Here is a 106,785-nt window from a genome sequence, read left to right on the forward strand (position 1 = left end):
ATTTCACTCTAGTTCTGACTGAAATGATATAATGACATTGAATGTCGTGTCAGAGCTAATTTCACTCTAGTAGTAGTTTACCAGCTTGTTGTAGCGACTTTAAATAAATAAATAATTGGTTAGCTAAAAGTAGTTAATTTACTGAACGCTTTGAGAAGAACCAAAGATAATAGAGGGTGCTTCTGTGAAAGAATTTACCGACATTGTGGAAATCTACTCTAACTTATTTTTTCGTCAACAAAAGACAAGAAACGGCAACTGACCAATGGCGAGCATAATGGGGGTTTCTGATCAGGTAGGAACGCCCATTTATCAAGAAACGCCCAGATTTATGGTCTGCATTACACCGATCTCAGAATGTCGAGAACTGGAGCTTGGTAGCGAGTTAATCTGTGTTGAATTGTTCCTTATCGTCAACAGAAATTACGATTATTTTAATATTGTACTGTTCATTGGTGCGGAAGGACTCGTTTAGATGTTGTGAGTCGATAGCTTTCAGTTTTGGTTCTGGCGAATATCGCGACAACGTTATCTAGACTAGAGAGCACATCCCACGGATCAGTCTAATTGCTGGAATGCCTAGAATTGAATGGGACGTTGTTAAACATGATTGACACCTAGGATAGTTTATCGTTCATAAAGAACTTCTTTTGGGATCTTCTAATCAGTAAGGAAATGTGTTAAAATGTCATTTGCACACCATATCACGTTAGATATAAAGCATGGAATATAGCATAACGTGCCATGGGACGCTTTCGTTCAAGGCAGGGATTAATTTAGCTAGTCAGTGTTGTTCGAACTTCATGCTTATGTTGGACTAGCTAGCGTGTTATTGTTTACTAACGGTAGTCATCAGGAACTAAAATGTGTTCTAACTAGCTACTCTATAGCTGTGGAATTGTAGTGGTCGTTATACCATCTACCATATTTCAATTCATCTTGCTAATTTAGCCAGCTGCGGGAAGCCTGGTTACTTTGTTTGTAGTAAGCTAGCTAGCTACAGTTAACTGGGTTACACCACAACAGTCTATGCCTAGCTAGCGTAGTCAAGTTGTATTCATAGTAAAAGTACATTTGTTTGCTAGCAGCTATGTTCGTACGCTACTCCTTGCTGTACTGGCAAATGGATGCCGCTCCCTTCTCAGATGACTTTGCAAATAACTCATACACGGAAATATCATGGTCCCCTAGATGCATGTTATCCTGTTTTACTAAGACCCTTGTTGATCATTGGTTATGAGAAATTCGCTAATTAAATGCAGGCTTTAAAAACACACAACATGCTCTATTTAGTAATATACCCTACACAGCCATATACCCTTTTCTCTGTAGGCTATTCCTTTTCAATTCCCACATTTGTCTGGCCTGGTACATCTAAGCAGGACCAATAATCTCAACATGTGTTTAGCTAGGCTAATTTGTAAGACTCTTGTCCAGTTTGATAATTAGTTAATTGATTGAATCCTCTGAATGGACTCCAATTATCAGGTGTCACTCTCTTCACGCATTGCCTTTTCACACAGAGTTTGTGATTGCATTGGTGTGTCTCTGCAGGTGGCGATGGCGGAGCGCCATGTGGAGTGCTCATGGAAACAGCATGTGGCTGAGCAGCTGAAGCAGAGGGACCGTGTGCAGTGTCAGGCCTTTGAAGAGATTATTCACCAATGTTGGTGCACCATATAATGTGTCAAATGATACAATTCTATTGTTTTCAACCATGTGTGTTCTTTGAAAGTGTGCTGCAAGTTGTGACTGAAGGACCTTTGTGTTTGTATGTCTCAGATAATCGTCTGTTAGAGAAGTCAGATCTACAGACTGTACTTTCAGAGAGATATCAGTCAGATAAATATGATCTTCAGAACAGACATGACATCAGGTAAGTTTCACCATAGAACTCTTGGTGTCTTTTATTTTGGTTAGAGGAGGAAACCTTGGTGTCTTTGTTGTGTATAGACATGGCATTGCTTGTATTAGAGGGGATGGTCCAGAAATCCTTTACTTGGTATTTCAGCCCAGGGTCGGACTCAAGCCGCCATGATGCCCTACAGCAGGAGATGGCCCAGATGCGAATCAAGCACCAGGAGGAGCTGACAGAATTGCATAAGAAACGTGGAGAGGTTAGCCTGTTCATTCATGTCTGCTTGCTTATCATCCACCTGCTTCCATATACACGTGGGCCAACTGCTTCCCTATACACCCTGGCAACAGCTCTGTAAAGGCCTCTGCAAGCTTGGAGTTGTCTGTGTTTAGCTGAGGCACATATGATCAGAAGGGGTGGGGTGGGTTTGGTTGGGAACAACAGGAATCAAAGGCTCCACTGTTTTGAGTTTCTGGTTGACCTCATTGCCTTATCACTCACAAGAACCTCTGTTGCCCCATTAAATATACACTACTCATGGCTGAATTTAAAATGAGGGCTTACTATCCATCATGATCAATTGAAAAAAGAGCAACATTTTAAGAAGACTGCAGTTTCCTCTGTGGGTTGGTGTTCATACAGAATTGTGGAGTAGACTGCAAAACCTAATGCTCATGTGAAGGTGGTCAAGGTGGTTGCTTGAAACCTTAAGTTTTCAGCAACTCCTTAGGTTTGCTTTGTCCCCTGGTTTGGTTGTAGCCACCTTGTCTTTGATGGATGTTGTGACAGAATGTCTGTCTCTCTTGTGTAGCTGGCCCAGAGTGTGATTGAACTCAACAACCAGATTCAACAGAAAGATAAAGAGATTCAAAGCAACGAGGCCAAGTGAGTCAAAGCCCTACCTATTCTGTGCATGTAATGGACAGCCCTTTGAGTTTTAACAATCCTTAGCATCAGATTTGGGGTCACTTGAATTCCAATTCAAATTGATCCCAACCCTGCTTTATATATCCTCTTGCATTCACAGTCAATCATGTCTTCATACCATCCCTCACATTTGTCCTTTGTTAGGATGCTGGAACACCAACAGCAGATTTCTAAACTGGAAGGGGATTGCAGAGAGTTGCGCAACTCTCTCCAGGACCTGGAGCGAGCCAATCAGACGCTGAAGGATGAGTATGACGCCCTGCAGATCACTTTCAGTGCCCTCGAGGAGAAGCTGCGCCGCACCACAGAGGACAACCAGGAGCTGGTGTCCCGCTGGATGGCTGAGAAAGCTCAGGAGGCCAACCGCCTCAACGCAGAGAATGAGAAAGACTGCAGGTATGAGAGAAAAGAGTGGCAGAGGGGCCCAAACTGTGATCTACACGGTGCCCCATGGTGGTCAGCAGACAGGCATACAATTAAATTCACTGCAGTGTACATGGCAGTAATTGGTGTATTTGACAGTCTCTGTTTTACTTGGCAGACGCAGACAAGCAAAGCTTCAGAAAGAGCTAGCAGATGCTGCAAAAGAGCCCCTGCCCATTGACTTGTGAGTACCACTGTCAGAACCACAGCAGCATAAAATCTGCAGATCTGGAGTAATCTGTGTTAATGAGTATCTTCTGTCCTCCTTAGGGATGATGACATTGAGGTTCTTGCAGAGGATTCTGGGAAAGCAACTGGAGAGGCTTCTCTTAACCGACCGCTTAACCGCACTCCCAGGTTGGGAGCCTTTGTGACACAAACATGTTTTCAAAGATTAGCCCACTCTGTTTGTTTGCAGAGATCTTGCATCACTTAGTAGATAACTCTCTTTGTGTCCTCTCTTGTAGTAAACGTATATCCCAGCCTCCTCCAGGTGGCTTGTTGGACTCGATATCTAACATATTTGGGTATGTAAGTGAGGACTTACTGCTCTGTGTGGTCTTTGTGTCCAGGGTCTTTCCTGCTCTGTGGGTCTCTTTTCGTCTGTCCTCATGTTGATTTGGGGTCCCATGCTCTTCTCTGGTGGGTGTATATCCATCTTGTTGTTGATGGCTTCTCTCTGTCTGTCTGCAGCGTGTCTGAGTCTGTGCAGCCTGGACTCCTCCCATCAGACTCCAGGTGAAACGCCACTGTGGTGTCTGCAGGGCTCACAGCTGTGTGTGTGTATATGTGTATGCTAGACATGGCATATTGAACAACAAATAGATCTATCATGGCATCATCAAATTTGGCTTTAGTGGAAAAGATTGGCACGTTTTTGTCAGATTTTTTTAAACATAAAATCTGAATGGTAGCCATGAATCTTATGCTGATCATTGGTTTGAAATAGACTCTCTCAACATTGCATTGGTTTGTTAAATAGTTAATTAACAGTCAGTGTACATTTTGTGAGAACAAAGGAACTCTTCTCTTGCTTAAGCTCAATGCTTGTAGTTTTGAGCAATTCTTCCTGTCTGTGGTTAGGCTGACTTTTTTGAGAATTACAAATTCCTCCTTCAAGGTTTCCCTTCCTATAGCAGTAGGCCTATGTTGTATGGTTGAATGATGGCCATGAACGTATTTGCACATGATGTGGGATTATTGAAATCCATTGCTTCCTGACAAGATGTTTCTACTCCCATTGCTCTGCTTTCTGACCATGCATTGGCTTCCTTGGACCATTGCATGTCATGCTGTGAGTGGGTTCACTTGTTTTGTATGGTGTTTTGCCCAGGTGGGTGGAAAAATTCCCGGATTTCACCACTGGCAAAACTCAATTACAGCGAGACTCAATTATGGAGATACTCAATAACTCAAGGCCCGCCCGGCCTGCATACTGATCAAGTGGACCCAGTTTTATAAGCATATGGTTGTTGTTCTTCTACTTTCCTGTAAATATATAGATTTAAGAGATTAGATTTTGCAATGTGATTTGTGAAGGGTTTAACAGAATTTCTTTCCGTCAGCAGACGCCGCACTGGGAACTCATTCGGCAGCTCACCTGAAAATACTGAGGCATCCTCTGGAGTGTGTGCAGAGGTCCGCGTCCCCTCCACTGCCTTGCATGTGTTTGTAAGTATCTCCATCTAACATGTCTGGGGACTCATGGGGTAGGTAGACTTGTCAGATGCTGAAGGTCAATGAAGAAATAGTCTGATTGCTCATGTCCCTTCCTATTCACCCTTTGGCTCCCAGCAGTCCCTGCTCGTTCCCCAGCATGCTCCATTGTGCAGTGTTGGGCCTGTGGTTTCACAGTGATTATGGACATCTAACAAGCACCAATCACCAAGGAGTATTGGGGTATTGGATGGGGATAGGCAGATGATCTTAAGACCTTGAGACCTTCACAAAACTACGCAGGCAATGTAAACAATAAAATAAAATAAAATCATCTGACTAGAATGGCCAACATGGATTTTTAAAGGGTTCATTGTATTAATTGAGACATTAAAAAACACAAACAAATACAGTTGAATTTCTTTCAACCTTTGTATATTTTGTTTACGTATATGTATTTGTCTGCCTAAAGTAAGCTTGTGTGTGTGGTTGTGTGTTCAGGAAGCCCATGATGGGGAGGTGAATGCAGTGCGCTTTAGTCCTGGGTCACGACTCCTAGCCACAGGGGGGATGGACCGCAAAGTAAAACTGTGGGAGGTGGTCTCGGGTACGTCATAGTCTTTGCTTTGGTGGGTATAGATGAGCATGTTTGAGACAAATGTAGCTATTCCATATCTAGAGGTTAGTGAAGAGATGTAAAAGGTCTGATTGCCCTGGTCCCTTCTCATCCCAGCATGATCTAATTCAGCCATCTACTCTGGCTTCATCCTTGTATAATTATTTGCCCTTTACTTATGTATTCTTTGATCTAATTTGCCTGACACTTGGATAGAAGGAGCAGGAACTTTTTAATGCACAAATTAAAAATTATATTTAAAACAAATATTTCAGTGCTGCTCTTCATTTCTGTGTGCAGGTCGCTGTGAGCCAAAGGGATCTTTGACAGGCAGCAACGCTGGGATCACCAGCATCGAGTTTGACAGTGCTGTGAGTGTCATCATCCACCTTAACATTTTCCCAGGTTTACTGTTCACTTCACAAGCAAAAGCTCCAAGTATATATACATGCATACAGTGGGGGAAATAATTATTTGATCCCCTGCTGATTTTGTTAGTTTGCCTGATTACAAAGAAATGAGTGGTCTATAATTTTTATGGTACTTTTATTTTAACAAATAGAGACAGAATATCAATAAAGAAGTCCAGAAGAAAGTATTTGATCCCCCTACAAACCAGCAAGAATTCTGGCTCCCACAGACCGGTTATATGCCCATGGGGCACGCAGATTAGTCCTGTCACCTCAAGAAAGTACTCCTAATCTCTGCTCGTTATGGGTATAAAAGACACCTGTCAACAGAATCAATCTCTTCCATTCCAACCTCTCCACCACCATGGGCAAGACCAAAGAACTTTCAAAGGACATCAGGGACAAGATTGTAGACTTGCACAAGGCTGGAATGGGCTACAAGACCATCAGCAAGAAGCTTGGTGAGAAGGAGACAACTGTTGGTGCAATTATTAGAAAATGGAAGAAATACAAAATAACCATCAATCGCCCTCAGCCTGGAGCTCCATGCGAGATCTCGCCTCGTGGGGTAAGGATGATCATGAGAAGGGTGAGGGATCAGCCCCGAACTACACGGGAGGAGCTTGGTAATGATCTCAAGGCAGCTGGGACCACAGTCACCAAGAAAACCATTGGTAACACACTACGCCGTAACGGATTGAAATCCTGCAGTGCCCGCAAGGTCCCGCTGCTCAAGAAGGCACATGTACAGGCCCATCTGAAGTTTGCCAATGAACACTTAAATGATTCAGAGAAGGCTTGGGAGAAGGTGATGTAGTCAGATGAGACCAAAATTGAACTCTTTGGCATAAACTCGACTCGTCGTGTTTGGAGGGAGGGAAATGCTGAATACAATCCCAAGAACACCATCCCCACCGTCAAGCACGGAGGTGGAAACATTATGCTTTGGGGCTGTTTCTCTGCTAAGGGTACAGGACGACTTCACCGCATTGAGGGGCCGATGGACAGGGCCATGTACCGTAAGATCTTGGACGAGAACCTCCTTCCCTCAGCCAGAGCACTGAGGATGGGTCGTGGATGGGTCTTCCAGCATGACAACGACCCAAAACATACGGCCAAGGCAACAAAGGAGTGGCTCAAGAAGAAGCACATTAAGGTCATGGAGTGGCCTAGCTAGTCTCCAGACCTTAATCCTATAGAAAATTGGTGGAGGGAGCTGAAGCTTCGAGTTGCCAAGCGAAAGCCTCGAAACCTTCAGGATTTGGAGAGGATCTGTAAAGAGGAGTGGACCAAAATCTCTCCTGAGATGTGTGCAAACCTGGTGACCAACTACAAGAAACGTGTGACATCTGTGCTTGCCAAAAAGGGTTTCTCCACCAAGTACTAAGTCATGTTTTGCTTGTGGATCAAATACTTATTTCGTTCAATCAAATGCAAATGAATTTATAACTTTATATAATGTGTTTTTCTGGACTTTTTTTGTTGATGTTCTGTCTCTATTTGTTAAAATAGAAGTACCATCAAAATTATAGACCGCTCATTTCTTTGTAATCGGGCAAACTTACAATATCAGCAGGGGATCAAATAATTATTTCCCCCACTGTATATATATCTCCAATTGTTTCAGATCTACACAAGTGTCTAGGGAGTAGAGGTTGTTGGAGAAGGCCAATATCTGCTCTCAACTGTAATTTCACTCTTTTCTGATCGGAGATTCTTGTCTCTCTCAGGGCTCCTACTTGCTTGCTGCATCCAATGACTTTGCAAGCAGGATCTGGACTGTGGATGACTTCAGACTGAGAGTAAGTATGCTTCAAGACTGACCGTATACTGCCAGCCCCAAAAATAACTGTTTAGGGTTGGATGTTAATATGGTAACCTGTGGGATTTGCCCATAGTGTGCTTTTCAAACATAACATTTCATAAAATATACTGTCTAAAGTATGCTCTTATCTATTAAACTGCCAAATTAAGAGCTGTTTTTCTATTGTAATGTATGTAACAGCACTACTGCCAGTGCGGAGAGAGACAGGATGTTTTTTCCTCAGCTGAGAGTGTACGAGAGGGAGGGGCTGGGGCCGCACACTCACGTCACACACATACAGTACACACAGGAGTGAGAGAGAGAGAGAGATCTGTTAGTTTTTGCCTGTTTCTTGGTAACAGCTGTTGTTTATTTTCTTTGCCAAGATGGCAACCGTCACCTATGTAAAAAATCTAAATGTGCCCTTTTGCTAGCGTACATGGGCTGTGGGGAAGACTGTATAGCAGTAACATCATAAATAATTCTGCTTTTCAATGTATATTAAATATATGGAACAAAGACTGCTCCTGCCTGCCCCCCGCAACATAAATTTTTATTTATACCATATAAGGTATACTCCAGGAAAATTTTAGGACATTATAAAAATGTGTAAAAAATATGTACTGCCCAACCCTAACTCTGTTACTCGTTCTTGCGAATGTGTGTGTCATATGAACATTAGTATCTGTTATAAATCATATGCTTTCAGGTGTTTGTGAGTAACAGTTATATGATTTTGGTCGATGATGTGATATAAAAGGTCTGATGCCCAAACTCCCCCCCCAGCTGCCCACTGGCTCCCAGCAGTCCCTGCTCTCATCCCAGCATGCTCCAGTTGTGCAGTGTTGGACACAGGGGCTGCTGACAGACAGGATGACCTCACAGTCTGTCTCTCTAAAAGACCAAGGGTTCACAGTGATGATGGACATCCAGTATAACCAATCACAAAGGAGTATGAGGCTCTGGTATGGGATTGGGCCACTGATCTCAAATTTCCATGCTGAAACCACACACTTCCCCCCTCAAACGTGAGACATTATAAAATTGTTCAATACAATTTTTGTCCTCTTGTCCTCCAGCACACGCTCACAGGGCACAGTGGAAAAGTGCTTTCTGCCCGCTTCCTCTTGGACAATGCACGCATCGTCTCTGGGAGTTATGACAGGACCCTGAAACTTTGGGACCTGCGCAGCAAAGTTTGTAAGAGTAGATTTTTTTCTCCAGCGTTGTAGAATTTCATTAACATTCCTCCTGATCTTAGTTCTCCCTTTCCCCTCTATAGATTGTTGTAATCCACCCTAAATGGCTTTTGAAAGGTTGAAGCAGATTTCCATAATTTGCTATTAGTTTATCCCTCAATGTTTGTTTTTCGACCCAACTGGATTTGTGTTTTTGTAGAATGGACCCTTTGGTAAGGTCAGTCCTCACTTCTAAACACACACTCTCTGTCATAGGCATGAAGACTGTGTTTGCTGGGTCCAGCTGTAATGATATAGTCTGCACAGAACAATGTGTCATGAGTGGCCATTTTGATAAGAAAGTGCGCTTCTGGGACATCAGGTGAGAATCGGGAATCCAGCAGTTTTGAGGTTTGGGTTAGAGTTGGGTTGTTTGTAGGGTTTGGGTTAGTGTAAGGTTAGTGTTGGATTGTTCTTTCCAGAGTTGTTTTACTATTTTGTCATGCACTCTGCGTATTTGTTCTAATTTGGCTTTGGTCTGACATCTAGAGCTGAGAGTATTGTCCGTGAGCTGGAGCTCCTGGGCAAAGTCACCTCTCTGGACCTGAACCACGACCGTACAGAGCTGCTCACCTGTTCCCGAGACGACCTGGTGAAGATCATTGACCTGCGCAGCAACGCTGTGCGACAAACCTTCAGGTAGGGCGTGTCACTAGGTTATCCCGATGCATCCCTAGCTTATTTACCTGTTGTTGGAGAATATGTGGAACACAAGTTCTCACCAGCGTTTTCCGTCTCTCCATAGTGCTCAGGGCTTCAAGTGTGGTGCTGATTGGACCAGAGTGACCTATAGGTAAAGAAACACTCAGCATTGACTTTCACTCAGCATTAGTTTTGCTGTAACATAACACTATTTTAACCTTATTATTTATTGCCAGTCCTGATGGCAGTTATGTGGCAGGGGGCTCTGCAGATGGCACTCTGTATGTGTGGAATGTTCTGACAGGGAAGCTGGACCGCACCCTGGACAAGAACCACAGGTGAGTTTAACCTCACTTGTCGGTGCTCTAGAAATCCCAGTCCAACCCACATGACCTAGTGTCACCCACCCACCCATTCCTGTTTGACTGCTATGCTTAGTACTAATTGGACTTCTTTTTCAGCTCTGCCATCAACTCTGTTTCCTGGTCACCATCGGGAGCCTACGTGGTCAGCGTGGAGAAGGGCAGTAAGGCTGTGCTCTGGTCTGACATGTGATTGGCTGCACTCTGCTCTGGCTTTATGCCATTGGGTGACATGCTGTCTGGACTGTAGAATGAAGACACAGACAGTTGTCAGGGGCTTCCACAACCCTACCCACTATGCAACCCCATCACTCGCCCCACTGGCATTGGACCACTCTGTGCTCAGATGTTTGTGTCCAGGATCTATTTCCCCTGCTGGAATGAGTTCATTTCTGGTGGAAATTGAAGGCAGCAGAAAATAGTTGGTGACCAGTTTCAGTAAAAGATAACCATGAACAAGGCAAGAGTTTCCTCCCAAAGTGAGAACTTTATCATATATGAATTTACATGATATCCAGCAGAGGCAATTATATCACTTGTAAAAACAAAAAAACCTCAGTCTAAAATTAGATTCTGAACCGTTTTTTCAATTTGTTAATGTAAGCAGAGCTGGATTGTCTGTTTTTATGGCTTTGAGTTTTACATTACTTTTGGGGCGGAGGTTTTTAAAGTTCAAGTCTGTGTTTGTCTCCTGGTTTCAGTTTTAAATTCACTTCATATTTTTGGCCTTAAAATAATTAATAGAGACTATTAATGTAACAATATTTTCAATCTCCACTCCACTGTTTTCAAACTTGACTGACAGGTGGATGATGATATCTCAAACTGTCTGGAAACATTGATATTAATTGCTGTTTGGTTAAATGTATACTGTAAGGAGTCTGAGGAAGTGGTCATGTTTTGGAATATAGTGAGAACAACCCTCTATGCCCTGCATGAAGAGGACTGATCATGTGTCATCACAATGACAGTGCCCTCCATGTACAATTAGGGACAGGGGATGCTATAGATGATAATGAATAGCTAGGCAGTTGGAATGAACCCACAAACCTGGCACGAAGGCACAAATCTGCTTGATATTATTTATTCAGATGTTTGTTCTCTGTGGCATATGTTTTACCAGATGCTATCACCATGAGAGGAAGGTGAAATTTCAGCCTTTGAGGTGTACAGTGTTTGCCTGGTCTTCTTTTATCTCAGACACTTGCCCTTTGGACTGGGGTATGTGCCATTTCTTTACATGTTTTTCCACCAGACTTTTGTTTGTCAATGCATTGGACAGGGTGTCACTTCAACATATTCTACCTTGTATACATCACCATCTGGGCAAAGAACCCCAGTCTGTGAGGGCCACATGTGAAGAAGGGATGAGATATTAAGACAGTGTGAACATGGATCGTGTCATGTTTTAGATTTGATTGGGTCAATTATTCCGTATTGAATAAAAAAAACAAAAAAAAAAACGGGTGTCTTAAAGCACTTACTGATTAATAATAATACCATCTGGTTCACCAGGAGTAAAAAAAAGGCGCTGATCTAAATGGAGGAAGTTTGTGTGTCCTAATCAGCCACATCTGTCAAAAGGCTCTGCGTACGTCTAGGCTAGCAAGTCGAGGCTCTGTCTATTTCAACAGTGCGCACCACGTAGTTCCATCCCGGTGTTAAAAAGTAATGTTTTGAGTTTCAATAGAATCCATCAGATTCTGCAACTTCCAGGGGACATACTCTTCTTGTGACTAACCCCAAGCCTCGCTGATGGTGTGCAGGTGGGAGGAAGGTAGGAACATGTGCTGCTGATCGGCTGTCCTTTCCCCCACTGCGATCAGCGAAACGATTGTAAAGCTTAAGTTATAAATATAAATATATATACTGTGCGTGTGAGAAACATCCTCTATCAGGGTTGGATACAACCCTGCTCTCTATATGTGGTGTTAATGTATGCACACTGAGAAAGTGTGGAAACATTTCTTTGTGTTTCTTGTCTTTGGGTTTGGCAGCTGGTTGCTGACATCAGATGAAAATGTAGTTCATGTAAAACTATCCATTATAGCCACCCATATGAGAGTTCCCTCTTAAACATTTCCGGTGATGTTAATAGGGGTAAGAAAGAAAACATGCACTGACACCTTTTTTTCAGAAATTGTCCTATGTTTGCTGTACGAAGTAGTTCAATCATGAAATGTTTGACACAAAATGTATGCAATATCAATTATTGCCCAATGGAGCCATTTAAACTTCCACAGCCCATTAAACAGCCATTTAAAAAACATTTGTCCTGTCATGTGTTTCTGTTTTCATGGGCTCTACTCTGGGCAAATGAGTTATTGGTATGTTGGATCTGTATTGAAAGGTGTTATTTCTAACAATGTAACTCTTCCTGACTAATGTACAGCACATCTCTGTTTATATACCTGTAGACAATATGTGTTGTTCATGTGAAGGTATTGTAGGCTAGTTTAATCTCCTTCGTCTCTTTGCTGATGTCAGCTTGCAGACTGCTGAGTTTGACAATACAGTATTTACAACTCGGAGTCCTGCAGAGAATTAACTGCTGGGGGTTAGCAGCTCCCACACAGATTATAAATGCAACCTCTCAGTTCTATCCTGCACACTACAGTAACCTACAGGTGATCCAGACGTCTCTTCCAGCACAACTACAGGTCAGTTAATCTGCCCAAGGGGCATTTTTACAGTGAACATAGGGTGTGTGCTAGAAAGTGATTGTTTTAATCAATACATAATTATGGTATGGAGAATATCTAAAAGCATTAGAATAGATGGGTTATACTGTTTACAGGCCTTTCTAGAATCTAGGAATCTTTTAGTGGCGTGGTGGTATCAACATTTTGTTGAGTATTGGGAATAGGAATTCTGGATATGTTGAGCTGTTTCCAGCTGACATTTATTCATTGTCATGTCTGAATCCATGATTCCATGTAGCATCATAGACTTGGCTGTCAATCAAACATCATCCCATATTTCATCCTTTTTCAATCAGTATCTGTTGTGACACTCATTTCTGCGGTAGATTTCAAAGGGAAATTCACCATGAGTCCCAAACATGTTGTCTTCAAGAAGCTCTCCCATGATAAGTCTGTGAGTATAATGCAGCTGTGCAGGAACTGAGACATAACTGGAGGTGAAATGTTTTTATCTATCTCTATCTGCCCTCTCTTCTCATCACAATTAGCCAAATGTTACATGTAATCCACAGGTGGGAGTGTACATGGCCAAGAGAGACTTTGTGGATCACTGTGATTTTGTCGACCCTGTCGGTGAGGGTGACCAAAACATAACACCATTACACTAGAGACATGGTCATATTTGAAGCTTTGTGTCCTGTGATGTCATGCTCAAGGTTTATATGTCTCTTTTATATGTATTAGATGGAGTTGTATTGATTGACCCTGCACAGATGAAAGGAAAAAAAGGTTGGTAATCAAACGTCAATGATTTGGACTGATATAATGTACACTCATTGAGCACTTTATTAGGAACACTATACTAATACTGGGTAGGGCCTCCCTTTGCTCTCAAAACAGCCTCTTCTGTTCTTTGTGGCATTGATTCCACAAGATGTTAGAAACATTCCTTTGAGATTCTGGTCCATGATGACATGATTGCATCAAGCAATTCCTGGAGATTTTTCAGGTGCACTTTCAAGCTGTGAATCTCCCTTTCTACCACATCCCAAAGGTGTTCTATTGGATTCTGATCCGGTGACTGGGAAGGCCACTGAAGAGCACTGAATTCATTGTCATGTTCATGAAACCAGTTTGAGATGACTTTTGCTTTGTGACATGGTGCATTATCATGCTGGAAGTAGCCATTAGAAGATGGGTAAATTGTGGCCATGAAGGGATGCACATGGTCAGCAACAATACTCAAATAGGCTGTGGTATTCAAGCGGTGATAGATTGGTATTAACGGGCCCAACGTGTGCCAAAAAACATTCCCCACACCATTACACCAACTCCACCATATAATAAAGTGCTTGGTGAGTGTATGTCAGTGCTGCAAATTTGCAATGTGGGCTGTACTATACATATTTGTCTATTAAAGATCAGTACAGATAATTTTCTATACTCTTATTACCTAGTGTATATCATGCTGTCCTGCACATTCCGGTATGGCCGGGATGACATGGATGTGATGGGCATGGCCTTCCGCAGGGACATCTTCCTGACCACCCGCCAGGTGTATCCGGCCCTGCAAGACAAGGATAGGTGCACACACACTAAGATGCAGGAGAAACTACTGCGTAAGCTTGGAGACAATGCTTATCCCTTCTTCTTCGAGGTAAGGGCAGACACCCAAACTTGGGAGGAAAATGATCACCCTTCACCTCTTAAACATCGAGCATCACTAAATGACATATAGATTAACATTGTGCCAGTTGCTATTATATTGAACATGATATGGGGGAGTCATAAAAATGTAGTAGGTAGTGGATGTAACATTGTATTGAAAAGCTGTGTTGTCTGTCTTAAGTTCCCAGACAACCTGCCATGCTCTGTGGCCCTGCAGCCTGGACCCTCAGACGTGGGCAAGGTGAGAGATACACACCATCAGCTGTGGCCTTGATATCACAATGAATGTGGACTGTACAGTATGATATTGTAGATTTTCAACCACTCTGTTTGCAGAAATGTGCTGTTGAGTTTGAAGTCAATGCTTTCTGTTCTGAGAATCAAGATGAGAAGGTCCAAAAGCGGTAAGTATAGACATGCAAATAACCTAACAAGTCAACCAAGGCACGACATTCACAAACAATCAGATGTGGCATTACCCGAGCTTCCCGGTTGCTGACCATTCCTGTCTCCCTTAGGAGCTCTGTGCGTATGGCAATCCGTAAGATCCAATATGCAGAGAACAGTAAGATTGTCCCGTCTGCAGAGACCACATTTGAGTTCCTTATGTCTGACAAACCTCTACACATGCAGGTCAGCCTGGAGAAAGAGGTGAGTTCTCCTCAATCATAATGGCCAGAATCAATCGTCAGAATGACCTGAGCCAGGGAACATGCCGGTTGAATATGGCCCCAATGAAATGGCCCTCATACTGTTACTTTCTCTTTCTGTAGACTTATTACCACGGTGAACCAATCAAAGTCAGTGTGGATGTCACAAATAGCTCCAGCAGATCAGTGAAATATATCACACTTTCAGGTGAGAAGAATAGCGAGCAGGCCACATTGTATTTACAGGTAATTTAATCTGTTTTTTAATTGATATGGTCTTGGTTGATGTTTGGGAAGTGACTATATGTTCATGCTGCCTGCTGCCTTTCACAGTTGAGCAGGTGACCAATGTGATTCTTTACTCCAATGACAAGTATGTCAAGACGGTGGCCACGGAGGAGACCTCGTAAGTACCAATCTATCATTTAGTGTTTAGTACACTCCCACTACAGCACACACACTGTCTCTATATGTCATCTCCATTGGTGATATATCTTCTTTTTGGTCAAATGAACAGCATACCATTATCACAAATAAAGCAATGCAGCAATCTCTCGCATTCTACCTGCACAGAGATTCAGTGCCCTCTGGCACCACCTTGAAGAAGGAATACACCCTCATTCCTCTATTAGCTCATTGCAAGGAAAGACGAGGTCTGGCTCTGGATGGGAAACTGAAGCATGAGGATACTAATCTGGCTTCCTCAAGCATGTGAGTAGGAAAAGATTTGGGGATTGTAGAAGGTGGGATTTCACTAACCTTTGCTCAAAAGGTCTAGTATGTAGATTTGAGCTTGAAAATAGTGCTAAATGGCTGTGATTATTCAGTAGCGATCAAAGAATGAGAAAACGTTGAGCGCTGTTTTGCTTGAGTGCCCTTTACATACCTATTTTACATTTTGTTTGTTAACAAGGATATGCACATTATCTGTCGCTATTAGAAAACTTAGCATTTCAGATTTTCAGTGTGGCCAGAGAGCAAAGCGCAAAACTACATCAACTACAACTTTAAAGATATCATTGTTTGTACTGGGCTTGGGAGTGGTCCAGTAAGAGGAGGGTCTGCCTGCTCAACTATATGATAAGCCAGGCTAAGCTAGTTTTTGTGCTAGTGTGTTTTGTAATTGGTTGGTGTCAATAGTTTTGGGGGTTTTTTAAAGAGAGATTCTGTCTCACACACACACACACACACACTCTTTTACTTATCTCCTACAGTGTGAAAGAGGAAGTGCTAAAGGAGGTCCAAGGCATGCTTGTGTCCTACAGAGTGGTGGTTAGGCTCATTGCTTCTGGGTGAGTATGTGAATCCCCCATAGCATATAACCCACGTTCTAAATGAGAACCCACGTTCTGAATATTCTAAATGATACCTCACTTCTTCATCTAATCACTTACTTTTCATATCTACACTCAAAAGGATGGTTGGATCGAGGTATGGCATTTTCCCTACCTCTATTAATTGTCTCAATCAGTCTGTCATCAGTTATTTCTTCTCAATGCTGTCATGACATTGGCTATCTTTAGTACATTTGACTGTTTTTGTGTTTCAGTGAAGTTGCAGTTGAGGTTCCATTTCGGCTCATGCATCCTAAACCTGAGCCAGGTAAATTCAGGGTCTCTCGAAGCCCCCACCTCATTATGGACTCGCACACAATTTCTAGGCCAGTGCATGTAATCGGCTTGTCCTATTGCTGACATCTGCTAATCCACATTGTGTTGTGCCTATTATGTGCAAGCAGATAGCTTTGTCATGTACATAATACTTAATACATAATACTCCTGGATTAGATCTAGGCGCTGGTGAAGACAATTATCTCCTCTGATTATCATGTTCCTTTATCCTTTGATGACAACCTCCTTGACCTGTCCATTTCGTTTCTACCTATGTTTGGATTATGCAGCAAAGGATAGGTAAGATACTATGTTTTCATTGGCTTTGTTGTACCCCACGATGAAATCAGGGAGAGGACTATGGATCGGTCTTTGTATGTTCATATGTCACACGTTTTCTGTTCATTAATGTCAAACACTCTACCTCCGACACCACTGGGACAATTTAGACTTGTTGGGCATGGGCCGGACCCCAAAATTGTTCATCGATCTCTGGCAAGGGAGGAGCTGTTTTTTTGTATTTGAGTCTAAATTATTTATAGAAAGCCTATAAAATGTGTTGGCTTCGCTAGTTTGTGCACATATTCCTATTAATGTATGTTTTAATTATCTGTCTGCTCAGGCATTTATTTATTTTTACAGCTACTGAAATAAGGATGAGTGGTAGGAGCAATAACTTTGATTGATAATCAGTCGCAGATGGGCCCATCTAACCAGCATATGGCCCTAAAATGGATGGTCTTCTAGTGTGGGGAGGGCCAGAGGGGGCGACAACCCCTCATGACATCAAAATATACATACATTGACACATTTCACATCACAAATGACAATTATTTAAATTAGATCTTTACAAGGAGAACATTTATGGCTTGTATCTGTGAGAAATGGGTGAAATGACTGCAGGTTTGTGGTAGAGTTGTGTTTCCCCTCAGGGGCAGGTCTAACCCAAGTGTATCTCACTGTACGTACTGGATGTGGGGTCCTGAGGCTCCCCTATTGTGGCTGCAGAGGGGATGTTATTGTTATGTTACTCCATTCCTGATTGCAATTCTACATTGTGAATTTGAAAAATGTTTGTATTAATTGCGATCTGAAGATTATTTCAAAGAAGTATGGAAGTAGAGGACTTCAGGTTCACAATGAGGTATTGCAATCAGGAATCTAATAATGTTAGGACCACCCATGGGATGACTTTGTGCCGTAGGAGTCAATCCCCTCTGCAGCCAAAATAGGGGAGCCTAGCACCCCACTACTGCTCAGGCTAGGTCAGGTCCAGCTTCAAGTCCATCTTGATGAATAGGGCCAGATCTCTGGTAGCAGGGATGAATTGCTCCCCTCCTCATCAGGGGAAGTCAGGTGAGAGGACAGAGAATTGTATTAACCAATTTAAAGCAATATGGCATAGCACTGCAGAAGAGGAGAGGTGAATGTCCTAGCAGTATATAACTGTGGCAGCATAACTACTTGAATAGAATAGAGGCAGTGCACCTTGAGGGAGCTCTGCCATCCGCCTTCACCAAACTTTGACAAGGCTATAGGTACGATGTTAATGTTGTTGTTCTTACACAACTACCGTTATCTGTTATTATATAATGTGACAGTATAAGATAGATGAGAGATGGTCCTGGCCTGATGAGAAACAGATGACAGGTACTTAATATGTATGTACTTGTCACTCAAAGCCATCTCCTGATGTCAATTCCAAATTGGGCCTGACAGATTCCCTGAAAAATTAAAGTGTAATATACAGCAATCACTTGAGATTAAGACATTCAATAATATGACGGTAACTGGTGGAGCTATCATCTTCACTCTTTCCACCTTATCGTTTTGTACTATGAATAGCAAATTTATTTTCACATTGATTGAATATTGAATATGGACATTGCCATAGCTTCTGCAGATTCCAACCTAGCTAGTTAGCCAAGTACTACTAGCAGGTTTAGTTAGCTAGTTGCATCAATCCTACATTCAAACCTGAGAGATATTTTTTTACAGTTTGCATCAATGATATATCGTATAACAAAAAAGATTCAGAATAATCAAAACCTGATGGCATTACACTTGTTCATGATGGTAATTCTGCCACTGACCTCGTCTCTGTTGGGAACGTGATTGACAGACTCAAGGTCACAAGTTTTGGATTGGTTTACTATTTAGTAATTCCCCCCGTTGCCTGATCGACCACCAAACGTGTTTAAAGTTGTTTTTAAAAATGTTCAAGAATTGACATTGCCAACAAATGAAAATGTGTTGAGAAAAAAAAAAGTATTTTATATTAAAAATCTGGCTCCTCCCTCACCAGGGATGGATCATCTCAAAAACTGAAGCAGATAGAGCGCTTCGGTCTACCCCCTATTTGGTGAATGATGCGTCTTGCTATTGCGAGAGTCTTACCCCCATGTTATGTATGACGCGCAGGTACCAGAAGTAAGAATTTATACAGGAGATGCTCCGTCGAGGCTTTGTGCCATCAATGATTTCACTTAAATACCAAGGTTTGACTGTTCGATATTCCCTGTTGTTATGAATGACATCAACCTTACAGGAAAGCAACCAAGGATATATTTTTTTCATAAAAATGGTAAGAGTACAAGACTGTGTACAAAAATAGCACTCTATGAACTACATATTCCAAGACCAAACACTGGTGCACAGAGGTGTCATGTGTTGAGTTATATTCGTAGTTATATTCGAGTACAGTTTCAGCCGCTAGTCGTCGCTGTTTCAAACCTGTCATTCGACATATCCACTGTTATCAGTCTATCCAGAATACATGGAAGAAAGAGAGAAGTCTGTCTCTCGGGCCTTCACTCCGATTAAGCATCTTGGAGAGGGTCATGATGAATAAACATGTAGCACATGCGGAGACTCAGCACCGGAGCGACTGGTTAAGGCTGCAACATGTTATTGGCCCGGGAGTGTGATTTGGACCAACACCTTATAATACAGGTTGGAAATCCAGCTAATGACGAACAGAGAGACATGCACTGGTACCAAAAATAAAAAGCTGACTGTTGTTAGGAGTGTCAAGATGACGCCGATTCAATCTCGTGACGGTACGGCTAAAGTGATAGGTTGTTATATTAAAAACGTCATAATAGGATGCAGCTTACCTAAAATACGTGGACTTCCTTCAAATAAACGCAAAGCTGCAAGACTGATGATTAATAAAATAAGGACTACATGTTCCGGGAGCTTTTCAGTCATAAACGTGAATAACGTTTCACCCATTCACACAAGGAGGGGCAGTACGTCATTCGTGGGGGACAACATGTTTACTGTACACTTGTTATTTATTGCTGCCAGCCACTGCTTGAGTATGAGTCTCATCCTGCTTGTGTGCTTGCTACTATTATTCAATGTTAGATCATTTCACTCTGACAATGTTGCTCACTGTGTCTCTTCCCTGCTCCCTTATGAGTTTACTGAATTGTAGGTTTGATTACTGAATGCAATCTGGCCCAGTTTAAGTACATTTCTAATTTGCCAACACAATGCTCCATGGAATGCAGTATGAAATCTTGGAGCTTTGAGAGGAAAGCTGAAGCTGTCTTATATGGATATGATACAGATGACAGAGATTATCTGTTTCCCTAATAGTTATGACAAATAGTACAAGAGTATTTTTTTTATGTAAGGATTATGTGAGGTGAGACCTGACTGACTGTATCTTGTGACTGTTACAGGTGGCTTGTGTCCCTAACTGTTTATCTCTCCCTCTGTAATTCTGTCTGTCCATCAACTGTCCACAATCTACCCATCACTGTCAATTTAACACCATTGTGTGTGGCAGCGAGTCAGATGACATGGTGTTTGAAGAGTTCAAAAGGGTTTATCTGAAGGAGGTCATTGGGGACAATGATGAGTCATCCACCGAGGCGTAAGGGATCTGGGGTCAGCCACACTATCCAGCCATGGCCCCCTACAATGGCTTCAGCTCACAATGCTGGATAAAAAAAATAATCATAAGGATCCAACATGATCGAAGGTTATTTTAGAAAAAATATATTATGGTATTGCCATTCTAGTCCAGTCCAGATCAAAGGAAGTGGTAGTCTGTGCATTAATGTTCACTGTTGCAGAGCAGAAACATTTTGATAAGCCAATGTGACCTTTTATCTCAGGTTTGGTTTGCACAATTTTTGCTCAATGTTAGTTAGGGTTCTCCAGAGGGAGCTGTGAGAGAAGCACAGCCCAGTACTAATGAAGAAAGGGTTAGATTAAATGCCTGTTTTTCATTGGATTAGAAAATATACTTCTCTGATACACATTACAGGGTGTTTATGTGAATAGTGAGCTACACGTCAATTATGTGGTCTTTATTGTGACAGAAAGAGTTCAGCTTAGTAATGATGGATGTATAAGATAAAATAAATTGTGTAATGCATGCTTACGTTTCTTCTTCTTTACTGAGAATGTACCTGTTGATGATAAGATTATGTTTTTTGATGACTTATGGGAGCTTTGCTGACTATGTTGATATGTGTATTGTATTGTGTATAACTGTAACTTGTGGGTGCAATGTTTGAATGTAGAAAATAGAATAGAGTGTGTCAGAGTATTTGGGTGTGTATGTATAGCTGCCCTGAATCACATGGACTAGAGGTTTACTTGATAATTTTATTTTGTGATTTTCTTAGAAAGGACACACAATGTACAGAATAAACATCCAACAACATTAAATAAACTTAATGAAAACCACATGGATCCCTGCAATGTGGGAGTAAGGGTTTCTGCTGTGGTCTAATACCTGTTCTGATGCTACAAGAGGGTGATGCTATAGAAAGCGCAAGCTCCTAAAGATGCTCACACTCTTTCTTTTCTCTCATCAATCCCTCTCTCCCTGTACCTTGCACCTGTCCACAGAACAGCATCTTCACTTATACACTTATACACTTACACAACGTTTACAGGTACAGTACACAATGGTTCCTTGTAGACACATCTGAATAAGGGGATGCCGCTTTGAACTTGGCTTCTGATGTAACATGGTGTATCTGTTACTGATCAGCTTACTGTACTCCGAACTCGATTTTGTGTGGAGGATCATCAGGTGACTACCTTTCTGTGAAGCCTGTGTAAAGTATACTGGTTCAGATACAGAGAAAATGTATTCATTCTAAGAATACATATCTACTAATTCACATATAATCAATACAATCGCACATGTTAGCACAAGTCACAAATAGAATAAACACATTCATACAAAGCGTTCTGAGGAGGGTGAGTAAGGATTCTAAAAGAGTTTATTCTATCTGTTATGGTGATACTAGAACATTTTCAATTGGACACGTTTATAAAAACAGACCTTTCCAGAATGACTGATTCTGCTAAGATTTAGCACAATGTAAAAAAACAACAACAAAAAACACCCTATACACAAAACATATATACATAGAGGACAGTTTAGAATACCTACAGTATCAGTCCTTTGGACGCTACAGCTACTGCTTGTGTCCATAGGAATAAGGGGCTAGATGAATATATGAATCAAATTGCTAGCTGAGACCTTATTTAGAAGGTTGTTGGCACTTTTTCATTGGGCATGGGTTGGAATGGCTATGGGGCAGGGGTAGAGTCTGGGATGTCACCCCAAATGTAATCTCCCTTGAGTGGAAACGCAAGGTTTGATCTGAGCATGGGCATCTCACATGAGTCAGCATGGAGCAGGTAGCCAGAGAAGGTACTGCTGGCTTCGGGGCTGGCATACATGCCATTGTTGGTAGTGTCCTTCACCTGCAGCCAAACTCTATCGCCCATGTTCAGGTCCAGCACCACCTGATGCGAGGTAGTGCCCAGTTCAGCGGACTCAGTGGTCTTCACCACTGGCACAAAGTTGTGGAAGAGCCCCACTTTAAGCACCCTCCCAAAGACAGAGAGGTGGTAGCTGAAAATGTAGGCGCCATTGGCAGGTGCAGTGTAGAGGCCTGACTGTGGGTTGTAATGCCCCTGCATGTTGTAGATAACACGAGAGAAGACCACTGGCATGTTTGGGGCTGGGAAGATGGTGTCCAAGGCTACTGAGAAAGCTGACTGGATGGTGGAGGAGCAAGGCCCTGGAATTCCCATCATGCCCATGTCTCCCATGTCTCCTTTCTCCCCAGCCTCGCCTTTCTCTCCCTGAGGACCCACCTCACCCACATCACCCTGCTCTCCCTGAGGTCCCTGTTGCCCCTCTAACCCATGAACTCCATCCTGGCAGATACATTCTCCCTCAGCCCCCTGCTCTCCCTTCTGGCCATCAGCCCCAGGGGCACCTGGATCACCCATATCACCGGTGTCTCCCCTTGGTCCAATAGCCCCAACTGACCCTTCAAGCCCAGGCAGCCCCCTGGCTCCTGCAGGTCCTGGCAGTCCTAGTTGACCTGGGGGCCCCTGGACAGCATCACATTTATCTGGACAATGGCCCTCATCGCCTTTAGGTCCCTGTTCTCCTGATGGCCCATCAAGACCATGATCACCCTTGTCACCTGAAACATATGGACCACCAAATATCAGTAGAAGTACAGTTGAAGGCAACCTTTCTTTTGTTTTGTTATTATGATTGGATCACAAAGCAGCTTGTTGTAATGCACTAATTACCCATTCATTCACCAGCCATAGTTCTGTCACTCACCTTTGAAGCCACGCTCTCCTTTTGCTCCTGAGAAACCTAAAGGTCCTTTGTCTCCCTTGAGGCCCTCATCCCCCTTTTCACCTGAGGGTAGGACACATAGGAAAGAATGGATATGAGAAATTGGAACATGCATGTTTTAGTGAATGCTCCTTGTCAGGATCAATGTAGTTGATTAGTGTTATAGTGTACTCATTTGTTAATTTGTGAAGATATGTAGTTTGTTACCCTTTATTCCCTGCCTGCCCACAAATCCAGGATGGCCTCTGAACCCTGTGAGACCTCTTCTACCAGGGCTTCCAGGGCTTCCTGAAATTGAAAAGAAGTGTTATGGTCTCACAGAGGGAGCATTATCCTTTTCCGCTTGGCTCATTCTCTACTAATAGCTAATATGCTGTAGATGTGTTAGTATTACCTTAATCAATCAATACTCTGTAATATGTACTCTGTATAAATCTATGCTATGAGCCAATATACTGTACATAGTGTATGTAGATGGCTACAGAGAAGGCAGTATTGGGAAGTAAAATGCTGAATATCTACAGTGGTTGTAATAGGTTAGTAAAGGTGTCAGGTACCTGGCAGACCCCTGTCACCACGGTCTCCCTTGGGGCCGAGGGTGCCCTTGCAGCGAAAGCAGATGCAGAACCAGGGCACTTGGTCAGCTGGTGGGGGAATGGGGGCCTCCAGCAGCTTTTGGCAGTAGGACATGTCAGCATCCTCCCCCTGCTCTGGCTCATACATCATGCTTGTATTGGAGGAAAGCATACCGCTAGGTTCTATCGGGGGGTAGTCTGGGGGGGCCCCAGGCATGCTCATCACTGAAGAGAGGGAAAGCCCAAGCAACAATCCCAGCAGAGTCCTCATTGCCTTGAGAGAGGGAGATAGATGAGTCATATGTGTCATATATAGACACTGTGTCTAGCCTTCTGGAAAAAACTCAAATTTTGTGATAGAAAAGGTTGAGTTGAGACCTGTCAGTGAATCTGAGATGCATTTCAATATCAGCTAAAATATTTAACCTATCCCCCTCTTTAGAGCTGCTCATTATGCCTATATTTCAACTTGTAGCAGGGAGTAACATTATGCATTACACTCACATGTACATCAGTTGAAGCCAAAGACAATTTTTAATCACCACTGCTCTTCAATGTACAAAGATCCCTGTTCACTCCCACTCCACTATATGCATTCATATTCACCAGCATTCAGCTGCTAGGTACACTCCTCCCTCACTTACCGATCCGGTGGAGGGTTGAGCCATCTTCCTCAAGTTTTAATCTTCTTGAAGTGAATACCTTGAGAGCTGGGAGCAGCCTTCTTATACTCCTGTCACCACCACACCACTATTACTACCATGTCACACTCAGGAGGGTGGTGGCCGAGTAGTGGACCTTTGTGAGTTTGTGAAAACTAGGTCTTCTACTTTTTTCTTTTCATGCGTAAAGGTGACCTCATTAGGACTTTATTGTCCAAAAACACTTCATAACTAATAATAAGGACAGTAAAAGAGTAATCCCTTTTGTATGGGTGATACCGCTGAAGTGATTGAGCTCACGTCATCTGATCCTGCTGCCATCCCTATAGGTGTTATTTTTGAGTGAATAGGTGTTATTTTATTACTGAGGCCTTGGGAAATGAATACCCAGGTAGAGTGATTTAGGTCAGCTCTCTCTAGTAATGGTATGGTTCACATCAGGAGAGTTTGTGGTATGGGTTTGTTCATTCTCGGGTTAGAGTTAGGGTTAAAATAAAACTTTTGACTATTTTGAGATCACATATTATCTTTACCCTCATTTGTTTTGGTCCATTTTGTGTTCTTTCATCAATCATTGAGAGTGTTGAAGATGCCATGATGGAAATGAGAGGGAAGTGGGATAGACAGGGTATGAAATTATTGTTTAGATTTCTTATTTATTTTTTCTTAATTTCCAAGTACATTACACAGATTCAAACCACCTCCTGAGATGAAACACTGAATGGCACTGGAACATTACTGGCCCAAACAACCACATCTACATATATCATTAAATGTACCAAACCAGCTTCGGAACTGAGATGCTTCTCTGTACAACATATCGGCAGGACCTTGACCAGAACCAGGCTCTCAAGCTATCACCATAGATAATAACCCAGTGATATTGTACATGGGAGGGCCTTGAAGGGAGGCTTTGAACATGAAGACCAGAGGACATCTATAACCAGCCAGTGATGAATCCTTGACCTAGTGACGAGCAAGAGGCTGGGCCTCCCAGATTTGGTAAATGGCTATGGGCAGCGCTAAATAGATAGACGTAGCATATGGAACTACAGTAAATACAACCCCCAGAATATCAACAATTCAGGAAAAAAAAAGTTTCTTAACTTTTGATTGGGTGGGCAAGACGCACGTCATTTATCACCCCTGCCCATAGCCACCGCCGGCCTTGGCTGGGGGCCCAGTTACAATCCTCTCTCTCACTTCCTGCTACGGGAACCAGAGATCATTTCATTCATGTAGCCTCTATAATGAGTTAAAAACCGCTGTGAAACATGAGTCCTACAAATAAGAGCCGGAAAACAAAGGGTATAATGTAAACTGAATGCCTACACCCAATAAGTGACCTTGTTTCCACCAAATAAGACAGAGCCATGTCCCAAGTTCCGATGTCCTTCCTCATCTTTGTCTGACCATAATTCCACTACTTCCAGATGCCCTGCATTCCAGATTTGGTAAATGTATGGATATGATTTGACCATACATGCTGCTATCTGAAACTTCATATTTCCCAATTTAAGATATCAGTTAACATAGACACCAATATTTGTATTTGCCTCTGAACCAGCTCCTCCTATAGTGAGGAAAAACTCATTTATCACCTTAGCCCCCAAAGCTAGATTGACATTTATTGTTATTCGTGGTATAATATTTCTGTAATTGTGAATATTTGGTCATCCATACTAATTGTTCCCTTTACATTGTATACATTCCAAAGCATTTCTAGTAATATCATTATTCTATCTTCCATGAAGTTTCTTTCTATTGCCTGCATGACAAATATATTTATACATCATAGATTTATTATCAGTGGTATGCATACTTCATTATCAAAAAGATAATATTACACCTATTGCTTACAAATGATTTATTTTTGGAATTTAAACATTTTCTTTACTTTAAATCCTAAACCAAAAACTCATAGTAGGAATGAAATTGTTAAAACCACAGGGATGATTATACTCTTTGTATAATTGTAAGCCAAAGAGGCCAATAAAGCATCATCATCCCACGAAAATGTAGTAGGCTTATAATTGAACAGGCAAGAGGATAAGACATATTTATTGATTGATTTAAAAAATAATAATTAAAAAAAAATCAGATATGTGACAGCGACAGTAACACAAATACTTTTAACTGCTTGGAAGCGCTTGAATCTGTGTGGCTCAGTTGGTATGGCACTGGCAAGGCTAAGGCTGTGGCCTTCAATCTTGAATAAATCCATTCAATCTTGAATAAAAGCGTCTGCTAAATGGTATATCATATTCAATGCAAAGTACAACCAAATCTAATATGTAAAAACGCCCACTTAGTAGTGTGTTGTTGTCTCTTGACCCCTGGGCGGCGCTAACTCCCCTTGACATTCACACACATGTATTCCCTGAGGGCGAATGATAGGATGGCGATGGCAGTCGGAGCCGAGGCCGCAGTAATATGCCTGGAAGAATCGTCGGATAGCGAACCAGAGCAGGAACATGGGTCTCCTCAGAAATTGATACGCAAAGTTTCCACGTCGGGTCAGATCCGAAGCAAGGTAAACAGTAATTTGATTGGTAAGAATGCAATGCAATGCAAAGGCTAACAGCCGTATCGATGAAAGCTTTTCTATCCATCATAGCTAGGCTAGCTATTTCTGCTATTCCTGGCTATGTATGTACTCAACAGGCCAGATGGACAACCTCGTTTTTTCCTATTTCTCCTCATCCGCGAGTTGGCGGGTTGGACCCCAGCATTGGTTGCTTAGAATCGACTAGGAAATAGTTATCTTCCTACCGACCGATCAGCATCAACATTATAATAACGGTATACTGTGTTTGTGCTGATGCTGAATACGATTATTATTAACTAACTGTTTGGCTACATGTAATACGTGCATTACATCATTAGCCACTGTTTTCACATCTTGCAAGCTATTATGTGTATGGCCAGCTGTCATTGAACATTTTACGTTCTCAGCTTTTGTATAATTTCGGCGCTTATATGTTACCTGTCCTTGGTTGCCAATTTGTTGTTTGGAGAAAGTCCTGCATTTTTAACTAGAGAACTAGTTTATAATTGACTTCAACAAACTTGCTTCTATAACCGCTATTCAAATCACACAGTAATTTAATTGAGCCATAACTCTAGTAAAATACCACAACTCATTTGTTTGCATCTTTGATTATCTTTCTAGTTTAGGTTGGTGTTATGAAATTGTGAACGAAATGTGTTCTCAAGACATCCTAGGGCTAGGATCTCTCTCACATATTCAGGGCATGAAAATGGGTAGGCTAGCTGCATTTTTCAGTGATGTAATGAAGCCACAATACTTTTTGATGATTTATTTACAGTACCAGAGATTGCATATACGTTGTTGTTATTAAAATAGTGTTCCTCAGAAGATTATCAGCATTATTGTCACTGGTTCGACAGTTATAAATGACCTGATGTTTTTCAACCAAATGGCTGGCCTGCCACTTGTTTTGGTGTAAAGTTGAGAGTTGTGACTACTATTGACGTTATGGTTTCAAACTTATTCCAAAACTATATAAGCAACCATATATTTGGGCTATGATAAGGAGAGAAAGCCGTACTAAGCTCATTTGGCATTTAAAAGTCAATTATACCAGATTGTGCGGACTGAAATTACTTCTTTTATGCATTTGTTATCTTAGAGCAACAACATAGAACATCAACCATTGTTGACATTGGTAATCTGTTAACAGACATATAACTTTTTATATATTCCTATTTTATCTTGATCACACACCTGACATTCACCAGAGCAAAATATAACCAAAATGTCACTGACACTCAGCCAGAGAGCAGAAAAGTGTATGTAACACATACTCGACACACACCACATCCGTCTGATATGTGTATATGCCTAGCTAGGCTGGCCTAGAGGCTTTGAAACCTCCAGGCAAAGAGACCACAGTATCACATTTATGCAAGGTCAAGCTTCCTGTTCTAAAATACAAGCGTAAGACTCACTGAGAGACAGACAGAGTGTGTGAGATTCACAGAGCAACAGCAGAGAGGGTGTAGGCTACTTCATGTAGTAAATCCTCCACTTAAAAACAAAATCTCTACATCAGCTTCATGGAGAGCCAGAGGATGGATCCATTACATGAGGATAAATCCAGTACATGGGCACAGAAATCTGAGTCCCTGCTCTTCCTCGTACTCCGCCTTTGTTCAGCTGACTGTCGTTGAATTTCTGTATTGCTTCAGGTTTTTTTTGGCTGTTTTACAAAAAGCTTAAATCTCTTCTTGTTTACTTGTTCAGCTTGTTCACAGTTTTGACCCAAAAATTAAATTTTCACGGAAGTATATTGACTATTGTTTGGGCGTGGCTCCTTATGTCACTTAACAGCACTGTGAAGTAATGAGGAATACAATTCAGCTATAGTTTCTGGCAGCACCACATGAACCCTGTGATGCTGTGATGAGTTGATGCTCCCTCCTGTCTGGTGCTTTTTAGAAGGCACTCTGGCACTCCACTCTCACATCAGTTGTTCTCTGGTTCCCCCTACTGTTTAGTTTGGTAGTAGAATTTTTAAGATGGTTTGTTGAATTCGTTGAGACCCAGTTGATACACATGAAGCAGCAGTGGGTTTATTTGTGTACTATTCATCATTGGCAACATTTTTGTCATGCTAGTTCTGTGACTCTGGCTCCCTGGAAATAAAAATTGACCATGGATCCTATCCAAACCCCAATATGTCAGTGTAGAGTATTCCTTGGCGGGGAGATCATGACGATAGTGGTGCTGGTAGCAGCGGGCTACCTGCAGGTTTTGTAGTGACTTGAGTTAGGTTCATTCATCACTAAGTGAATGGCTGGCATTGTGTATACAGCTGTAACGGGCTTATACGGTCTATTTTCTGGCTGTTCCCAAGAAAAGGTTGTGTAGTTCACAATGTCATGTTATATTATAGGTTGATATGTTCAAGGTTGTGGTCCCATGCATCGTGATGATGTTGTTAACGATTGGTAGTATGGGGGCTGACTCCAGTGATAGGCGAGTCTCTGACATTCTCCCTCTGTACTTTGCAGACCATCCTGAAGGAGGGAAAGTTGATGAAACAGACCAACTCTTTCCAGCGTTGGAAGAGACGATACTTCAAACTGCGTGGGAGGACCCTGTACTATGCCCAGACTGCCAAGGTTGGTCTCTCTTTACTTTTGTCCCCTTGTTTGAAATATGATAGTATTCTGCCTATAATGTACAGTTTACTTTCACAATGACTTGATTGTTTAACTTTTTCTTTAGTCCATAATCTTTGATGAAGTTGATTTGACCGACGCAAGTGTGGCCGAATCCAGCACCAAGAACGTCAACAATAGCTTCACTGTGAGTCCCTCTTTTCTTTCTCTGTCTCTGCCACGGTCTACCCACATATCACACCTGTGTTGGAGATATTGCAGCCCATTTTTGCAGGTTTATTATGTGGTCCTGTAGAGGTTAGACAACCACATCCATAGAATACTTAACTGAAATCACAAATTCAATAGATGGTCATCTATGTCAACTATAAGAATGTTGATAATGTTTCCTGATGAAATTGATAACATCATTGTTTTTCTATGCACTCAAAACATGCTACATTATGTTATAGTGTTGGATCTTTTTACCAAAATGAATTTAGACTTGGGCTAAGTATATTTATAGTTTGCATTTGGAATGATTTAGATTTAATTACTGGGTGTAGCTGTGTTTATGAGTGAGTATCTGGGAGTGCCGGGTTGTGTTTGTGTGTGTTTGTGTGTGTTTGTGTGTGTGTGTGTGTGTGTGTGTGTGTGTGTGTGTGTGTGTGTGTGTGTGTGTGTGTTTATAGAGCAACATTTTCTGTGTTGTGACTTGGGGGTTGTCTCTTCTCTACTCTTTCTCATGCTGAAGCAGAGCTCTGTCTCTTGGTGCTGGCCATCGGGGGTAGGGGAGCTTCCCTGCAGACAATAGTGTTTTCCTGCCCCTGTGTTCTAAAGAAGGTTGCTTTGTGGCCTTCACTGCCCCCTCCCTCTAGCCCCCTCAGTGGGGTTGACATGATGACAGGAAGTTTATGTGAGTCACAGAGGCGGATGAGGGAGGGGCCTGGGCTACAGTCTACCCTCAGAGCAGGGAAGGCTCTCTGACTGGAAGAGCAGCTGGGAGAGAGAAACTCCTGGAAACCCATCGGGGGATTCAGAGAAACGCAGAGGGAGATCTGCTAGACTTGTGCAGTCAGACTCAGGCAGGACGTCAAATGAAAGAGAAACAGTCAGCCTTTGTCCATTTTACAGAGACTGCCTTAGACAGATTAGATAGGAATCCTCAGTAACTAAGGCCTCTGTCAGGACGCCTTGGGAGTGGAGAGGGAGACTTCAGTCGGTAGAGGAGAGACCCCAGAGGCCTACAGAAGTTTGGAAAAATATACCACTCCCAGACACAATCCAGCCTCCTCCTTGCCAAACACAATACAGTGGAACAGAGCCTGGAGAAGAGGAAAGAGAGGGAGAGACTGAGCCGAATCGGCTGGACTTGGCTGGACCTGGAAGTAAGGCAGAAAAATGTCTGGAATGAGAGTGGGTGGGGGAGCACAGAGGCATGCGTGTTTCCGTGTTGGTCACTCAGTTGTTCTGTGTGCACTGCAGTCTGTCAGTTGGCAGTCTGTGTATGTGTCTCTGTGTGTGTTCTGTGCCATTAAATCGTTTCTAGTCTATATAATGTGCTGATGCTGGCCTGGTGTATACATGCCCCCCCCCCCCCCCCATGTTATCCCAGGCCATATGTGATGGGCATAGTCTGGGAAGCCAGCACACCCTCTGACCCAAGCAGGGCCGGGTCTCTATACACTCCCAGATTATATTTGAGGTGTCTCTCCTTCAGCAAGGCTTCAGAGATAAAATGGCTGTGATAACATTGTGTTGGGCAAGGTTAGAGACTCCCTGTTGAGGAGCTGTGAAAACAGGATGTGTGAATTCTGCCTGCCTGCCTCTCCTGTCCTCTACGTTATGTAACTGAAATACAATCCATCTGTCAAGTTGAATCAAGGGTGTGTGTGTGTCTGTGTATATATGCATGTATGTCTATATCCCAGCCATTTTGTGAATGTCATTATGTGTGTGTGTTTGCGGTGCTGCTCTCTGGCAGGAGAAAGGCGTGCAACTATTTTTATCCGCCTGCGAACAGAAGTGCCTTTGTGGAGCAGCTGTGGAGGAAATGGATTGGGATGCTTACATACATTTCTGTGGAAATAATATTACTTAACAATTCTCATCCACAACTTGTGACCCAACCTGCACAATGCACAAACACACTCCAGACACAGCTCTCACAGTCTTACATTTGCATGCACATAAGTTGGCCCATCCTCTCAGTTCTGAGTAAGCATGGAACTCCCAGTTTTAGACTGGAAGTGTTTTCTCTCCTCTATTTGCATTCCTGGCCACATGGCGTTGCACAACCTCCAGTTTTGTAGAGCCTTATAGGTTGGCAGTTACAATATATGAATTGGCAAGGAAATGTGGCTATGTATTGTTAACAACAACGCATGTCTTAATATGAATAATTGGTAATAATTACTCAAAGTAATTTAATTAACACTATGTGCGAAGGATTGTTGAGTTTGCGTTGACTAGAGCAAGAATGGTCAAGTGAGAATAAATCAAATGACGCTTGAATAATATTGTAAATTAATACATTTATTACAAGGAAAATGTATCATAAAGACATGTTACATTCTACACTCATGGTAAATGAAACAGAGATAGAGAGGGAGAGAACAGACCACACGGTCTGTATACTGTACTTACAGACAGCTGGGACCACAGACCAGAAAACAAAGAGAGTGATATGTTCCTAAACCTTCTGTTTTATACCTGTCTTTCAACCATCAGTATTCAAATGGAGAGCTGTTGTAAGAATACACCAATCAGACATCATCTTGTCAAATGACAACAGTCAAATGACACCCAAAGAGTCACTATTAAAAAAGGGAGAATTCACAATAGCCATTTGACCCATCGGGGAAGGGAGCTCAAGTAGGCAGGCAGATTTGGTGTCTCCCTCTTCAATTTCATTTTCCCCCTCGAGGTCTTGGTATGTCACCTGCTCGCCCCCCACTGGTCTCATGGTGTTTCTATATCTGGAAGAAAATACTGACTGTTATCAAAACAGCAATTACTGGCTGATGGCCAAATAGCAGTGTTCACATGACGAGGTAATGTGTCTGTGTCATCTCTCTTTCTTCTACAAACAAAACAAATAATATTATTCCTGTCCTCTCTATGCAGATTATCACTCCCTGTCGCAGGCTCATTCTGTGTGCAGAGAACAGGAAGGAGATGGAGGACTGGATAGCAGCACTGAAGAGTGTGCAGAACAGGGAACACTTTGAGGTGAAGGCAATATCAAGGGTCATTCCTCTCCCTCTATCTCCATTCTTTTGTAACTCTCTGACCTAATCTCTCTCCTCTCACCCTCCAGTCCACCCAGTACAGCATGGATCATTTCTCTGGGATGCATAATTGGTATGCCTGCTCACATGCACGCCCCACTTACTGCAACGTCTGCCGGGAAGCTCTCTCTGGCGTCACGTCTCATGGACTGTCCTGTGAAGGTACCCAAACCTCCCAACCCCCCTCAGACTCCTTGCTCATGGTGTACTTCATCTATTTCCCAGTAGGTAGTTATTAAACCAGCCCCCAGCACCACTCAAGGCCACTTTCTTCCTAACTGCTATAGCGCGACTGCCCTTAATAACTAGACCCACCCCCAGGCTAAATGACCTGCCAACAGGCTGAAATTGGCAGGGAAAAGGGATTGCTTTTCATGCAGTGTAGAATTGCTGCGCTAAATTAGTGTAGCTCAGCCTGTCTGACACCAACACCAAGGAACTAAACTCAAAGTCTCCCTCTCGCTCACTGACTTCACCACATCTACTTGACTTTCTTAGAAATAAACTCAGGGTCAGGCAATGTGGAGAGACTGTTTTGGAAAACAAGGGGCTTTACAATGTGTAATGGTAATCGTTTCTGAAACCCTCATCAGCTGTTTATGGAACAACAGGGTACACAATGCTATGACATGATGCAGCAGGGAAGTGAGATGCCATACATAGTATCTGGATAATGTTGTGTAATTTCACACTCACTTACAATCAATGGTCATGTTATTCTAAATGCACTGTCAAGTGTAATTTATCTCAAATTCACACACTGTGTGTCTTTGGTGGTGTAATGTTGCATCACACTGTGCATGCAATTGTTGTATGTTTTCTTGTAAATTGCCCAAATGTATATGAAGAACATGTATGTGTGCATACTTGAAACAGACTATAATGTTTATCTGATTTATTTATCATTCAACAGTGTGTAAGTTCAAAGCCCATAAGCGCTGTGCTGTCAGAGCCACCAATAACTGTAAGTGGACTACGCTGGCATCTATTGGGAAGGACATCATTGAAGATGAGGATGGGGTAAGTGTCATGGTTCAGAGAGAGGGATACACTGCTCCTCAAATATGTTTAACATACCTGATACCTGGAAGCACCATTGACCTGTGTTACCAATGGATTTTCAGACCTCTCACTTAAAATTTATTTGAGTCAACAAATGATTAATATGAACTAGTTAAGCTTCCTTAACTACTATTCCTACTGTAGAATATAACTGGAATAATACCTACAGGATAATGGTCTATCTATTAGGACCCAATTGGTTACATTTTAGTAATTTAGCAAATGCTCTTATACAGAGAGATTTACAATAAGTACATTTGTCTAAAGAAAGTAAATCACTATATAACACAATCATCACAAGTAAGGCTTGCAATGTACGCACACTCACTTGCAATGTAAGAAACCAAATAAATACAATTCTCACTGAAAAAACACTTCACATTCTGATCAAAAGATTCTCCAAACATCTGACCAAACAAACTACACCTGGTTAAGTAACTGTGCAATGATGTCATAGGGTGCAGCATCCCCTTGCGAACAAAGGAGAGGTATACAGAGCAGGGCAAGGCTTTATACCATGGTGATATTTGAGAGGGAAGGCGATATTGTTCAAACAAACACAAAAGAAAGTCACTTTATATTTCGTGTTAGCATGACTTATCCCTTATTGATGATAAATCCAGGTTGTAAATGTTGTGTTCTGTAGATTTACTCACCTGTGGGTGTCTCTCTCACTCTCTCCTGTAGATCTCTATGCCACACCAGTGGTTGGAGGGGAACCTGCCTGTCAGTGCTAAGTGTACAGTGTGTGACAAGACCTGTGGTAGCGTGCTCCGACTGCAAGACTGGCGCTGTCTCTGGTGTAAGGCCATGGTGAGTGTGTATGGTTTTTGAGAGCGATGAATACATTTCTCATTATGCCATATGTGTTTAGCTACTGTAGTGAGTATGCAGAATAAAGTGTGTGTAGCTTAAGTGTTTGTGTTGATCTCCAGGTCCACACAATGTGTAAGGACCAGCTGTCCAATAAGTGTCCCCTGGGGCAATGCAAGGTGTCAGTCATACCCCCCACAGCCCTGAACAGCATTGACTCAGATGGTGAGTGCTCCTCACGCCTCTCCTCAGGGTGTGATTTTGTGTAAACATGAGAAAGGAAGGTATCTGTGTCCTCTTTAAGTGATGTTCAATGTTTCTATTGCCATACTGGGACACAGGGAAGTGTATGACAGTACAATGAAATTCTTACTTCAAAAACACAAGAGAACAGAGTAGTAGCACAGTAGTAACACAATAATATTGCATACATGGTACAGTAGCATCACTGACTATACACAATCATACAATGACAGCAGTGACTCTCTGAGGCATGTATAATACAGTGTGTGTATATAAAACACAGATGATGTCCTCCTCAGGGTTCTGGAAGGCCACCTGCCCCCCCTCCTGCACCAGCCCCCTCCTGGTGTTCGTGAACTCAAAGAGTGGTGACAACCAGGGCGTCAAGTTCCTGCGCCGCTTCAAACAGCTGCTCAACCCTGCCCAAGTTTTTGACCTCATGAATGGCGGGCCGCATCTTGGGTGAGTCGTGTGTGTGTGTGTGTGTGTGTGTGTGTGTGTGTGTGTGTGTGTGTGTGTGTTTGAGGCTGTTACAGTGTTTCCCCTAGGTTTTTTTTTCAGCAGTGGGGGTCAAGGTTTTGAATTGCGCTCTAGCAGAGCAGGGGCATGTGGCCAGCGTAGCGCCCCACCGGGGTCGTGCACACACGCTGACACAGCCCCCCAACTGGGTTGGGGTGAATGTCAATTTAGGTGACTCAAGACTTGAATTCAAATGACACAAATCTTATAACATACATCTATCCATTTGGGGTCCCATCCTGGCCGTCTGTGCTTTCCAGAAAAAGGAAGTCTCTCTCCTCTCCCCTTTCCTCTCCTCTCCTCTCTTCTCCTCTCCTCTTTCATCTCTCCTTTGCTAAACTCCTTGTGCTGCAGCTCCACTCGCCTCTACCCCTACCTGTCTACCTGTCTACCTGTCTAGTAAGGTACATACACTTGATAAATAGATCAGTCGGATCATTCTCTCACAAATATTTGATTATGATTATTTGGCAACCTGTAAGAACATTTAAAATTCCGTAGCAAATAGCTAACTTACTACTAGATATTTTAGAGGGCATAATTTCTTTGTAACCCTTCTAAATGTTTGGGGCATTTTCAAGAGTCCCGAGCCCCCCCTTCTCCCTACCTGACTATTCTACGCTTCTTCAGTGGCAATCTCATCATCTGAAAATGCAATCAAGAAAGATTTGTTTGAATAATGTTAGCTAGCTAGACCCAAGTTGTATCATCATCATAATTGTGATGATAAACTGTATGCTCGGTAAATAGCTATCACCTTCAGGAACTGTGTTAGCTAGAAAGTCACATCGAAAATAACCATCACCTAGCTAGGATAGTCAACAAATGGTGAGGGGAATTTTTGTGCAAAAGGTTTGTAACTTTGTGCTAGCTAGCTAGCTCTCTACCTTTTTTATATTAGCTGCTCAACCATATTCCTGACCCGCTGTTTCAACTTAATCTCGCTCTCGCAACTCCTGCGCCACGGTGACTGGAGGAGAAGATATTGCGCTCTCGCCTTTAGGCTACTAGCTGCATGAGTGGTTGACATCCCGTCGCTTGCTCCAGTTGTCCAATTGGACAGAGCGCTGAGAGCCTCATATTTAATACAATTCTAAAATCCCACAGGAGCGACGGTAAAGATCTTGCAGTGGTGGGCCGCCCCTGCTTCATGCTTATAGCGGGAACACTGCTGTTATGTGAGTTTCTGATAGCCTTGAACTATACTTTGAGAACTCTCTCTGTCTTGGAACAGTTTGCGGCTCTTTCAGAAATTTGACACGTTTCGGATCCTCGTCTGTGGGGGAGATGGGAGCGTTGGCTGGGTCCTATCAGAGATTGACACTCTGACACTCCACAAACAGGCAAGTTCACATCCTCACCCTCTGCACACAACACACACTGACTATGGACTATATCCCAGTATCCCTACCCAACCCCTGAGAGGAGCAGGAATCCCTGTATGTTGTGACATTAGCTCTCCTCGTTAACACATCTTCCTCTCAACAGTCCAACAACAAAGACAAGCTTCACACTCCCTGCCTATGTTGGATACACACTGCCCTCTGCTGGATGTGAAGGAACTTAATTATAAGGACAATCTTGTCTCCATTAATTCTGTGTTTGCATGTATTGGGCTGTATTAGGCAGAATTTGTGGATGTGTTTGAATATCTCCAAACCTTTTGTATGGTCTTTGTGTACAGCACTGGCTGTAAAAGTGTGTTATTGACACTTGTGTTGTGTTGCAGTGCCAGCTGGGTGTTCTTCCCCTGGGCACTGGGAATGACCTGGCCCGTGTTCTGGGCTGGGGCTCAGCCTGTGACGATGACGCACAGTTGCCACAGATCCTGGAGAAACTGGAGAGAGCCAGCACCAAGATGCTTGACAGGTGAGAGAGTCTTAAGGACATGAGCAGATATGGTTGGTTACAGACTGTTGGTAAGGCATTATTAAGATAGTAATCATTAGTGTGCTTGCAAAGCAACACACTACTGTTATTCGACATACTTAATTTTCTTATTATTATAATATTTTCTTCTCACTTCTCACACACCTACAGCTTTTATGCAAAACATTTATAACTTTATCAGTTATAAATTTATAAAGTACAGAGAGGTCTAACTTCAGTTACTTGTATTCAACTTTTTATACTCATTATACTTTTTTTACATATTACTATTTAAAAGTCCACATTTTAACATAGACCTATGATGTCCAAAAGATGACGCTGTTTGTTTACCTTTTAAGTGACACACTCCAAACCAACTTTATAATGTGCAGAAAAATCTAAACGATACCTACAGTACACTATTCAACTTTTTGTAACTGCAAAAAGTCCCATTGGTTTTACATGGAGTTAAAAATGAAACTTAACTGAGATTGGAATTTAGATGGCGCAAATGTTGTAAAAATACCACTTGTAAATTCAATATCTCATGCCCATAGTCCTACAGATGTCTTCACTGATTAGAACAGCGATATGGAAGATGGCTAATATCACTATTGCTAGCAGAATTAGGTAGCTAGCTTGCTGCCTACCAAGTTTCTTATGTCTCTAGCTATACAAGTGCATCATCTGCTAAATGAGAACCCTTTTCTTTCTTTTTTTACTGCTTTTCACTTTCTCTTTCTTCAACAACTTAAGTATAGAAATTATATTTACTGTTAGTTTGCTATAACTTTAGGTTACTTAGTAGTTACTTATAGTAGATTGAAAATACTACTCTCTCATTCCACTGAACTCTTTGCAATCTCACTCCCAGGCTCTTCTTAGAACTCCAAAGCTCTTACGCTGTTGAACATAGGAACACCAAACCAACTTCATAATGTTCACATAGCTCTTACGCTGTTGAACATAGGAACACCAAACCAACTTCATAATGTTCACATAGCTCTTAATTATCCCTTAGATACCCAGACCCAGTTTTCCTTGCATGGAAATTAAGCAGTGATTATGACTGCCCAAGGAGACCCCAAATAACACATTTCTGGAAAAAAATATATAATTCAACACTTATATCAATGGTTATACAATGTTGCATTTATTAATTTCTCAGGTTTTTTTAATGCAAAAAAGTGGATATTTTCTTTGACAAATATAGGCATTTAACACACATACATATGTGTGATAAAGAGATCCAGACTCTGAATGTAAATTTTCATTCAGCTATGGAGCCCCACAAATATAATTTTACATGAATGCCTATGCAAAGCATGAAAGGATGATTACAGTCCTTAACTGCTGATGTTACATATATGCAAGTAACTATTTCTTCCCCGAAAATGAATATTTTTCTTCGAAACATTACTCTGGCATCGCTGAATTTCAGAAACTCACCCTTTTCACCACGTACGAGACAGAAATTTGATTTCCGCCATTTTTCTGAGAGAACATGCTGGTGTAATTACAACAACCGGCAAAACATGTTTATTAGGATCTATTGTTCAAGACAGTACTTTCCTTTTGTGAATTGATCGCATACAGACATTTTACCAGGTGTTTAAAGACATGTTTTCCGATATGCAACATCTGGCATTAAAGGGTTAAGTGAATGCTGAAGAAATAATTTTGATACTGTTCATATTGTATCACTCAACATGGGTTTTAATAGTCACCTAAAGCTTATTTATCCTACTTGAAGATAACTCAAAGATAGAACTGCCACTAAACTTAGTCCACTACCAATAATTAGAATATTTTTAGCAAGCTAAGCAAGCACACAAAGATTCTACTGCAACTTCCTTTTCTAGTTATCATTCGCCTTTCTTTTTTCGATAGGTGGAGTATTATGGTGTACGAGACTAAGTTCCCACGGCAGCATTCCAGCTCCACAGTAACAGAGGACTGCAGTGATGATTCTGAGGTACAGGCACTGGTCATTGATGCCACTTCCTGTTCTTTTCAGCTGAATTCTACTATGTCTCTAAATCAATTCTTGCTTTTGACCTTCATAACCTCCGACTGTTGCCTGTGCCATAGGTTCAGCAGATTCTTACCTATGAGGACTCGGTTGCTGCTCACCTGTCCAAGATTCTGACCTCTGATCAACACTCTGTCGTCATCTCTTCTGCCAAGTATGTTTGTTGGTCCGATCACTTTCTCCTAGCTATGTTCTTATTGCAAATCTAGTCTGGACATCCTCTTGTGTGTTTCCTCCTGTTAATGTCTCCGATCCTCTCTAACTGTGTTTCAGTAGGTTTCTGAGAAGCTGACAGGCTTGTGTTTGTGTGTTTCATAGGGTGCTCTGTGAAACAGTAAAGGACTTTGTGGCTCGTGTAGGGAAGGCTTATGAAAAGAACACTGAGAGTTCAGAGGAGTCAGAGGCCATGGCTAAGAAGGTAAGCTGTAAAGATTCTTGATTAACAGTTCAATATAATTAAATATGGTTGAGCACTGAAGCAGCTCTGAATAGTGATGTAGCCACATAGACATCACTGATTGGTGTAGTGGTTCTGAGCTAGGGGATTCTAATTGATACACCAGTGGCTTAGACATGTGTTGATTGGTCCAGTGTGGAGTGCTGAAGGAGAAGCTGGACTCACTGCTTAAGACTCTCAATGAAGAGGCCCAGGCCTCCACCACCATGCCTGCCCCACCTCCCACCATTGCTGAGGAGCAGGAGGAGTGTGAGGGGGTACTGGTCCCCCCACCACCTGCACCCACGGCCCCCTGCTCCCCTAGGACCACATCAGCCATCTTTAAGCCCAGGGAACAGCTAATGCTCAGAGCTAACAGCCTGAAGAAAGCCATCAGGCAAATCATCGAACACACTGAGAAAGGTGATAAATGTAGCCTAGCTACACCTTTTCTTTTGTTTCATGCATGCCCAATAGGAAGGTTATCTTTACCTTTATTCAACACATCTATGTTTGTTGCTCAATTCACTCTAAGAACTGTGTTTCTGTCTGTCTCTCAGCTGTGGATGAGCAGAATGCGCAGACTCAGGAAGTGTTTGCTCTGGGGGCAGACGAGGAAGAGGAGGATGAGGAAGAGCAGGATAAGCTCTCTCTTCAGTCTTCTTACAGTGGAAATGCCTGTAACAGCACTAGGTGCCGTCCAGTCCGCAGAGGTGAACTGTTTAGCTGAATTTCTTAACTGAAACTAAAAGACCTTGTTTTGACCTGTGATGAAGTCTTGTTTATGTTTAGTCTTTATTTGTTGATTCTGGGAGGTCAACCTGGTGTTTCATGTCTTTCTTTGTCTGATCCCACAGTCTCCAAGACTCCTTGTGAGAAGCTCATCAGCAAGGGAAGCCTGTCAATCGGCAGCTCAGCATCACTTCCTGCCCAGACAGGAAGTAGGGAGAACATACCTATGCTCAACACCAAGATCCTCTACCCAAGTAAGACCAGGGCCCATAGTTATCAAGCCTCTCTGAATGACTCAGAGGAATCACGCTAAAAGTACAGTTATTACTTAAAAAACTCACAGCTCAGAGTAGGCAGTGGGAGTGCATTATAAAGCTTCTTACGCACACTCTTACACGCACAAATTATGTAGCACCCCTCCATAAAAGGAGAGTGATGGAGAAGCCTGGGAATGAAGACATTTATTCATAAATGTTTTACGATGTCTCTTGGTGCGATCACCTTCTCTGACCAAAGAGAAATTATTTGGGTGCCATATGCTACTATCGTACTAAATCTATTGATGTAAGACGCCTTTACTTCAAACACAAAAGGCTAAGACAAAATATTTTCACAGGCACATTATTTGTTTACAAATGCAACTGGCTATAAACCTAGGTTACACAACTTTTGTTTCATATTGATATAGGCCAAGTGTTGGTATTAAATTATGCTGCACAGCATACTTCACTCACAAAATATTATTCCCAAATTTGTTAGGTCTGCGTTAGGCTAAACTCCTACGGCAGCATTTTTAGCCAGACTAAAGAGTCACCGGAAAGTAACTCCCCATGATTCATTATCAGTCTTGCTTCTTACAGCTTTGCGTTGATTTCTCAAAATATTATTTTCGGCCCACTGCATTAGGCTACACTCCTAGCTCTCCACACTGCACTCTATTATGACATTTTAATGATGAATTGGCGTAACCTCAAAACTCCTAAACAATCTCTATGGCAAGACACATCTTTCACCATAGTTTGTCAAAATTAGGCTAATCAGTGTAATTATGTAAATGCTGCATCTGTATGGCAAGACGCATCATTCACCAAGTTTTACCAAAATCGTCCCAGTTGATTTCACCGTAAGGGACAATGATTGTCTGTGATCGACCCAAATCTCAGCTTTTAGACTGCTGCATTTTCCTGTCACCAAAAAGCGCAATGATTATTTTAATTTCTCCAGAGAGCACAAAAGACCTTCCAATAGATGGGCAAGTAACACAAATGATGCCATGTAAAACATCTCTCTTATCCCAAAATATGTGTGCACCATGCATGCAGCCATCTGCCATGTAACTCATAGCCTACTCATAACAAGTTAGGACAGCTCCAGCTTCAGGACTCATTAATATTATGTGAACTTTTTAGTCTTGATAACTTGCTTTTATTCATATGCGTAAAAGTAGGGACGATTGTGCATCACTCTCTGAATTTTCAATCACTTATAAGCTGTTTCCTACTCTGAGAGGCTTGATAACTACCAACCCAGAAGTCTGTCAACAGACCTGTAATGAATGTGTCATAATGGGTCCCCTAAAGAGGAGGCTCTGCTCTGTCAACCACTGTTGATTATAATGTGTTGTCATGTGTGTTCAGGTCTCAGGGCTGGGATTTCAGGCTCCCTCTCCAGCAGTTCAGTTATCAGCAGACTGCTGGTCAATGCTGACCCCTTCAGCTGTGACCCAGACACCTTGTGAGTGCCAAATCAGCTTTCACTTTCGCAAGACCTGTCTTCTTTTCCTGCTACCCTCATGATCATCCTTTTAATTTCTTGCCCCAGACATGTCACCTTTACTCTACTTTCTTTCAGTGACTGCTACACTGAGAAATGTGTGATGAACAACTACTTTGGAATTGGATTGGATGCCAAGATCTCCCTGGACTTTAACAACAAGAGGGACGAGCACCCTGAGAAGTGCAGGTAACTTTGGAAAGAAATGGAGGTGCTCACCGCAACTCATTAACAACACACCATATTTATTTTGTTTGTGAAACTTAACTTCCAGAGCTCACCTTATAAAAGCAATGTCTGTGTGTGCATCTCTGTGTAAAGTGTAAAACCCTATGGTTATGTTAAATCATATTCGATTTTGGAACCTATCTTCTTCTAGGATTCTATCTTATAGGATCAAATCCATTAGGATTTAAATCCTGTTAGATTTTGGGACCTATCCTATAGGATTGTATCATATAAGGGGGGCCACACCATTACACCAAGAGCATAATGTTTGTATGATGATCACAAAATTCTGTTTCTTTGTGTTACATGTTTTGTTTGTGTTGTATTTTGGTTGTGTACAACTGTGCTCAGTCACTGTGTTAAGCTGTGGATCTGTGTTCAGGAGTCGCACGAAGAACATGATGTGGTACAGCGTTCTGGGTACTAAGGAGCTTCTGCACCGCACCTACAAGAACCTGGAGCAAAGGGTGCTGCTGGAGGTAGGAGAGCTCTGAACAGCCATCTTGGGTCAAATGAGCCTTAAGAGTCTCTATCTAACACTGATCCTCGCCCCTAGATGACAGCAATTATTGAATTGATTGTGACTGATAAGAAGTCAATTGCAAATTTATTCAAGTTTTTGATGACTATCAGGGTGATTTAAAAAGAAACATAAAAGCATACATATGTGCGCATTTTCTGTATTGAGAAGCTATTTCGGACCTTACTATGCTGCATTTCTGTGCAGAAGTGAGCGCAACAAGAGGTGGACAGGCCTTATTTAAATAACTTGTGCGCCTCACTAATATCGCTTTACAATGGACTGACTTGGAAGGGGGAAATCCAGGTCAGAAAACTCAAATGAAATCACGCATTTGCTAGACTTAACAATTCAAAGCAAAGAATTACATAAACCCTGAATTAATGCGAAGAAAAGGCTCCCCTTGTCAAAAAATCCTATAGGATATCAATTAAAGCAAATCTAAAAGATTATAAAGTCAAAAAATCTAACAGGATTTAAATTCTAGAATCCTATAGGACTGGATCTAAAATCTGATAAATGGGGAATTTAATGTCCCCTAACCACGTAGCTAATGGTCTGCCTCTTACTATGCATGAGCTAGCTACAGCTACATTAATGTCAGTGTGTGTGCTGTATCTACATTGCAAGATAATTATCAAAACGCTTGCTTACAGTTAGCTAGCTGGTTAAAAAAATGTGACATTTTCAAGTTCCCATCAAACAGTTTATCACAGGCAGTCATTACGAAATTAAACAAACGTTATTTGTCATAAATCGGCGTTTGTTTGTAGCAAGTGTGGACTGGGGTGTCGGTTTGTTTCAAATTGCAATGCTAACAGTCGTTTATCATGAAATGCACTAACAGCTGTGCAAGCGGGGGGGTGCGCCCTTATAAAGTTCCCTGTCTTCCTGAACTTCTCAATTATGAAAAACTAATATGATTCTGACTGGAGTAACAAAATCCTTCAAGATTTATCAAAAAGGATTAGGATTACTTTTGATTTCCAATAGGAAAAAAATTGTCCAATTGGATTTTCGATATAAATGACACAAAACGCACACTACTACTGCTACTAGCCATGTTAGATGGATAGCTAGGTAGCAAACCAGCTACATGAATTATGTAAATGTTGTTGGGTGCTTCTCAACACTTTTAATCCAGCTCGTAGCCAGCTAGTTGCTAGCCAGCCAGACGTAATGAACGCAACATTGTGTCGATCACTGCCAAGCACAAGCCACTATGTGTGCGGCACAGACTGCAGGCAACATGTACGTGCCATCTACAGTCATGAGAAAAAGTTAGGACACCCCCCAAAATCTTAAGTTATTCTCTTAAAAATATGGACATATCAATATGTTATCTTCTTTCTAACAATGTCTATAGATAAAGGGGATGTAATTGAACAAAAAACTATGAAAATGTAACTTTGTAATCATTTATTTAACGAAAAATTAACAATAATGCCAATTCCTACTGAGGAAAAAGTTAGGACACCCTATGCCCTAATAGCTAGTATTGCCCCCCTTGGCTGAAATAACCTCAATTAGACGTTTCTTATAACTGTCTACAGGTCTCTGACATCAATTGGGAGAAAGTTTTTCCCACTCCTCCTTGCAGAATTCTTTCAGCTGTGTGATGTTCGAGGGGTGTCTTGCATGCACAGCCAGTTTCAAATCAATCCACAGCATCTCAATAAGATTAAGATCCGGGCTTTGACTTGACCATTCCAGAACTCTCAATTTATTTTTCTTGAGCCATTCCTTGGTAGATTTACTGGAATGTTTTGGGTCATTGTCATGTTGCATGGTCCACATCTGCTTCAGCTTCAACTTTCGAACAGATGGTCTCACATTTTCCTCAAGCACCCTCTGATACAATACAAAATTCATAGTGGATTCTATGATGGTGAGCTGACCAGGCCCTGCTGCAGAAAAGCAGCCCCAAACCATGACATTTCCACCCCCATGCTTCACAGTTGGTATGAGGTTCTTGTTCTCAAATGCTGTCTTGGTTTTGCGCCAAACATGTCTACTCTTACTGTGCCCAAATAGTTCAACTTTGGATTCATCTGTCCAAAGCACATTGTTCCAGAAGTTCTGGTCTTTCTCTAGGTGTTCTCTGGCAAACTTTAGTCTTGCCCTGATGTTTTTTTTTGACAGCAGGGGTTTCCTCCTTGCACACCTCCCATGTAATGCAAACTTGTTCAGTCTCTTTCTTATGGTGGATGCATGTACTTTGACATCAATTGTGGCAAGAGATACCTGTAGGTCTCGTGATGACATTCTGGGATTGTTGGAGACTTCTTTAAGCATCTTTCGGTCAGCTCTTAGGCTGAACTTGCTTGGGCGGCCTGACCTGGCCATGTTGGTGGTGGTTTTAAATGTTCTCCACTTGTAAATTATTTTCCGGACAGTGGAATGGCCAATTTCGAATAGTTTGGAGATCTTTTTATATCCCTTCCCAGACTCATATGCATCTACAATTTTTCTTCTGAAGGCCTCAGAGAGCTCTTTTGATCTCGCCATGGTGATGCAACTCACTTCAACAATCAAGAGCAAACCAAACTAAATATCTGAGGTTTAAATAGGACAGGCTCCTCCAAAATCCTCTGTAACGCTGTTCTAATCATTTGCACCTGATGTGGTGCTCTTTATTATAATTTTAGGCATTTTAAGTGGAACTAAATGTGGGGGTGTCCTAACTTTTTCCTCACAAGAAGATTGCATTTCTATTAATTACATTTTACCAATCATTTTTTAAATAATTTGTTTCAGTTGTATTTGTTTAGTTATATTACCTCAATTTTTCAATATTGTTCAAATGAATATCAAATGTCCATATGTTTGAATATGTTGAAGAAGACAAAGGTTTTCATAGGGTGTCCTAATTTTTTCTCATGACTGTAGCTTTGATCACATTCCCCTTCCCCGTTGGTATTCAATGTATAACATTTAGGTTCATTCAATTTTCCTGAGAAACCAGTTCTGGAACTATCAACCATCGTTTGGTTTCGGTATTAATCAAGTCCATGTGTTGTGACATTTTTATCAAGGCTGTGACCACATCACAGCCATGATAAAAATGTCATAACACATGACCTCTCATGTAGTATTGAAATAATATAGAATTTAATATTATATTTTCTGGGTAGTGTCTTTGTCTGGCGACATAAATTTAAATGCCATTATGGTGTACCACAACCTACCCTGGTCAAAACTTGACAAGGGGCATATGTGCATACGTCTTTTTGCAAATTGAGGCATGAGGTGAGAATATTGTATTCGCATATTTGTTTGTGAAGACAACACACCCCTCTCTGCGAGCCAGGCGCAGGTGGAGTGCATAAGTGTTTGTGCACAATATCGTCACTCCACGTGCACATTGACTTTGACAAAATGATTGTTGTCAATTGTGCACACAGCGTCACTTTTGAAAATTGGCCTAGAGCACAGGTCTTGCTCAAACCTCAATGAAAATCACCCTGTAAATTACTTAGGAAAAGCCTTGAGGAAAGCCATATGATATCCAGTGCGTTTCTTATGTCTGGTGTGTTAATGTTGGGTTTAGGGATGTGACGATCATGGAATTTTTTCGTATCGGTCGATCGTCATGCATATAACCGTTGTAACCGTCATAACCGTCTGGGGGAGTTCAAAACAATTATATACCATGTACGTGTGTACACCTTTAAGTGCCCAGGGAGTTATTGGGGGGAGCTCAATGAAAGAAAATGTATTATTTAAAATTCTTTCATTTTTTGGGTAAAGTAATAGGAACAGGGAAGCATGGTGAATAAAGTCCAGATTAGGCCTTTTCACACTGCGTTTAGCCTAGGGCTGAGAGCTCCTTTAGCCTGGGGCTAACAAACTGTTCACACTTGCACTTTGTAGTGTGCTATTACAGACTTTAGCCCAGGGCCAGCTTTTTTCGGGGTTATCCCATGAAATCTCCCAAAACGGTGCCAAAACTAGCCAGTGTGAAACGATGTCAGGGTCCACAGCAATGGAATGCTATCATCCCATCACACAGCAGTTGTGATTGTGGATGTTTGTGACTGTTCTGCACAATTTTGTTCTATTACTGTGTGATTGATTGTGTTTCTGTGCCCTCAGTGTGATGGTAGACCCATACCTCTGCCTAGTCTTCAGGGCATCGCTGTTCTTAATATCCCCAGTTATGCCGGAGGCACCAACTTCTGGGGTGGCACTAAAGAGGATGATGTAAGTGTAACGCCGAAACTACACCAACGCTGAAACGAGTGTACCGACATAGTTCCATTAACAGTTTCATGCTTAAAATGTGAAAATTCAGTGTGTTCAGGGTGATTTTTGAGATTATTTGTCAATTTATATTTGATATTATGTGCTTATTTTTCTGCTTCTACGTCTCTGCAACGCTCTCGCTGCCGAGGAAAATAGACTCAAAGCCTAAAACAACGCTGCTTCAAGCGAACCTCGCTTAGCAGATGTGTTGCTTTTGCATTCGGTCTAGCATGTCTCATAGATCACCATGTGTCCGCCCGCCCACTAAACGTGTTCAGTATTCGCTCTCGTCTAGAACAACGCAAGAAGAACGCGCGAGCAAAATTCGTGTTCAAAATAAACCAAGCGATTAGTTTCAATATGGCCACGATATTTCATGTTATTTAATCATCAACCAATTTATTGTCAATCCCATGTAGCCTACTAAATCTCTTTTATTCTCAATGCAGCCTAGTCAGAAAAGTATAGGCGTTCGCTAATGTGAGAAACTTGAGTACTGCAATCGAAGTTCACTCAAATGGTAATGATTTGAGAAATTAATTAACTGTTTAATCCAAAGCATATCAATCACGAGATGACAGTAACATATACTTATAGAAAGCCCACGATGTGTACAGTGATTATCCACTTGTTATCATCATCTGAAGTAAATTGCCATCCTACAGAAAACATGGTCCAAGTATCACAGAATAGCCAAATAAGCCTTCTTAATATTTTCCATCACTAACCACGATTGACAAGTTATTGATCTCCTCTCATGATGTTTTCTCATGGCAGCGTCCCTCAGTTCTATCAAACCTTGATTAGCATTTCACTGTAATTGTCTCAACAGGTATGTAAATGCTATGGATATATTTGAAGACGTGACATACTGCATAACTAAAAGCATATTTACACCAAATGGATGTAGAAAAAATATAAATTAACCTGTTGTAAAATATAGGCTAACACAAACCTGGGGACTGGCAAACTCATGAGTCATTAGAGAGAAACGATGCTGCCAACTTTGGTGTACTCAATGATGTGTAGGCTAATGTACAGTAAAAATGCCTATGCCTACAATTTGAGATGTGAGACGACAAATACTTACATTACCAATAGGCTAATGCTAGCACAGCTCCTCAACATGAAATGACACGCTGAATTACCTGGGCATTATAAGTAGCCAGGCCATAGATAAATAGGCGACATCACTTAGTTTGTCCCATCTTACATGAAACCAGTATGATTAGTACAATTATAAACACAACAAGGCAGCATTTTGACACACAACTGATCAGTTTGAACTATTGAAAGAAATTGACTCACAAATTTTCAATGCTTTATATACACATTTCTTTGGGGTCAAATCCATGTGGTAGACCAATCACAAATTGTGCAGCAATTACAGTAAATTAATAATAATGATACAAATGATATGTACTTATAAATATTTCGGCACAATTATATTAGTTGGACACAGTTAATCATTACAACTTTGTGCAGCCTAATCATTGCTGTCAAATTACAACGGTAGCACGAGTGGCCACTAGGTTTTTGCGGCGTGCCTGCCAGACGGTCGATTGATTGATCCCCTGGTGCTGTTACATAACTTTAACTCATTAATAAGATTAACCTTTGCTGTGTTCCTGTGTGATTGTTTAAGTGAAATGGTCTCTTTCCTGCAGACATTCACAGCACCTTCCTTTGATGATAAGATCCTGGAGGTAGTGGCTGTGTTTGGCAGTATGCAGATGGCTGTATCACGGGTCATCAACCTGCAGCATCATCGCATCGCTCAGGTGAGCAGACCTCTGAAGGACTCAAAGTGACCAATAATGAAGGATCAGACGATGGATCTTCAGAGTATAAGATGTTTTTTATTGACAAGACAAGCGCAGACAAAATAGGTGCAAAAGCAGTAGACAAGACGGGCACCTGGGAGAATGTTATGGATCAGCCAATTTTCAAAGAATAATTAATTGTGCATTTGTAGATTTAGCGTTGCACTGATTGGTCTTTTCTCATGGGAGGAATCTAAATCATGTTAGAACACAGGTTTTGGGTTTCAAGTCAATAATTAGCTGCTGCAGATGTGAGACCTTATCCTCATAATGATAATGAGCTACTAGTCCCTGTCTTATCTTCCGCTGAGCGAGGCTCTCCGGAAAACAAACTCTCCTGGTCCCACGAGATAACAACATTAAGGAGTAAAACTCTTCTTTCATTCATGTGGGACACCTACATATAACTTTACACTCATGGACAAATAGACTGTTCTGTTCTATTCACTACATTGTCGCAAGCACAATATGCCAAACACAGCAATAGTATTCAAATACACCAGTCAGAATCATTACAGCCCCACCTCTATGATCTAGGCCTTTATTTACTTTCAATGGCTGTTGGGACACCAAACTCTTATGTTGACCTACCTGTATGACCTCTTTTCCCTGACCCATCAGCTCCAGACAGGTTACATAGACAGCTGGCCATACAGATCTCCCTGAAATAGCACCGGATGAGTTAAAAGAATGAGACTTCAGACTTAGATGGGTGGACATGATTATCTGGTCCAATGCTTTCCTCTGTCTCTGTTCCTGTAGTGCCGCACTGTGAAGATAACCATCTTGGGTGATGAGGGGGTACCGGTGCAGGTAGACGGAGAGGCCTGGGTACAGCCCCCAGGGTACATCAAAATCATACACAAGAACCGCACCCAGACCCTGACCAGAGACAGGGTGAGTACACCCAACTGAGGTCACAAAGATAAATCATTTACCTTCAGATAACTTAGGCTCATTCACCAGATGCATCACAATGAAGTGCAAATTTAAACATACCTAATTATGTTTTGTGTATCATCTACAGTTTTGATATGAATTGAAGTTAGTTGTCATGTTCTTGCTCCAGGCCTTTGAGAGTACGCTGAAGTCCTGGGAAGATAAGCAGAAGTGTGAGTTTCCCCGCCCACAGCCCCAGCATGCACTACAGCCAGAGATTGTCTCAGAGGAAGAGGCCTCTCAGATAAACCTCTTTGGCCAGGCTGCTGGTGCCCTCATCCATAGGTAAGACACTCGCATTGTACAATAACGTGTACAATAATACTGTAAGCTCATACATGTCATCTTCTCAGTTAGAAGAGGTACAGTATTTAAGATGTAAGCTAACTGGGTCTTTGTGTGATTTCAGTATCAGAGAAATAGCCCAGTCTCACCACAGTATGGAGCAAGAACTGGCCCATGCAGTCAATGCCAGCTCAAAGGCCATGGATGTGGTCTACGCTAACTCCAAGAGCACGGGGGTACGTGGGGTGGCCTCTGCCCATCTTTAACAGCAAACCAACTTCTTCCTCTGCATCTGTGGTTATTGTTAAAAATGATTTATACAGAGGTTTCAATGTGTGATTTATATGTACGACTTATCTGTGTCCCCTTTGCACAGGGTCTCAATTGCAGTGTTGTGGTTCAGATGGTCAATAATGTGAAGGCACTGCATAGCGAAACAGAGCTGCTTCTAGCTGGCAAGATGTGCCTGGTAAGCTCAAAACTCCAGTGTACATGACATTCTATGAGAGTGCATGCATGTGTGGGTGTGGCTGCTTGAGTGTTTGCTGTGTTCATGTTCTGATCCTCTAATTGACTGAGTGTGTTTCCGTAGCAGTTGGACCCTCCTCAGAAGGAGCAGCTGAGTGGAGCCTTGGGCAGTGTGGCCCAGCAGCTGCGCAGGCTAGCAGACATATCCTGGCTGTGCCAGCTTATTGAACCAGGGGATGATGAGGTATATTCTGCCCGCCACTTTTATCTTATACATATAGTACTACACACTAGCCATGTATCCTTTCACTGTCTGCCTCAGCCATCAGTCTAACCTGTCTGTCTGTCTGTTTATCTGCAGGGACACCTAACTGATTTCTCGAAGCGTAGTCGCAGTGCCAAGTTCCGCCTTGTCCCCAAGTTCAAAAAAGACAAAAACAACAAGAACAAGGAAGCCTGTGCCACCCTCACGCTGCCAGGTACTCCTTGCCTATCTTTCTCTCTATCTAGTGGGATTGCTTCAACTATTGTTCTTGTTCATACATTTTTTACTTTCACTTATTATTATTAGTGATCTTGCATAAGCAAGTCTAACTCTTGATATTACAGTTACTTACCAGTAGGCTTGCTTCAGCAAGTCCAGCTATTGTTTTTGCTCATACTTATTATTAGTGGGCTTGCGAAGCTGCTCATTGCTGCTACTCCTACAGCTTGTATGCAAAACATACCATAGAGGCAGGGGTCTAACTTAAGTTGCTTGTATTCAACTTTTGATACTTATACTTAAAATAAATAAAAAATGAAATTTAAATAAAATATTGTCACTAAAAAGCGCACATTTTAACACAGAGGTGTTCATACCCCTCCAAACCAACTTTACAATGTGTAGAAAATTATAAATTATAAACCCTGTAATAACCCGTAACTGCAAAAAGTCTTATTGGTTTTACATGGAGTTCAAAATTAATTTAATGGTGGCCATTAAATAACTATAATAATTTTATACACTGAATTGTGCAAATGTTGTCAAAATAACACTTGTAAATTCAATACCTCATGTTGCCTTTAGTCTGACAAATGCCATTTCACTGATTTTAAAACAGCCATATGGAAGATAGCTAATATCACTATTGCTAGCGAAAAATTTGCTAGCTAGCTATCTTGCTGGCTAGCCAAGTGTCTTATGTCCCTAGCTAGCTAGCTCTGTCTTTTACAAATATACTAACCAAATATGATGCCACCATTCAATCTAATCTAGAAATATAGCTAGTGTAACCAGCAAGACAGGAATACCAGCGTTTTTGCAGTGGGACACAAAAAACACGCCATTTCGGCCGATGCTGTTTAAAACCGCCATTTTCAGCAGCTGACATTCAAGAACTCTCTGAGATTAATTATTATGACACTGCCTTTCAGCCCTACAGAACTGGGTTCAAGTCCCGCACATGGCAAAATAATTTATTATACCTTTTCTGCTGTTTTTCACTGTCTTATCTATCACTATCTCTTTCTTCAACAACTTAAGTAAAGAAATTACTTTCACTGTTGGGTTAGTAAGCTTAAATGTACTTAGCAGGGCTAGATTGCATACACTACCCCTTTCATCTTTTAAGATGGGCACACCCAGAACACTCTGGGCGCACCAATTCAACTGTGCAATGTGTAGTCTGGCTCAAACTTTCTAAAACTTGAATGCATACTTTTAACACTGAGCATTCCATTGGGTATAAATGATCACTGTATGCTTACTTTTCATTGTTCTTACTTAAAGATATCTCAAAGGTCTCTCACTTTGTTCTTGCGCAGCAGCTGCAAAAAGAGAAACAGCTCACCCCTTTCAACCATAGTGGCCACTGCAGTCAGTGTCCCCCATAATGTCACTCCTCTGTGCCATCTTTCCCCCAGAGGCACAATGGGCACAATTTTCTAGCAAAATGTGTCATACCTTTTTACAGTTTTTTTTCCCTATTTACTGTTGGGTTAGTTAGGTATAACTTAAGGTTACTTAGTAGTTACTTATAGTAGATAAGTGTTATAGTAGATTATTTATATATATATAAAATGTGTATATATATATATATATAAAATTTATATATATATAACATTCTACTCTTCTCACTCCACTGAACTACCCCCAGGCTCTTTTAGATTTAGCAATTAGAACCCCACTGCTCTTACACCATTGAAGCTAGGAACACCAAACCAACTAATGTTAACATAATGTATTTATCTTACTTGAAGATATCTCAAAGAACAATGTCACTAAATTCCTCCGCCTTCTACTGAAACTTCCTTTTCTAGTTGTTGTTGTTATTATTGTTATTATTAATAATTATTATTATTATTCAAAACAACTTTGAAGCGTTTCACACCAATATAACATGAAAACGGCAGAGACCTCTAACTCGCATTGCTTGTATTCAAGTTTTTGAAAGTCATTATACTTTTTAAACTATTCATACTTGAAAGTCCACATTTTAACATGGAGGTCTATGGAAATCAAAAGATGCAGTTTTTGGACAACCGCTGCTCTTATACCTTTCAAGCTATTCACACCAATCCAACTAAAATAAATGTTTCAAAAACTCAAAATTATCAACCTGATCAAAGCTCTGATACATATTCAACTTTTTAAACTGTTAGCTTTTTGTATCTCCAAAAGCTCTCATCCGGTTAACATGGTGGAATGTTAGTAGGCCATTTACAGTAAGCTCCTTTGTTACTGGTTACTTTGTTACCGTCTGACCATCCTACTCTCACTTTCACATTTATACTTTTTGAGCTGTACTCGAATTTGCCTGAAATTCTATTCATTCTTAAGGCCATTCGCTCTGAATGGGGACATTTAAAAATGTATCCACTTTTTCATATTTTAAGCTTGACACCTCAGTTCAACTTCAAAATGTGTTTCTATGAGGACCATTGGGTTCCTAGGATACATTTTAAAATGCATCTCCTTTTTCTTCTTTTAAGCTTGACAACTCACTCCAACTTTAAAATGTGTACTGACTGCCTTTACTTAAAGAACTTCTATACAGATTTTTGATACTAATTAGTCATTTTAAACATTAAGTACAACTCTCTCTCTATCTATCTACAGTGGGGGAAATAAGTATTCAACAATTTTTTTATTCAACATATTTACATTGCAGCTATTCACATGAAATTTAGACCAGACATTGGTATTAACTCAATAAAACTACACAGCTAAAGAAATTGTAACAACTCCGATCCATAAAAAAAGGTTGTGCGCAATAAAGGGGAATGACACAGGAAAGAAGTATTGAACACGCTAACTAATCTCTCACAGTGATCAGGTGGGATTTTGGTTCAAGAGGAAAAAAACAAAGGTGTTGTACTGGCCTAGTCAATTGCCAGACTTAAATCCAATAGAAATGTGTTGAATACTTATTTCCCCCCACTGTATCTATCTAATTATCTATCGGACTACAGGTATTTGTAGTCCAAACCATCTTTTAACTGTATCAACTACCAAAATAACACTTAGCCCACAAAGTTTCTCCAGGAACTTCCTTTTGTAGTTCCTCTCTACCTCTCTAACCCTAACCCTTCCTGCCACTTTCACATAAATGAGTCCTTTAATACTCAAGGTTGAGTGTTTTTAGGACGGTATTGAATCAATTTCACCCCTCCTCGACAATCAAGATAAATGATTTTTGAAGTCATCACAACCTTCTATGTGCCACCATAGTCCCTCAGTAGGTGAGGCTTTGTACTTCCCATTACATCCCATTAGAGTGCAAAAAGTGCCATAGAGGGTGGCATTGTGGCAGGTTGAGGTGGCTCTCACTGGGGTGTGTATGTATGATTTGGGCCTCTGAAGCACTGAGGTGTGTCTATGGTTCGGGTCTCTGAAGCTCCCTTTCTGCAGTACACCAGTGGGGCACAGAGGAGGTGGCCGCCTGGCTGGAGCTCATTTGTCTCACTGAGTATAAGGAGATCTTTATCGGGCACGATGTTCGCGGCGCTGAGCTGCTGCACCTGGAGAGAAGAGACCTTAAGGTACTGCTCACACAACTGTTGGACCTTTTTGGGGCTGGGGTAGAGCTTTCTCATATTTCACTTCTCTGGGGGCTTGTGTGTGTGTGTGTGTGTGTGTGTGTGTGTGTGTGTGTGTGTGTGTGTGTGTGTGTGTGAGAGAGAGAGAGAGAGAGAGATCGAGATCTATTTGGGTCAATGTGTGTTTTGTTCTTGTCTGTGTGAACTCATCGCAGGACTTGGGGGTGACGAAGGTTGGCCACATGAAGCGTATCCTGCAGGGAATCAGAGAGTTGAGTCGCAGCAGCACTGCCAGCGAGGCCTAGGTTCTCTCCTGTATGCCTGTGTGTGCTGCCCTAGGAGGACCCACTCCTCCAACCTGACTGGACCCAGCCATACCTCCCAAGCCTTAACCTAACAGGACCAACCTGACTGGACCCAGACATACCGAGCCTAACAGGACAATTCAATTACCTTCAAGTTAACTCAAATGTGGATTTGAGTAATTAAATCAGATTATACAGTGCCTTCACATCCCATCTCTGCATCAGAATACATGAGCAACCAACTGCACAGAGGGTTAGAAGGGGTAAATTAAGACCCACACCTCTCTATATGGGATTTGGTTAGGCTGTTTAGAATTAGAACACTAACACCAGGTAAAATACTATAGGGAATCCCTTAGGCCTGACAATCAGGAACAAAGCCTATAGCAAACCCATCTACCCAGAATGCCTGATCAACAAACCAACACCAGATTCAGCTGGCCCCAATTGATATTGTACCAAGTTGCAAATGTACTTTTAAAACATTGACACATTCAGGAGCTTAGAAACTGAACATGGGGAAAGATGAGTTTGTTATCTGAGTGACAGGAGGTATAGAACCAGCAAGAGAATATAATAGGCAGGGACAGCAGGTTTCCATCATTTCTACTGACTGGATCAAGGAAATGAAATATGAAACAAACTGAATTTTTGTATTGAAATATATATATTTATTTCTTATATGCATTGTACTAGATATGTTGTCTCAGAGTTAACATTTTGTTGAACCAGGATATTTAGAAGATGACGTGGGACGCCAGGGAATATGCTCCCAAAAACCAGTCTGTATTAAAGATAAGCAGTGACAATCAATGTATCACTCAACTGAATCAAACCAGCCTCCCTCCAGCATTTTCCCAGATGCAGACTTGTATGTGTTATTGCTTTCTCTGTGTGTCCTTGAACTTTCCCTGTCCTTTTATACAGATAACAATTTGTCAACTACCTACAGTAGAATGTGAGGCTGTGCTGGACAAATGTAATGACCCTATTTAGTCACGGAGCACAAAGGATGCACCATGTAGGAACTGCCAAACTCAACAATGCCTTAATCTCCTAGCTGTCACATATCAGTTAGGGCTCATGACGTGTGGAGAATGTCTTTGCACTCTTTGGTATCAAGTATATAATAAATTACAAATGCTGTCTTCAGACCCCCCCCCCCCCATCAGTCCTGTGTATATGTCCTGTCTTGCTCTGTGTAAGGATTCTTTGTGGTCGTATCATTTGACTCCTGACGACCTTCAGGGTTGTTTCCTCTCTCTGCCTGTCCAGATTTGATAACCCCTGGGAAACTGTCTATTGGCTGTTCCAGTATTTATTGATAATTTATAAGTTAGAAATAATACTGTATGCTTTACCTCTTTTCTTTGTACATAAGCCTGACCCAGGGCTGTAAATATGTCGGTTTTGTACAGTGAAATACCATCATCCTGTAATAAAATGTATGTTAATGTGCGTGTCATGTCCTGTGTCGTTCTAGGCTATCCTATCACCAGGGGCCTATTGAGGAGGATTCAACAACATTACAGAATGTATTTTGTTAAATTGTGTATAACATTTATGAGTGGTTGTCACAGAGGAGTCATGTTAACTCTACACAGAACATTTCTATCTTCAACCTTTAGAACATTTAATGTCACTGAATACACCTCCCAGGATTGCATTCAAGACTGCAATGTTAAGCAGTGTTTTAGAGCATTGTGTCCTGGCCATGTTGTGGAATGGTGGCAGTTTAACAGTTTTTTCTTATTTACAGCTTTATAGCTACCAAACCAGTAATCTTGCTCAACAGAAGTAAATTTTTATCTGACGCATATGATTAAACATAGATAACTCTTTGGGCAACAAAATACTGTTTGTAGACACAAATGCTACCCTGGCCACTGATTCTGAGGTGTGTCAATATTTGGAATCTAGTTAAAGATCAATAGCACAGCTTGGTGCAAGTCCTTCATTTTAGCAGACGTCCACTGGAAAAGGTAGGCTATTTCATTGCTAAAGTAGTAGTTGTGGAGAACCCAAAGTGTGCCCTGGGTCCTGTTTGTAAAGTAGATCTGTCCCAGTGATTGGGGGTGAGCAACATTTGGTTTGCTTTACAATCTGGGAAATCTGAATAATGATCTAGGGAGGCCCTCTGGCTTACTATTCATTTCAATGCGTCGTAGTAATTTGTGAACTCATGTCCACTCAGAGAAAGTCTTTGAGTGGAGGGATGTCGCAGTCGGAAATGTGGCTCCAAACTATGTTCTTCCTGGCCTCTGTTTTTACACTGCTGGAATCAAAAGGTAAGGTACAATCAACACCTCACACATCCTCTAGCGGGTGTGTGGCCCATCTCCTGTATTTAGAAGATTTTCAAGATGTATTCCCTGCTGTATATCAGGCAGCAGAGCAAGTCCATACTTTTGGGCCAGCTGTGTGGTCTGAACCAAGAACTGAGTTTTCCCTCAGCTCTTGTAGTGTTTTATCCTTTTGTTCTATCACCCAGTCTGAAGCAGGATACAAAGCATTAACATCTTCATGTCATACCAACTTGTATGTTAATTGGTTTGATAGTTCTTGTCACACCTAACTGTTGTGTTTGAGGAAACAGGACAACATGTAGGAAGTAACTTTATTCCTTTACTACAGCAACTGACATACAACATAAGACGAGCCTTAAACCAGCTAGGCATTCAATAACATGGTGCTCATGTGACTATCCCAAAAAAAAACAGCCCAAGGACATAACATTTCCCCTGCCTCACACAAACCTAGGTGTGAAACTCTGTAACAAAGTCACGCAGTTGCTCACCATTGATCACTAACCATCACTGTGGTGTGAAAACCAGTTGCAAATGGTTGGCCTGATTAGCATGTCTCCTAACAGTCTAAATCTTACAAGGGGTATCAATCATGTTTTATATGGGCATCACAAGTCATACATACAGTGGGAGAAATAATTATTTGATCCCCTGCTGATTTTGTTAGTTTGCCCGATTACAAAGAAATGAGCGGTCTATAATTTTTATGGTACGTTTATTTTAACAAATAGAGACAGAATATCAACAAAGAAGTCCAGAAAAAACACATTATATAAAGTTATAAATTCATTTGCATTTGATCGAAGGAAATAAGTATTTGATCCCCAAGCAAAACATGACTTAGTACTTGGTGGAGAAACCTTTGCTGGCAAGCACAGAAGTCAGACGTTTCTTATAGTTGGTCACCAGGTTTGCACACATCTCAGGAGGGATTTTGGTCCACTCCTCTTTACAGATCCTCTCCAAATCCTGAAGGTTTCAAGGCTTTTGCTTGGCAACTCAACTCAGCTCCCTCCACAAATTTTCGATAGGATGAAGGTCTAGAGACTAGCTAGGCCACTCCATGACCTTAGTGTGCTTCTTCTTGAGCCACTCCTTTGTTGCCTTGGCTGTATTTTTTGGGTCATTGTCATGCTGGAAGACCCATCCACGACCCATCCTCAGTGCTCTGGCTGAGGGAGGTTCTCGTCCAAGATCATACGGTACATGGCCCCTCAATGCAGTGAAGTCGTCCTGTACCCTTAGCAGAGAAACAACCCCAAAGCATAATGTTTCCACCTCCGTGTTTGACGGTGGGGATGGTGTTCTTGGGATTGTAGCATTCAGCATTTCTCTCCCTCCAAACACGAAGACTTGAATTTATGCCAAAGAGTTCAATTTTGGTCTCATCTGACCACATCACCTTCTCCCAAGCCTTCTCTGAATCATTTAGGTGTTCATTGGCAAACTTCAGATGGGCCTGTACATGTGCCTTCTTGAGCAGGGGGACCTTGCGGGCACTGCAGGATTTCAATCCGTTACGGTGTAGTGTGTTACCAATGGTTTTCTTGGTGACTGTGGTCCCAGCTGCCTTGAGATCATTACCAAGCTCCTCCCGTGTAGTTCTGGGCTGATCCCTCACCCTTCTCATGATCATCCTTACCCCACGAGGCAAGATCTTGCATGGAGCTCCAGGCCGAGGGCGATTGATGGTTATTTTGTATTTCTTCCATTTTCTAATAATTGCACCAGTTGTCTCCTTCTCACCAAGCTTCTTGCTGATGGTCTTGTAGCCCATTCCAGCCTTGTGCAGGTCTACAACTTTTACCCTGATGTCCTTTGAATGTTCTTTGGTCTTGCCCATGGTGGTGGAGAGGTTGGAATGGAAGAGATTGATTCTATTGACAGGTGTCTTTTATACCCATAACAAGCAGAGATTAGGAGTACTTTTCCTAAAGTGACAGGACTAATCTGTGTGCCTCATGGGCATATAACCGGTCTGTATGAGCCAGAATTCTTGCTGGTTTGTGGGGGATCAAATACTTATTTCCTTCGATCAAATGCAAATTAATTTATAACTTTATATAATGTGTGTTTTCTGGACTTCTTTGTTGATATTCTGTCTCTATTTGTTAAACTAAAAGTACCATAAAAATGATAGACCGCTCATTTCTTTGTAATCGGGCAAACTAACAAAATCAGCAGGGGATCAAATAATTATTTCCCCCACTGTATCACTCATAAGCCTCTCAGTAACTTACAAACCAATTGCAACTAAATTCAGTGATATTAACAATCTCAGCAACACTCAACTCACCATGTCATGTTTCCCAAAGTGCTGGCCATAAGGTAAAAGACTATCCTCAGAGTCTCTGTGTAGCAGTTTATCAGCATTTTGTTTGTTCTCAGTGTTCTTGGAGCACAATGATGCAGTGCAGCTCCTCAAAGTCCGACGGCCAAGGGCCAATTTCTTCCTGGAGGAGATGTTGCCTGGCAACCTTGAGCGGGAGTGCTGTGAGGAGACCTGTTCCCAGGAGGAAGCTGCAGAGATCTTTCAAACCAAGGAGAAGACGGTACAGCAACAGTCTGTTAACAAGATCATGATTCTCTTTGCACAAAAAATGGCTCATCTAAACTAATATTTGTATGGTTTTGTTTTGCAGTTGGAGTTTTGGTATAGGTATAAGAGTGAGTACAGTATTGCTTGCTTCGATCACTTATTTAAATGAAAAGAGTCAGAAATACACATTGCTGAGAGACTACTTGTTACTAGTTGTTTGTTTCTATGTGGGTTAGGTCTGAACCCTTGCCACTACAACCCATGTCTGAATGGGGGAATCTGCACAATTGACCGGGATGAATTCCTCTGTCTGTGCCCGCCACGCTATGATGGGAAGAACTGTGCAATAGGTATCCACTTATTATATCTGTATCCAAATATAATTCATGATTGGCACTACATGACTGGCTACATGGCTGGCCTCAGTCATGCTATGATCATAAATGTAGCAAGTTCTAGTTTCATGACCCTGTCCATCTTCACTGTCACAAAACATTGTTGACTCTTGCTTTGCTCCCACAGAGGTGTTTGAGTGCCAGTTTAAGAATGGGGGCTGTCTGCATTACTGCACCAACCAGGAGCGCACTACAGGTGTCCAGTGCAGCTGTGCAGATGGGTACCAGCTAGATGAGGATGGGAAGACATGCTCTGAGGCAGGTAGGTTAAGCACTGAGTTATGCCCATGACAGGACATGGCTGAATCCAGCATCCATTTTCAAAGTTTTATTGTTACATGTACTGGGATACAGGAAGTGTCTGACGGTACAATAAAATTCTAATTCGCAAGCTGTTGCCAATGGCCCCTGGTCCTAGCATAGATTTGTTTTTTCTTATGTTGACTAATGTATAGATGATTCACTTACTTTAGACAAATGTCGCTTTGGATAAAAGCGTCTGCTAAATGTCAAAAAAGTAAATACAATGTAAAAACCTCTTCAAAAACACAGAATACAGTAACATCATAATAGATTAGATTAGATTAGATTAGATTAGATTCAACTTTATTGTCATTGTGCAGAGTACAAGTACAGAGACATCATAACATCATAATACACAGTAGTACACTAGCAGCAGTAACTTTATACACAATAATACAATGGCATCAGTGACTCAGGGTTAGGGTTAGTTAATTTCCATTTAGTTTTCTATCCAACATTTTGCTGCTGTCATACCATCTATGCATTGCATTTTAGGTATACAGTCTTGTGCTTTGAAATGCATGGCATGCCTCCCCAGGGCACTGCAAATTCTTGCTTATACACTGTTTTGTAAATGAGTCAATGTTGAGATGATACATGACTGTCATTGTCAGTGGCCTTCCCATGTGGAAAAAAGCAGAGTGGAACCTCTCTGCACCGCTCCCTACTGGATGAGCCTCAGCCCTTTAACCCACCCCCTATTAACTCAACTGACGGGAACTTCACCATGAATGGAGTGAGAAACTCCACCCTGTCATTGATGAACTCCACCCTGTCATTGATGAACTCCACCCAGCAAGGGGAGAATGACACAGAGCCCCAGGAGGATGTTGGTAAAGACACCCGCATAGTAGGGGGTCAGCTGGAGAAGCAGGGAGGGAGTCCATGGCAGGTATGCAGAATTATAGTGTGGTGAGCTCTTGTTTGGTCTCAACAGGTAACTATAAATTATTGGGAGCACAAGTTCAAGTTTAAGTTTATTGCCATATGTACTGGGATACAAGAAAGTGCATGACAGGTCAGACAGGTAAATAGATGTGTATAATGTCTTGTAGAATTATTGGTAGGTCTGACACCATCACCATATTTCACTTAGGACGCTTTCACACCTAGTTCATTTGCTAATTACTTTTTCTTTGGGGTTCCTATCAGCAACAAAACTCTAAAACAGAGCGACATGAGAACTTGTTTAGACTGCGTGCTGTTAACAATCTACTGCTTCACGCTCACATCATTCATCGTAGACGCGCAGCTATCTACAGGCGATTCAGGAGAAAGATTTTGCGTAAGTTCCATCGCATGTCAGCTGCGGACTTGTTCCGTGGAAAAGCAGTCATGTAATTAGTTATGATCTGTTGATAATATCATTACTGCCACATACAGCACACCAGGCAAATTGCTGATAATAAGAATAATGTTCCCCTATCGCGCAAGTTGTTACTGAACATGTTGAATGTATCGGCATTTGTATGTGTTTTCTCGAGCTGTATAAAGTCGTCCACCCATATTTCCAAGACTTCTTCATCGCTCCATGTGAGCCCCCGACTTTTTTTTTTTTTTTTTTTTCGAATGTTAGGGGACCGATCTTATATGCTATTGAGCATTATGATGCAACTGTTTTTATAAAAATAATTTCTAACAAAACCCTCCTTTCACACCTTTTAAGGTGTGAACCAAAAATAAACTGTTTTTTATTAAAAAAAAATCTCAACAAAACCCTCCTTTCACACCCCTTAAGGTGTGAACTAAACCTTTACCACAGGAGTCTTGGGTGTTGCGGTCTCAGGCTCTGCCTCCACCTGCCGTACCTGGTTAGACAAAACTCGAGACAAGTTAGTCAATGCATTCATGTAGTCATTGCAATTTATTTGCCAAATGTCTAAGGACGGCAGGTGGCCTCCATGTCTTGGAGGACCTGGCATTGAGCGACCTGTCAAGAACTCATGAGGTGTTAGATGTGTTTTGCTGTTTGATGAGTTCCTCATCAACATCAGTGCTAGGGGAAGTGCATCTAGCCATGTCAATCTGGTGTCGTGGCATACTGGTTGGGAATGAGTTCATTCCTTAGCCATTTTACTTCAGTGCTGGCTGTCTCTTTTTTACAGGGAGTGGCTTCCACCCACTTGGTGAGCCTATCCACCATTACTAGTAGGTATCTGTAGCCTTTCACTCTGTTGTCTGCACCCATATCTGATGTCCTTGAATGGTGCGTCTGGTACTGGGAACTTTCCCATGGGACACTTGTAGACCATCTTTGGGTCGAGGTCATTGCATGTGTCACATTCTGTCACATAGTTTTCCACCATGCTGGTCATGTGTGGATGAATTTTGATTTTAATCAAATTAGTGTCAATCAGTGGCCTGTATAGATGGGGTCAAGCAGTAGTTCCAAAACTTGAACACTATATGGAGCTAATCAGTAATTGCTGAACATAAACATTAAATGGAGCTTAATCATTAATTACTGAACATAAACACTAGTTGGAGCTAATCAATAATTGCTAAACATGAACATTAAATGGAGCTAATCAATAAAGTTGAACTTGAACACTAGATGAAGCCAAAACACTAGTTGCTCTGCTTTAAGGAAGTAACGAGACAAAGAAAACTTTTCAGGGTGGGGCCGGCCTCCCACTTACTGAACAACCAACAGTAGAGCGAACGCTCGCAAACTTTTATAACAGTTTACACCAACATGTTTTCATCAGTATGTCACTTTCTTTTACCTTCAAACACAATTACTTTCCAAACGCTCTCACCTCCGTCAGCTTCAATGCTTTACTTACTCACACAACCTGGTCCCATACGCTCTCCATTCATAACAAGATTAACTCTAACACACAATAAATATAATTTATCAGGACTTTAACCTGAATGGGACTTTAACCCAAAACAAAAAATTTACAGGGACTTTAACCCTGAGGGCCTCTAACCCATTTATCAGGACTTTAACCTGAAAGGACTTGAACCTAAAACAAAAAATTTACAGGGACTTTAACCCTGAGGGCCTCTAACCCATTTATCAGGACTTTAACCTGAAAGGACTTGAACCTAAAACAAAAAATTTACAGGGACTTTAACCCTGAGGGCCTCTAACCCATTTATCAGGACTTTAACCTGAAAGGACTTGAACCTAAAACAAAAAATTTACAGGGACTTTAACCCTGAGGGCCTCTAACCCATTTATCAGGACTTTAACCTGAAAGGACTTGAACCTAAAACAAAAAATTTACAGGGACTTTAACCCTGAGGGCCTCTAACCCAGAACAATAGAATTTTGACATATATTGCTTTGATTGTTAAATCTTCATTAACGGTTTCATTACGTATACATAGATTTATAAATTTGGTAGTTGGTTTACTCTTACCTCCTCCACACTCACAGTCTACACTATTCAAAATTAACTATGCAGAATTTGGTTTATAACAACAGGTTTCTGCTTACCTTTTGTTTTTGGCGCGCCTCTGTGAGTGGTGAGGGGTTACAAGAAAACAACTCCGTCTGGCTTCCGTCTCCCGGATTTCGCCGTCGGTTCAATTCGGTCCAATTTCTTCTCTTCAAATCACGTCGGGACCAAATTTGTGAGAAAACGTGTTCTTTATTTGAAGGAGAAGACAAACTACTTCTTACTTTTAGCTATTTATTTATATGTCAGAATTCTAGGCTTGTACAAGGACCACTTTTGGCGAAGAAAATCACAGTCAGCAAGCTGTTAATCTGTAACCAACCTTCCAAAAATGGATGCATTCAAACAGTCAAACAAAGTATTTACAGTATACAAAATGATTGTGATTGGCTATTTGGTTGGGGAGGAACCATGGTTTAGACTTGGCATCCCTTGTTGTTCACGGGCTGGTCACACCATTGTCCCATCTGCGGAGTCAGCACCCTGTAAGAGATAAGACACCTACTCTGGTATGTCCTCCCTAGCCTGTCCTCCCTAGCCTGGTATTATTCCTCTATAGTTCTTTGTGTAAGCGTGTGTTGCAACATCTTTCTTGATGACCTGGCTTAACCTCTCCATGTATTAATCCAATGTGCCATGGGACTAATGCTTGATTCATCTCTCATTTATCAACAGGCCATCACATTAGTAAATTTCAGATGATTAAAAAACATATTAATTCAATTGATTTGCATATGGAATATCAAATACAATTAGTAAATTTAATCACCCTAAATAAAGAACTGAATAGCTTTATTTACTCGTCTGCTATTGAGCATTATGATGCAACTGTTTTTATAAAAATAATTTCTAACACATTGAACAGCACCGCAGACATAAGGTGGTACTCAGACCACCTCTCGTGGTCTACCGCGTATGTACCGTCCCAGACTTGTCTGTAATGATGTCCATCAATCGGTAATTCATCCTTCCCCCACTTTCAGTGCGCACTGCCCACAGTACAAGTGCAGGCCAGAGCAGACGAAAGATTGTGAGGCACAGGGTGCAAAGTTTGTTACCTCAAGGCAGAAAATGAGGAAGTGCGCCCACCGGCGATTTTTCCTTTGAGGTCGATCAGCGCCCACCAGAAGGTGGCGCCCCAGGCGACCGCCTATATGGCCTATGCCTTTAACCGGCCTTGACGGAAAGACCCTAATCTGTGTTTTCTGAACGACAATAACCGGCGGGTTCCGAGAATACGACTTCCGGTTTCGTTTCGCGACTTCAAAATAAAAGCGTGAGGTGTTGTGAAAGGACACGCCAGAGGACGTTCTAACAGGCCCAAATTTAAATGTGCTTTTCGACCAGACTAAGGTGCCTTTTATCATAGTTGGAGAAAATCCAGCAACTATTTATTTCAATACAAATTACAATTATGATTATGATTTAAAAAAAAAAAAAAAAAAAAGAAGTAATTATTACACAATATGTTCAAATTTTTGCAATTTGAATTCACTTAATATTAACAACATTAACACAATTAGCTGCTGCTGAGAGCACGAGAGCAGCAGCAGTCACACACAGCAGTAGCGGAGGGATCAGAGAATTAATTTCCTTTTTGCCTATTGATGCCTACCTGTCTGTTATTTATTCATTCACTTTACGTTATGGATAATAAAATTGCTTGTTTGTTTGTGCCCGGAACCGCTGTGATAGACTATTGATTGTGACTACTGATTGAAAGCCAATTTCATTTCGTATCTGGGACAAAATACACCGTATTTGCATTCATACCGGCAAACATTTTGCAGTAATATGTTGCCATTTCACCAACCGTTGACCAACGATGGGTTTAGGCTTTTATTAATCGTATTTTGTCTTTATGAATTATTTCACAAGTGAGAAACGATTACAACGTGCATTATTTCACAATCGGAGATAAGAACTTCATTTACCCAAGCCGGGTGACCTCTTTATGAGTTCTGATTGATTGATAATTCAGATGAGCGGGGGTAGAGAGCCCCAACCAATCAGAAATCACAAAGAGGTCACGACTTAAATTGAATTAAGTTCATATCTCCGACAGTAAAATAATCCACGTTGTAATCGTTTCTCTTTGGCAATTCGCGTTCACAAAAATTGGCTTAAAAGAACCAAGTCTGAAAATAACTTGAAATCAACCAGGAGGAGAAAGGACTCCTCATTTAAACAGAAGGGCAGTGTAAATACAAAATAACTGAGTTGGTTCACTTAAAGAGAAGTTGAGTTATTTTAAAGAGGATTATGCAGTCTAATGATGTCTTTGTCATACCATGGCCCTACAGGTCTTACTACGGAGGAAGGACGGGCATGGGTTCTGTGGGGGAACTCTAATCAGTCAGCGCTGGGTGGTCAGTGCTGCACATTGTTTCCAGCAAATCCCTGACCATGTGACCATTGGTGAGACTATAATTCACTAGGCTTCAGAATTGTGTTTAGGTGTTTCTGTTATAGATTTGGAACATGGTATACGTGTGCTGCCTGTGTGTGTGTATACAACAGGGGACAAAGACAAGATGCGTCCTGATCCCAATGAGCAGATGATCAAAGTTGAAAAGGTGGTGGTACACCCTCACTTCCATGAATACACCTTCGACAGTGACATTGCCCTCATCTACCTTGCCCAGCCTGTAGTTCTAAGCCCCGTTGCCACACCAGCTTGTCTTCCCAACCGTCACTTGGCCAACCTCCTACAGAAAGAGGATGTCATGGGAGTGGTCACTGGCTGGGGGACCACACAGTACATGGGTCGGTCCTCTCGATTCCTGCGGAAGGTGGCTCTCCCTGTGATTGACCAGGGGAAGTGCCTCCTGTCTACAGAGCAGGTGATAACAGACAACATGTTCTGTGCAGGGTACCTGAAGGCCAGCATGGATGCCTGCAGTGGGGACAGTGGGGGTCCCTTTGTTGTCAACTACAGGGGCACCTGGTTCCTCACAGGGATAGTGAGTTGGGGTGAGAAGTGTGCTGCACAGAACAAATATGGTGTTTACACCCGGCTAGGTAACTACCTACACTGGATACAGGACACAATAGAGAAGCAGCAGCAGAACAGCACCCAGACCTAAGAACCAGTACAATGTGAGTGTCTGAGTGTGTTGTGATATGAGACATACCTGCTTCAGTAATGAGGAAAAAGCAAACAGTAATAACCTAATAATTTTATTGTGAATAAAACATACAAATGACAGACAGCATGTCGAATATGCACATTAAGATCAACTGTGTGATTCCAAGAGCACTTTGGAAAATGTAAACTTTCATATGCCCACATGTAAATCCAGTTCACTTATAATAATGTATAATAATGTTATTTTTCCAATTAATGTAAAGAGAGTCAGCAACGCAAAGAAAATTAAGTTTGTTGTGTAAAATGTATTGCAGGTGTATTCTTAAGTGTTGTTAAAATATATAATTTCTGACTGTCAATACAACATTAATCTATTATTAGGCTTATACACTCAAAGAAGCCAAGAGATAAAAAAACAAAAAAACAACATGGTGAAACCCTCTTTATTATGAAAGTAACATCTGAACCAGCACACAGTGAAGACATACACAGGCAGATCCTATTCTGTACAGCTTCTTCAGAAAAATAAAATTGACAATTAAGTCAGTCAGAACTGAGGGAGACCGGCCAGCCTGTGAAGACACACCAATATCATACATCCAGGCTGGGCTTAAACAGGAAGGGATGTATAGGGAGGGGCAACATATTAAAAAGGGGGGGGGACTAGAAGTTAAAAATCAAAGCGGCATATGATTGCCTTGTACGCTTATCTTCACTGCATGGCCTGTCTTCGTCAGGCGCTTGATGTCAGCAAAGCGACGCATCTGTTTGTCCACCCGTGACATGCCCTTTTTCAACGGACCCTGAGAGAGGGGGGGAGGAGGATCTGAGATTAGGGAGGGGAGGAGTGCTTGTTCACAAATATTACCCATAACATGTTACATTTGTAATGTAAATTACATTTACACAAATAAGAAGTTAGCATGGCAGTCAGATACAAAGGCTCAAGCAACAGACATGCTGGTATAATGTCTTATGGACCAGGATGTTCACGGTTCAAAGCTCAAAAGCTGAGTGGAGTGCCTTCGTCTAGCAAATGGCTACTTAATTGAGTGGCCAGTTAGTTGTAGAGAGAGGTTGAAGTTGGCATGTCCTTTTCACTTGGTAAGTGGTGGCAGATTGCTCTCCACACTGCACACATTTCAACCAGGGACATGCAGGTGGCACTTACTGCCCCCTTTGTGGATACAAAAGGTTCTACAGGGGCATATGATTTCCCTCCACGCTGATCTTCACAGCTCCCTGGTGGCGCCGCTGTTTCCTCTGGTCTGCAAAGCGACGCTTGTGTTTCTCCAATCGACTCAGCCCTTTCTTAAAGCCCTTCTACAGGAACCAATTATATCTCAGCTCCTAACCGTCCTTCCTAACAGAGGTGACTGTAGACAAACATCCAACACTACAGACCAAGCTTATCATTGGTATATCCAGAATCCAGGGTTTCAGGTCTGAGAGAAAGGCGTCTACCCTAAACAAGCAAGGAAACCATAAACCACATGAAAAATGTTCCTTCGTAGTTGGACTCACCCTGTTTGACTCCACTTCCACGTTCCATTTGGGCCGCACTACGTAGTCCTTGTTGGAGGGCATAGGTACCCTGGCCCGGGCACAAAAACCTGGATCACCGGGACGGAGTGCTCTGTGGGGCAGAGACAGATACACCCATAAACAGCAGCTCACAGCATAACACTACCCCCTACAAAGGTGTTCACACACCTATGGTACTCACTTTTCCTCTCCTGTCAGCACTTTCTCCAGGTCTCTACGAGGAGTCTGTCCCCCTGAGCTGGGGAGGGGGGGAGGGGGGGGGAGAGAGAGAGAGATTTGATTCCTTGTCTGAGAGGCACTGCCACAGACCTGTCACAGTCAGTGACACAATATCTCCACACACGCACACAGTTACTGACACTTTCCTCTTTGCATGAGTCAGAGGAAGTACATTCAAGGTCCTAAGATAACCATGTAGCTTGGAATAGCTCACAATCCAAACTGAAACAAAATAATGCAACATACAATTACATCAATGGGAGGAAAAAACTGAGGATTCATTTGTATAATTAAACACAAAAAACATGCTTACAGTCTTATTCCCATGCTGAGAGAGGTGGAATTTGGAGAAGCTATGAAATACACAGGCCAGTCAATTATAGGATACGTGCGCCTGCACAGCGTAGGTACCAGCTAAACGTGTGTGCATGCAGGTATCAGGCAATGACAACTGGCAGGAAGCGACAAAAGGAAAAAGGCTTTGCAAGGAGGTAGGTTGTGGGTGGGGGAGGTCTTAAACCCAAGACTTTTCTAATGCCTTCCCCTGACAACTTACCCTTAACCACTCAAAGTGAATTCCTAAGACTCCCTAACAGCCACGTAAGTCAAGTACTACGTAGTTGCATTGCTAATGTGCTGCTTTTAAAAAAAGAAAATGTACATAATCCTTAGTGGAAGCTTGCATATTTCACGTTATAGTAACGTGCAGACGTGCATGTTATGGTGGCCTTGTACTATAGTTTCTGCATGCACGTTTTGCTTAAAGACTGTTGGAAATACACAGAGGGGATGATTAAATGGTCATGGTCAACGGGTCAGCCACCCTGCTGACTGAAGAGCAGATCTTCTGTTTTGGGTTTTTTTATATCAAAAGGTATTGTTGCAGTAATGTGTTTGTTTACTCACTGGCAGGGAAAGAGTTACAGCAAACACTAACCTAGCATGAAGGACACCCTAAAGTCTCAAACTTAAGTAAAACTGAGTCTGTCAAGCAAGACCCAATCTGACTTGCCTCTAAGAATGCATCCCTGAGCAAACATTACTAAGAGTGAGAACCTGCAGGCTAAATCTCATTGAGGCCCAAGTGACTCAGGAAGCAGATCTGGCAGTGCAATCATGCAATCACACTGAACCTGAGGGGTGGGGAGAAGACGTCCGGTTCCTCGGACCTCTCCACCTTCTGTGGCTGACTTTAGGGCAGGGAGAGGACAGGTCGAGTGGACAGATGTCATGGAGAGAGGTTTGATAAAGAGGAGCAGATTTACACAGTAAAAGGAGTCTGAGAAATGAATATTGGATGAATGTGGAGTAGGAAGAACAAATAGAACAGTCTGGCAAGGAGGAAAATTAAAAGTGGGATAAGCAAACCATTATCATGTCGATAGTGAGACGCAAATATGAATAACAAGCGTGTTAGAGTGTACCTGAGACGTCTACGTTGAGGCATCTGCTGGTCGAGGTCTCTCTGTTGTCTCTCTTCTCTGGTCATGCCTTTGTAGTTGGACGTCAAGCCAAAGATGGGCCGAGACCACTCGTCTACAGAGATGGCAGAAATCACTTTGAAGGTTAGGTTAGTCATAGTTTACACTGAATCAAAAACAAAAATATGCCATTGATCATAAAATGGTAAAGGTATAAGACAAACTTATTTACATCATATTGATCTGATTTACAGCCCAGGAAAGAACTAAGCATATACAGTGCCTATAGAAAGTCATCATACCCTGTGAAATCTTTACCTTTTGTCACATTACACCCTGGAAATTAAAATAAATCAAATCTAACTTTTTTGAGCTGTATGTACACATTATAACCCTCATCATCAAAGTGAAAATAAAAATGTTAAAAAGTCTGGACAATTATTAAAAATTAATTAGTGAAATACCTGGTTTCGTTAAATGATCAGCCCCTTAGAGTATACCATTATAAACTTGCTCAGGTGCAACCAATAAACTTCCAGATCAAACACCAGGCTAATTGCCCCCCACCTGACATCAATTGTAGTAGTTTTGATTACTTCAGAATAAAACCAGCTGTTTCTTGAGGATTCCACTACTAGAAGTGCATGGTTCTTTCAAAAGGCCTCTGGGATAAAGTTGTAGGAAGGCACAAGTTAGGTGAAGGCTACAAAAAGATTTCGAAGGCTTTAGCTATCCCTCTGAGTACCGTTCACAGCATCATTAAGAAGTGGAAGGCGTATGGCACCACCAACACCTTGCCTAGATCAGGCCGTCCGTCCAAACTGGATGACCGAGCCAGGAGGACATTGATCAGAGAAACGACCAAGAGGCCAAAGGCAACTTTGAAGGACTTACAAGTCTTTATGGCTAGGACTGGTCTGTCTGTGCATGTGACAACAATCTCACAAGCTTTACACAAAGCTGGCCTGTATGGCAGGGTAGCAAGAAAGAAGCCTTTTCTGAAAAGGTGCCACAGTCAGTCTCGTTTGTGCTATGCAAAAACACACCTGGAAGACTCTGTTGCCATGTGGAAAAAGATTTTATGGTCAGACGAGACTAAGATTGAACTTTTTGGACTGAACTCCAAGCGCTATGTTTGGCGAAAACCAAACACAGCACACCACCCACAACACACCATACCTACTGTGAAGCATGGTGGTGGCAACATTATGTTGTGGGGATGTTTCTCTTCAGCGGGGACTGGGCAATTGGTCAGGATTGAAGGGAAAATGGATGCTGCCAAGTACACCCAAATTCTTGAGGACAACTGCGTCCCTCTGCTAGACAGCTGAAGATGGGCAGGTCATTCACCATCCAACATGACAAAGATCCTAAACATACCGCCAAAAGAACAACGCAGTGGCTTAAGGATAGAAAGGTGAATGTCCTTGAGTGGCCAAGTCAGAGCCCTGACTTAAATCCGATAGAAAATCTGTGGATGGACTTGAAGAGAGCAGTCCATCGCCGCTCACCACGGAATTTGACTGAACTCGAACAATTCTGCAAGGAAGAAAGGGCAAATATTCTCCAATCTAGGTGTGCAAAGCTAGTAGAGACATATCCAAACAGATTGATGGCTGTAATTGCAGCAAAAGGTGGCTCTACAAAGTATTAAATCAGGGGACTGATGACTTTTCCAACCCTGTTATTCTTGTTTTTCATTTTCTATAAATTTTCAGAACTGTTGCCTTTTTTTTCATTAGTTTGATATTGTATGGCTAAATTTGTACATAAAGCTGGAATTTTTTTTTTTTTTAATGGGTTTTGATTTCAGGCTGTACAACAACTAAGTAACTATTTCAAAGGGGTATGATGACTTTCTATAGGCACTGTAGGAAAGAACTGGTATACAAATATTAGAAAACAAAAGTAGGTTCACACGCAAAAAAAGCCACTGCAGAAGTGTTTTTAATCAATATAATGTCATTTTTCAAGCTGCAGCATACCTCGGCTCTATGAATTCAGTTGTTGATATCCCTTTAATGATTGGCTCAAATGTGTGGGTCAGGCCCAGTCCTAGATGCAAACTGTGTACGCTTTTGTATGAACAGGCACTTACTGATGAGTTTGAGGGCAATGTCCTTGTTGGGGCGTGACTCTTTGGGATGTTTATAAAGGAACATCACTGCTCTGCCAATCCCACTGTGCTTGAGTGTCTCCTGACTCACACTGGGAAGCTGGGAGGTGAAAACAGGTCTGGCATTAGATCAGAGGTGTAATCAGTGAGGTTCAGAAAGGCAACATATAGCAGTCATCATTCCCTATTTAGACCCTCATGGCCTCCAGCGCTTACTTCCTGTAGAATCCTGAGGAGTTCCTCTCTGATTTTGAGGGCAGGGAGACTCTTGTCTGGCAGGGGGCCAATCCACTCTTTAATGGCCGACATCACACCGCTGTCAATGAACGTCTCCTTGAGATCTTGTCTGAGACACAGACATAAGATAACATCAGACGACATACTGTGCATGCAAATGTGACATGAGGCCATCAGTTAGGATTAGGAAAAAAGCCAGCAGTTAGGGGAAAAAAAGGATAAAGATGGAGTTATTGAGGAAATGGCCTTACTTTTTCAGGTGCATGACTACTGTTGGGAGGAGGGTCAGCTTTTTGAGGGCTGGTTTCTTCTGGCTGTTAAGTGTTCTGTCCTCCTGTAAAGCAATCAGAGTTAGTATGGCACACGCGTGTGCTCTCACACACACAATGAAAAGCCGCCCAATGACTAACCTCTGCCGCCTCTGTCATCTTGGTTATCATGGCACTGACCACATCATCAGCATCACTGATGAACGTTCCACCATCCCGGTTCCTTCGGCGCTTTCCACTCTGGGCCTTCTTACGAGCCAGCATCACATCAAAGTCTGACATGAAACTGGTACTGAGGGAAACAGAGAGTAATTTAGAGAACTTTAAAAAAAAAAAAAAAATAATAATAATAATATTAGAAGATATTGGAGCCTTAAAAGATACTCACTCTTTGCCACTCCTGTCCACACCCTCATCAGAGTCAGAGTCATCATCCACTGCTTTCTTTGCTGAGGCCTGAGATTGATTCTTATCACCTTCCAGATCCTCCTGATTGAAACCCTATTGGAACAGAAATAACACCGTCAGCCACTAGAATGGGAGAGGAATCAGAGACAGCAAAAGGAGAATTGGATAAAACAAGCTACACTCACCGTAAACTCTTCCTCCTCCTCATCGCCAGATTCACCGAAGATGTCTGCAATCATTTTTCTATGCAAGAGAGACTAATGATTACCAGAACTTTTACAGATCAACAAAAGCATAATTAAATACACAATGCCTAAAAAAATATATAAAAGAGAAATAAGCAAAAGAGGAAAGGCAGTCAAATACTTACTCTTCCTCATCGCCTGACTCACTGTCACTGCCAAAAAGTGTTTTCTCATCCTTTTTCTCTCCTTCATCTTTTTGTCTATCCTCCTCATCCTCACTGTCTGAACCCAGCTCCCTCAGTTTGGCAGCTATGCTTTTGTCAGGTGCCTCAGAGCCAGCATTGCTGTCAGAGTTCTCATCATCTGACATGGCACGGCTCCTCTTCACTGCTAAAAAAGAGGACACCATTGTCATCCTTAGTATCACAGCATTCTTATCTTCAGACAGATCACCATGACGTGCTACAACAGATCTGCCATCTTACCTGGTTTGTCTGCATTCACCTCCTCATCCTCACTGTCTGAAAGGATGGCCTTCTTCCTCTTCACTGAAATCAAATGAGAAATGTTTATTATCAGAATGTGTGACTTGACCACAACAGTGAAAAAATGGATGGATACAACTCCAGAGTTTAAGTCACTACAGACTTCAGATAACAGTACATGCCTTCCATGTCTCTATAAGATAGATGGTACCTGGCTTATCATCATCCTCACTGTCCTCCAATAACCGCTGTGTGCGATTCTCCTCCGGTTCCTGGTCACTGCCTGTAGCCTTTACCCGACCATCCTCCTCATTCTCACTGTCCGAGTGCATTACCGCCTTCCACTTGCTTTGGGCCTCCTCATGTTTCTCAGCCTCTTTACCATCAGACTCCATCTGTGTCTTGTGTTTGGGCACTTCTGTGTCAGAGTCACTGTCTGCTATTGACTGTCGGCTCCTGGGTGGGGGCTGGTCCTCATTCTCAGAGTTGCTACCCACCTGTTTGGGGCCTCCCTCCTCAATGTCTGAGGTGCTCCCTTTTCGCTTGACTGGTGACTCTTCATTGTCTGAGGTGCTCCCTCTGCGCTTGACTGGTGACTCCTCATTGCTGTCTGCAGGCCTAAGTGCCTCTGGCTCTGAATCACTGTTGTGTGGGGGGGCCTCCCCCTCAGACTCACTATCCGCCACCGGCCTGTTTTCCTCATTCTCAGACCCGCTGGCCAAGCCGTTGATCTCCATGTTGTGAATAGCTCCCTCACTACCCTCATCCTGTGTAACAAAATGTAAACGTTGCTTTAAATTTGGATCAACTTTCCTTCTTAATCTAAAGTCCTTAGAAACGGAACCTACTTTACGTTGAAAATTGGTAGGCAATAATCCTAATTGCTTACTGAGAGAAGAGTCATTCATCTTCATTCACTCACCTCAGAATGATGCTTCTCACTCCTCATCTCGTCTTCCCTGTCAGATCCAGAAACATGTTCATCCTGAACTGGGGTGCCACCGCCATCATCTGATCACAGGCACAAGATACATACATACATATGAACACAGTGCACTGGGCACCAAGATAATAAATAATTCACAACTGTTGAACTGGTTGCACGGACTGTGTAACCAAAGAGGCAGGCAAAACAGAATGTTAAGATCATAAATAATTCCAGACATAAAACATGAAGCGCAAATGAAACATCAGCACTGTGAAAGTTAAAACGAATCTAATTTCTGCAAATACACCCCCCGTTATGATTACGGATTAACATTTACGCGTTCAACTCTTTCTTTACGTCTCCCTACACAGGTTTGTTTACATACAAACTTGTGTCAGTTATGTGGCACCTGCAAATAACACTATTCTCAGACTCTTGTTTATTCAAACTCAGATCTATGTCCGCAATGTAAAATAAAGAACCATTTAACAGGTCTATGTTTGAACCGTAAATGTAGTCATGTCAGTTTGCCTGTGTCCCTCAGCATCACTGGAGGTTGCTGGGTGTTTTGTTTTCAAATGGCTCAGCATTACAGTTGTCGAATAGTGGTAAGTGAAGAGTGGATGCTGGTCTATTGAGGAAGAGGAGAATGGTTCTCCCTGGAATTTTGATGTAATAAGGCAACGGAAGGAATCAGTTTGGGGTAAAAACTAACACATAATAGTATGATTTAAGCAAAAATTGTTTTTTCTCTCTTTTTTTTTTACTGTACAGGGACCAACATAAAACAACCCTATAAAACAAGGAAATTACCATTTGTATCAACCTGGTGTGTTGTTATTATGTCAGCTAGCATTCTTCTAAACTCAATACACTCCACATATATTTATCCTCCATTAGCCAACGTTCTTACTTACTTGGTGGGAATCGTAACTTCTGCTGTCAAAAGTGACAAGGTTTATGATGTACAGTACTTGTAGCTGGACTTTCAGTGATGTTCTTCTTTACAAGACTGTTCTCTATTTTCTAGACTATTGGATGGAAATAACAGGTTATAGCACATTGAAGTATGGGACTAGCTTAGTTAGTGCTAGTTGAGGCTGTATTTACTTTTGAGTAAAACAGTGTAAAACTTCCACAGTGGATGAGACAAAACCGAGCAGCCTACTGTGTGCTTATAGTATAATCAACAGTTTGTGAGTCCCAGTGGTAGAGCTGCATGAAGTTTGGCCTTATCATAGCTTTTAATCGCTTGATTAAGTCAGCGAAAGTAGGGTACTCGTCCTGATCTGCACACAGGCGCACCAAAAGCTGCATGGTGGTCTGTCGACGGCTAAGTATGAAGTATTGTGGGATTTGGTTATGGCCGTACATTAAGCCGGTGAAGGCTGGTCCATTGAGGAAGAAGAGGATGGTTCTCCCTTGAATTCTGTAAATAAAATTAAAATAACTTCTGTACATAAACAGTAGATCTGCTGCTTGAATGAAATCTGCTCAGATAGAAGTAGTCACAACAGTGGTCCGAAATGGTTGAACATGGTAACTACAGGTTGAATGGGAATAGAGGAGAATGAATTTCGAGACCCTACTCACTGCTCTGTTAAGCCCCATTGTATTTTTTCAATTCGCATTTTTGCTGTAAAATGAGCAACTTCCGAGCTTCTCAGACCAAATGTGACACTCATGTCCTGACCATTTCACTTACGTAGATAATGTAGCTAATTTAGCCCACTCAACAACCTGACACAAAGAGGAATGCTTTTTATGTTAGTTAGCTGGCAACTGCATCTCCTCAGCTACAAGGTAAGCTTTTGGTTTTATTTATTTATTGCCACCAGGACTCACTTGTGTAACTGCTTGCGGTTTCCGTGATTGTAAAAATAAATTGAAATTGTAGGTTATGCGCGTTAGTTCAGTTTCTGAACTAATATGGTGACGACATGTGGTGTATGCGGTTATTGGAGAGGTTTTTGCACCTGGTCAAAAAACAAGTTTAACTCTCAAACTCTTGATCAGTTTTTCAATTGCATAATTGTAATCAATATTACGGGACCTAGAAAAAAAACATAACATAATATTCAGTTTTGTCCTCATTCAGCACTAGCTTAAGATCAATAAGTGATTAAATAGAATCAAAATCCTGCTGAAGTTCAATATTAGCCTACTGAACTGAGGGGGAACAGGAGTAGACAATTTACATTTGTTCAAGGACAAACCAACATTGCAAAGGTGTCAAGTCGCGGTGAGTGACATCATATCATCTTCTACTATCGATAAAAAGTGTGGTCTGGACAGACAGACCGCACCCCCCATTAAACATCAATGTCATACATGGCCAGACATGGTTGATGTAGAGTGGTAACAAATATTGGGATTTATTCAAGTGTCTGGAGTAAAACATGACCAAAGTTCAACTGTGATGGGTGACTCGAGGAGGTCGTCCAACTCTGTGGCAAGTGCCATGGAGTTGGATAATCCAGCTCCAAGTCCGCTAGTATAACATTTCAATCTGGTCAGGTAATCCTGGCATGTCCTAGGTTTGCAAATCAGGGTTGGTGGGGTGCACAGGCTGCAAATTTACAGAGACCTATGTGATTAGGCTAAAAACCAAGAAGGAACTAGGGAAGTGGAATTCAGCACTGTGGCCCATCATGCAGAGGTGAGACACACAAACCAGGGTTCCCACTCAAGTCACATTAAATGTTTATTCTACAAAATGGCTCATTTTGAATGACAGAACTCGTAAACTATTTGTGTGACTACAACAATCCACGTACGTTTCTACATCAGACACTATACTCACATTACATTTTGCCAACTCAATCTGTGTTCTGTGATTAACAATAGTGGAACTCTGCCCACCTACCTCAGGTGTATGTAAATGAGCCTTGGTATATTATTCGTGTAGAGTCCATTATATGTTATGTATGTATGTAGATACATTATAAAATTATACAAATTGCACAAATATGTACATTCTAATGACCAAAATTTTGATTTTTTGTTTTTGTTTTTTTAAATTGTACATCCTTTCTGTTACGTAATATTTCCTTAATTCGTGAGAAAAAAAAAATATATATATATATATATATATATATTGTGATCCATCACTTTAGTGATCTATTAAGGTTTTGGATATGTTTATTTCCTGAAATAGGGGGACTACATATAAAAATGGTTGTATTTCTCAATGGCGAAACCAATCGGAAAAAGAAAACATTGAATTACACCTACAACCTCATAGTAATTGTTTGATTTCAAATCCAAACTGTTGAAGTATAGAGCTAAAAGACGACAAAATTGATTCGACTTTTGAAGTCAAGAAAACGAAACCAGAAGTCATGTACACCTTTTTCCTTTGCATGCCCGGCATATTCACATTACTTATTTTGTCAATTTAAAAAAAAGGTGTGTGTGTAGTTGGGGGGGGGGGTAAAAAAAGCCTTTTCTAAATATTGGGGGGGGACGTGTCTCCTCATACCCCTCCGCGAATTTCGCATATGGTTTACAATGCTGACTTTACATTTGTGCTTCATGTTTTCCGTGTGGAATTATTTACGATCCTAACATTATGTTAATTCAACCATTTGGCAGCGACGATCTAACTCAATATAGGCCTACTATTCGCTGTGTAACAGTAGCCTAGCTAACAGTTTGTTTAGTAGGCAGAATCTAGCAGTTCTTACCAGTATGGTTCCCAGTGAAAAAATCGTCGTCTCCGCCGTCCATTTGTCCGAGGGACACAATGACAGACAACCAATAACAGTTATCGATAATAAATCAATTCTATGTATGGCTATTTCATTAACCAAAAACCTAGGGTGTAGTTAGCCTTTCCGAGACAAGCAAGAACTAGCCTGTTGTTCCGCTGAGCCAACAACTGGGCCTGAAACAAGCTAGCTATTCGCTAGCTACGACTAGAACAACTTCTTCGGATCTAGCGAACGTTGACTAGATGATTGCAAAAGCAACCTGAATAAGTAGGTCAAGCTAGTGAGATCAGGCAAATCTATATCTATCAAATGAAAAGAACAACTGGTCAAAACAACATCAATAGGTTAAAACAAAGCAGTCCTGAGATTGTGTCCAAAATGGTGTCACACACATAGCGGTGCTTGTCAGGTAGCTATGCCTGCGTCCATAAAAATGTTAGTCGCGCAGATAATGACGTAGACCCAAAGTGACGTTCCACAGTAGCTAGTCCTCAACTGTCGTATAAAGGCTGGTGGGCCGAGGCACTCTCATCTACTTTAGTTTTTGAGACAAGGAAGTTAACAGACAGCACAGATACGCGCATAACATGCTATCACGTTAACATTGTTTACTTCTTCGTTCTGGTTTCGGTCACGCTATTGGCTGCCTTTTCTCTGGTGTAAAGTATCTGTGTTCTAATTGGTCCATCGACAAAGTACAAAGACGAAAATGCCTGAGCAGACAGATAATAGATAGATAAGTACTTTATTAATCCCCGAGGGGAAATTAAGGCGTTACAGCAGCTCACATCACAAACAACAACAACAAAATAAAGTGACAATAGAATACAACTAAAATAGACATCTGAAACATTATATACAGTAAGAACAGTCCAGTATGATTTAACATCCCCCAGCCTGACTCTGATCACCCCGATTGAGCCAGCCGGAGGAGGAATTGTACAGTCTTATAGCAGCAGGCAGAACAGATCTCCTATAGTGCTCCTTAGTGCAACGTGGTTGCAGTAGTCTGTTGCTAAAGGATCTTCTCTACTCTGCCACAGTGTCATGTAGGGGATGGGAGGGATTGTCCATGATGGCCAGGAGTTTGGTCCTCATCCTCCTATTGGCCACCTCCTCCACAGTGTCCAGGGTGACAATGAGGACAGAACCAGCTTTCCTAATAAGCTTGTTCAACCTCTTGGTGTCACCTTCCTTGATGCGCCTCCCAGCATACCACCGTGTACCACGGCCACCACAGACTGGTAGAACATGTCCAGCAGAGTCCTGCACATGCCAAAGGGCCTGAGCCTCCTCAGGAAATAAAATCTAGCCCTCTTGCACAGGACATCTGTGTTACCAGTCCAGTCCAGTTTATTGTCCTAGTGCACCCCCACCTCCACTTCCTCTCCCTGGATGGAAACAGGAGACAGGGGGACCCTAGTCCTTCTAAAGTCCACCACCATCTCCTTTGTCTTGCTGATATTGAGTAGCAGGTGGTTCTGCTCACACCACTCAACAAAACTGTCCACCAGTCATCTGTACTCAGTCTCCTGGCCTCCACTGACACATCCCACAATATCATCCGAGAACTTCTGCAGACGGCAAGTATCTGTGTTGTGCCTGAAGTCTGAGGTATAGAGGGTGAAGAGGTAGGGAGTCAGAACTGTCCCCTGGGGGGCACCAGTGCTGTTCACCACCCAATCCGACACACATCCCTGCAGCCATACAAACTGTGGCCTGTTGGTCAGGTAGGTTGTAATCCAGAAAACAATGGAGGAGTCCACCTACATCCTCAGCAGCTTATCCGCAAGTAGTAAGGGCTGTATGTATTAAATGCACTGGATAAGTCAAAGAACATGATCCTCACAGTGCTGCCAGCCTTATCTAAATGGGAGTGAGCTCTGTGTAGCAGGCAGATGATGGCATCATCCACACCAACGTCTGCCTGGTAGGCAAACTGCAGGGGGTCCAAGGATGTCTTTACCAGGGGCCTCATGTATGCTAGCACCAGTCTTTCCATGGTCTTCATGATGTGGCATGTCAAGTAATTAAAAGTTACTTAGCTGTAATTTAGCTAATATGCGTTTGTATCGAGCTAGCTTTATGTAATATAGCATTTATCCAATTAAAAATTAGGCAGCCATAAACGCTGTTCAACTCGATCATTAAAATCAAATCATCTGAGTAAATTTTCACACCAAGTTGGACATCATATACACTTGTTGCCTCCCTTTCTCACGTAGTCCGTGGAGAAAGGAACGTGTTATTTGGGGGGATTTAAGTGATTTCATTTCAATTATCGAGTTGAACAGATGCTTATGGCTCATACCCAGGGTGTGTATATATTTGATCAATTGAGTGACAGATTCAATCCCTGCGCCTCACATCTCTATCATGCTACGCGGACTACGTGAGAAAGGGAGGCAATGATGAGGTGTATATGACGATAACAAAATAACAACAAAACAATCCAGATTCACTCTTTTTATTACAAGATGAACTAAGGTGGGATGGTCTGATAGATGATAAGTAATGGTTGGATAAATAGGCAGCAAAATGTTTGTATGTAAAATTATGTCAAAATGTTTTATTTTTCAATACATTAAACATACCCCGTATAAGCATGTGTGTTATATCCGACAGTGAATGTGTTGGTCGTTGCGTAGTTCAGCTCCCGCACCCAGACATACCACCATGGTGTGAGTTATCCTCAAAAAGGATGGTCAGGTTACAGTTTGTTAAAAAAAATATCTAAAAAGCCTGTAGAGGTCTGGAAAAAGGTGTTGCGGACAGATAAGATGATTATTATCTCATATAATATTATTATGTACCAGAGTGATTGCAAGTGGAAAGTTGGAGAAAAAAAGGATCTACCCAACATGTACAGCATACCACCGCAACTGTGAAACATGGTGGAGGGGGTATTATAGTTTGGGCATGTATAGCTGACACAAGACCTGACTGACTTGTCTTAATTCATGATGTAACTGCTGATGGTAGCAGCATAATGTATTCTAAAATGTACAGAACATTAACATGAGTGCTTAATTTGGACATTATATGAATTTTCCCATTACTTTTGGCACCCTGAAATAAGGGTACTACATATAAAAAGTGTTGTCATTCAAAATGGTGAAACCAATATGTATTAGATTAGATTAGATTAGATTCAACTTTATTGTCATTGTGCAGAGTACAAGTACAGAGACAACGAAATGCAGTTAGCGTCTAACCAGAAGTGCAAAATAGCAGAAAGTGCAATGAACAGTATTTACAGGTAGTGCAATATATGATCAGTAGTAGTGCAGTGTAATATAGAATAATATAAGCAGTATAATATAGCAGTGCAGTATAGCAGTATGTGAGTAACAGTAGCATTATAGTAGAATAAATAGTTACAGTATGAGCAGTGTAGCAGCATATGAGCTGTATGGGTAATGCAGTCTAGCAGTATATATGTATTAACAGTAACATGAGGTAGATGCCGAATAAATATAAATATGGAATGCCGTATAAACAGTATAAACAAGTATGTACAGTATGTGCAGTAGTATTAAAGAAAATATAGGATATGTGCATTATGTGCATTATGAACAGTATGAACAGGTATGTACAGAAGAGCAGTGGTAATGAGTAAGAGAAGGGGAGGGGAGTATAGTGCAATAGTGCAATTGTCCGGGTGGGGGGGGGGGTGGGGGTTGCGGGGGTAGTAGTTTGTCAGGTAGGTGTAGTGTTCGAGTTCAGCAGGGTGACAGCCGCAGGGAAGAAGCTGCCTCTGAACCTACTGGTTCGGGTGCGGAGAGACCTGTAGCGCCTCCCGGAGGGGAGTGGGGTGAAAAGTCTATGGTTGGGGTGAGAGATGTCCTTGACGATGCTGCGTGCCTTACGCAGGCATCGTTTGCCCTGGACAGCCTCGATGGAGGGGAGAGAGGAACCGGTGATGCGTTGGGCAGTTTTCACCACCCTCTGCAGTGCCTTCCGGTCCGATGCCGAGCAGTTGCCATACCATACTGTGACACAGTAGGTAAGGATACTCTCGATGGTGCAGCGGTAGAAGTTCACCAGGATCTGAGGAGGTAGATGTACCTTCTTTAGTCTCCTCAGGAAGAAGAGACGCTGGTGAGCCTTCTTTATCAGGGTGGAGGTGTTGAGGGTCCAGGAGAGGTCCTCAGAGATGTGGACACCCAGAAACTTGAAGCTGGTGACTCGCTCCACCTCAGTCCCGTTGATGAGGATGGGGGTGTGTGCGCCAGCTTTAGACTTCCTGAAGTCCACAATGAGTTCTTTGGTCTTCTTGGTGTTGAGAGCCAGGTTATTGTCGTTGCACCACACTGTTAGGTGCTGGACCTCCTCCCTGTAGGCCGACTCATCGTTGTTGCTGATGAGACCGATCACCGTTGTGTCGTCTGCAAACTTAACAATGGTGTTTGAGCCATGTACAGGTGTGCAGTCGTAGGTGAAGAGGGAGTAAAGGAGGGGGCTCAGCACACAGCCTTGTGGAACGCCGGTGTTCAGGGTGAGGGTTGAGGAGGTGTGGTTGTGAAGCCTAACAGACTGCGGCCTGTTGGTCAAGAAGTCTAGAATCCAGTTGCAGAGGGAGGGGTTGATGCCCAGTTGCCTGAGTTTGGAGATCAGTTTGGAGGGGATGATGGTGTTGAATGCTGAGCTGAAGTCAATAAACAGCATTCTCACATAAGAGTTAGTCTTGTCGAGGTGGGACAGGGCGGAGTGAAGTGCCGTTGAAATGGCATCCTCTGTACTCCTGTTCTGCCGGTAGGCGAATTGAAAGGGGTCCAGTGTGGGTGGTAGGCAGGTCTTGAGTTGAGCTAAGACCAGCCTCTCGAAGCACTTCATGATGATGGGCGTGAGTGCCACTGGTCGGAAGTCATTTAGGCTCGTTGCAGTGGAGTGTTTTGGCACCGGCACGATGGAGGTGGTTTTGAAGCACGCGGGGACAGCTGCTTGGGCTAGGGACAGGTTGAATATGTCAGTTACCATGTATGTTAATACCATCAAATAAAAGCTGAGAATCTATACTTTAACGTCTTAGTAATTGTTTGATTTCAAATCCAAACCTTTGGAGTATAGAAACAAAACAAGAAAAAATGCTTCTCTGTCCCATTACTTACGCAGGGGACTGTAAATAAATATGCTGACTTTATGGCTAGACATGACTTCCCTGTCAAAAGTAAAGAATTTGGAGCTGTCATTGGAGAGATTCCCACTGGCCTAATTGAACCGATGAAAAGCCATATGGGTTTTGTAGAGGTTAAATGGCTTGACTTTAGGTTTTTGATTTGGGTTTTTTAGACATAAATTAGTAAGTGTCACAAACAAGTAACGGAGGAGTTTCACTGTAAAAAGAGAGTCACACCAAGAGGCAAGTTCTATTGGAACTCTGGATATTGTAAGAAATTGATATTGTAAGAAAGCTTGGTTGTTACCATATCTATTTTGTATTATGAATAAGGCAAGAGAAGTCCATTTCAAACTGTTGCATAACTTGCTACTAATGTCTATATTTTCCATATTCAAAGACAGAGACAATATTTGCACTTTTTGTACTATTGAGCCAGAATCATTTACATTTACGGCATTTAGCAGACGCCTTTATCCAAAGCGACTTTCAACAAATACATTTGTTTAAGTAAGTGAATCATGTCATCATAAGATAAAGTAATCAATGCTCAGACCAGGGGCCATTGGCAGTCACAATGCTAGAAGAAGATTTTTTTGTACAGGGGGGTAGTGGGGGTGAAGAGGTCTTTAGGAGGGACTGTTAAGATGGTGGAAGATTGGTAGTGACTCTGCAGTCATGACAGCAGTGGGAAGCTCATTCCACCAGCGGGGCGCAAGGACAGTGAAAAGCTGTGACCGAGTAGTGCGGCTGCTGCATCCCTGTAGTGGCAGCGGTGCCAGTTGGCCAGCTGAGGTGGAATAGCGGAGTGATCATGCAGGGGTTTGGGGGCTGACCATTGCTTGCAAGTAGGGAGGGGCTGTTCCCTTTGCCGCCCGGTAAGCGAGCACCAGGGTCTTGAATCTGATGAGAGCTGCTACCGGGAGCCAGTGAAGGGTGCGGAGGAGGGGAGTGACATGGGAGAATTTGGGGAGATTGAACACCAGACGGGCAGCAGCGTTCTGGATGAGCTGCAGAGGCCTGATGGTGGAGGCGGGGAGTCCGGCCAAGAGTGTGTTGCAGTAGTCAAGGCGAGAGATCACAAGTGTTTGGACCAAAATTTGTGCTGCTTCTCTGGTGAGGAATGGATGTATCCTTCTGATGTTGTAGAGGAAGAATCTACAGGAGCGTGCTGTCGCTGTGATGGTTGCCTGTTACGTTCCCACTCCTACGTGTGTCCTTGTTGTGTTTTGTGTTTCCTTCTGTTTCTCCCTTACCCTGTCATTCTACATTCAGGTGTCCGTCAGCAATTGGCCATTCGTCCCCATCACTCATCTGTTCCTGTCCAATCAGAGGGCTGTCCGTTTCCTTTAAAAGCTCCGCCGGACTTCCCCTCGGGGGTTGACCCGTTTCATTGTAGTCTTGTGTTAGCCGTCGACTCGCGATTCAATTGTTTATTCGAATCACATACGTATTAGTTGACGTAGTGTTTTCTTTTGTTAGATTTAAGTCATTGTTTACTTATTTTTCTCATAATTTGTCTCTCTGTTATTTGTACGCCATAGGGGTAAGGTGAATAGGTAAGAGACCCAGGGGTTTACATTTCCATCACGTAGGCTCACCTCTGTTAAAATTCACCAGGTTAGGAGTGGGTGCCGCCCCATTATGTATTAGTCTAGTGTAGCATAGCACTTTAGCATAGCCCTGATAGTATTGTAACGAACGGCGGGGCAGAGTAGCTTGCCTTAAGCGGGTATCGAACTCGCAACCTTCCGCTTACAAACCGGCCGCGCTAGCCACAACACCAAGAGAGTTAACTCCCTTGGCGGAGCTGCTAACGGGCCTTACACAGGGTCGTTACAGTATAGACTACTATTGCACTAGTTTAAGACATCACTTTTGTTTATGATTTCTTTGCTTTGGCACCGCTCGTAGTTATCTTTTCTCATTGGCGTGTGTCTTGTGTTGTGTTTGCCCTGATCAAATAAATACCTATATAATAGTTGGATGTGGCTTGTTATTGTTTAATTTCTACAATAAGTTCGGTGTACTACCTTTTGTTGCGACTCCTCTTCAGCCCCTAGACGTAGACGAGTTTTCATCTAGAGTCGTAACATTGCCACACAGGATAAGTGGTTGTCAAGGATCACCCCAAGGTTCCTGGCTGTATGGGAGGAGGTCACAGTAGAGTTCACTGATTCATCTGTTTTATGAATGCGATTTATCCGTTTTTGGGATGATTTTGTTTTGTACTTTACAGAGAATTCTGAACATAATTTCACTCACAAGAGAAAAAAAAACGGGAAATTGTACATACACAAATGCACATTTTCTAAAACAATGCCTAGATTTAAAGCCTTTGAGTTCCCCTTTGTAATTGATTCCTTTAAACTACATAGAAATAAGAAAAGTATGTCTTTTTATTAAATATTTGGTGTCCATCCATTTGTTTGTTTTTGTTTTATTTTATGTATGGTGATTGTCATTGCTGCTAATGCCTGACTGTATATGTTGTGTTGCAATAAAAAAAATAATACTAAATTGAATTCCTCTGAGCTAGCTATGTGACATGATTTCCAGATTAAATTAATAGAATTAGCTTCTCCTATCTGTGTGATAAAACATCGTCTCCAGCGGGCAAACCATATAATTTACAGTTTCCTAAAATGGAATTGACTGATATTAAACCTTGTAATCAACTTCATTATCATTCCAATTCTGAAAGAAAATCTCAAAACATGTGTTAACTCATATTTAATTGTGCATGTGTCACAGTAAAATATTGCATTCAAAATCTCAGGAAAATGAAATGCATTCTCACTTTACTGTTTTGGTCCAATGAATTCCTTTACAATCAAAAATATACGAATAACTTGATAATAAGGAGACCAATTGCTTCCAATTAGATCCAGGCCCAAAGTGAGAGATGAGCTGGTTTAATTAAGCAATCGGTCCCTCTCAGGTGACCTCTAAGTAGCTAGTAACATGTGTGCACTATGCAGCTGTTCGGTCAGTGTTTAAGTCATGCAGTAACATCTGGAATATTGGAGTGGCTAAAATCCCTACCAACAGATTAAAATACAATACTTTAGTATTTAAATATGTAAAATTAGCATATCCCTAATTATCAATGGTATATCCCTTATCATGTACTTTTTGGGTAATGCAATCCAGTCTATACTTATCCATTCATCTTACATCCATTAACACAAATTGGGGAATCCATTCCTTGAAAGTTAAGAAGTCTGCTCAGTTTAACACAAGAATACATATTGTATAAGTATATAATCTTGCCCCAGACTTCTGAATTATATGCAATATTAAGAGGCACACTGTAATAATAAGTAAAAAACAGGATTGAAATACTTCATGCATTCAGTAGTTCTTGAGGGTGTGTCAACTGCTAGACAATTTGTTCTTATAACTTTACCCATCACTCAACAACCTTATCTCAAAACAGAAGCAGACAATCAATTAGTTGGGGCTTCCACTAAACCCATTTTTGAGGTTTCTTCAAGTCTGAATTTATGCATATCATTTAACAGCTGAGGCAATTTAAACTGTCAGACACTGCAGCCCTCAATGACCAGGGTTTCTCAATCCTGACCAGAGTAGTAATGCCCTTTTCCTTTATAATATCTAGGTCTCCTCCTCCTCTTCATGCTTGTCATTGACCATCTTTTTCCCCTTGTCTGTGCCTCTGCCGAACTGTCGACGGGTGAGTCTTTCTGGATCATGAGATGCCATATCACTGAAGTCACGAAAGATGTCTTGAAAAGTCTCATCATCACCTAAAAGTAACATATAAGCAGTTCAGCAAAATGACACATCATTGAGGTGTTTGCACTCAGCACAGACAGAAACCACAGAGAATGAAATCCTGAAAGGACAGGCACGTGCACAGTATGGGCCGAAGTGGGGAAGCGGCCCCTGCTCCTGTGCAATGACACTCACAAAGTTCCCTCCTCTTTTCTTATTCAATTGCTATCTTGCGGATTCTAATTTAGATCATTATTTGCTCCTCTCTGGTCTGGTCAGGTCAGTCAACTCAACCTTCCAGGTTCCAGTTCCCCACACCCCGCCCATTGAGCTCGTTGGCTCAACCCCTTCTCCAACCCAGAGTGAAAACTCCAGGTAGCCAGGCCACTGATCTATATTCCTGGATAGGCATTAGTGACGTCATTGCATTGGAGCGCTTGATGCATGTAGAAGTATATGAACTACACCCAATCGCAGCAGTCTTGATGCATGTCAACTGTGACAGCTTTAACAGTTAATATTGTTGTTTATCAATTATCCTACTACCCATGATGTGAATCTCGCGTTCCACCACATCCCAAAGGTGCTCTATTGGATTGAGATCTGGTTACTGTGGAGGCCATTGGAGTACAGTGAACTCATTGTCATGTTCAAGAAACCAGTTTGAGATGATGTGAGCTTTGTGACATGCCGCGTTATCCTGCTGGAAGTAGCCATCAGAAGATGGGTACACTGTGGTCATAAAGGGATGGACATGGTCAGCAACAATACTCAGGTAGGCTGTGGCGTTTAAACGATGCTCAATTGGTACTAAGGGGCCCAAAGTGTGCCAAGAAAACATCACCCAGACCATTAGATATTTGGGTGTGTATATATATAAGCATAGAAGTATACAGCCTTTTTATTATCATCATGCTGAGCACCTGCCCTTCCATAAGTCTGTGCATGTGCCTGCTAAAGGATAACCCTTTATTGGTTGTTTTACCCCAACATTTTGAAATCACCATGACTTGCAACTCAACTGGTATTGGGCTATAGAAATAAAGTTAATATTAAAGTTGTACCCATAGATCCAAAGAATCCCTCAGAGTCTCTCATCTCCTCATTCATGCGAGCCATTCGTAGTCTGTGGGATAGACACAATCAAAATTCTAGAAAATGTGTACAAAAAAACACATGTACATATAGGCCATTTTCACCGACACCAAAGCAAAAAACCCTTTTCCACTAACTAGGAACCTTTCACTTTTTCTGCATGTCAAAGTGGAATTGCTTACAGGGTAACAATGTCAGCATGTGCTGTCTCTATGGCGATGGCGAGTGGATCCTGTCCCCTCTCGTCAACTGCATACTGATTGGCTCCTTTCTTTAGAAGTAGACATACCTGCCTGTGAGAGCCATGAAGTACAGGTCTTAACCATTTGCATCTACTAAACTGATTTAAACCAACCAATTGTTTGCTCGACTAGAGCCTAAGATATTGCTATAGGATACATGAGGTTCAGATATAACTTTATAAATATCTCCTATGTGAGGACATGGTGTAGCCCTTACCCAGTGTGGCCCCAAGTGGCAGCAACATGAAGGGCCCCTTGGCCTCGCTGGTCACGGTAGTTCATATTAGCTCCATTCTGCAGTAGGAACTCACAGGCCAAAAGTGAGCCCTGCAGACAAACATGGGCACCATACACTATGTAAACATACTGGTAGGCATAACAAATGTTATACAGAGCCCTCCATAAGTATTTGAAAGGGGATGCATTTTCTCTTGTTTTAGCTCTATACTCCAACAGTTTGGATTTTAAATCAAATAATTATAAAACTATGAGGTTAAAGTAGAGATTCTCAGCTTTTACTCAATGGTTTCTTTTTTCAGATTGGTTTCACCATTTCATACTCCCCCTATTTCAAGGCTCCAAAAGTAAGTTTAGTATTTGGTCAACAATCCTTTGCATGCAATAACTGCCTGAAGTCTGCAACCCATTGACCCCACCAGACACTGAGTATATTCTCTGGTGATGCTCTGCCAGGCCTGTACTGCAGCCATCCTCAGTTGTTTGATTTGAGGTCTTTTTGCCAAGTTCCCTCTTCAACAAATGAAATGTATGCTCAATTGGATTGAAATCTGACTTGGCCACTCTAGAACTTTCACTTTCACTGTCTTGCTGTATGATGAAGCGACGTCCACACACATATCTTTCCAATACTTATTGAGGGCACTGTCCACATTACTCACCCCAATAGCTGAACCAATGAGAGCTATGCGTCCCTGTTCCTCAGGGTGGCTCCAGTTCACCCCTGCCCCTTGGGCCAATGCAGTTGCCATAGAGACAAGGTCCCCTTCAGATGCAGCCTGGTATAACTTGTGTCCTGCATTGTCTTTGCCGGTTTCTAGAAAGATGAACTTGGGGTAATTCAAGAAGGACTGAGCAAAAGTGTATGAGTCATTGTATGCACACCCATTACACCTACTGCATCAAACCTAAACCTCTACTGTGAGTAGCTACCTACTTGTGTAAGGAGAGCTGGCATCCTTAACAAATCTTTTCTCCACATACTTGTCTTTAATCCATGTCTCTTTCTCCGGACTGAAAGAGAGAACCATGCTTTAAACAGGAGACAGTGACAAATAAATTATATATATAATTAGAGATATCAAAGCTACTTTGCTGCTGTAGCTTTATTTAAAGTCAGAACTTTGTTAAGCCCAATAGAGAGCCGAATGGTTTTGTCAAAGTGTAGTCTGTGCACTTACTTCTGGTTCAAGCCGAAAAATTCCCATATGAATTTTAAAAAATAGCTAATATAAGCATTGTGTTACACATAGGCCTACAGTTTATTTTATGTTTTATTTTCCGATTAACTAGAGTTTGGTTCCCTCTTCAACATCTTCAATATATATAATTTTTGGGAATGTGCAAAGACAAAACAAAGCCATATCCACGATGTGCTACAAACATGTGGGCACCCACCACCCTCCCCCCTTCCAATACCATAACCCTCCCCCTCCCCCCATCAACTGTCCTTCTAGCCATTGAGACCTTACTTGGGATATGGCTGCTAGACAACAAGACAGATGATACAGACATCAACAGACAACCATCATACAAAAACTAACAAACAACTACTACAACAAAACAACAACTACAACAAAATACAATAACAGACACAAGACAACAAAAATAAAAAGTTTCTGTTTCCATTCTCGTAAAGAGACACAGCAACGCATACATCTCTTTTTTTCAAACTTGATTTCTCATATCCACTTGGTGGGGTAGTTAGGATGAGTCAGGCATGTACAACTTCAGCTATATTACAGCACAAAAGATACACAATGTAATGATCATCTAGACATATCATGTTATTATAACAAGAAACATTTTCTGGCCATCAATAACTGCTTCCCTGAGAGATGTTGTTCATCTCATGTATTCAATTCAGTGGAAACTGTGTTCCAAAACAGTTTTATTTCTTGGCACATCCAGAGCCAATGGCAATAAGAACCATTGCCAGTTTGGTACTTGCAACATATGGGGGAGATTTGTGGGTTGAACCTGCTTGTGTAGAATTTGAAACTGAGTTTGTTTATGTCTGTTACAGGTAAATGTGATGTTTATAGAGCTAATTGCTTGAGACCAGCTATACTTTCTCAAGCTCGACCCCCAGATCTTTCTCCCATGCCTTCTTTGTTTCATCAATGCCGTCAGTATTTGACTGACAGTGCCCAGTGTACGGAATGGGACATTGAGTTTAAAGTAGAGATTCTCTGCTTTTATTTGATCGTATTTCTGTACATATTGTATACACTTTTTTGAACACTTTATACATAGTCCCCCCCATTTCAGGGCACCAAAAGTAATGGGACAGATTCATATAATATCAAAATTAAGCACTCATGTTTAGATTTTGGTTTAGATTTTTGATTTGACAATCCTTCTGGTGATGCTCTACAAGGCCTGTACTGCAGCAATCTCCAGTTGTTGTTTGTTTTGTGTTTTTTTTGCCTAAAATCTTATCATCAGGAAATTAAATGAATGTTCAATTGGCAATATGAAGATTGACTTGGCCAGTCAAGACCTTTCCACTTGTTGGCCTCATAGTAACTGTTTGATTTAAAATCCAATCTTTTGGAATGTAGAGCTGTAGATGGATTTGGTGGCTCCAGCCATGTGATTTAAATGTGTTTAAATGTGGCTGATACAAAGACAGTGATTGTCTGATCGTCCGTTGTGAATGGTGACCAATGCCCCCCCCCTCTCTCAGCCCGGAACACCAACTTACAGATGAATGAGCACGTCTGGTGGACGTCCTGTTGTCAATTCCTTTGCCATTATAATGTATATCGGATAGGCCAACAGGCCTTTCCCATCGATGTCTCTGATGTCCTATTGTTGGGATGGTATTTAAGGACAACGACAGCAAGATTTTCTTTGAGTTTTGGGTTAGGCCTGTGATGGGCACCATTCTCCTGTGTGTCCTTGACACATACAGCGTTAGATTTATGGTTAAACTTCCATTCCATACTACAGTTTGTTTATTTTACTTTCAAATGTTTCTTTGAAACTATTAAATTATTCTCATTCTTCCTATGTGCATTAATGTAATGTTGTGCTCTAGATAAAGGTTCTGTTAAAACAGCACGACATAATCGTGACCAGGTTATCACACAGAATTCACCATTAATGTCTACTGTTTGCATGCATAGTTAGCAACAAGTAGAGTCGAGTCATCAACTTCACTGTAAGTTAAAAGCCTAGTAATAGCGTATTGGGTACTCTTAATGGAATCTATGATACAATATGATCGAGTGTCTGTCACACAGGAATGAGCAAATCATTATCAGTCATTATTTAGTAAAATATATTTTCAAGTCAGATATAGTGTAATGTTAACTTGTGTTAGTTGGTCATGTGACAAGTCCACTTTATCATGTCCATAACTGTCTGAAGTTGTACTGGGGAATAAATGTATGTCTTTATTCTTTACCTGTCTAGTCCTTTCTCTCTCCTTCAGTGTTGTTTATTCCAATTCTTCAGCACAGAAAGAAGAAAAAATGCTTCACTGTCCTATTACTTACACTGGGCACTGTATGTCATCTGCATATAACTCAATGAATTGAAGGGAAAAAACTATAAACTAAACTATAACTACTACTAACTGAAGTTAGTAATGGCTATTTAAACAACATCTGAATCATGGAAGACAGTTTCTTAGGTAAGGAACCACGTGACTATAAGTAGTTACATAGTGAACTATCCCTATAATACTATCAATGCCAACATGGGTCCTTATAGATTCAGTGAGTGGTTAAATCGCTAATGCAAAGGAAAGTGAAAAATAAAAATGCTCTCTAAAATAAATTCTGTGGAGATTGTTACATTCACTACTACCGTGGCCATTGAAGAGCGATAAACATTAATAGTTGTATCCATTTTATAAACTCCTCCCAAATCAAACCACTTCAAAGTATCGAATAAATATCCCCATTCAATCATGTCAAATGCTTTTTCAGCATCAGGGGAAATAACTACACCTCTAGCTGATGACCTCAGCATGATGAATAACATTTATGAGTCGTCTGACATTAATGCCAGAAAGTCTCTGCTTGACGAATCATGTCTGATCTGGCTTCAACAGGTGGGGTAGGGAGACGTCTAGCCTCCTAGCTAGAGGTTTAGAGAGACGTCTAGCCTCCTAGCTAGAGGTTTAGAGAGACGTCTAGCCTCCTAGCTAGAGGTTTAGAGAGACGTCTAGCCTCCTAGCTAGAGGTTTAGAGAGACGTCTAGCCTCCTAGCTAGAGGTTTAGAGAGGATCTTGCAATCAACAGGGAGTTTGGTTCTGGTAACCGTTTCTTAATTATTTTGTCTCCCAACAATTAATAACAATAACCCTGTGAACAGAATCCTTACACACGAAAATGCAAAACAAGTCAATGGGTTGGTGTGTTCGGCTGCTGCTGAAAACTGAGATACAAGTTCCAGAGTGGGAAATAACCACTAGAATTACCCTCCAAGTCAGAGTTCCAAGAGGGGAACTCGGACCAGAATGCTGGTACCCGAGTTTATGAGTTGTGACGTATCCACTGTAACTTTTCATCTTTTCGTCAGAAGATGAAAAACTGAAAGTTTCTGTACAATTGTACCATATTTAATTGTTAGCAAGTATATATATGCATGTATATTGTATGTTTGTAATTCGTTAAAGTTAACACAACCATATAGCTACAATCTCATTGATAAAAGAGTTGTTCTGACAGCAAAACCACTAGAATGCTGGAGTCCTGAGCCAAGGCGGACTTCCGCCTCTGCTCTCAACATGCTGGGAAAGTAAACCGTCACACTTGATGCCCCGACTACGTTCCGGCTCCAATCTGATAGCTATAGATGCATGGCTAGCTTGGAATGATCAACACATATCAGACAGTGGTGGCATTTAGGGTTACTATATTGTGCATGTCAAATTGCATTAAATCCATAGAAAAATTTACCAAATTTACAAAACCTTTCCAGACTTGTGGACCTGTTGAGTATAGAAAAGCAGCCATTGTGAGAATTGAGGGAAACAATTCTGTTTCCCCAGCGTATTGTCAATGTCAAAAGAAATCCATCAAAGTCATATTTAACAGTCCATCAAAGTCATATTAGTGTTGTACACAAGCTTTTGATAATCAACTCCTTTTTTTCACCAATGCAGAGGTTTAACAGTGTTGCCAAAGAAACTCTAGTGATCAGTGCTTACCGTGGGCTATCAGAACTGGGCTTCAGTCTGCCCTCCTCTGTACATCTGGCCTCATATATCCCATTGATGATATCATTACCTAGAATGCATAGCAGCTGCAGAGGAGCAAGAGAGATCTGAAAAATACCATATACTTCTAACCTTTACCTCAAGATGCACTACTTATAATCACCCACAAGCATGTGACTGTTCTGCTACCTTCAGCTGCTCTGGTCCCCAGGAGTCTAGTGTGAGTGATCGCACTTTGGAGAGGTGAACCCCAAGACTCCTGTAAACAACCGCAACACACACAGCATTACAGAACACAATGAAAACTCCTCATTATTGCTAGCACAAACATCACAGCATGGTAGTACCTGTGGATACCAGAGCACTCAATGCACAGGGTTATGCCCAGGTTGACGCTAGCCCAACGTGGCTCCTCCTCCCCACAGTCACAGCATCTGTGGTTCCCTTGACCCTGGAGAGCCACACCTAGAGCAGCAGGCCTTATAGGGGGCTGTCCAGGCTGAAGGTCTGGGCTCTGGACTGGCAGAGGGCTCTCTTTGGGCTGGACAGACAGGCATATTTACAATGTCTTTAATTGTGGGTTCTTTTCCAATTCAGTCTGCTCATTTGTTTTTATGAACCTTGGTATGACAGCTTTTGCTACCTGAGGCTGATGGGAATCCAATCTCTGGCAGTAAGCCATATCTATGCTCCCTTGCACAGCACTAACCCAGGACTGCTTCAGCTCCTCTGAATCTGTCTGGAGGGCACAGCATCTGGGCAGAGGGGAACAAGGCAAGCAAGGGATCTATCTCAAAAACCAGCAATGGGAGCTCTACATTTGTTCAGTTTATCACACAAAAAATATTCCCACTAGATATTAAAGGTGCAATATGTAGCCTTTTCCCCTTGAAAATGTCACCAAATAATTATGCTGAATCATTACTTGATGATGATGCATTGGCAGTTTGTGACAGTGCGTGCACCTGCCAAGACCCTGCCCTTCTCCTGAATTTGCTTTTCCAAAATGTTCAGGACATTTCTGGGCATCTACCACTTGCTGTGGGCCTGTAACCTGCGTGTGTGTGGCTCATTGGCTATATCTACTGCCTGTGAGCTGCAACTATTTCTCACTGCTGGAAGTCGACCTAAGCGACGGAAGCCTTCATGTGCTAATAATGTATAATGGGGATTTTTCCTAGTAAACATCCTGTGTGACAGCCTTTATTTTGTTTGGGTAATAAGCTTGTTTGAAACTTTAGGTTTAGTAAATGTGAGTGTCTCTGCTGGCTGGCTCATTTCCGTGTTCATGTTTCTGTGAACATTTCCAAACTGTTGCTAGTTTCAAGGTTATGTAACTAAGACATTTGTTGGATGAAAACGTGAAAATGATTGACAGATTCATTGTTTCAGTTAGCATTAAGTAGTTTGTATTGAGCAAGGGAAGGGAGAGACTATTCTGAATTGTCATTACAATTCTCATTGTAGTGAAAAGATGGTGCAACTCTGCATATGGTGCCTTTAAAGTAAATCTGTGATAATGTTTTTGAGTTATTTCATTTTTAAGTTCAATTGCTGTCATCTCTATGCACTACATCAATGACTGAGATTAAGCATCACAGACAGAAACTGAAACTGCTTACTTTTGAACGGACACCAACTCAAAACAGAAGCGCCGGTCAATGCTGTCCAGAGACTTCACAGCACAGAGACTGAGATCATGAAACAGTATCAGAGGCTCCTCCTACAGAATATGAAGAGAGCTGAACTGTCAATCACTTCTTCAAGGTCACATAAAATAATTCTACACAATTGTAACACATGTTTACATGTCAAAGCCTAAAAATCCCCCCAGAAAAGTCCTACCTTATGTGATTTTCTGTAAATAAGCTGGTTATCTTTAATGGAGAACCAGCATCTAAAGCAAGAAATTGTATTAAATACTAGGAAGTGGGTTACTGCCACTGGTTAACAAAACAAAAGCATTGCTACAACAAAAACTTATTTCTCTGCAGAAATCTCTCTTACCGTTTCCATGTCTTATTCTTTCTTCGGGATCTTTTAAAGAGGTAGCTCTGTATAGTCTCACCACCACCAGGACAATAACTAACTATGGGCTCCCCTGAGGCATCCTAGGCAAGACAGCAAATTGATACACACTTCAGTTACAGCACTGTTAAATCAACTATTAAGTATTCAGGTGGTGAAAAGTGGGGAAAACACTTGGCCAACAATACTCACTCTCTGTTGGACCAGAAGGTGGGTATTTTCCAAGTCCTTTCTTTTAGTTGTACATTCAGTGGAGAGTTGGGCAAGCTGTCAACAACATATGAGAAATCTCTGTAAACCAGTAACAACAATCATATTGGGATTACAAAAAAAAGTTAACTGTGATGTATAACATGGTTATAGTCTGTAAGGTTTTATATTAAAGTAACCTCACCCCATCTGATAATCACAAGCATACTTCTGTCATTCTACTATCACCTGTGTAGCCATGGTCTTCATAGAAGGTTCCAGGTCCCTAAGCAAGTCAAAACCTTGGTGAAAGAAAGTGTACTGGGCATGGAAATATGAAAACACCTGAAAAAGACAACAAAATAACAGATCAAGCAGATTCTACTAACATCAAGAAAATCTAAATGCTCTCTCTACAGAATATTTACAAAAACGTGTGCTCTAGCCTATTTTCCAATAAGCAGGCCAGACACCGCAAGATTTCACAAATTTGCCGTAAGCCAAGTAATCACGACAACATTTACATGTCCGCTGTAAACACCTATGGGTCCTATGCGATGATCTTGACGCCTTGACTCGCACAATGTGAGTTGGTCAATGACATGAAGAGAAGACACGATCACATCTGATTTGAATTCTGACATGTCAGACTTTTTGGGTCGTGGCTCCTTTCTACTCGTGCAGTGTGAGGTGTGCTACGTTGTGATTGAGAAAGTCAACCAATGGGAATTCAGGATGCTGTGCACAATGGCAACGCGGTTTGGAACCATGACTTAAATGATTGATTTAAATACAACCTGTGGAGCTCTGGCAGGACCAAAGATGCCTTTTAGATATAGCGGAAATTATCATGGCCGTTAGAAATTCCAAATATTTTAAAAGAATAGACAGCCCCTGCTGTCCACGCCTGGATATCGTGTCCAAGTTCGTGTCCAAGTTCTCCTAATGTTTTCAGGCTTTTCTCTGCGCATTCCCCACACCATTACACCACCTCCATCATGAGAAGGTGTACAGGTGTTCGTAATAAAGTGCTCAGTTAGTGTATATTACCTTGCCTACTCCATTTTCGTACTACAAATCGTCTGCTAATCTTGATGTACTGGGATAGTCATTGTCTGTGTCAATTATTCACAACAGCTATGAAATGGAGACTCACAGAATTTAAGATGTCCATCTTCTGTTGGGCCTTGAAATTATTCAGCTGCAAAAAGAGCCAGATAATGGTCAGAGGGTCAGATTAACAAACACAAAATTTGATAACAATAAATTTACTAATTGAATTTCAGTGTAGAAAAAAAGACATACTGCATTGTGCATGTGTAGCATATGACCACTTTTACAAATCTTACATGGCTGAGGAGGCCAAAGAGAAGCTAGACAATCTGTTAATCAAGGTTTAACTCCTTTTGTGATAATCATCACAGTATATTATATGTATATTACATATCCACCCTGCTCTCTTGGGCCTCTCTCAACAGCCAGTACTCTAACCTGCTTGCTCAAACCGTAAACAAATAACCTCCCGTAGTTCCAGGATGTCTTTGTGATCCCTTTGTCATCGAAATCGATTCAGTAATTGAAGGCAAAGGGCAATGCTATAGTCTCTGGAAATGCCTACTTCACTAGTAATCATCTGTTCTCTGAGGAATCACACATTCAATAACTATTGAGTGTTTACACACAGTAAGTCAAGTAAATCACCCAGCACTTCTCACTGTATAAACTTTCCTACTCCAATCAACTAAGTGAAATTAAGTTATTGACGATAACACACAAGAAGCAATAGACCCTAGTATTGGTTATGTATATGGTTATTCATAGGACTTACCTGTAAGCAGTAATCCAAAGCAAAGTGCTGGTAACATTTACGTGTGGCTAACAACAGATGGCTCGCACGCTCTGCGTCTGTGACTTTGTGGTGGGATATCTGAGCATTTTTCACCGCTGCCATTTCCAGATCTTCTCCAATTCTCACAAACTCCTTCCTGGTCTCTCCTAACTGGGGAAGGAACCTAAGTGACCAGGGCAGAGAGGTATTTTCTCAAGCTGTGCAATTTCCACTGGGTTATAATAAAATTATAACCACTGGGTTATAATAAAAAAGTGAAACCAAGGAAACAAAGAAGGAAACAACATGACGAGCAAAAGCAAAAATATGACTGCCCTGTACAAATGTCTGTGAGGGAGTGAAATACAGAATGCAATGCATTTACAATAAATCATTGTGGATGTCCATCAACATACTGTGTTAGGAGGTTTGTAAGCTGCTGAGTGATGGCTTTCTGTGTCTGGTCAAACAGCATCTGTCAGAAAGGAGTAACAATTTGGGAGAAGAAAACATTGTTAAGTCAACACAAAAAATAATATGCAGTATGTCTAATAATGAACAGTATACTGTACATGATGAGTGAACATTCGTCAGGCATATATTCTGAAGATGGTGACATACTGTTGGCAGCATGAGTCTTTCACAGAGAAAGACATGCCCCTATAGCTAAATTGTTTTAATTAATTGACTTGTAGGGGTGCCTTACAAACAGCTGACTGTTAGTGTTTTCAACCACTATCCCCAAACCTTATACCTAAACTTAACTCTAAATCAAGATGAAATAGCAAATTCACTTTGATGCAAAACCATGTTGATGGGGTAAGTGTAACCAATTTTGCTTTTGCACTATGGACATCTAGTGGAAACCCTAATAGAGGTAGAGCAAAGAGTCAAATAACAAATCCATGGCATCAGTTTCAGTTGGAACTCACAGTATGAAAGTTTATCATCTCCTGTAGCCCTTGAGTGAATTGACCCATGCAGTTCTATGATAAAAGAGAAGTTAATTCAGCAAACATGATCAATTTACTAACAATGCATTCAACTTTCAACACTTTCTCCCAACTTCTAATGTTTGCAATCAACATCTCTACGTCTCTACCCTCTTTCCCCCGTCCATACCATTATGACACTGTCTCGCTTGTGGTACATGGAAAACTCAGCCAATCCAGCGAGGAACAGTTGATTTGCAGTATTGTATGCTTGCCCTGATTCAACCATTTTTCCACAAAGCATCATCACCTGAATGGGGGGGGATATATGTAGACTCAGCGAGATAGCACTTACTACTACTGACTTGACTGAATGAGCAAAATTCTGTTATTTTTGGTGCACAAACAATTTTGCACCTTTTCCACTCGGCCCTCCAGATCTGCCACATTAGTCTCACACTGGTCCAGGGTAAGCCTATAATAACAACAACACACATTAATCTCCCTCCCAAAAAAACTCGACACAATTCATAAACCTCACAACCAGAGGTGAGATGCATGTATCATATCAAGTTGTGTTGGAGGTGATATTACCAACCTAAATGCAGGCGAGTCTTTAATGCATTCTTCAAAGTCCAAGAATGAATCCATTTCAACAGTGTAAATTCTCTTCAGCAGGACAGATTTTTATAAAAGGTTGGTGACAATTGCATTGGGGAGGAATACCTTATCTAACACAACACTGTTTACTGTCTTCATGAGATTGTAACCAACGTGCAATACTATAAACGGATACAAAATGTAAAAAGAAAAAAAAGAAAATCACAATTGTGGTGCTCAATGTCAGCTAGTTGGTGGGCAAACAGGAAGAAATCGACAAATTCTGGAAGTATGTAATTCCCCTACCAAATAGTCGCATCCGTATCACTCGAATAACGGAGAGCAGGGTTAGGGTTACAAAAATATCGAATCGAAAGATCACTCGTTGTACCGCTAACTAGCGGCAGTAACCGGTATTACACACTAGGCTAGGGATGCATGAATGTAACAGTTTAACGGAAATGCTGCAATAGTTTGGTATCAACTAACTCTCATGTCAACAGCTGTATCCTTGCAATGTGTTGATTCAGATTCTTGTAAGTATCCGGAATGACAGCCGCTTGAAGCAGAGGTTAGAAGCTGCAATCACTTCCGGGTCTGAAATCCTCCACAAACTTCTCCTTTCTCTTCTTCGATGGGGTTTTAGGGCGGTTGGCAACTTGAATGGTGCATTACCGCCACCTACTGTGCCTTGTATTAATATTATATAAATATCTTGGACTCATTTTGGATGAGCAACCCTTGCAGAGTCTGCAGGGAGCGCACTTTTGGTCCAAACACTTATGATCTCTCGCCTTCACTACTGCAACGCACTTTTGGCCGGTCTCCCCGCCTCCACCATCAGGCCTCTGCAGCTCATTCAGAACACTGCCGCCCTTCTGGTGTTCAATCTCCCCAAATTCTCCCATGTCACTCCCCTCCTCCGCACCCTTCACTGGCTCCCGGTAGCAGCTCGCATCAGATTCAAGACCCTGGTGCTCGAGCGGCAAAGGGAACAGCCCCTCCCTACTTGCAAGCAATGGTCAGCCCCCAAACCCCTGCCCGATCACTACGCTCTTCCACCTCGGCTGGCCGCCTGGCACCGCCGCCTCTACGTGGATGCAGCAGCCGCACTACTCGGTCACGGCATTTCACTGTCCTGGCGCCCGGCTGGTGGAACGAGCTTTCCACTGCTGTCATGACTGCAGAGTCACTACCAATTTTCCGCCGTAGATTGAAGACCCATCTCTTAAGACCCATCTCTTATCTTAACGATTCCTCCTAAAGACCTCTTCATCCCCACTACCCCCCTCTCTCCTGTTTTAAAAAAAGAAGAAAATATATATATATAAAAAAAGAAAATAATAATAATAATAATAATAATAATAAAAAAAAAAATTTAAATACAATAAAAAAAAGTCATTTTTTCCTTCTTCTAGCATTGTGATTGCCAATGGCCCCTGGTCCGAGCATTGATTACTTTTTCTTATGATGACTGATGGATAGATGATTCACTTACTTAAACAAATGTATTTGTTGTAAGTTGCTTTGGATAAAGGCGTCTGCTAAATGCCATAAATGTAAAATATAATGTAATGCATTGGGGTCAGTCAAAGTGAAACTATGTAAAGACACTGGACTCTACTCTGTCAGGGATAGATCAGGTTTGAAATGGGAAAATAGCAATTACGTTCTATCAGAAAGCATTGCTTGCATAAAATCTTCTCCTTTTTTTATTTCATTGTTTAATCCCTACCACACCCTCCACTGATTGGAGGACATGAAAAGTTAGACTCCTACTTTCAGCTATTTATTGTACTTGGTAAGGTACATGTAATATTACAAATCTGTTGTAATGGACTTATAAGTATATTGGTTAATTAATTATGAATTATATTTTTAGTTCCAATCCTCAGATGCCCACAGATGAACCATCTTGAAATTAAGGCATTTGTCCGAGTTTGAGTAGGGCACTGTTACACTGTAATATTGAGCACTGTGGAAATGAGGCATTGAGTGTAGGCTACTGTAATATCAAGTACTATAATAATATGAGGCGCTGGAGTACACAACAGCGGATATTCGTTTAGTTTTACTAACAAATGTATAATTTCTTCCAGCCTGCGTGAGGTTGCATTTGGTCCAATGCGGCCCACAACAAAAATCGATGTACTCCCAACTTTATCTTCATCTTTATCTTGTGTATGTCCTGTACTGGACTATACTGCAGGTGTCTGGGGGTTCAGATACCATGTGAAATGTAATGCTGTGCGGAACAGAGCCATCCATATAGAGATAGATTAATACCAAGGTGATTGTAAATAAATAGAGTATAACTCACAAATGTGTACCATGGTCTGTGAACAAAAAACACAAAGCACAAATATAATTTACTATCCACACACAAATACCTCTTGATTTGTATTTGTAAACCATTATTTTAATAAATGCATAATGACTATTATAAAGTTTTAAGTTTCATGCGTTGATTAAAAAGTACCACATTTGAAATAATGCAGTGTATTAAAAATTAACTCATGACAAACAGTTTCAAATGCTTTTTTGAGATCCAAAAATAGGATAATAGGATAATAGGATTATCATCTAATAAATCACTGTGTTCTACCAAGTTCTCAAGCACTTCGAAGAGAATCAAAACTCTAATTTAGATGTGTTTGAGCACCAATAGTATGGTGTTTCGAATTACTTCATGCAGAATTGGAACACCTCTTTTCTTTGGAGCTCCAAGACACTCTTCCTTCTGAAGTTTCCAAGCACTCTTAATGATATGTAGACACACTCCTCATCGGGAGTACCCACTCAACTGCATCTGAGTGCGAGTTTATATGTCTAAGGCAGAGCTACTGCTTATTATCTTTTGTACCCCCTGGAAATCTAGGAAAACACATCTTTATGAATTGTTCCCAGCACAATATAGTTCATAGTTCAAAAAGCCCTCTATCGTAATCGTTCCCATATTCTAAATATGTGTCTTCTGTCCTAAGGATACAGGCTTTAGCTCAATGGGACTACTACTCCTCTATACAGGTCCTGGGTCCTCAGTTTTTACAATTTACTTAGATGACTGAACTTGTAAGAAAATAAAGGACAGTACCAACTTCTGTGTTTAAGGAATCTTTTACATGTGTACTGGCAGCAAAGCAAGTCCATGCTCTGGGAGCAGCCATGTGGTCTAAGCCAAGAACAGATTTTTCCATCAGCTCTTGCAGTGTTTTACCCTTTGATCTATCTCCCAGTCTGAAGCAGAAAACAAAGTATTTACCTTCATGTCAGTATCTTCATGTCATACCAACCTGTATGTTAATTGGTTTGATAGTTCAAATAACTTGATCAGCCACCGTCACTGGGTGGGGTGACTACAAAATGCCTACAAAATGTATCGTTTTGCTGTTCTTTTTTGTAAATTTGTAAATTTGTTGTTGCTATTTTTGTTAATATTTTGCTGTGTTATACATTTCTTGTCAATATTGCTTTTTCTTTTTTTTTTTACGTCCCATGCACCAGCCTCACCAAGTCAATTTCCTGTATGTGCAAATATACTTGGCCAAATAAAAGAATTCTGATTCTGATTCTGATTCTGGGGTACAAAACAGTTCCAAATGGTTGCCCTGATTTGTCACGCCTGAGGTTGCTGTCTGATGACTCTGGCGCCCTCCTCTGGCGGTACGGGGCCACTGGCCTCCCAATCTACCTGTATTCGTTTCACCTGTGTATTCTGTCCCCTGTTTGTTATATATAGCCTGTGTTTTCCATGTCTTTGTCGGAGATTCTCCCTGTCTGCCTCGTTCCTAGTCGTTTACCCCTTCGCCCTAGTTACAGTTTCGAATGTTTTTTAGTTCTAGTTATTCCGCTTTTTAAGCGCGTACCTTAGTTTACGGAGCTTGGTTTTCTCCATTTTATTTTACCCTTTCCCCCCCAGTGTTTGTTTGTTTGCTGTGCCTCAGTTCTCTCATTAAAAGACTCTCCTTGATTTACTTACGCTGTCGTCTGAGTATCTCTCCGCATTTGGGTCCACTGCATAATCACCGCAATACAACCTCCAAGTTTTACCTCTTACTTAGAGTTCTCCATATTACAAAATATAACATTGTATTGCTATAACATACAAATTGCTATAATATGTCAATTGAGTGCAAACATCAGTTGATACAGTATGATGTGTAAAACATTTATTTTTTTATTGTAGTGATCCTGGCCTATGTAAGCCTAACCAATTTGTACTTCTAGTGGTAAATCTCTGTTTGGGTAGTGGTTGGTTGAAGAACAAATGATCAGTGTTCAAGCCCCATCATTGCTCTGCAAACTCTTGAGAATGCAGAGAAGGTTTCAGTTCTGGTGCCAATCGGGCAGTTTAAAGTTTTGATTGAGGACCTCTTTGTTGAAAAATGTGTTTTATTATGTTGTAATTTTCTATGTGTATTATGTATGGTTGTAAACTGTGTGTATGCAGGGCTCCCTTTAAAAAAAGACTCCCTGCTAAAATAAAGGTAAAATAAAAATAAAATCCATGAAAACTTGTTTGCTTCCTTTAGATTATTGAGACTAGATATTGACATAATTGGTAAAGTGAATGTAAGAATAACTTTAGTTGAACTTAAAGATCTATCAAATCTTTATTGGTGCCCAGTCTTTATAGTTTTTAGTTATTGATTTGAATACAAGCAAATTAGTCATAAATAATTTGAATATTAATCATTCCTAAATTATTAGAGGTACCAATACTGGTACCAATACCGTCTTAACTAGAAAAGTTCTTTGTATTTATCATATACCTGAAAATTGTAATTAAAAGCACAATCTATGATTTGATTTGTATCAAGGGTAATTTCAATTCATATATATATATATATATATATATATATATATATATATATTGTACATATATATATATATACAGTGCATTTGGAAAGTTTCCAGACCCCTTCACTTTTTCCACATTTTGTTATGTCACAGCCTTATTCAAAAACGTATTAAATTATTTTATTAAATTATTTTTATTGTTGTTAATTTATTAAAAATAAAAAACTGAAATATCACCTTTACATAAGTATTTAGACCCTTTGCTATGACACTTGAAATTGAGCTCAGGTGCATCCTGTTTCCATCATCTGTGAGATGTTTCTATAACTTGATGTGCATGTCAGAGCAAAAGCTAAGCCCTGAGGTTGAAGGAATTGTCTGTAGACCTCCGAGACAGGATTGTGTCGAGATACAGATCTGGGGAAGGGTACAACACAGAGTTCCTCTGCGGAGATGGGAGAACCTTCCAGAAAGACAACCGTCTCTGCAGCACTCCACCAATCAGGCCTTTATGGTAGAGTGGCCAGACGGAAGCTACTCTTCAGTAAAAAGTACATGACAGCCTACTTGGAGTTTGCCAAAAGGCACCAAAATGACTCTCAGACAATGAGAAACAAGATTCTCTGGTCTGATGAAACCAAGATTGTACTCTTTGGCCTGAATGCGTGTCACGTCTGGAGGAAACCAGGCACCGCTCATCACCTGGCCAATACCATCCCTACGGCGAAGCATGGTGGTGGCAGCATCATGCTGTGGGGATGTTTTTCAGCGGCAGGGACTGGGAGACTAGTCAGAATCGAGGGAAAGATGAACGGTGCAAAGTACAGAGAGAGATCCTTGATGAAAACCTGCTCCAGAGCGCTCAGGACCTCAGACTGGGGTGAAAGTTCACCTTCCACCAGGACAACGACCCTAAGCACACAGCCAAGACAATGCAGAAGTGGCTTCGGGACAAGTCTTTGAATGTCCTTGAGTGGCCCAGCCAGAGCCCAGACTTGAACCCGAGTGAATATCTCTGGAGACACCTGAAAATAGCTGTGCAGCGACGCTCCCCATCCAACCTGACAGAGCTTGAGAGAAACTGCAAAGAAGAATGGGAGAAACTCCCAAAATACAGGTGTGCCAAGCTTGTAGTGTCATACCCAAGAAGACTCGAGGCTGTAATCACTGCCAAGCTTCAACAAAGTACTGAGTAAAGGGTCTAAATACTTATGTAAATGTGATATTTAAAAAAAAATATATATAAATAAATAATATATATATATATATATATATATATATATATATATATATATATATATATATATATATATATATATATATATATATATATATATATATATATATATCGAGATATATGTATATATATAGATATAGATATAGATATAGATATATATCTTTTTAATAAATTAGCAACAATTTCTACAAACCTGTTTTTGCTTTGTCATTATTGGGTATTGTGTGTAGATCGATGAGGGAAAAAATTAATTTAATCCATTTTTTAATAAGGCTGTAATATAACATAATGCGGAAAAAGTGAAGGGGTCTGAATACTTTCTGAATGCATTTTATATATCGGTGGTTACTAAACGTTTCCAGTAGGTGTGATGGAAATCTTTCAGTGAACAACAATAAACGATGTTTGGTCTCAGTTGAGAGTTTTAATGCATATACAAAGTTTAAACAATGTTGTTTAAAGCTGGATCAGCATTCCTTCACCAAAAGTGTGGATTCAGATACTGATGCCGTGGCTGAGGAGAGGAGCCTCCTTTACTCCAATGCTCGTACGTCATAGTTCTAGGGGTAAACATAACTTGCATCAGCTTGCAGATAGAGAAGCTGGGAAAGAAGCGTAGGCATTGTGAGCCACTATCTCAAACCTCAGCCTGCAGTTAGGAGTGTTCCAAGGTCACATACTGTCTATTGTATGATAGAAGGAGCAGTCGGTTTTGGTTCTTCCTCAGTCACATAATGGAAAATAACAAAGTACAATGGGTCACAACAAAGTCAATACATTTCATATAACACTTAAGCAAAATAGTACAAATAATTTTTTTGTCATTACAGTAGGCCAACTTAATTGCAGGCCATGCCAATACGCCAATACATCTAACGTCTGTGTATTCAAATT

The 106,785-nt window shown here is 41.5% G+C and overlaps 7 protein-coding genes across 11 annotated transcripts; 4 read left to right on the plus strand and 3 right to left on the minus strand.

The window, feature by feature from the left end:
• Positions 1 to 361: 361 nt before the first annotated feature.
• atg16l1 (ATG16 autophagy related 16-like 1) lies at positions 362 to 12,189 on the plus strand. 3 transcript variants are annotated; one of them, XM_083695257.1, is made up of 20 exons: positions 362 to 480; positions 1,555 to 1,666; positions 1,783 to 1,876; positions 2,012 to 2,117; positions 2,670 to 2,743; positions 2,930 to 3,181; positions 3,327 to 3,392; positions 3,479 to 3,565; positions 3,676 to 3,735; positions 3,902 to 3,946; positions 4,777 to 4,879; positions 5,366 to 5,471; positions 5,781 to 5,851; positions 7,621 to 7,692; positions 8,774 to 8,894; positions 9,149 to 9,254; positions 9,422 to 9,571; positions 9,678 to 9,725; positions 9,811 to 9,912; positions 10,036 to 12,189. In XM_083695257.1, exons 2-20 carry the CDS (start codon positions 1,561 to 1,563, stop codon positions 10,127 to 10,129), a joined length of 1,863 nt encoding a protein of 620 aa, XP_083551383.1. In that variant the 5' UTR covers positions 362 to 480; positions 1,555 to 1,560; the 3' UTR covers positions 10,130 to 12,189. The 3 variants fall into 3 exon arrangements, with proteins under 3 accessions (XP_083551383.1, XP_083551382.1, XP_083551384.1); XM_083695256.1 differs by having other exon boundaries at positions 368 to 667; XM_083695258.1 differs by lacking the exon at positions 3,902 to 3,946 and having other exon boundaries at positions 368 to 667.
• Positions 12,190 to 12,984: 795 nt separating this feature from the next.
• Positions 12,985 to 20,393, plus strand: sagb (S-antigen; retina and pineal gland (arrestin) b; the record flags this gene model as incomplete). The annotated part of the gene is made up of 12 exons (XM_083695190.1): positions 12,985 to 13,032; positions 13,151 to 13,211; positions 13,323 to 13,367; positions 14,036 to 14,235; positions 14,428 to 14,487; positions 14,583 to 14,650; positions 14,765 to 14,897; positions 15,020 to 15,104; positions 15,230 to 15,302; positions 15,470 to 15,607; positions 16,111 to 16,188; positions 20,303 to 20,393. The coding sequence occupies 12 exons, from the start codon at positions 12,985 to 12,987 to the stop codon at positions 20,391 to 20,393; spliced, it is 1,080 nt and encodes a 359-aa protein (XP_083551316.1).
• A 1,675-nt stretch (positions 20,394 to 22,068) lies between these two features.
• LOC310822312 (uncharacterized protein) lies at positions 22,069 to 24,386 on the minus strand (the record flags this gene model as incomplete). Its single annotated transcript, XM_083694657.1, has 5 exons — positions 22,069 to 22,979; positions 23,126 to 23,206; positions 23,351 to 23,431; positions 23,701 to 23,992; positions 24,363 to 24,386. 5 exons carry the CDS (start codon positions 24,384 to 24,386, stop codon positions 22,069 to 22,071), a joined length of 1,389 nt encoding a protein of 462 aa, XP_083550783.1.
• Positions 24,387 to 26,778: 2,392 nt separating this feature from the next.
• On the plus strand, positions 26,779 to 56,539 carry dgkd (diacylglycerol kinase delta; the record flags this gene model as incomplete). 2 transcript variants are annotated; one of them, XM_083695711.1, is made up of 30 exons in its annotated part: positions 26,779 to 26,913; positions 29,418 to 29,528; positions 29,635 to 29,715; positions 32,634 to 32,738; positions 32,827 to 32,959; positions 33,711 to 33,817; positions 34,547 to 34,672; positions 34,795 to 34,897; positions 35,215 to 35,377; positions 36,669 to 36,777; positions 37,164 to 37,303; positions 39,194 to 39,278; positions 39,395 to 39,489; positions 39,654 to 39,753; positions 39,927 to 40,194; positions 40,332 to 40,484; positions 40,629 to 40,757; positions 42,141 to 42,237; positions 42,355 to 42,465; positions 42,887 to 42,983; positions 47,120 to 47,227; positions 48,937 to 49,050; positions 49,855 to 49,989; positions 50,162 to 50,316; positions 50,441 to 50,552; positions 50,693 to 50,785; positions 50,909 to 51,028; positions 51,146 to 51,263; positions 54,677 to 54,807; positions 55,020 to 56,539. In XM_083695711.1, the coding sequence occupies 30 exons, from the start codon at positions 26,779 to 26,781 to the stop codon at positions 55,107 to 55,109; spliced, it is 3,624 nt and encodes a 1,207-aa protein (XP_083551837.1). In that variant the 3' UTR covers positions 55,110 to 56,539. The 2 variants fall into 2 exon arrangements, with proteins under 2 accessions (XP_083551837.1, XP_083551838.1); XM_083695712.1 differs by having other exon boundaries at positions 50,912 to 51,028.
• Positions 56,540 to 57,339: 800 nt separating this feature from the next.
• LOC310822313 (coagulation factor IX) lies at positions 57,340 to 67,223 on the plus strand (the record flags this gene model as incomplete). Its single annotated transcript, XM_083694658.1, has 8 exons — positions 57,340 to 57,397; positions 59,804 to 59,967; positions 60,058 to 60,082; positions 60,191 to 60,304; positions 60,477 to 60,611; positions 61,267 to 61,544; positions 66,363 to 66,477; positions 66,580 to 67,223. 8 exons carry the CDS (start codon positions 57,340 to 57,342, stop codon positions 67,143 to 67,145), a joined length of 1,455 nt encoding a protein of 484 aa, XP_083550784.1. The 3' UTR covers positions 67,146 to 67,223.
• Positions 67,224 to 67,576: 353 nt separating this feature from the next.
• iws1 (interacts with SUPT6H, CTD assembly factor 1) lies at positions 67,577 to 79,114 on the minus strand. Of its 2 annotated transcripts, none has more exons than XM_083695808.1 (15): positions 78,647 to 79,114; positions 74,955 to 75,043; positions 74,244 to 74,799; positions 74,033 to 74,095; positions 73,733 to 73,934; positions 73,548 to 73,605; positions 73,343 to 73,455; positions 73,096 to 73,246; positions 72,937 to 73,019; positions 72,665 to 72,794; positions 72,431 to 72,548; positions 70,336 to 70,447; positions 68,874 to 68,930; positions 68,672 to 68,783; positions 67,577 to 67,950 (listed from the first exon to the last, which is right to left on the minus strand). In XM_083695808.1, exons 1-15 carry the CDS (start codon positions 78,687 to 78,689, stop codon positions 67,825 to 67,827), a joined length of 2,013 nt encoding a protein of 670 aa, XP_083551934.1. In that variant the 5' UTR covers positions 78,690 to 79,114; the 3' UTR covers positions 67,577 to 67,824. The 2 variants fall into 2 exon arrangements, with proteins under 2 accessions (XP_083551934.1, XP_083551933.1); XM_083695807.1 differs by having other exon boundaries at positions 73,733 to 73,937; positions 78,647 to 79,113.
• Positions 79,115 to 86,518: 7,404 nt separating this feature from the next.
• LOC310822866 (arf-GAP with coiled-coil, ANK repeat and PH domain-containing protein 2) lies at positions 86,519 to 100,360 on the minus strand. Its single transcript, XM_083695410.1, has 23 exons — positions 100,161 to 100,360; positions 99,853 to 99,923; positions 99,672 to 99,729; positions 99,445 to 99,564; positions 99,255 to 99,308; positions 98,739 to 98,797; positions 98,323 to 98,506; positions 97,651 to 97,695; positions 96,744 to 96,839; positions 96,498 to 96,572; positions 96,285 to 96,388; positions 96,123 to 96,174; positions 95,900 to 96,000; positions 94,921 to 95,032; positions 94,625 to 94,818; positions 94,467 to 94,536; positions 94,269 to 94,363; positions 90,042 to 90,118; positions 89,767 to 89,921; positions 89,085 to 89,194; positions 88,808 to 88,918; positions 88,595 to 88,656; positions 86,519 to 87,562 (listed from the first exon to the last, which is right to left on the minus strand). The coding sequence occupies exons 2-23, from the start codon at positions 99,903 to 99,905 to the stop codon at positions 87,411 to 87,413; spliced, it is 2,139 nt and encodes a 712-aa protein (XP_083551536.1). The 5' UTR covers positions 99,906 to 99,923; positions 100,161 to 100,360; the 3' UTR covers positions 86,519 to 87,410.
• Positions 100,361 to 106,785: the final 6,425 nt, after the last annotated feature.

The sequence above is a fragment of the Argentina silus genome, assembly GCF_951799395.1.
Source record: "Argentina silus genome assembly, chromosome: X".
Taxonomy (NCBI): Eukaryota; Metazoa; Chordata; class Actinopteri; order Argentiniformes; family Argentinidae; genus Argentina; species Argentina silus.

Coding starts and splice junctions, on each gene's coding strand:
- atg16l1 (XM_083695257.1), top strand. CDS start 1,561: ATGGCGGAGCGCCATGTGGAGTGCTCATGGAAACAGCATGTGGCTGAG. Junction 4,880..5,365: donor CCACTGCCTTGCATGTGTTT/GTAAGTATCTCC, acceptor TTGTGTGTTCAG/GAAGCCCATGATGGGGAGGT. Junction 9,726..9,810: donor TGGACCAGAGTGACCTATAG/GTAAAGAAACAC, acceptor ATTTATTGCCAG/TCCTGATGGCAGTTATGTGG.
- iws1 (XM_083695807.1), bottom strand. CDS start 78,689: ATGGACGGCGGAGACGACGATTTTTTCACTGGGAACCATACTG. Junction 73,606..73,732: donor GAGTCAGGCGATGAGGAAGA/GTAAGTATTTGA, acceptor TCTCTTGCATAG/AAAAATGATTGCAGACATCT. Junction 73,247..73,342: donor GTGGACAGGAGTGGCAAAGA/GTGAGTATCTTT, acceptor TGTTTCCCTCAG/TACCAGTTTCATGTCAGACT.
- LOC310822866 (XM_083695410.1), bottom strand. CDS start 99,905: ATGGATTCATTCTTGGACTTTGAAGAATGCATTAAAGACTCGCCTGCA. Junction 96,573..96,743: donor TGAAGACCATGGCTACACAG/GTGATAGTAGAA, acceptor TGTTGTTGACAG/CTTGCCCAACTCTCCACTGA. Junction 96,175..96,284: donor AAGAATAAGACATGGAAACG/GTAAGAGAGATT, acceptor TTCTTGCTTTAG/ATGCTGGTTCTCCATTAAAG.